The sequence below is a fragment of the Ovis aries genome, chromosome 24 (genome assembly GCF_016772045.2).
Source record: "Ovis aries strain OAR_USU_Benz2616 breed Rambouillet chromosome 24, ARS-UI_Ramb_v3.0, whole genome shotgun sequence".
Taxonomy (NCBI): domain Eukaryota; kingdom Metazoa; phylum Chordata; class Mammalia; order Artiodactyla; family Bovidae; genus Ovis; species Ovis aries.
In genome coordinates, this window is record NC_056077.1 from 36,475,034 (window position 1) to 36,601,110 (window position 126,077).

A 126,077-nucleotide genomic window follows, 5' to 3' on the forward strand; every position below is an offset into this window, starting at 1 on the left:
ACACCATCTGGTAGAGGAGATAAATGAGACAATTGAGCTCTCTATTACCAGGCGATAAGACTCTGGCTGTGTACACCGTGTCCTGGGAGGACAGGGAAGGAGGGCAGAAACTGTTCAGTTGGTTGAAAGATTAAAAATTCCACCCCGGAGTTGACTTCCCAGTCCAAGGACTGAGAACTCGGTGAGGAGGCGCTGATGTAATGCTAACGGATGCCTTGTCACTGACTTGCTGTTTTCTTAAGAGTAAGGGCTATGTTTTGTTCTATTGAAGAATAGTTGATTTACAGTGCTGTGCAGCAAAGTGACTCAGTTATACACCTATATGCATTCTTCTTTTCTATATTCTTTTTCTTCCACGATGGTTTATCCCAAGAGATTGGGTATAGTTCCCTGTGCTATACAGTAGGACCTTGTTTATCCATTCTAAATGTAGTTGTTTGTATCTACCCCGTCCATCCCTCTCCCTCCCTCTTGACAGCCACAAGTCTGATCTCTGTGTGAGTCTGTTTCTGTTTTATAGATAGGTTCATTGGTACCACATTTTAGATTCCACATGTAAGTGATATATCATATGATACTGGTCTTTCTCTTTCTGACTTACATCACTTGGTAGGATAATCTCTGTAAGGGCTGTGTTTTTAACTTCTGCACCGACAGCATCTGGTAGGGGTCCTAGTTTACTGGTGACAGTAAGTCTTTACAGAAGGCTGAAAGAAGGAGAAGAGTTGTCTAACTCACCTCAGAGACGGGGCAGGAAGTACTTCCTAGGAGAGGTAACACATGAGTTGGACCCTGGAATGTGGGTGGAGATGAGCCACTGAGGTTAGGGGAGGAAGGGGGCTCCCCAGAAGCGTGACAACGGCTGGAGGTATGAGAAACCCATCCTGTCGGGGAGTTGGAAGGAAGCCAGCAGCCTTGAACCACAGGTAAACTGGCTTCAGATTTTCTGCAAGATTTTGAGAAAGAAAATGACACAATTAGATCTGAGTTTTGAGACGGAAACTATGGTGGCTGTTTAGAAGATGGATTGAATGGGAGGTGGCCTGGTCTGTTGATGCTGTTATTAGTATAACAGCATATCTGGGACTCGGGAGGCTTATGAACAACAGACATTCATTTCTCACAGTTCTAGACCGGAGATTTTGGGAGAGGAGTCAGAGAGAGAGCGCTGAGAGCTGTAAAGGGCCAGATCACAAGGGCTGTGAATGCCCTGTCTTGTTGATGAATTTGATGCAAAAAACAGTGAGGAGCCGCTCAAGAGTTTTATGAGAGAAGTTTGGATGCCTGTGACGTTAAGGAGATAGAATCGAAAATCATCGATGCCAACTATTTGGATGACTCTCCCTTAAAATTTCAATTCAATTCGGTTTCGAAAAATAGGCAGTGCAATCACACCATTTAAAATACAAAAGGTGCTAAGGCTATATTGCAAAAAGCATCTCTTCCCAACCCTCATTTTCAGACTCTGGTCTCCAGCTTGGTCTCCAGCTTTCTTCTCTGGGGGAACCAAGTGCTCCAGTGTTCCCAGGGCCGTTGCAGGCCTAGGTCTGACTTGTGGCCCATTGCTTTCGCAACTTGCCTTTTGCAGTTAACGGTATATCTTGGAAATCATTCCATATCAGTTCTTAAGGTACCTCTTAACTGCTATTTATGGCTATCTAGTATTCCATTGTATGACTATTTCATAATTTGTTTACATTTTTCACAGGTGCAAATGTATTGGGGGAGCTGATTTTAGGGATCTCTCCTTAACACCAAAAGTTTTCACAGGTCCCCATGAAGAAGACTGTTGATATTACCGAAAATGTCCTGAATTCAGGAATACTTTCAGGTGAATTTGTACTTTAGCATGTTATTAACATGTTATTGAAACTGTGTAAATGAGACATATCATTTATCCAGTCCATAGACAGTACTCAGTGTTCATATGGATCCAAATACCCACCCTGTACTAATTGGGTGTTGCCCCCTGGGTCCCTGCCCCTCATTATAAGACTTAGTGTCTGAGTGGTCTGAGGAGGGCGGGAAGCAGAGGTGGGAATGCGGGATGGTGCCTGGGTTTCTGATGTCCTTCACTGGAATGATGATACCAGGGGAGCTGCAGGTTTACGAAAGGGACAGGCATATGGTTTGGGCGTGTTGAGTTTACTGTGTCTCTGGAACATGTGTGCTGTATTTTAAGCTCTATAGCATTGTACTGGTGTGCGTGTGGAGAAGGCAATGGCACCCCACTCCAGTACTCTTGAGTAGAAAATCCTGTGGATTGGAGGGGCCTGGTAGGCTGCAGTCCATGGGGTCACTAAGAGTCTGATACGACTGAGCAACTTCACTTTCACTTTTCACTTTCATGCTCTGGAGAAGGAAATGGCAACCCACTCCAGTGTTCTTGCCTGAAGAATCCCAGGGACGGGGGAGCCTGATGGGCTGCCGTCTATGGGGTCGCACAGAGTCGGACACGACTGAAGTGACTTAGCAGCAGCAGCAGCTGTGTGTGTATGTGTACGCACACACGCGCTCAGCTGCTCACTTGTGTTCAGCTCTTTGTGACCCCATGGACTGTAGGGCGCCAGGCTTCTCTGTCCATGGAATTCTCCAGGCAGGAATACTGGAGTGGCTAGCTATTCCCTTCTCCAGAGGATCTTCCAGACCAAGAGATTGGACCTGCGTCTCCTGTGTCTCCTGCATTGGTAAGTGGATTCTTTACCACTGCGCCAGCTGGGAAGCCCTATTGTATCCCACCCTAAACCTTGAAATGTCCTAACCAAGCCTGAGGGATTTGCTAGGAGAGTGTTGAGGGCCTTTGCAGGAGATCAGACAGCCTGGACCATTGCATCCAAGTTTGTTGAGCCCATTCTCAGAAGCCAGATAAGGTCCAACTGCTCCGTCGTCCAGGGGATTAAATTCTCTGATATCCAACCAATTGCTAAATATCTTTTGAGTGTTCCGTTGGTGCCAGGCCCTGTGTCAGAGCCTGTTATGGGGGTGTCTACAGCAAAACATGTAATTATTATGTAATGCACAGTGGTTGTGGTGGTCCTAAAATATGTCCACATATTCTATGATTCTCCTTCCTCCAAGAAACAAAATCTAATTCCCCTCGCCTTTAATGTTTGCTAGGCTTAAGGACTTACTTCTGACAAATAGAATGTGATGGAGCGCTAGTGTGTGACCTCTGAGGCTGGGTCATAAAGAACTCTGCATTTCCACCTTGCTGTCTTTTGGATCGCCCATGCTGGGGGATGCCAGCTGCCCTATCCTGGGGCCACCCAAACAGCCTGCCAAGAGGCCCACACGGGGAGGATATGAGACCTCTGCCAAGAGCCAGCACCAACTCGTCTGCCATAGGCATGCTGCTACTGCTGCTGCTAAGTCGCTTCAGTTGTGTCTGACTCTGTGCGACCCCATAGACGGCAGCCTACCAGGCTCCCCCATCCCTGGGATTCTCCAGGCAAGAACACTGGAGTGGGTTGCCATTTCCTTCTTCAGTGCATGAAAGTGAAAAGTGAAAGTGAGGTAGCTCAGTCGTGTCTGACTCTTAGCGACCCCATGGACTACAGCCTACCAGGCTCTTCCGTCCATGGGATTTTCCAGGCAAGAGCACTGGAGTGAGGTGCCATTGCCTTCTCCAGCCATGGGCGTGACCCACCTGGAAAAGGAATCCTCCAGCCTCAGTCCAGCCAGCAAGTGGCTTCAGCCCTCCAAGCTTCCAGTCTTCCAGCTGAGGCCCCAAACATCGTGGAGCAGAGACAATTCATGTCCTCAGTTCCTGACCCGCAGACCTGGGAGATGATAAGTTATCATTGTTGTTTCAAGCCACTATGTTTTGAGGTAATTTGTTAGAGCTCATGCCGTGATGGCCGATGAACATAGAGCATTAAGAGAACACAGAGAATGGGGCATTAGCTCAGTGAGAGAGGTCAAAGAGGCTTTCTGAAGGAAAGGAAATTTACTGGGTCTTGGAGGGTGCATAAGAATTGTCTAAGATGATTGGAAGAGTATTCCAGGCATGGGGGACAGGACAGGTAAAGGCCACTGAGGCTTTAAAGAGCATGGAGTGTGGGAATGAGCTGCATATATAACTTACCCTTCCAAATAGGGTCCTAGACAGATGGACTTGATACCAGCTCTGCTCTAGAATAACTATATTTGTTACATGTTTCTTATTGGCAAATATACTTAGCATTCAGTGGGGGGGGGGGGTCTGACTTTTTAATCCATTGACCTTCATAAAAAGAATTTCTGAAGTTCAAGAGTCTCAGAATACACACAGTTTGATATGATTTTTTTATCTTCTTTTTTAAAATTTATTTTACTTTTTGGTTGCACCATGGGGAATATGGGATGTTAGTTCCCTGACTAGGGGTTGAACCTCTGCCCCTGCATTGGCAACTTGGAGTCTTAACCATTGAACTGCCAGGGAAGTTCTGACATAATTTTTTTTTTTAACCATTGGAATACTCCTTTTTCTCAAAAGTGGTTTCTGAACATAGATAGGCAAGAGAAACATGTGGGAACTTAAAAAAAAATCAGATTTCTGGGCCTCAACCCAGAACTGCTAAATCTTATCTGAGAAGGGTTCAGGATTTAATCCAAACTTCTCACTTTACAGATAAGAACAAAAGACACAAGGGACAGAGTTGAGATTCGAATGCTGGTTGTGATTTTTTAAAAAATCTGTTTATTTATGGCCATACTGGGTCTTTGTTGCAGTGTGGGCTTTTCTCTAGTTGTGGCGAGTGGGGGCTGCTCTTCTGGTTGCGGTGTGCCGGCTTCTCGTTGCAGTGGCTCCGCTTGTTGCAGGGCACAGGCCCTAGGGCGTGTGGTCTGCAATAGTTGGGGAACGTGGGCTCAGCAGTTTTGGCTCCCGAGCTCTGGAGCACTGGCTCAGTAGTTGTCGCACGCGGCTCGCTTGCTCCACAGCATGTGGGATCTTCCCGGGGACTTTTTTCAGGCAAGATCACTGGAGCAGGTTTCCATTTCCTCCTCCAGGGGATATTCCTGACCCAGGGATCGAATCTGTATCTCCTGCGTTGGCCGGCAGCTCCTTTACCGCTGAGCCAGCGGAGAAGCCTGGTTGTGACCTTGCTGCTGTGGTCCTCTGCTGCCACCAGAGTTTTTTTCTTTCTCAGCATCATGGCCAATCCCAGCTGTTTGATGGTTAAATATTATGTGAGCGTCAGAGGTTTAGCCCATGAGGTAGATCTTGATCTTCACATTCCACCTCTCCATGGTCCATGACAAAAAAAAAAAAAAGAAATTAATATACTATCGCATTTTTATGTCTCTTACGTTAAAATTGTTTTTTCCCTGGTAAGCGGTTAGGACTCTGTGCTTTCACCCCATGGGTTTGACCACTGGCGGGGGGACCAAGATCCTACATGCTGTGTGGCACAGGCCAAAAAAAAGATATTTTTTTGCCCTAGTTTTTGCTCTTCCTCTCACCCACATACATTTTAAAAAGTGAGGGAGTTTCCTGGTGGTCCAGTGGTTAAGACTCTGAGCTCTCACTGTGGCGGACCCAGGTTCAATCCCTGATCTGGGCACTAAGATCCCACCAGCCTTGCATCATGGCCAAAAAAGAAATTGAGGTGTAATTCCTATACCACAAAATTCACCATCTTGAAGTGTACAGTTCCGTGGTTCCTAGCATAATCACATAAATGGATTCGTACAACATGTAACCTTTGGGTGTCTGGTTTCTTTCACTTGGCACCATGCTTTCAAGGTTCATCCTTGTTGTAAGTGTCAGTAGTTCATTTTTATGGCTAAATACCATTTCACTAAATCACGTTTTGTATATCCACTCGTCTGCTAATGAACATCTGAATAGTTGATACTTTTTAGCTATTATGAATAATGCTGCGATGAACATTCATATTATATTTGTTTTGGTGTGGACATATGTTTATTTATTTTTATTTTTTATTGGATTGTGGGAACCTTGTTCCCCAACCAGGGATCGAACCCTGGCCCTCCGAAGTGAAAGCACAGAGTCTTAACCGCTGAACCACCAGGGGATTCCCTGGACATGCATCTATAATTCTCTTCAGCATATGCCTGGGAATGGAATTGCTAGGTCATTTGGTAACTTAGTTGAACTTTTTGAGGAACTGTTACTGTTTTTCATAATCACGTATATTTTTACACTGAGGAAATAACACTTCTTTTTTAAAAAATTGAAAGTCACATACCCACAAGCGGGAAAATAATCAGAAATAATATCAGTCAGAAGGACCACAATTTAGAGACTAAGTATGAAGGTACATTGACATTTATCTCTTCTCCTTCCTGAAACACCACTGAAATGATAGTTTAAGTTTTTCTTTTAAGATATAAACCCTCGTGGATAAAGAGGAGGAAAAGGAGAAAAACGACAACAAAATGTTTTGAAGTTGAAAAGCCGATGGACCATGGCAAGTGCCTCATAGCAGACCAAAGACAGCTAAGACCTAAGCTAGCAGTGGGGGATCTCAGTAGAAAGCTGGCTGGTGCCACAGATCCCAGAAAGGCTCAGATGTTAGAGAGACCAGGTATCCCTGAAAATGGTAGGCAGTGAAATGGGGTTGAACAAAGAGATCAGGCAACAGTTTATGAAAAATTTTGTACACCCATGTTCATAGCAGTGTTATTCACAAGTATTAGCAGTATTATTCCACCAAAAGGTGGAAGCAACCCAAATATCCATTGGCAGATAATGCATAAACAAAATGTGGTACTTATATGCAATGGAATATTTTCAGCCTTGAAAAGGAAGGAAATTATGACACCTGCTACAACATGGACATATCTTGAGGGCATTATGTTAAGGGAAATATAGCAGCCACAAAAGGGCAGATACTGTGTGATTCCACTTCGCTGAGTTACTTCAGAGTCTCAAATGGAGATGGGAAGTAGGATGGTGGTTGGCAGGGGCTGGGGGGAGGAGGAATCGGGAGTTTAGCAGGGGCAGAGTGTGAGTTTTGCAAGATGAAGGGTTCTGGAGATGGGCTGCACAATAGTGTGAATGGATCTGACACTAGTGAACTGTATGCTGGTTAAGATGATGCATTTTATGTTAAGGGTATTTTACCACAGTTAAAGTTGATAAAGAAACAGATTCTTAGTTCCCCTTCCTCATCCTGAGCAAGATGACTGTCCCTCCAGCAATCCAGGCTGAAGATGTGATGCTGACTGTCTGGAGAGGTATAGCAAGAGGAAGTCTGAGCCAGAGGGTGTAACACAGCTGAGGGTACGGGGTCTAACAGGGCAGGGGAGACCTCCAGGCGGCCCTCTCCCTTCATTTGCATTTTTTAGTGTTGGAAGCTAAGACTGTGACACCCACACCCTCTCTGATGATTCATGGAGTCCTCTCTGGATTCCAGGGCTTTCCTGGTGGCTCAGATGGCTAAACAAAAATTTGCCTGCAATGCAGGAGACCTGAGTTCGCTTCCTGGATCAGGAAGATCCCCTGGGGAAGGGAATGGCTACCCACTCTAATATTCTTAGTTGGAGAATTTCATGGACAGAGGAGCCTCCAACAGGACTTGAGTGACTAACATTTTCACTTTCTCTTTTTTCTGGATTAACTGACTGGCTTAAGAGAAAGATCTTTGGATACTGACATATAAACAGAGACCTAAAAGGTCATACCAACCTTTGACCATAAGAGACAGGATCCAAAGCAACAAAGAGAAAAAAAAAAAAAGACTTTGGGAGGGGTAGAAGCAGAAGAAAATCTTAGAGAAAAAAATTAATATTGTTAGTTGTTGGATAAATAAGATTGATATTTCATCCTTGAAATAAATACAAAAGACCATGTTAAAAGAACATTCAGAGAACCCCCTTTTTGGGGCTCTTAAAAATTAAAACTATGGTATTGAAAATGAAAAATTCAGCAGAAATGTTGGAAAGTAGGTGGAAAAAAATCTGTAGAACAAATGACAAGCGAAGTGAAAGTTGGTCAGTCTTGTCCGACCCTTTGCAACCCCATGGACTATACAGTCCATGGAATTCTCCAGGCCAGAAAACGAGTGGGTAGCCTTTCCCTTCTCCAGGGGATCTTCCCAACCCAGGGATGGAACCCAGGTCTCCCACATTGCAGGTGGATTCTTTACCAGCTGACCCACAATGGAAGCCCTATGAATAAGAAAGACACACACACACAATAAGTAAATTCAAGGATCCATTTAGGAGACTGATCCCACATCAAAAAATTAGACAGGAAGAAAGTATGAAAATAAGCCTCTAGAAAAATTGACAGGATTGAAGAAACTAAATTTCTAAGTAGGAACACCCCAAGTGTGATTTGATACACTGAATTAAAATTAACTCATATGAAAACAGTCTTGAAATTTTAGAATGCAGAAGCCAAAGCTAAGATCCTGCAAGTTTATAGAAAGAAAAGGAAATCAGAATGACTTCAGACTTTTCAACAACATTACTGAAAACTAGAAGACAATAATAAAGCAATAATTTCAAAATCTGGAGGAGATATGCTTACATCAAATCATTATGTTGTACACCTAAAACTAATGCAGTGTTGTATGTCAGTTACAACACAATTTTTAAAAAAGCAGTCTTTCCATGGAAAAGCATGATATTAATACACCTTACTGAAAAGCTATTATTTAAAAAGATTCATTGTGAAATTTTTTTAAATTCTGAGAAAAGATGGTTGCAAATCTAGAATTCTGTACTTTGCCAAACCATCAGTCCTGTTAGGGTAAAAGACATTTTCAGGTATGCAGAGTAGCTGAAGTGTGTGTGCTCAGTCATGTCTGATTCTGTGACCCCATGGACTATAAACCACCAGGCTCTTCTGTCCATGGAATTCTCCAGGCAAGTATACTGGAGTGGGTTGTCATTTCTTTCTCCAGGGGATCTTCCCAACTCAGGGATCGAACCCGAGTCTCTTGCACCTCCTACATTGGCAGGCAGATTCTTTACCACTGTGCCACCTGGGAAGCCCTCAGGTATGTGAAGCTGCAGAAAAATTATCTTCCTGGCACACTTTCCCAGGAAGCTGTTGGAGGAGAGGCTTCAATGAAAGGAGGAAATAATCCAAGGGAGAGGAAACACAGGACTCAGGGACAGGAGGAGGGGAGAGAGGTGAAAGGTGTCCCAGAAGAAGCTGTGTCCCAGCCTACAGCAAGCCACCTAGAGTGTGCCTGACAGGCTACAGGACAGATGGCCCCAATTCGATTAGGCTTATCCATTACCTTTGGGGATTGATTTTGTGATTGGTAGCTGGAAAACTAGACAAACAAAACCTTGTTAATTTGACAATTAACTCCAAGAAAGAAAATATAATCATAGTCTTATCAATGGGCTCAGCTGTAAATAATATTGGTATAATAATAATGTTATAAACGGGGCTTCCCAAGTGGCTCAGACAGTAAAGAATCAGCCTACAATGCAGGAAACCCAGGCTTGATCCCTGAATCAGGAAGATCCCCTGGAGAAGGGAATGGCAACCCCCTCCAGTATTCTTGGCTGGAGCCTGAGCGGCTATAGTCCATGGGTCACGAAGAGTCAGACATAACTGAGCCATTATCACAATGTTATAAACACTGAATTCTGCTCTGACCAAACATTAGGATATAATTTTTTTAGGGAGAATAGGGGAAGGGGAAGAGGTGTCTGTGTGTGTGTGGATTGAGGCTTAAGAGTTAAATTCTCATTTTCTGTTTTTAGTACCGAAAACTGAACAAAATCAAGAAAAAGAGGCACAAGCATTCTGTTTAGGAACAGGAGGTACATACCAGAAGGGTCGACCAAAAGACTTGAAAATGACTGAATCTGAGATGCGGGTCGAGAGTGTAATGAGGTGGGATTGCTTTTCTTTCAGGATTAGTCTTCAAGTATTTGATTTTTAAAATGATGTCTATGTCTAACTTGATAAAAATAAAACATTAATTAAATCGAAGGCCAGGAGCAGGAGCAATGAAAGAGATTTAGATGAGGCGATAGAACATTTTGTCCTTTTGCATTTTAAATTAGGGACAGGGCATGTCAAACTATATAATGTGTGCAACTCATAATAAAAGATACAGTTAGGATTTATATGGGACCAATTACAGAGCAAAGACGAGGAGAGACAGATGATGAGAGAGAGGGAGTGATAGAGAAAGAAAGAATGGGAGGGAGAGAGAGAAATGGATGCTAAGACACGGGAAGACAGAGACACAGAAAAATACACCCGGATGCACATACGCAAGCCAGACATGTGAAGCAATCCAACAGGAAGAAACCCACAAGAGCACAGCTGGAGTGTACACCCCAATGCGCACACACCCAAGTCAGGACAGAAACCCAAGTCTTTGTAGTAATATCTCAAATTTAGATTAAATGGCACAGAATTGGATTATTCAGAGGAGGCAATGACAACCCACTCCAGTATTCTTGCCTGGAAAAATCCAATGGACAGAGGAGCCTGGTGGGCTGCCGTCTATGGAGTCGCACAGAGTTGGACACTAATGAAGCAACTTAGCAGCAGCAATTGGATTATTACCACTAAACATCACTTCCACCACCACCATGAAACTGACCCCTCTGCTTTCAAGACTCAGTTGTAGACTCTTCCTCTTAGGAGCCTTCCTGGCCGCACCATTCTGGAGCCATTGTTCTGTCTCCTCAATTTCCAGAGAAAGAAAGTCTTGTTTTACCACTTATTTGGGGGGAAAATTACAAATGGCCTGGTGACATTCTAACATAGCTGTGTTGAGCGGTTGCCGTTTCACTTTTGAGGCCGTTTGGCTTTCCAGTGTTTATGTGTTGCTCTTCAACTTGGTTATAAGCATGTGGTGGACGGAGGAACCAAACCTTCCTCACTGAAGAAACCGCCACCAGCCCAGCTTCCAGGGAGGCTTTGGATCCGAATTCCTTCTCTGCCATTTACTTGCTGTGTGACTTTGGGCAGGTTGCTTATCTCTGTGTCAGGGTCCTAGTCTGTAAAATAGAGCTGGTATATGGTTGAATTATATGAAATTCCCAAGATTGCACCATATTTGACCAACAAAAATGGCAGTTGTACATGGTTCAGCCCAATAAAACCACAGCTGCTTAGGTGGCATGCAGATTAAACACGGTGCCTGTTGAATTGCAAGCAAGCACCATCCTGCTGCAAGAAAAGTGGCCCTGGTAGTCAGCCACTCAGACCTTGGGGAGCAAAAGCAACAGCCTTGGAATGCAGAGCAACCAAGTAGAAAGAGCAGGAGCCTGGCCCCTGATACCCTGGAGCCTCCAGATATGCTCTGAATTGCTTATGTCTAGATGCTTGTATGAGCAAGAGATAGCCTCCCATTTCAGTAAAACCGCTGTTTGGGTTTGTTTTGAAGTAGTTAAAAAGACATCCTTATGAATAAAGGGCACATGTGAGAGAGAAAGGATGCAGGTATTTCTGCCTCCTCAGACTGGACGTGATGCCGTGGAGCCGGGCAGCCTTAAACATGGCAGGTGGTTTGCGGGGAGGATAACAAGTGCAGGAAACTGACCTGTTCTTCTGGAGCCAGGAGAGAGGTTGGAAATACTAGTCTGGGAACCACATGTGCGTATATAATTATTATAACCTTCAAAAAGGTATGATCATTCTGGAAGGACACATAAGTGCAGAAAAAAAAGGAGTCTAATTAGCCAAGTATATCATGAAACGCTGAGAATGCAAATGATCATGATAATTATGACCACTGCTGAAGCACTTCGCTATGAGCCAGGCAGGCTCTGAGCTAAATGCTTCAAGTGTGTCAGTTTAATCCTCAGGATAACCCCTTTGGTGGATACCATTAATCCAATTTTACTGAAGAGAAAACAGGCTTAGTGGATGACAGAGCTGGGATTTGAACCGAGGTCTGCTGCTGCTAAGTCGCTTCAGTCGTGTCCGACTCTGTGCGGCCCCCTAGACGGCAGCCCGCCAGGCTCCCCCGTCCCTGGGATTCTCTAGGCAAGAACACTGGAGTGGGTTGCCATTTCCTTCTCCAGTGCATGAAAGTGAAAAGTGAAAGTGAAGTCGCTCAGTCGTGTCCGACTCTTAGCGACCCCGTGGACTGTAGCCTACCAGGCTTCTGTCCATGGGATTTTCCAGGCAAGAGTACTAGAGTGGGGTGCCATTGCCTTCTCCGAACCGAGGTCTGATCGACTTCAAAGTCTATGTTTCTAATCTTTACTCCATAAGTCTAAGCATAGCTTTTGGGGGTTTTCTAAACTTATTTTTAATTGGAGGATAGTTTCTTTACAATGTTGTGCTGTTTTCTGCTGTACAACAACATGAATCAGCTATGAGAATACATATATCTCCTCCCTTTCGTGTCTCCCTCCCACCCCCATCCCCTAGTGTTGTATTTTTTTTTCCCTTAACTTTTGGGTGCAGGCATATAGAGTTATCCAAACTCGTCAAACTGTAGACTTGAAATGGGTATGTTTTGTTATATGTAAATTACACGTCCATGAAACTGGTCTAAGGGCTTCCCTGGTGGCTCAGTAGTAAGGAATCCACCTGCCAACGCAGGAGACACAGGTTCAGTCCCTGGTCCGGGAAGGTCCCCTGCAGAAGGAAATGGCAACCCACTCCAGTACTCTTGCCTGGAAAACCCCATGGACACAGGAGCCTGGTGGGCTACAGTCCATGGGGTTGCAAAAAGTTGGACACAACTTAATGACCAAACAACAACAACAACAAGATCTAAAAAAATAGAAATGTGATTCCAGAGCTTTCATTGTGCATGCCTCAGGGGTCAATAACTAGTTGTTAACAGGACAGAATATAAACTTAAAATGTTAGCAAGTGATAAAGGTTAGAACTGAAGGAAGATTTTTGTAATTCCCCACCCCCACCCAGTCTGAGTTAGAAATAAGAAGTCTTACCGTCACACTCAAAAAAATACAAAAACTCGTGGATGAAATAAAGCTATTAGGTTATACTATAGGAGTCTCAAGGTACCCTATTCTGAAGGTTAAGATACTCTAAGTCAGGGCTGCTCAACTGCAAGACTCAAGACTTTGGAGTGCTGTTGACATTTTAGACCAGAGGCTTCTTGCAGACCAGGTGCTGGTGGGGGAGCTGTCCTGTGCCTTGTAGAATCCTTAGGCAGCCACTCTGGCCTCTACCTGCCAGATGCCGGGAGCAATTCCATTCTCAGTTGTGACAACCAGTCACAGATACCCCTCGGGGGGCTAAATCGCCCAGATGAGAGCCACGTGGTTAGCACATCACTTGGTGGTGGAGTCTCCCCGTGGGCTACAACATCGCGTCCACTGGGCCCATCGCAGGTGCGGGCATCCCTAGGTCACTTTCTGGCCCCCTGAGCTCTTTGCACTTGCTCTCCTGGGAGGGATAGAGTTTCCTCCTTGGCAGGACGCATCTACTGCTGTGCCCTATCCATCTTCTCCCTGCACTGATCTGGTGGTTAGATACCGTTTCTTCATCTGCACCTCCAGGAGCGACGGCTGTCCCCTCTGCTGTCCCCTTGAACCCTCCTCCACTGCACACACTGCAGAGCCCAAGTGGTCGCCCCTTCCACGGTGTAAAGAGCCATGGTCTGCTGGTGGATGGGGCAATGCCCCTTCTCCCAAAGAGCCCCCTGTCCCCCACTTCAGAATGGCAACGGAAGGCAAATCTTCCATCCATCACTGGAAGGGTGGGCTTGGGGCAGGCCTCTTTCGAAGCAGTGATTGAGGGCGGCAAGGTTGGGTGGGCAGCCTTCTACTCTTTTCTTGGGAAGGAGGTAGATAATCCCCACACTGACCCCAGAAGGGAATTCTAGAAGTTGACTTTCCTTCCCACTCCGGGTGTATGGCTTTGCCTCAGTACAAAGTTCCTGCTAGGAGCTGTCTTGTTTCTCTTGTCTTGGGACCTGCTAGGTGGGAAAAGTGAAAGTCGCTCAGACGTGTCTGACTCTTTGCAACCCCATGGACTATACAGTCTATGGAATTCTTTAGGCCAGAATACTGGAGTGAATAGCCTTTCCCTTCTCCAGGGGATCTTCCCAACCCAGGGATCAAACCCAAGTCTTCCACATTGCAGGTGGATTCTTTACCAACTGAGCTAGGTGGAAAAAGAAGAAAAACGAAGGAGAGGAGAACTTTTCCCCACAGACCTTACCACTCACCCAGCCCCCACCTCAAAATAAAGCAGGGCGGCATCCTCCAGTTTTCAGATTTCCTTATGTCTAAGAAGACCAACCATGACAATTTTATGACCCAAATGCAAGGATGCATTTTTTGGTTATTAAATGAGCCAAGTGATTTCATATCTGAATGGGCAGTGAAATAAGTAATATATGTATATTTAAAATTTTCCCTCTGTTTCTAATTTTCCCGGAAAGTCTCCCTCATGACTCTGAAATCTCTGGAATGTGTACATCTCGCCATTCCACCCATCCCTGGGCTTTAAGGCAGGAATGTCAAACACAATCAGCATAAGGTCACCACTTGGTCAGTGGAAATTTTTGAAATGGTGGTGACACCATCTCTGGTGCCTCCAGCCTGCTATTTCTGGCTGCCAGCCATTTTTGGTGGCAAAAGACTGCCCTGGGGTGGTGGCAGAGGCCAGTGGGTGGCCTGGATGAGTCCCCAGGCAACAGGCTCCTCACTTCATCCTGAGGGCAATTCAGAGATGGCAGAGGAACAATGGAAGCTAGACCCTCCGGATGGGCTGCCCCTCTGAAGGGGCATCTATTGGGGCACCTGAGTATGACTAGCAAGAGGCTCTTAACTCTTTGTGCCTAAAACGGTAGAGGCGCCTCGAGGGAAAAACCAGGCATTAGGGAGTGTGAGTTATTGTGAGAGTCCCTTGGACAGCAAGGAGATCCAACCAGCCGGTCCTAAAGGAAATCAGTCCTGAATATTCGTTGGAAGGACTGATGCTGAAGCTGAAACTCCAATGCTTTGGCCACCTGATGCGAAGAACTAACTGACTCCTTAGAAATGACCCTGATGCTGGAAAAGATTGAAGGCAGGAGGAGAAGGGGACGACAGAGGATGAGATGGTTGGATAGTATCACTGACTCAATGGACATGAGTTTGAGTAAACTCCGGAAGCTGGTGATGGGCAGGGAGGCCTGGTGTGTGCTGCAGTCCATGGGGTCGCAAAGAGTCGCACACGACTGAGCAACTGAACTGAACTGAACTGAACTGAAAAAAAGACCAGAACCGCTCGCTCTCCATCATGTGAAGACACAGTAAGAAGATGACTAGCTGGCTGCAGGCCAGTAAGAGGCCTCTCACCAGGAATGGACTCGGCCAGCACCTTCATCTTGGACTTCCCAGCCTCCATACACATCTGTTGTCTAAGCTATCCAGTCTATGGTGTTTTGTTATGGCAGCCCATGCTAAGATACCAGAACACTTTGGGGCACAATTAGAGAAATATACATATAGCCTGGATATTAGATAAGATAAAACCTATTGACATGAGGAAGTAGAGACCATTAACAGAAAATGGCAGCTTTCAAAACATCAGGTGCAAGATAATCTCGTTTTGTTAAAAAACATATATGCATAGGAAAAGTTCTGCAATGTTACACAGGAAGCTGTGAAATGGTAACCTCTGGGTGATGGAAATACGGTGTTTATTTTTTCTTTTCAGTATTTGGTAACTTTCTACAATGCATATATATTGCTTTGTAAAAATAAAAGGTTATTTTAAATTAGACAGGGAGTGTGACCTGGGAGGGACTTCCTAGACTATGTACTCACAACCCTCATTTTTTTTCAAAGGAGGAAAATTTTTGACTCATCACACTGACTTTTAAAAACACAACACTTTTTATTGTGGAAAATTTCAAAGAGACTCAAGCATAGACAAAACATTCTACCAGCCTCAACAATGATCAACTCATGGCCATGCTTGTTTCATCTACCGCCCCTCCCCCATACTTTCTCCTTTCCCTTTTTATTTTGAAGCCAATTCCAGACCTCACATAATTTATCTCATTAATATTGCTGTACTGTCTCTTTAAGGACTCAAAAATATACAACCACAATACATTATCACACCTAAAAAAAAAAAATTCCTTAATATGATCAAGTAGCCAGCCAGTGGTCATAATACCGATTGTCTCATAAATCCAAGAAATCAATTTTTAAAAGTTTATTTGATTGAATCAGGATCCAAATAAGGTCTGTAAATTGTAATGGACAATATCTTTGTCTTTGAATCTATGGGTTCTTTCTCCATCTCTGTGTTTTCCCTGGAGGAAGATTTGTGGAAGAATCCAGGTGGTTTGCCCTGAGGTGTTTCCCACAGTCCAGCTTTTGTTGATGGTAGCCCCTGATATTCAATGCGTTCCTCTCTCCTCTGTATTTCCTGTAACTGGTAGTGGCATCTTGAGGCTTGATCATAGTCCTTGGTTCGATGTTGGAGGGGCAGAACACCTCATAGGTGGTGGTGCCTTCTTCTAACAGGACATAGAGAATGTCTGATTGTCTCCTGTAATGTGTGTGATGTATGGTGTTAGTTGTTAAAACTCAATGCCTGGATCCATTCCTTCATGGTGATACTCCAATTCTTCAATTCTGTCTTCATTTATTAGCTGGAATAGTCCCCCCCCAAAAAAACTCCTCTTCAGTGGCATCATGGAGGCAGACAGATGCTTGACTTTTCCCTTTACTAACAAGTTTTCAAAATAACCAAGTGATGCTCTGGCGTCGTCCACAGGTGAGCAATTTCTTGGTCATTACTCATGAATGAACTCATGAGTTTAACCATATTCATCTTTCAGTCTTTCACAGTTCTTACCCTTCTTGCTGCTCAAATTATTCCATCCTTTGGCCACTGGGAATCTATTCAGGTTTGCTCCTGAGTCTTTTTGACATGATCCTAGTAATCTTTGATAGAAATCTCCCTTCAGAGTTGAAATATGATCTCAGTGGGCAAAATGGGCCATGAAAAATAAGGCAGGGTATTATTTCTGAGGCCTTATTTTTCCCCTCCCCTTTGGTTCGAAAGCATTGAAGGTCTCCCCCACTCAGCTCCTGTCTCCTTGACTCCAATGTTCCAGAGCCCTCTCACCTTTGACTGTGCTGCCCAAGAGTTCCCTGCTTTGCTGGTGTTTCAAAAGTGGGAAGTCAGCATTGGAAGTGCCTTAGTGACCCCAGAAAGGGATGTGGAGTCCCAGGTGAGTTTAACAGGCGTCATGTAGGCAGGTGGAGAAGGAAATGGCAACCCACTCCAATATTCTTGCCTGGAGAATTCCATGAATAGAGGAGCCTGGCAGTCCATGGGGTCTCAAAGAGTCGGACACAACTGAATGACTAACACACACATGCAGGCAGGGCTGGGTCCAGGCTGACCTCGCAGGGGATAATCATTCCTCCAGCCGCTTTGTGAGGTTTATAATTCCAGTACACCCTGTTCTTTCCACTTCTAACTCTTTGCAGGCCTCTGATCTTGCAGAAGGGTTGCGTGCATGCTCAGTCATAGTGGACTTCACTGTTTGTGACCCCATGGACTATAGCCCGCCAGGCCCCTCTGTCCATGGGATCCTCTGGGCAAGAATGCTGGAGTGGGTTGCCATTTCCTCCTCTAGGGGATCTTCCCAACCCAGGGATGGAACCGCGTCTCCCGCATCTTCTGCACTGGCAGGCAGGTTCTTTACCGCTGAGCCACCTGGGAAGCCCAGAAAGGCTGTGTAGCCCTGGCTCAAGTCAGCCTCAGCAGCCCACCTTTGACTGAGCCCCTCATACCCCGACTCTGTCCAGTCCTGCCTCTCACTTCAGGTTCTAGCTTCTTTCTCATCTCCCTCAGCTCCGTCTCTATCTCTATGCATCTGTCTTCATCCTCAAAGGAGACCCTGCGCTTTCTTATTCAATCTCAACAACCCTCTCTAATTGTTCCCATTCTATAGATGAGGAAAGTGGGAAACTTAGATGTTCGTGCTGACCTGGGATCTAAGCCATATGTGCCAGGTCCACAGCCACTGACACCTCGTGCCTGCTCTGCCTCTTGGTGCTGAGCACTACTTACTTTTCTTTTTTAAAAATAATATCTCTGATTTTGGAGTGAAGACATACACATAAAAATACAAGCAGTATAAATTTTATTATTTTTTTGAAAGTAAAATTAAGTCCCTTCTCTTCTCAGACCTCAAAATTATCACCATCAACCATTTGGTATATTTCCTTCCAGACTTACATAAATATTTGCAAATAAATGACTTTTAAAAAATGTGCTTTCTTTGTACTTTTCTGCACATTGCTTTATTCACTTATTAATGTATTGGGAACAGCTTCTTGTGTTTAGAACATCTATATTTCCTGCAATCTATTTAACAGCATCAGCTTTCCATTGTTAACAAAAATCATTTAGTTAGTGCCATACCGGTGAACTTTGGGGTTGTTTCCCATTTTTCATTATTTCAAACAATGCTGCAATTAGCACCTTTGTGCATTTAGCTTTGCACACTTGTCTAAGTATTTCCGTAGGATAAATTCCTGGAAATGGAATTTCTGAGTCAAAACCATGCACATTTAAAATTTTCACAAATATTTTTAAACTGACCTCCAGAGTCTATATTAGTTTACATTTACACAATGAATGTCTGTTTTCTGCATACTTGCCAGACTGATGCTGTGAATCTTTTTCAGTTTTGTCTGATAGGTGACCAGTATTTTATTATTGTTTTATCTTGCATTACTTATTGTTAAGGTTGAACACGTTTGTTGGTAATTTCTCTTTCTTGGGTGGATTATCTATTCACATCCTTTGTTCACCTTTGTTGGGGTTGTTTTTTCTCTTATCAGCTCACAAATGTTTCTTATATATCATATCAATCTTTTTCATATGTGTTAGAAATAGTTTCCTGGTTTATGTTTGTAGTTTGACTTTGCCATATAGAAGTTTTAGCTGTGAATGAAATCAAACTTACAAGCCTTTTGGTTTATTTGTTGCTTTAAAAAAAATTTTTATTGGAGTATAGTTAATTTACATGTTACTGGTCTTCATATCATTTTAGAAGGGCCTCCTCCCTCCCAAGGTTGTAAGAACGTTCACCCACTTTTCCCTTTTAATAATTTGCTTTTACATTTAAGTCTTTTGATGTAATGAATGGAATAGAAATCCAGCTTCCCACACTCTCCCTGGACTAATTAGTTAACAATTCTCAAATAATCTTTTCCCTACCATTCAAGTGCTACCTTTATCAGATACAGCTAAATTCCGGTGTGCATTTCCTGCTCTTTCTGAAGTCTTCTGATAGATCATGCCAGTCCTGTGCCAGTCCCAGCTCACATGCTTTCAATATATGGTAGGCCAGGTCCCCCCATTACTCATCTATTCAGAAAGTTCACTGAACATTTTCATTTTTCTCCTTATCATTCTGGATGAACTTTTGAACTATTTTGTCAATTTCCCAAATTATCCTTTGGGGATTTAGAGACTGCATCAAAATCCATCTAGTCAAGGCTATGGTTTTTCCAGTAGTCATGTATGGATGTGAGAGTTGGACTGTGAAGAAAGCTGAGCACTGAAGAACTGATGCTTTTGAACTGTGGTGCTGGAGAAGACTCTTGAGAGTCCCTTGGACTGCAAGGAGATCCAACCAGTCCTTTCTAAAGGAGATCAGTTCTGGGTGCTCTTTGGAAGGAAAGATGCTAAAGCTGAAACTTCAGTACTTTGGCCACCTCATGCAAAGAGTTGACTCATTGGAAAAGACTCTGATGCTGGGAGGAATTGGGGGCAGGAGGAGAAGGGGATGACAGAGGATGAGGTGGCTGGATGGCATCACTGACTCGATGGATATGAGTCTGAGTGAACTCTGGGAGTTGGTGATGGACAGGGAGGCCTGGCGTGCTGCAATTCATGGGGTCGCAAAGAGTCAGACATGACTCTTCGACTGAACTGAACTGAGGGAAAACTTACATCTTTTACCTTATGGTTTGGTAATAACTAGTAATAAGAACTAGTTATTATGCTGTAGAACTAGTTATTACTCTGTTTATTCAAGTCTTCCTTGGTTGAGTAACTCAAAAGACTTTATAGTTTTTTATTGATTAATCAAATAGAGGTCCTGTACTCTTATTAAAATTACTCTTACTATTTTATGATTCCAGTTGCTCTTATAAATGAGATAATTCCTTCCATTAAATTCCTAACTATTAGAAAGCTATTGGAAATCCTGCCATTTTTGATAACATGGATGGATCTCGAAGGCCTGATGCTAAGTTAAATAAGAAATATAGAGAAAGGCAAATACTGTACACTCTCACTTATATGTAGAATCTGAAAAAAAAAAAAGAAAACCAAACTCATAGATACAGAGAATAGGTTGAGGGTTGCCAGAGGTGGGAGGGGGCGGTGGGGAAAAATGGGTAGAGGTAGTCAAAAGATACAAACTTCCAGTTATAAGATAATTGAGTCCTGGGGAGGGCATGCACAGCATGATGACTATAGCTAACAACACTATATTCTATGTTTGAAAGTTGTTAAGAGAGTAGATCTTGAGTTCTCATCACAAGAAAAAAAATTCTAATTGTGGTGATGGATGTCAACTAAACTTATCAGCGATGAGCATTTCACAAAATACACATATATCAAATCATTATTTTGTACACCTACATTGTTATATGTCCATTATACAATTTTTAAAAATGTAAATAATTTAAAAGCTATTCCTGGTTCTTAACTCTTATCTCTTGTCCACAATATCTCTTATAGAGCTCAGTCTTAGCCCTGAGTACCATCTTTATGTTGATGACTCCTAACATCCACATGTTTGTCAGCCCTCTCAAACCATCATTTTATCCCTAACTTGGTGTTTCCTAAATTTCAAATATTCTCACACCAGTGTTATAATTTTTCATAATCTGAGTATCACCTGTACTATTATTTCTTTGCTTACTATTTTCTTTAAACCAACTCATTAAAAATATATTTAGCCTCATCTTGTGCGTGCAGTAATCGACATGAAATAACAAATAGTCTGATGTGCTGATTGTCATTTCTGTCAATATGCATGAAAAGAAATACAAAACTATTAAAGTTTTTCAAAATGTTCTTCATATCACTTAAAAGACGTCTCTGGTATCATCCATTATATTTTTGAATCTCTGGTCTAGCTGGTAACAAAACTGAATATTTGCCGTTGTTCAGAATCAACATTCTTCCTCAAAGTCCCTCTCAACCCCACTTTCCATGGGTTGTCAAGCTGACCAATTCCTCAGTCATCTGAGTGCCAGCCTAGGGCTTCATGGATTCCCCCTGTAGTTCCTTCGTCTCTAACTGGAGGATGTTTTCTTTCAGCTGCGTCTTGCCATCTGTCCCTTGCCCTCCATTCTCTGAGACTCTCTTTGTAATCATCCTCCCTGGATTCCTTCTTGAGGACCAGCCTCTTGGGCTTTGAGGCCCCTCTTTCTGCACCAGCTTCATCAAGGTTGACCCACTGCCATCTGCATATTTAAACACAATTGCTGCCCCCACCCCAGCCCCGCAGACAGTCATGTTGTGAGCTTGGGACTTTCTCCCTGCTCATCCAAACCTTACCTGTACTTTTAGGTGCACTGTGCAGGAAGCCTTGTCAGAAGAGTCCAGCCCTCTCCCTCTCTTAGTCCTGGAGCATTGTCAGCAATCTCATGCCCCTGAACAGACTACAAGCTGCTGGAGGGCAGGCTTCAGTCAGAATGTTCCTGCTGCCTTGGCACAGGGCCAGCACACATCAGATGCTCAGTTAATATCTGTGGAGTCAGTGCACGGTGGCATTCCCAAAGACTTACCTGCAGCTGCACCTCTCCCGCTCACTTGCCATAATAACCCTCCCTGCACAACCTCCAGCTCCCACCAACCAGGGGCAAGAGGGAAAACAAAATAGGTGTAAAAAAAAAGGCGGAGCGCACTGAAATATAAGAAGCCACTTCTAGGATCGTTAGTCTTTTAATATATTATTTCTGAAAAGAAAGGAATTAAAAAAAAGTTCCTGACATCTCTTCTGGGTTTGTTTGTTTGTTTGTTTGTTTAATTTAAATAAATACCCTGCCCGCCCCCCCACCCGCGAAAATTCCCCTCCTTCCCCATCATCCCGCCCATCCCTGGTGCTAGACCCTCACCCTGGAGCTAAATAAGATGCCCGGTTCGGAGCAGGCCAAGCTCACTACCCAATACTGGCGACCGGTAAATACTGTGAATGAGCCCTCTGGCCCTCCCGACTCGACTCTCCACTCTTACAGCCCCTCCCTTCTGCGGCCCCACTGCTCTCCAGACCTGTCTGTCCCTGGCTTGGCGGGGAGTGGACGGGGCGGGGAGGGCACAGCGTGGATGGCGGGGCCTCTGGGCACTGGGGAGAATGCCAACTTGGTTCCCTTTACTTGCCCGCTATTCCCCACTCCTTGTTCAGGAGTGGATCAGACGGGCCCAGAATTGTCCACCAGACCGAAATAAACAACAAAATAATTACCACCTCCCCCACTCTCTAAGAGAGCCCCTTCTACCTCTCACTCTCTGTCCCTCGCTGACCCGCCCCCCTTTCCTCCCTGACCCTTCCCTCCTCCCCCATGCTGGCCTGGGGTGGGGAGGTCTACTTTGCTCAGAGGGGAGAACAGCAGGAGGCCCTCGCTCCCAACTTCAAGCAACCCCTCCCTCACTTTCCTGGGGTTTGCGGCTTGGCACCCCAGGCCCGACGGGACGGGGGTTAGGGTGGAGGGCAGCGGGGTCTTCTCCCCGGCGGCTCTCTCTCACCTGGTCCTTAAAGCGTCCCTCTTTCGAGGCCAGTCTCCGGGAGAGCCGGGAGCCCCGCCCGCCCCTGGGCCCCGGCCCCCCGCCCCCCTCAGATGGCCGTGTCCCAGAGGACCGTGTGCTGCCGGCGGCAGGGCGGCGTGCCGGACTTGCGGGGCTCCGGCCCGCGCCGCCAGCTGGGGAGGATGGGCATGCTCTCTTGCTTGCAGAGGCCGCGGTCGGGCCGGTGGCGCGCCTTGATCTCCTTGCACACGCAGCGCTTGCGCTCGATCACCTCCAGCAGCTTGCCGTCGCGCTCGCGGGCGGGCTGGGGCGGCAGGGGCAGCGGCAGCGGCAGCGGCAGCGCAGGCGGGGTCTGCACCCTCTCCTCCCGCCGCCGGCCCCCGACGGGGTGGGGTGGGGGAGGATGGAATGAGGGGGGTCAAGGACCTCAGAGTCACCAGGCCCCGACCCCACTGCCGAGACCCCACCAAGATGAACGCGTCGCCCAGAAACGAGTCTTCTCTTGCCCCCAAGGCCTCTTGTCCTCTCTCCCTGCTCCCTGGTGCCAGGGAAGGCCTATCTCCCCCAGGAAGGGCTTGCCTCTTAAAAACTGTCTTCCCAGTAGAACGAATCCTTCCACCGCGGGAACGTCTTTTTCTAAAGGCACCAAGGCCCACGGCGGCCAGTGGTGCCAGCCTGGCTACGCACGTTCACCCCACCCCCTCGCTCTCCATCCATCCGTCCCTGTCCCCGGTGAGTCTGTGCCAAGGCCCCAACCTGACCTCTCTCCTTTCTTCCGACACCAGGGTCTTCTTCCCTACCTGCTTCTTCACAAAGAAAAAGCCCAAGCCCGTCTCCATCCTCACCTGGCTCAGGGCATCCCTGGGCTGGCTGCAGGGCCGGGGGGTGTGGAGCGCAGCCTGCCGGACTCCGGAGGTGGAGGCAGAACGCCCCAGGCGGTAGCCTCCAGTGAAGTCTGAGGCAGAAGATTGAGGGATGAGAAAGGAAGGGGGCACCAGGTTCCCCTCCCCCAACGCCCTGAGGATAGGAGAGGCCCCATCAGACTGACCCTAGCCTCATCCGAGGAGGGGATGAGACCTGGTATTAGGGTTAGGGCCCAGAATCTGGGTCCTGGGAGATTCCCCCAGCCCACCCCATCTGTGTGCGGGGGCAGACGGTGTCACCTCCGTTGCGGTGGCAGGCGGGGAAGGTCTGGCAGGGTATGGGCAGCGCTGTGCGGCCTCCTCCTCGGTCCCCTCCGTGGTGGATCCTGGCCAGCAGGCCCTCTGCCCCCTGGCTCCTCACCGGGATCCCTGATGCCACAGGGCCTCTGTCCTCACGCTCCACCTTGCCTATACCCTCAGCACTGCCATTCCAGGCCCGGGCACCATCCTCGATCTCTGCTGGGTAACAAGGAGAGCTCAGAAGCTGTACAATGGGAAGGGTCTTGCTATCCCCCCAGCTACATGCACCACGACCTGGCTGGACCAGGACAAAGAATTGCCCTGTTGCAGGTCACAGCTGGGAAGGCAGGGCCCCGACATCACACTTCACACACACACAGGAGGGACGCCAGCCCTGGCACCACCCCTGAGCTGAGAATTGTAGCTATTTACTGCTGCCAAACCCTTTTTCCTGTTCAGAGGGGTCTCCCCTACCCCAGCTTTAACTTCAGAACCCCTCCAGCCCCCTACAGGGCCAGAATGATCTCTGAAGCGGAGAGCAGCGGAGGCTCTTCCCTAGCAGAGGGGAGAATCCCAAATTCTGAGCTGGGGTAATGTGAAGGGGGGCCTTGGGGGAAGGGCTGCATGTGAACTAAGCTCATCTCTGAGTAGGCCTGGCAGAGCATTGCGTTGCCAGGCAACGGTAGGGGCCTCCCTCTCCTCTCCCTCCTGTCTGGATGGGTTGCCATGGTAACAGCTGGGAGGCAGCTGTGTTTAGCTCCTCGTGTGCACACACTCACAAACACACACACCCCTGCAGCCCAGTGGAGGGAGGGGCAGGGAGTAGAGCGGGACAGGACCGGAGGAGACCAGATCCTGCCCCCTCCCCACTCCAGGTCTTCCTGCCCTGCCAGCGCACACACAGGGACCTCAGCCCTTCAGTCTGCTGCATGCCCCCATCCCTCCGATCTCCCAGAAAAGTTCCCAGTTCAGGACAATGGGCTGTGGCTTCCAAGTAACCCCTTCAACACCTCCACCAGATCATCACAGACATTCCCGGGGCCTCCCCATTCCCCCTCCTCACTCACTGTCCAGCTCCTTTGCCTTCCTCCCTCCATACAGGACCTTCCGCTGCAGAGCCCAGCCTGCCCCAAACGTCGAGGCACCCATCTCCTCTTCCTCCTCCTCTGGTGTCCCTGCACTGGCAATGACGTGGGCACAGGAGATGCTGGCAAAGGCCCCCCCGTCGGTCCCTTGCTCTTGCAGCTGGATCTTGACCATGGGGGACGGAGCTCCCATCCCACAGCCCTTATTCAGCACCCCCCCAGCCTTGAGGCTCTCATAGGCAGGGGGTCTCTTGAGCCCAGCTACTGCAGCTGGGTAGGTCCAGAGGGGGGTCAGGGGGCCTGTGGTTGGATCCGGAAGGCTGTGTGGGGAGGCCAGGCAGGCGCGGTGGTGGAGAACCCCAGCTGCTGCACCCAGAGCCCCGCTGTGGGGGCTGGACTTCCCGGGCACAGGGGGCCTTGAGCTGGTGCACAGCATCCCATGGAGGACTGCGATTTCCTTCTCCGTCTTTGGCTCCCCAGCACCCAGGGGCGGGCCAGCTGGCAGGACGGAGTGCGTGGTCACCTTGACTGCTGAGTACACCATGGTGTAAGACACGGCCTTGTCCTTGGGGGCGCCGGGGAGCAAGGCAGCCGGGGCAGGAGGGGCTGCTGGCGCCCCTACCGCCTTGGGGCAGATCATGCTGTGGGAATTGGGGAGCTCCCGCTCCCCCCGGGGCTGGCCAGAGCCCTGGGGCGGCAATGGTGTTGAGTGGCTCCGGGCTCGGCCCGAGGGTCCCAGCAGCAGCAGGTTGGCAGCGGGAGGCGGAGGCGGTAGGGGAGGCGTCTCCCGCTCCCGGGCAGGCACTTGGGGAGCTGGGGTGGAGCCAGCTGGCTCCTTGGAGTGGCAGAGGACCGGTAGCCTCGAGACCCCGTCGCCGGGGGTTCGGGAAGCAGACTTGGCTTGGGGGAAGGCCAGGAGCGGAGGCCGGTGCTGGAGGAGGTTGGGGAAGGGCGGGGGAATTTCACAAGAAGTGGTCTTGGTGGGCGTGCCATCCCGTCGGCTCGGGAGGGCTGAAGCTGGCCGGCGGTGGGTGTGGGGCTGAAGGGCGTGAGGCTGGTGTGGCGTGGAGGCTGCGGTCAGTGCAGGGACCCCATTGGCCCGGCCTTCCCCGGGCTCCTCGGGCAGCGGGTACTTCATCTCCTCATAGATAGCCTCACTCTCATCCGAGTCCGAGTCAGCGCCAGCCGGAGGGGTCGGGCCCCCACCCCCCAGAGGGGGCCCCGTCAGGCCGCCTCCACTCCGCCCTCCGCCCTTGAAGACATCGCCCACCATCTCGATGTACACGGGCTCTTCTTCCTGGGCGCCCGCCTCAGGGTCCCCGGCCACACAGGAGCCCCTGCTCAGGCGCTGAAGGGGCAGGTTCCCCCCTCGAGGGGAGGGGGCTGGGGGACAGGACTCATCGAAGGAGACCGACAGCTGGGTGTTGGGGCTTCGCCTGGGCTTCTGCGGAGGGACCTTCCGGCCGGACTCGCGGCCCTCGGGGGTTGGCTTCTGAGAGCCTGGGCAGGATGGGAAAGAGAACGAGACACCAGGCTCTCAGTCGGGGAAGGAAATGGGGAGACCCACTGTGGCCTCTTGACTCATCTGCAAGGATGAGTCCCCAGCTTTCCTCAACTCACAGCGCCAGTGGGTTCCTTTCCTACCAGTTGGCCTTGGCGCCTTCTAAAGAACTTTCCAGAGTCTGTAGCTCGCACTCTCAATTCTGCCCCCGCCCCAACGCCCTTCAAGGCCCCTCTTTTCCCAAGAATGAACTTTTCAAGGAGGTTTTCCTGCCCTTAAATGGTTCATCTGAGGCCCTTGCAAAAAAGAACCCCCCCCCCATTCCCTGTGAGAATGGAACCTTCCACTTCCTGGGTTCTTCCCTGAATGAACCATGTACAGGCAGGCCTCCCCCGGCCCGCAGTGGATCTTCCCGGTTCCCCCTGGCTGGGATGGTGGGGGCGGGTGTCTCACCTGCTTTCTTGCTGGGGGGCGTCTCTGCCCCCGACCCCGCCATGCTAAGCTTGGTGCTGGGGTGCCTCCGGGGCTTGGCCGGGGGTCTTCGGGTGCCGCCATCCTCAGTGAGGCCCCCGCCGCCCCCGCCAGGCCCGCTCCCCACACTGTCCATGCTGCCCACCGAGTGGCAGGACAGGGATCGCGGGGCCATGGCGCTGCGACAGGGGTGGGGGGTGTGCTCCTGGGAGGCGGGCATCGTCATGAAGCCCATCCTGAGAGAGCGGCGCAGCGAGGCGATGTCCCGCACGCGGACACCCGGCCCTGGGCCAGCCCCGGGCCCCGCCGCCGGGCCTGCGGGAGCCACCTCCTTACTGGAGCTGGGGAGAGAAGACCCAGGGGGAGCAGGGGTCGGACCTCAGGCCTGGGCCTTCGGCTCCTCTTCCACCTCAAGAGCGAGGAGGAGCGGTGGGCAACCCTGGGGCCTCCCAGGGAGGAGGGCGGGGGCCGGGGTGGGGATGGGGAGAGGTCGGGGAGAGGTCGAATCCCAAGGCCTTGAGAAAGGGAAGGAGACTGGGGACAGGGACGAGAGAAGAGGTGAGCCCGTGTGCAGGGGGACGTCCCTGGAGCTGGCGGGCCCCAGTATGGGCACCGCACATGTGGACGGCTCGCAGACGGAGAGAAACGCTGGCCTGGGCAGCACAGCTCTGCATGGCACATGCACCTGCCGCCCGAACTCTGTTCCTTCGCCCTCTGACACGGGCCCACGCCCGGCCTCTGGCCTCCCCTCTTGTCCGGCTGCTGCTGCGGCCTCCGCTCCCACACTGAGTGGGCGCCTCCTTTCCCAGGCCCAGGCTGTACCGCCCGCCGCATCATCAGAGAGCCTCCCCCGGCTGATCTCTTTTTCCTCCCTGCCTCTCTCTCTCTCTCTCTTTCCCTCTCCCTCCGTTGTCATCCTCTCTCTGTTACCCTCCCAGGCTCACCCCAGTTCCCTTTCACTGTCCCTGAGTGTGAGTGAAAGGGGGGCGGCTGGCGGGGAAGAGGGGCGAGCCCTTGTGGGGTGGGCTCTCATTAGGGCCCTGTCTACTAACCCTTCATTAGGGAGAGATCACTGCAGTGATAGCTCTGATTAATCTAATTAACAACAAGAATTAAACTCCACAGTTTCGAGGGGGGAGAAGGGAGCAAGGAGGTGGCTCTGACTCAGGCTCCAAGAGGCTGTGCCATCAACGGGAGTGAAGAAGAGAAGGGAGCAAGACGGAAGAGGCCAGGCGCCAGGTCCCTGGGGGGACAAGGGGAGGGGGCAAGCAGTGTGTGGGGGGTGTCAGTTCCAAGCCTTGCCTCTTCTGCAGGGCCCAGCCTGCATGTCCCCCACTACACACACACACACACACACAATCCTGTCACTGGAAAGGGGCCAAGTGGATTGTTTCTGGTGCCCCTCAAATGACTCCATCCTGGACCATGAGGGCAGCAGGGCCTGCCCCTTCCAAGGTCAGGTGACAGGGGAACCAAGAGCCAGCCCCATACTGTCAGAGAGGAGATCACAGGCCAGAGGTGATCAGGAGGGAGTGACCTGGGCCTCTGGGGATGGGGAAAAGCCAACAGGGGGCCCCTGAGCCAGAAGCCCCCTCAGAGGCCAGGGCAGGGGCTGGAGCCAGGAGCCATGAGCAAGACAGAGACAGGGCGTGTGCAATTCCAGCAATTCTGTACTGAGCACAGACTCTGAGATCAGACTGATGACCAGGCTGCTGGGCTCAGGAAGGGCAGAGAGGGATGTGGCCCGGCCGGGTTGGGGTGGGGGAGAGAGGACGTGGGACAGGAGAGGGGGCGCTCTGGGGCTGCAGCCTTACCTCCTCTTGGCCTCCTCTTCCTTGTGCTGCCTCCACTCCAGCTTGGTTTTTCGGTAGAGGAGGTTCATGTCGTGGGGCAGGAGGTGGGGGCTGGGGGGCCCTGCTCAGTGCCACCAGGCCCGGGGGGCGACCCTCCCTGGGTCCCGGATCCACTTGGTGGAGAGGGGAAAGGAAAAAAAGAAATATGTGGGGTGGGTCGGGGCCAGGAATGAATGAGAGAGAGAGAAAGGAGCAGAGATGTGACTCGGGTCCTCAGAGAGAGGAAAACAGATGCAGGCACAGAAAACCCAACTCCGCCTCCAGGACCCACAGACAGACAGACATGTATAGAGTCACACACCCTGACAAAGGTGTCAGAGCCACACACACACTCTGGAGTGATCAGACTGATACAGCTCCCCATCCTGTAAATCCAGCCTGATCCACCACTCAGACAGGCCCCACAGACCTACAGCAGCCCTGCAGGCACACAAACACACACTCAGACGCACAAACCACCGGGTCACGGCCCCATCTCTACAAACAGAGGACCAGACACACAAACTGACATAGGTAAACACAACCTAGATCAGCCAGACACAGAGACATAAACACCCCGACACACCCACAGCACACACAGACCTCCAGATACACACAGATCGGCTGCACCGAACTGGACGTACCTATAGACAAGGAGTTATGCCGGGGCCTACTTGTCTACACTGCACCCGGCTGGGGAAGGGGGAGACAGTCAGACTCCCTACCCCTTCTTGGGACCTGAGGCTGGGGTGGGGGGGGTTGTCATGGGGGTAGGGCGGGGACGCTGGAGAAAGGGTGGAGGCACTCTGAGTTGGGCACCTACAAGACCACCCATCCATGTCTCTCCATTCCCTGACGACCCCCTCGCCAGACCTGTGCCTGGGCCCGGGCTTCTATCCACCCCTATTCCTGTACCCTGGCCCCTCAGCGGCCGTCCCCGCCTCCCTCGCTGATGGCCCAAATCACCTTCCTCCTCCAGGATCTGGGAGGCTCCCGGCTTCCTTCTCCCAGTCTCCGCCCCTCCCTCTCACCCGGGGGTCTCCAGTCTGGCCCCATAGCTGCCTTCGGAGCGGCGGCCTCCATACCTGCTCCGGTTTCCCTTCCCCCAAACACACTCTCCTCTGCGCCTTCAGCCTCGCCTCTCCTCCTGGGCGCCCCTCCTCACTGCCGTCCTCTCCCTCCCCTGTCTGTTCCAAACCTGGTCGGCTTCACCCCCTCTCCATCCGAAGGCCCCAGGTTCCCGGGCACCCCTCCCCTTCCCCTTGTCCTGCTACCCTGGGTTTCTCCGTCTCTTGCCCCGCCACTCCTCCCTACCTCTTGTCCCCCCATCCCACCTCCCGGCACCAAGCCTCCCCAATTTTTACATCACCGTACCTGGCCTGCCGGGCGCCGGCCCCCCCATGCCGGGCTCCGCCCGGAGCTGGAGGAGGGAGGAGGAGAGACAGAGACCAGGGGGAGCCGAACAGGGCCCTGCCGCAGAGACAGCCCCGCCTCCGGGTCCGCCCCCAGACCCGCCCCCGGCCCCAAACCCACCCTTCCACACCCTCCAAGGACGGAGTGGGAGCGGCGCGGCCGCGCTGTGCTGCTAGGCTGGGGTGGTGGGGGGCATGGAGCCAGCAGAGCCCGCGGGGGGCAGTCGGAGATTTGGGGGACCTGAAGCCAGCCCGCCCCGCTTTGGGGCGTCCGCTCCTCGCCGCCCCTCGCCCCTGCCCGGCCGGGCCGCGCTGAGTTCGATGTCCAAGGCCCCGGCAGAGCAATCGGGGGTGCGGGGTGCCGCGCGCAGCGGCGCCCCCCAGCGGCGGCCCGGGGCCTGCACACACGCGCGTACCCCGTGCGCCCGGCGCTCGCCGGGTGCGCACCCCGCGTCCGGCCGGGGCGAGGCTGCGGCTGCGGGGCCCGGAGTGCAGTGAGGCGGCGAGGCCGGCAGGTGGGGCCGGTTTCCGGGCGGAGGGGCTCTGAGAGTCGGCAGCCGGACCATCCGCGTCTTTGTCCAGCAGGGGGCGTGCTCCCTTGTCCGCGCGGCGTCTTCCAGCCGCCCCCCAGGTACAGGGAGGGCAGTGAGGCTGTTTCGCTGGGTGCTCATCGCCTTATCCCTGCAGCTTCCCAGGAGTCCAGACCTTGTTTCACCGCCTGGGCTAACGTCTTCTGCCCATCCGCCCCCATGGCCCAAGTCATCCTCCCAGTAACCTTTGACTCCACCAAATCATGACTACAGCTTTGTAGGTCGTAAATTGCCCCACATTTAATAGAAGGCATTATAAATGCCCCTGGGAGAGTTAACTCATCAAAATACGTAACTATGGTTTCATATTTACACATCTTGGTGTGAATGAACTTTTATCTATTCACTCAACAAACATTTCCACAAAGACCATCAATGTCCCTGGGACTGTAGACACGGAGGAGCCCAAGTCGATGCAGTGTCTGAGGTGGTGGGAAGGGGAGGATTCAAAGATAAGTTTGAATAGTTTGTAGCTAGTCATCGCGGAAGGAAGGAGGCTCTGGGGGCGGAGCCGCGGGGCTGTGCTGTGAATTTTGCCAGAGGGGAGAGAGTGGGGTGAGGGGTTGTGTGGGAGGCTGCTTCCTGGACCTCACCACTTGGGAGGCCTCGGGATCTGGCTGTGGTAGCCGTTGTTGCCGTGAAGAGAGAGAGGAGTGCAGATGCATGTTAACAAAGAGATAAAAAAGAAATATATAAACTGGGGGGAAGGGGTTTAGGTTTGTTTTTGCTTAAAGGGTGGTTAAAATTTTCCATGAGCTAACCTGAGGAAGGAAGGACGGGTCAGCTAGTCTCAATGGCATCAAATGCTAACTCGGAGGCCTTGGGCAAGTAACCCAAGCCTCAGTTTCCTCAGCTTAGACACTGGAGCTCAAAACCCACCCCATGTCTGCCCTGGGCTGTTTTGAGAATCCATGAGCTAATTATGCGAAATGGACAACTTTGAAGAATTTTAGTATGCTTGGAAAGAGTTCCATCTGACGAACCCGGGAGTGACAGCAGATGTGGTCATTAAACCCTGCTTTTGCTGAAACAGTTCGCTTCAGAATGTTGCCAAGCATATGAAAGTGTGTTAGTGGCTCAGTCTTGTCAAGCACACAGTAGGCACTTAATGAGTGTGTGTGGCTTCTCCATAGTGAGCAGGGGATGGGAAGGGTGAGAGGTGGGGGTGAGAGAAAGGGTCAGGGTTTGTGGCCAGCCAGGTTCCTCCTCCAGGCGGGCATATCTGTATGGGTGCTCATGTGTGAACAGCGGTTGGTAGAGAAAATGCAAGTCAGCACCTTCCTTAGCGCGCCTTCCTGGTTTCTCCCTATCTAGGGAGCCAGACAAGGACACACCTGAGTGAGAAGTGTCCCTGCGCCACCACTGACAGCCTTTTTGAACCTCCTGGGTCTCCATTTCCACATCTAACAAGAGGAACAGTGCGATGTTTGGGGTTTGATGCAAATACTCCAGCACAATACCACGAGAGATTTTGAGGGTATAGATGAAACAAGTTCGGCTGTGAGCTGAGAATTGTCGAAACTGCATCTCGGGTCCTTTAGGAGTTCCTTTTATCGTTTCCTCTATGTAGGGGCATGTTTGAAAATTGCCACAAAGATCCACTTGAAAAAATAAGAGCAGGGGAGAAAAACGGTATCTCCCTCGTTCGGTTACTGTGAAAGCCAGCGAAGATATGACAATAGCAGCTGCAGCAGCACCATAACCATTTACTGGGCGCTGATGGGGTGGCAGGCACCCGGCAGAACCCTGGTTAAGTTCCTTCCCACTCCTCCGCGCGTCCCGTAGGCCAATGGCAGCAAGTGCCTACAAGTAAGGGAATCCCTGGCCTCCCCGCAAACTCCTCCCCCTTTCTCTCCGCCCTCCGCGGCCCCTCCCTCCGAGGAAGCGCTGGGCTGAGGCCCAGCAGGTGTGGGGTTAAGGCAGCCTGTCCCGGGGCCCCCGCAACAGCAGCAGCGGCCGCGGAGACTGCACCAGCAGTGGCGGTGGCAGACCTGGCCCCGGGCCAGCTGGCCGGGAGCCCCAGGAGCGAGAGAGGGCGGAGGAAGGGGAGGAAGAGGGGAAGGAGGAGGAGGAGAGGAGCAGTCAGCAGGCCCGAGGAGGCAGGACTTCCTGGTGTGGGGGTTGTCAACAGCCCAGAAAGAGAAAGACCGAGAGGAGCGGAGAGAGACCCATCAGTGCCACGCGGGAGGAGACTTGGGAGGGCCCGTCGCCGCGACGACCACCGAGGCGGCAGCACCTGTGGGATCGGGGGGAGGAGGCTGAGCCGCCCCTCTCTCGCTTCAGTCGGCCGAGCCTGGGGACCTCAGAGGCCGCGCCTGAGCTCCGCCAAGGAGGCGGGAGTTCCTTCTTTTCTGGACAGCAAACTTTCTGCGGAGATGCCTTGCGGGGCGAGGTGCAGCCCCCGTAGAGATCCCGACAGCCTCTGATCGCCGCCTGCGCGCCCCCCCGCCCCCACCCCAAGCTGCTGGGGCCAAGGAGGCCCTGGGGAAGGGACAGTCCCACACCTTAGGCGGCCGGGACCCCCGGCCCAGCTCGGTGGCCGCCGTCGAGAGGTAGGGCTCTAGGCTGGGAGGGGCACCGGGGCAGAGCCTGCCCGGGGGATGGGGGAGCTGGGGTGTGGGGGGTTGGGGGAGTGGTGCTGGGGGAGCGCTCGGAGGCCCAGCGCAGGCCTCCCCGCGGCCTGGCCGGGCTGAGGAGCAGCTTCACCCCTGTTCACCCAGACCTTGGAGCCCTTGCTCTTGCAACGACTTGGGTTCGCACGAGTTTGAATCCCAGGGAGAAATGCCCAACTTTGGGTCTGAGCTGCCTCTTCCTGTTCTCTGCTCCCGCCCGGATCTGCTCGGGTTCTCTGTCATTTCTGTCTTTGTCTTGGGGTGTCTGGCGATTTCCCCTTCCTCCCCCATTCTGCTCCCCAGAGAGGAAGACCCAGAGGTAGCCTGCCCACTGCTTTCTCACACACACACACTCTCTCTCTCTCCTTCTCTTTCTAGTTTGCAAACTCAGCTCTGGAGTTCAGCAACGACAGCAGCAGGAAAAACCTGCCCCTGCCCCCCCACTCCTGCAGCCTCCCCTGCCTTGTTCTCCCTTCACCAACCAGGCACCCCCCAGTTCCCGCAAGGCCCTCCTGCCATGTCGGACCCGGACATCCGCAGGGGCCCTGATGTCCCCGCCATGTGGCCCCCCTGCTCCAGGGGTGCCTGAGCCCCTTGAAGAGCCACCACCAACCCCCTGCCTACTTTGGCCCAGTCCTGAGCCCCAGGGACCATGAGTGGGGGCAAGAAGAAGAGTAGTTTCCAAATCACCAGCGTCACCTTGGACTACGAGGGCCCAGGGAGCCCAGGGGGTTCAGATGCCCCTGCCATGCCGGCACCCCCTGGGCCACCGGCCCCTACCGGGCCATCAGCCCCAGCCCCCACCGGGCCCCCACCCCGCCTGCCCAATGGGGAGCCCAACCCCGAGCCAGGGGGCAAGAGCACCCCCCGGAACGGGTCCCCGCCGCCTGGGGCCCCCGCCTCCCGTTTCCGGGTGGTGAAGCTGCCCCAAGGCCTGGGAGAGCCTTATCGCCGAGGCCGTTGGACGTGTGTGGATGTTTATGAGAGAGACCTGGAGCCCCCTAGCTTTGGCCGGCTCCTGGAGAGTATTCGAGGGGCCTCAGGGGGCAACGGGGGCAGATCTTTGGATTCCAGGTTGGAGCTGGCCAGCTTGGGCCTGGGCGCCCCTACCCCACAGCCAGGCCTGTCTCAGGTCCCCACCTCCTGGCTCCGCCCGCCCCCCACCTCCCCTGGACCTCAGGCCCGCTCCTTCACCGGGGGACTGGGCCAGCTGGCAGTGCCCGGCAAGGCCAAGGTGGAGACACCCCCACTGTCGGCCTCCCCACCCCAGCAGCGCCCCCCAGAGCCCGGGACCGGGGAGAGCGCGGGCCCGTCCCGGGCTGCCACGCCCCTGCCCACCTTGAGGGTAGAAGCAGAGGCAGGAGGTTCCACGGCAGCGGCAGCAGCGGCGGGGACCCCTCCACTGTCCCGTGTGAAGGATGGAGCCCTGCGGCTGAGAATGGAGTTGGTTGCTCCAGAGGAGATGGGACAGGTAAGAGCTGGGTTCCAGGGTTTGGGCAGACACCCAAGGGGCGGTGCTTGGCCCCCACCTCTATACTGACCTTCTATACTGACCTCTGCCTGCTCCCCGGTCAGCTGTCTGTCAGATCAGACTGCCCGCCTTTTTTCTTCCGGCCATCTCACTTGGAAGCCCATTCCTGGTCCTCAGGTGGCCCTGTTTTCTCTCTTAGGCTCCCTCTTCCCCACTTTCTGTCCTTTCTTTCCCTTTGGCCTTCCGTGTGTTGCCTTTGACCTGAGTGTCCATCTCCACGTAGCCCAGTTCCATCTGTTGTGGAGATGTGGCCTCCTCACTTTGGCCTTCACCTTCTGGCTTGGTCTCACTTCTTCAGGCTTTGAGGGTGGAGACTCCAGGCAGTGCTAGGGTAGTTGGGCCTCTGGAAGCTGCTGAGGCTGGGGAACAAGAAAAACACTAGGCACTCCGCTGTAAATCTCTCCTCTACGGTCCTCTCTTCAGGTGGGGAAGGGGATCTTCTTTCTTTTTACTAGCCACCTTCCCAGCCCCATCTCTAGCTTCATCCCAAGACATGGAAGAATTGGGTGGGGGTGAGGGAACCTGTTACAAGGATGGGACTCGGGCTGGTTTATCCTTTCTACCCCCAGTTGTCTGAGTCTCTCCAAGATCAATCACTGGGGGTGGCCCCCGTGGAGCGGGAGAGAGGTGGGAGGCGGCCAAGAAAGAGCTCAATCCTTTGCTCATTCTGCTTGCTGCCTCCTAAAGAGGAACAAGTCTGGGCTGGGAGGCAGGATGCCTGGGTCCTTGGGGGTTGGGAGGGGGTGGGCAGCCAGTGGCGGGGGAGGGGGGTGTTGGATGCATCTGTCCTGAAGGAGAAAATAACACCTTGGACGCAAGGCAGGGAGTGTGAGGATGAGAACTTTTCCCCTTCCTGGCCTTGGGCACAAACCACAGTATAAAAATAACCTGAGACTGTGTGTCTGGGCCTTGTCAGGACCAGTCAGGACCGGCTCCCCCCACCCCCTCCTGGCCTCAAACTCACATCTCTCATGCCACCCCCCGCCCCAACTTTTCTTGAGTTCTTTCATTCAGTTCCTACCCCACAGGAGATGTGTGTCCTTTACTGGTCCCTCTCCCCAAGCGCTTCCAAAACAAGCCCCCTCTGCCCCTAGCCTCTGCTCTCTCTATCCTTAAGCCCTGCCTGAGCGTCCCCTGGGCCTGCCCTCCCCCTCTGTGCGCCCAGCTTCCTTTCCTGCCCGCACGCCCTGATCTCTTCCTGTGTGCAGGTATCCATGCTGCTGCTTCCCAGCCCCCAAGTCTGTCTCCATCTCCACCCCCCCCCATGCCTCTTCTCCCTGGGTTGCTTCTAACAGGGGCCTAAAGGAGAGCCGGGGGCACCACCTGGGCCCCCTTCCTCTGTTTAGTGCGGCCAACCACCTTGGACTCTCTGTTCTTGACTTTTCCGAGAAGCTGGGGCCTCCTGGGGCCTCACAGAGGCGTCTTGTTCCTGTGGCCCCCGCCCTTTTGCAGCCACCTCTAGCGCCTGTTGGGCTATGTGGGTCCACGCCCAGGCTCCACCTCCATCCGTCTCCGCAAGTTCTCCCCTGACCAGCCCCCGAGAGCCAAGCTCAGGAGCAGAACTTCACCTGAGTCCCTAGAAGTTTGAGAGGAGAGACTAAAATGGGCAGAGGCGGGGTGAGCGGGGAGGAGGCCGAGGACCAGTTTCTGAGGATTCATTCATTCTACAAATAGCTATTGAACAAACTATAAACTCTGCCCTCTGGAGCTTACCTTCCAGCAGCAGAGAGGCAAAAATAATTTTATTTCAGATAATAGTAGGGACTATTAAAAAAAAATAGAACAGCTTAGTGGAACTCACAAGTCAAAGGATGCAGAAATGCCCCTCTGAGGAAGTGACGTTTGAGTTGCCTCAAGAAGTCAGGTGACAGAGGCATACTCTCTGACTAGCCTCTGATTAGGGGTCCTGGCTTAGGTGGGGGAAGGGTACTGGAGGGCAGACCAGAGCCCTTCTGTGACACCCCATGAGCCACTTTTTGGAAGCCAGTCAACCCAGTCCTCAGGATGGCCCCTGTTTCCCTTGCCTCTAGTACCTGCCCAGTGCCTTCCTCAGAGCCAGGGGAAGGAGGTCTGTGGGAGAAGGACGCCTGTGTCCTCAGAAGACAGAGGGGATGAGTGGGGAGAGCTGGGGAGGGAGGAAGACCACTAGGCAAGTTGTAAGGTGGCTGGATCCTTTCTCTTGCTCAATGTGACCATTCCTACCTATCTGTCTCTAGGTACCCCCAGTCGACTCTCGCCCCAGCTCCCCAGCCCTCTACTTCTTCCCTGATGCCAGTCTGGTTCACAAGTCTCCAGACCCCTTGGGAACAGTGGCTGCCCAGAGCCTCAACTTCGCCCGCTCCATGCTGGCCATCAGTGGCCACCTGGACAGCGATGATGATAGGTAGGTGGGCTCCGGCTCCCCCAACACACAGCACCTGGGATAACTGTGGGGAAACTGCCTGGTAGGTGTCCTGCCCCCCAGCTTGAACTTGGAGAGTACTTCTTAAACAGAGAAGTCTGGCCTGGGCATGAAACTGGGCAAAGCTGATTTGAGACCTACTCCCCTCTCTGTGGAGAGAGCTGGGTGGGACTCCCTGGCTTAAGACTGTCAAATTGTAGACTTTTTTTTTTTCAGTTTGAAGGGAGTCATTGTTGTCAAATTCCAGAGCTCTTGCAGATTTAGCGATCATCTGGCCAACCCTAAGAATTTACTGGCAACTGTGCAGGAGACCAGAATGGGAAGCTGGTCTCCTCCCTACTGCCCCCCTCCCTCCCAAGGGCTGTGGGACTCCTGACGGTGGAGGTGATATCCTTGGACTCCATGCAGACTACTTTAGGGTCCCGGGACCTCCGGTGCCAAGAAAGCAGGTCCCTAAGTTTCTCTTCTCTGCGCTAGGGTCACCCTGGGCTCTGAGCCCTTCCCAGAAGCCAAGGCCAAGCCCGAGCCATGGAGAGGCTGGCTGTCCGTCACAGGGAAGGCACAGCAGAGCAGGATCTGCTGGGGTTTGCCCTTCAGGAGAGAGTGTCCTGTTCATGGCACGGTGGGCAGAACTTCCTGTTTCGAGGGCCAGGTTTCAACATAGGAATGTCAGCAAACCAAAAGGGGAGGGACAAAAATGGAGAGTCAGATGGTCAAGCGACTGCCTTCTGGCTGTGGACTGACAGGAGCCCAGGAAAGGGGCCAGGGAGTCACCACTTCATTTTGGAGGGAGGAGTGGGACTTCCTATTTGAAGCCCTTGGGGGGAGGGACTTCCTGTTTGGAGGCCACCAAGGGGCAGGGCATTGTGGGTGCCTGGGGACTTGTTCCAGAGGGGAGTCTCTCCTTCCTGACTTGCACTCAAGTGGTGCCCCCCTCCCCTTGAATCAGGGACCGAGTGTTTGAGGTGGGGGCAGAGAGGAAAGAGAAGGGGTGATAGCCAATGGAATGGAGGGGTGAGGGGCCTGCTGGGGGCACCTGGAGAATGAGGGACAGAGCAGGGGTGGGTCGAGCCGCCTCTGGGTTCCCTCCTCTAGGGAATGAGTGAGGTGCGAGGTCGGCCGGGAGAGTCACCTGCCCTCATGGCTGCTATTCTCAGCGTTTCCCACCCGCTCCCCCTCCCACTCCCACTTGGGAGGTTTGCTGGCACGGAGGGCTCCCTTCCCTCCTCCACCTCTGTTGATTTCAGAGGCCAGCCTCCTTCTTTCTCTTAGCGAGTTCTGCTTCCAGAAGCCTCCTGAGCTCCATTCTTTTGGGCTGTTTCTCCCTCCCTTCCTCCCACTGTCCCACCCCCTCAAACACCCCAGTCTGACCGGTCTGCCTCCCAGCCTCCACTTTACCCTGCTGAGCTCCAAGCCTCTGGGGCTCAGGCCCAGCCCAGCCCCTCCTGCTCCACCCTGCTGGGCCAGCGGGTTTGGGTTGGGCTACCTCCTTGGCCCCCTGGAGTGGGGTGTGTAGCCCCCACCTCATTTCTCTGGTGTGCCTGGAGCTGGCAGAACAGGGTATGTGAGTGGCATGGGGCCTCCCTTTTGATTAGGGACAGTGGGCTGGGATATTACATGCCTGAATCCCAGGTGGGGAGTTGGGGGTGCCTGACCATTCTAGAAATCTGGGGATGGGGGAAATGAGGGTGCATGGTGAAATCAAACTGTTCACGTGCTCCTGGGTTGCAAGAACCTTCCTACCCCAACAGGGCCTGGAGGTTGAAAAGTACTTGAATAAATGAATGGATGGATGGATGAGGGGATAGGTGGATGGTTGGGTAGATGGCCAGCATGGGGGATCCGAGTATTACAAGGAATAAATTCTAGGAACTCAGGAAAGAAATGGTGCATTTGTTTATTTAGTGCTTCCTAGGGGTCAGATTCTACTTCTTATCTCACATAATTCTAAGAGCAACTCCATGATCCCTCTTTGTAGATGAAGAAAACTGAGACTCTGAGGAGGGAAGTTTTAGAAACTTGTCCAAAGTCATCCTGCTAGTAAGTGGCAGGCCTGCTGTCGAAGCCTGGGTCGGCCCCCAAAGCCACTTTCTCTCCACTCTCCTACTGAAATGCCTGGGTCCCAAGAGGAGAGGTGGAGACAGCCATCTCTGGGATGCCCTTTCTCTCCAGGACAGAGGCAGAGACAGCTCTCCCAATCCGGGCGAGGAGCCATCCTCCACTCTCTGGCCTGGCCCCACCCCAGAGGCACCACAGATCTGGGAGGGAGTATAGACAGGGCAGCTGGATGCCACTTCGTTGGCCTCTGGCCCAGCCCCTGGGGGCTCCTCAAAACACAGTGAGGAGGCAGGGCTGGCCCTTGTCCTCAGCATCAGAACGCCCCACCCCCCCACTCTCCTAGGTGTCCAGTTTCTTCCTCCGATCCTCATTTTGAGGCTGTTTCGTTTGACCTTCAAAAAGGAGGACTAGCCTCACTGCTATCCTTGCCCCAGGACCTAAGAGTCCTGCAGGGCCAGAGTCCCCTGTTAGGTACTGCACAACTCCAGGGGGCACCACTCAACGCTTGAAGTCACGACAGTTTTCTAGAAGATGGCGATAAGTGTCTTGAAAAATTTTATTCTGACTCACACAAAGTTGCTTTGGTGGCTTGTGGTGAAGGCTGATCCCATCCAGTCAACTTCAAGCTTCCCACTCCAGACCCTGATCAGGAATTCCAGCACAGTGCCAGCGGTCCCTCACTCGGGGGTTCTCAAAGGGAGGGCTTGGGTTGCCAGAGTCCTGGTCCCTTGAAATGCTAATGTTAGAAAGTGCCAGTGGAAAGTGCTGTCAAAACCTCTCCAGCGCTAGACAAACAGGAGATTATCATCTATCAGCCAACAAATGTTTATTGTTGTATTTTTCCTTTATTTCTGGCAAGAAGGAACAACTTACTTGGCATCTTTACCGAGCGTCCGCCAGGCAAGGCCAGTGTCCGCCTGTTCCTGCGGACCTGCCCTCTTTGCTCTCTGTGTGTCTGTGTGTACTGCTGGGGGTGGGGGTTCTTGGGTGGCGCAGTCTCCACCCAGGTGTCTTGGTTTGAAACACCTTGAAAACTGCTTAGATGCTCCAGCCGGCTGGCCCTTCCTCTGCTCTTAATCTTGTCCTCTGCCCGCAAACCCTGAGTGTCCCAGATGTCCTTCCCCTACCTCACCCTATCCTGCTCTCGCAGGCCTGGTCACCCTGTTGGTTACTCCACCTGTCAGCGGCTTCCGCACCCAGAGCTTGGATGGGAAATGGAAAATTCCCAGTGCCCTCGTGCTCTCTTCCTGGCTGCAGGGCCCCATGCAAGGGTCACCTTGGGTTGAGTGCTAATTCCCCCCACGGGGAAGCAAGTTAGACCTAACAACCGGGAGAGAGGGCTTGACAAGGGAGCACAAGGGCGAAACATTCAGCATGTGGGGGTATTGGGGCCACTTTTCCCTGAGAGGGGCAAAGCTGGGGGCCAGAGGTCAGGATCGGGGCTCCTGCAGTACTGGAGTGGGGGGTGGGTATGGGTAGAGGGCTGAGGTGGCCGAGGCAGAAGCCTGACAGGGCGGGTGGCGAGCCACAGGGTGAGGAGAGGGAGCCTTCGAGGAGAGCACAGGGTGCAAAGGACAGTGCAGGCCCTGGGCCATGGAGAGACCAGCTTGGGGGAGAGCCAGATTCTGGGACCCAGAGCCTGGCCCTGGGGACCATTGAGCCAGGCTTGCGTCGACCTCTGGTGGCCACTTAGTAAACTGCAGCCAGACCTGCTCTCCCCTCCCTGCCCTCCGCTCCCAGGAATCTTCAAAGCACCTGCACCTCTTCCCCAGGATCCCACCTCCAGCCTCCCCTTCCCACCTCCTCTTAAGCTCTTGCTCCCTCCGAGATCCCAGATAGCAGACCCAGGTTCCGGGTCCATAGGCTGGTACTTGTCTTTCAGGCTCTTTCTGTTGCCGTGGTAACCTTTCCCATTCCTCCTCGCCCTCACCGTAGGAGGTGTGGGGCACCCTCTGGCTGGGCCCCAGGGGCCACCCCTGATGTGGCCTTCGTGCTTCAGGGAGGAGCTTCTAGTCCAAGGGAGACCACATGCACATCAGAGACGCCCCCCTACCCCATCACCTCCACTCCCTTTCTCACCTCCCAGCCGAGAGCAGCTGAGGCCTTGAGGGAGGCCAGTGTTCATCAGAGGGGGCAGGATGGGGTCAGAGGTGGAAAGAGGCCTCCCAGGGCCAGGCTCCCCCTTCACAGCCCTCCCTGACCCAGGCTTCTGGCCCCACAGCCCCTCCCCCGACTTGGCCCACCAGCTGACTGTCCTCAGCTGGCCCCCTCCCCTCCGCGCTGGGATTGGTGCCAGGGTGAGAAGGGGACACTGGCGCTGACCGTGTCTGGGAATTCCCGCCCACCATGGAGCCGGCGGGAGGGGGTCCCCGTGTCTTTGAGGAGCCAATAGCAGCGAGGCTTTGCCCTGGGGGGTGGTGTATATCTTTCACGCCAGCACCCCCTAGGCACTGTCTCCCTTCTGCCTGCCTGGCACCAGCCAGACTCTGCTCTGCCCCGGGGGGCTTTGAGCCCCCCAGGCGGTCCTTCTGCTGCAGCCCTCTCTATCTGGGGAGGCCGGAGGACCCTTTCCCCTCGGGCATGGCCCAGCCAGGGGTGTCTGTCAAGTCCCTGGTGTCCTCCTATGAGACCCGAGTGGTGGGGATGGCTCCGGCACCTCCCCGGAAAAGGGGCTGTGTCTCTTCTCCTTGCTCGCCTCGGGGAGCGTCCCCCATCCGAGGGGCATCTGGACCCCCACCCCACCGGGGCCTCGGGGGGCCTGGGCAGCGGCCCTCACCCCGCCGGGGGATGGACAAAACCCTCCTGTCCCTGATTCTCTACTGTCACAGGTACAGGCAGGGGTCTGGGTGGGAGGCTGCAGCGAATGGGGCTCGTGGAGGAGGCCAGAGCCCACGCTGAGGAAGCACCTGGAAGGCAGTGGGCTGGGCTGTCCAGACACCTGGCCTGGCACCTCTTCCTTCTCACCTCTCGTCTCCCTGTGTCTCTCCAGTGGCTCCGGAAGCCTGGTTGGCATTGACAACAAGATCGAACAAGCCATGGTAAGAGAAGCCATCTAGATCCCAGCAGGTCCCAGTCTGCGTGCTGATGCCCAGGCCCTGGCCCCGAAGCTCCATCCCCTCCATCATTAGGGATATACTGACTCCCAGGGGCTCGACCTGCTCCCAGCTGGGTTCCCTCGGATCCTCCACCCCCTCTTGTCTCCACCTGAACCCTCAACGTACATCGGTTCCTAGCCTGCTTCAGGCCTCCATCTCTGTCTTTGAGCCCTGACCTTGCCTCTGTCCAGCGTCCTTACCCACCCCTGTCCCCCACACCCTGCCCCTTCCCTGGCTGACTCCTTCCCCAGCACTCCCCGTCATCTGGGAGCAGGGGCATCTCTTAACACCCATCTCCTCAAGGCACTGGGCAGGGGCTGAGGGTGGGGTGGTGGCCTGGGACTCCTGACACTTCTTTGCCTGTCCCTGGACCCCCCAGGACTTGGTGAAGTCTCACCTCATGTTTGCGGTCCGGGAAGAGGTGGAGGTGCTGAAGGAGCAGATCCGGGACCTGGCGGAGCGGAACGCGGCACTGGAGCAGGAGAACGGACTGCTGCGTGCCCTGGCCAGCCCCGAGCAGCTGGCGCAGCTGCCTTCCTCGGGGGTCCCCCGGCTTGGACCCCCAGCGCCCAACGGGCCCTCAGTCTGAGCCTCCCTTCCCTCACAATGTGCCTTTGGGGGGCCACCACAGCTGCTAGGCCTTGTGCCAGCTGCCTGCCCCCTCTTCCTATGCAGCTTTAATGCCCCCTGATCCCTGGGGATGGGAGTCGAAGGCTGAGAAGGAGCCTGGCCCCACCCTTCCTTGATGTCCCCTGCAATGCCCGGGGACTGGGCTGGGGCATCCCTGCACATTGACGGAGGAGGGAGGACATTGGGACGGGACGTTGAACAGAGCCCCCCTCCTCCCTTCCCAGCCGTCAGCGTTCCGGGACCCCCAGCGATAGATGGCTCGGGGGAGTTGGAGGCTCCCTGGCAGCTGTCCCCACCTTGTTCCCTGGAGTGCGCCCCCCGCTCCTCTGCCAGGAGAGGGAGGACGGACAGTGTATCTGAAAGTTCTGGGATTCAGGTTATTATTGAAATAATAATTATAATTAAAAAATCCGAAGAAACTTGAATCTGGAGGTTGGCATCTTGTTGCTTGCGTCCAGATGGGGGACCAGCACCACCAGTTTCCACTTGTGGGAGAAAACCAGGCTGTGGGCTCCTCTGAAGCTCTTGCCCAGGCCGGGGAAGGGAAAGGTGGCTCAGCGTGGAAATGTGGGAGGAAAAGGGAGCCCACGGCCTGGGTCCTGGGAAGGGGCAGGCCAGGCAAGGCAGAGGGAGTGGGGAAGGGGAGGCGATGGCCCACGTGCTGGTGGGGGACAGGGGAACAATGGGGCCTTTGGTGATTGTGCAGGATCCTTCCCCCCCCACCCCCAGCTTCCCAGCGTGTCCCCTCTGTGGGCTGGATCCGGGTGGCTGCTTGGGGGCGGGGCAGGGGGCCATGAATGGGCCCCTTGTCTCAACGCTGGGTGTGGGCCAGGCTCCCCGGGCACACTATGCCCTTGCCAGGCCTGGCCAGCCTCCGTGGCCTCCCCCCGCAGCTGGCTGATGCTGGGGCCCTGCGGGTAAGCAGGCCCCTCCCTGACGGCCTCAGCTCCTGTCCCAGGCAGAAGAGGCAGGTGGGGAGAAAGACCCCATCTAGTGGGGAGGCGGGGAAGCAGCAGCCACCACTTGGGAGGGACCTTGGGGTTTGGACTCCCTGCCCTGTGGCTCCCTAGATTTATGACTTCGGCAGGCTCTCCTGGTTTCCCCGAATCTCAGCTTCCTCCTGGGTGAAATGACCCTGACAAAAATGCCTACCTGAAGGGCAGCTGGGAGGGGTTACATGGCCCCATACATGGGAAATGCCCAAGGAGCACCAGCGTTGTGTTCACTGAGTTTCCCTTCCTTGGATTTGGGGGAAAGAGGGTCGAGGGTACAGGGATTGGCTCTGGGGGTCCTGGAAGGGCCTCGGGGGTTGGGGTCAGGGCCAGGAAGACTCTCACAATGGTCTAGAACTCTCTCTCCCTCTGGGTTCTCATCCACTTTTGACTCCTCTCCCTGTCTCAGGGAGGGGAGGAAGGGCCTAGGATGACTCACTGCGGCGATCTTTCCTCCTGGATTCCCTATTTCTTTCTTCTCTGCTGTGCCTGAAGTTCCCCAGAGACCCCTTAGGTGGCGGCCGCTGGCCCGCAGCCTCTCCCCCTCCCCGTCCCCACTGAACTAAATGCTCGCCCCTTCTTGGGGCTCGTGTAATCGGGAGAAATGGCGGTGGTTATTAAGTTCTTCCGATGGATTTGGCAAAAGATTAGCCGCTGGGTAAGTTTCAGAGCCCCTTTCTCCCAACATGCTGGGGTGGGGGATGGTGGTCAGTGACCTCCAGGTCACAGAAACACCCCACTCCCTCACCTGGCCTCATGCCCCTCCTGGCCTCTGGTGGCCACACAAGCCGGGGAGGGAGGAGGTGAGGGGTGGGATAGCTGGGGAGGAGGCCGGGACACTTGCTGCCCCTTCTCTGGGCCTTCCCTTCTCCTGACAGTTTTCTCTTGCTCTGCCGCCTTGCTTCTGTCCCTCCTCTCCCTGTCTCGGTTTGTAGGTTTTCTTCTGGAAACACAAAACCAAGTCAGTCATCACGGATCATACTGACTCCAAGAAAAATGAGTTGAAGGCGGAGAAGGCTTTCAAGGTGTCTGAGACTTTCAAGTTGGTTGAGCCCCCCAAGGAGGCTAAGGTCTCCAAGATGGATGTGTCCCCAAAGGTGGTCGACCCCTGCCTGTTAGCCAAGACCACCACGGATGGGGCTGCAGTGGAGGCGGGTCGCCGTCGGAGATCACTGTTGCGGCTGCCCCAGGTGGCCGTCAAGTCCATCTCCATGCTCATGGCCTCCGCCCTGCAGTCTGGCTGGCAGATGTGCAGCTGGAAGGTCAGCACTATGTCCCCTTTGTCCCCAGCAGCCCCTCCCTCCCCTCCTGGATCCCCCTTGCTCATTCATGCCGGTGGGAATGTAAAATGGCGCGGCCACTCCGGAAAAACACTTTGGTCACTTCTTATCAGACTAAACACGCAGTTATCGTATGGCCTGGTGATTGTACTCTTGGGCATTTATCCCAGATAAACAAAAATTTATGTTCACACAAAAATCTGTACATGATGTTCATAGCAGCTTGATTCATAATAGCCCCAAATAACCCACATGTCCTTCAAAGAATGAGTGGTTAAACTTCGCTATATCCATACTCTGGAATGCTGCTCAGTCATGGAAAGGAACAATATTGATACATACAACAACTTGGATGGCTCTCAAGGTGAAAACAACAAATCCCAAAAGCTTGTATATATATCATATGACTCCACTTACATTATATACCATTCCCGAAATAACAGAATTGGACAAATGGTGATCCGATTAGTGGTTTAGTGGTTCCCAGGGGCTGTGCTACAGAGAGAGAGTTGGGGGAGGTGGATTGGTTATAAAAGGGCAACATGAGGAATCCTTGTGTGGATGGAAATCTCCTGTATCTTCACTATGGTCATTGGGTGCATGAACCTGCACATAGGATATAAAATTGGGTAGAATCCAACACACAGCAACACACAAATGAGGGCCAGTAGAACTGGGGAAATAAGGGAAAAATGCAGATCAGTGGGTTGTATTGATGTCAATATCCTATGAACTAGAGATCTGAAAGATTTTACTATTGAGGGAAAATAAAGGGAATAAAATATTTACAAATAAAATCTTTACAAAAGATTTTACTATTGTAAACAGAATAAGGAATTCATTTCTCACAAGTTGCATGGGAGTCTACAGTTACCTCAAAGTCAAAATTTTAGTTTAAAAAGGGAAATGTCGAGCTCACTATCAAGTCAATTTATTTTGGTTTTGAATAATGTATTACTACATTAATAATAATTTTTAAAAGTTCACCTTGGGAATTCACTGGCAGCCCAGTGGTTAGGACTTGGAGCTCTCACTGCTAAAAACTGGGTTCAGTCCCTGATCGGGGAACTAAGATCCCACAAGCTGCTCAGCACAGTCAAAAAATAAAATAAAAGTTCACCTGGCACCCTGTGGAGGGAGGTCAGAAGGGGCCAGGAGCAGAGAGGCAGGAAAACCCACTGGAGGTGCCTGCAATTCAGGTCAGCAGGGAAGAATGTTCTGGATGGGGAGGGAGGCATCAGGTAGAACAAATTAATGGGTTGGAGGGATATTTAAGAGGTAGAATTGTTGTGCCAAGTGCTTGATTGGGTGGTGGTAAGGCGAGAGGGACAGACAGAGGTCAAAGCAGGCTGGAGCCGTTCACTGGGAGCAGAGCTGACTTAGGGAAGAAAGTGGTGAGTTTAGGGCGTTGGGACAGGATAAGTTGAGATGTCAAAGTACATCTTCAGGGAGATGTCTAGGAGGCAGTGGGAAATACAGGCCTGAGGTCAGGCGAGAACTTTGGATTGGAGACTGTCCTTCATTTCTCCATCGAACTCTAGTGGGGACTCAAAGATAGGTCAGACATGGTCCCTGGCTTCCAAGAATTTGCATGCTGGTATTGAAAACGGATGAGTCCACAGAACAAATCGTGTATAAAACATGGTGTAACGGGGCAAACCCGAGAGTAGAGATAGCCCCAGAAGGCTTCCTGGAGGAGGCAGTACCCAAGCTGTCACCTGACAGAAGAGGCGGTATTAAACAAGCCTTGCTGTTTATCTGCAGGTGTTTTCACCAGCAGGTTCTCCCTAGATCACGCTGTTCACCTGTTCTCATCTTCTCTCTTCACAGTCATCTGTGAGTTCTACCTCAGTTGCCTCCCAGATGAAGACCGGGTCCCCCATGGAGTCACAAGAGGCTGCGATGTTGAGGGAAGTGTACCTGGTGCTTTGGGCTGTCCGGAAACAGCTGCGGCACCTGGCCCGCCGGCAGGAGAGACGGCGCCAGCGGCACCTCCGGGCCCACATGGGCCCTCAGCCTGACCCAGTTCAGGGTCTGAAACAGGATGCCCGGAGTCCCCTCTAGGGGGGAAGCCCACATCCTCAGAAAGCCCCCACCTCACTCTTAGGTAAGGTTGATGGGAGAGGTTAGAGCAGCAGGCCAGGAGTTGTGAGTGAGGAGAAGTTGTCACACCGTCACCTCTCATCGAGACCTGGAGGCCTGGCCCGGGGCGGGGTGGGGGGGGCGGTCCCACATACACTCCCCTTCATTCCTTTTATTCGATTTGTAAAAAGGATTATCAAAATGTTGGGAAATAATATCAGATATTTCCGAGTAGATGTAGAGTGTTTGTGGGTGGCCAGAGGCCACGAGGGGAACCCGGGTGGGATAGGGGAGGGCGGCCTGAGGCTCCAGCCTGGACACGTGTGGGAGTAATCTCTGGACCTGCTGCGAGGGGTGGTGTGTGGCGGTGGAGGGGCGTCTGGCCCCGGGTCCACAGGCTTCTCAAGGCTGGAGGCCTTTGGGGACTCTGCCCCACCCGTCACGGTACCAGGTATCGGCACCGGTTCATTGAGGACACTCTCCCTGGAAATCCTGCAAGACTGACTGTTGCAGATGCCTCGGGGCTCGTCCAAGGCCCCTCGCCGAACAAGACCGCCGAATCTCCGCCTCTGCAGCCAGCCCACTGCTCTGCCTCTCCGGCCCTCCTGGGCCGGGCCACAGCGAGGGTCAGGGTCCCGCACTTGACAGCCGCGGACACGCGTCAGGGCCGGCGGCCACCCCGCCACCCGCTCCTGCCAAGAGCTGCCGAAAACTACATCTCCCAGGGTTCCCGGGGGCGAGGTGGGGCCGCCGCGGGGAGAGGGCCCGGGCCCGGGCCCGCGGGGTCGCGGGCGGAGGGCTAAGCTGGATGTCCACCTGCGCCTCGGGATCAGCGGCGGGAGGAGTCCGCGGCGATGTGACACGAGGTTGAGGCGCGGGAGGCCACGCGAGCTAGGGGAGGCCATGGAGGCGCAAGTCCCTTCTCCCTCCTTAGCTTGCCCTCTTGCCCGGCCACGCGAGGGCGCAGAGGTGGCTCCCCAAGTTAAAGCAGCGTATTTTGCAAGGCGACAAAATTCAGGGATGCTTTCTTGTGGCTCAGACGGTAAAGAATTCGCCTGCAATGCGGGAGACCCAGGTTCGATCCTTGGGTTGGGAAGATTCCCCTGGAGGAGGGCATGGCAACCCACTCCAGTACTCTTGCCTGGAGAATCCCCATGGACAGAGGAGCCTGGTGGGCTGCACTCCATGCGGTCGCAGAGATTCGGACGCGACCGAGCCATTAAGCACAGAGTCCCCAGGCCTTGGTGATCGGGGAAGGAGCAAGGGTTGGCGACCGCGACCGAGCCTAGGGGGCCGCAGAGGCCCGAGGAGCGGGGGAGGGACGGCTGTGAGGCGGGTCTCGCTCAGCCAGAGGTTAGCTGCGAGTAGGAGGCGATGGGCGTGAGCAAAACTGGGAGCCGGAGAGCTGTCCCAGGAACGGTCTTCGGGAAGAACCGAATTCACTAAAAACGGCAGCAAACTCCTCCTGCCCGCTCCCCATCCCCGGCAGCTCTGGCAAAGTTGGGCCCCTTGGCGGGGGACTCGGTGGCCTTTCCCAAAAGTCGGGAGCAACCCCGGGCTGCTCTGCCCTGTGTCCTACAGCGCTGCTACCCTGAGCCTGTTAGCTGTGCACCACACCCTAACGTTTACAGCCCTGGTGATGCCACCCACCCCTTATTAAACACCCACTGTGACTATTTTTATGTCTTGTTCTAAGTAATTCTCACAAATGGCTGTTATGATGACATATTATCACTTCTATTTTTTAGAGAGGGAAACTGAGGGACAGGTCGTGTTTAAGGTCGTGTCGCTGTCCTTCATTGAACCAATGAGTCTAGCTCACAGAGGACATGTCACATGCAAGTTACACACAGGTACATGTTACATAGCAGGTGTTCCATGTGTGAATGCCGTGACTTCTCCAGGAATGAGTCCTGAGTTTAGCCTGAAGCCAGGCAGGGACTCAAAACACTAATACAGAGTGGCTCAGTTCTGGGGCTCTCATCACATCTCCATCACGTGCCAGGAACTGTTCTGGGGTGGAGCAAGCCGTGGTGGGTCTGGGTCCCAGGAAGCCTGGAGCCACCCCATCCCCCCACCACCAAATCCTAGAAATGAGCTCCTCCTCCTGTTGGGGATCTAAGGTTTCAGGGATGGGCGGGGAGGATGAAGGACAGTTGCCCCTGAGGATCACTGGTAAATAACCTTGCAAGTACCTACAGGCCCGGGAGCCAACGGGCTTGTGGCTGTCAGAAGGAATGCTGCTCCCATTCTTCTGTCTTTAGAATGTGAGGGGAGGGAAGGAAGAAGGTGAGTTCAGCCAGCAGCCAAGGGAGGGGCTGGCACCTCCCACCGTCTCTCCCTCTCCAGACTTGATGGAGTCCTGTCTGGGCCTGGCCAAGCGGAGAAAGGAGACTTATGGGAGAGAAGGGGGTGGGATGGAGGGGGAAAGTCCATGGAACTGACTTTTCCTCGATGTCTCAGTGCGCCCAGGCAACCTCCTTCCTCCCCACCCCAAGTAATCCGGTCCAGAACCATGGAGAAGGCCTATGTTGGGATGTGAGGAAGAAGTCCTTAACTCCAGGGAAGGCATACAGGATCTCCTGGGGTAGAGATTTGTGTTGGGGGGCGGGGGGGTGGGGGGTGGGATTCTTACCCACTCAGCCCTTTCCTGTAGAGAACAGTGGGTAGCAGTGTGACCCCTGGAGAAATCTCTCTCTTGGTGAGAGTCTTGAGCAAAAATCTCACCTTGGTCAAAGAAAAGAAAGAAAGAAGAAAAAGGGACTTCCCTGTAGTCCAGTGGTTAAGACTCTGAGGTTCTATTGCAAGGGGTGTGGGTTCAGTCCCTGGTTGAGGAGCGAAGATCCTGCATGCTGTGTGGCATGGCCAAAAAAAGAAAAATCCCACCTTGGACACCTTGCCTTCCTGTCCCCATCAGACCCCAGGCATTTCACCTTCCCCCAGGCTGCTAGACTCCATGAGGCAGAAGTGGTAGGGCTATGGATGGGCCCCAGTGGGGACCAAGGGTCTTTATTTTGAAAACCCTATGAGATTGATTCGATGGCATCATTGACTCAATGGATATGAGTTTGAGCAAATTCCGGGAGACAGTGAAGGGCAGGGTAGCCTGGCGTGCTGCAGTCCATGGGGTCACAAAGAGTCAGCCATGACTGAGTGACTGAACTACAACCCATCCTATTAGAGAGGGGGCGCCCTGGAAGTGTGGGGAGCAAAGGAGAGTGCTGGTCCCAGATGCTCCTGCTCTGTTCCCACTTCTGCCCCCATCTCCCCTCCTCCCTTCATCCTCAGACTTCCTGAAAATGTTGATCTTTTGTTCCCTGGGATCCCCCTATAATCTACTCATTACACAGCAAACCATGTCACTCCCCTACGTAAATTCTCCAATGGCTTCCCATCACCCTTGGGAAGAAGCCCAAACTGTCCCCTTTGTTTACAATGCCCTTCTCTCAGATCCTGGCTTGGTGAGAGAAGGGCATTGTAAACACTCAATACAAATGTGGCTACAACTTCGTGGACTCTTTCTCTGACCACACCTGATCTAGAAATCAGGAGAGAGCCACTGTCAAGGTCATCCTCTCTCACCATGATTTATTTTTTCACAGTACTTATCAGTATCTGAAATTATTGTATTGCTTTGTTTCCCCATGTACTAGAGTGGCAGCAGTGGAATGCAGTAGTTCAGAGCATGGGAAGTGGTTTACACAAACACTTCCTGGACGTGCAACCTTGATTAACTTCTCTGAGCCTCGCTTTCCTCATTTGTGAAGTGGGCATGGCAGTGGTGCTGGTGTCACAGGTCTGTCACGAGGGTCAGGGAGATGACTGGCACACCATAAGGGCTCAATAAATGTTACCTGCTATTATGATGCTATTGGCTACGATCTACAGCTTATGATTACTATCTCCGTGGCCTAAAACAGGGCTGGGTGAACCAGAAAGTAAACCTTCACCTAGAGTGACGGAAGCACTTTCCAAACAGCCCTCTGGTGGAGGGAACACCACTTTCGGAAGTAACAAAGAATGCCCTGGGCAGTGAGTAGCAGGAACAGCACTTGAGCGAGAGTCAAGAGACATTGGTCCTTGGACCTCCCTGAGGGTCCAGCAGTTAAGACATCATACTCAACGCAGGGGGCCCAGTTCTATTCCTGGTCAGGGAACTAGATCCTGCATGCCCCAGCTAAGAGCTCCCATGCCCCAGTGAAGAACCTGCCTTCCGCAGCTAAGACCTTTGTTGTTCAGTTGCTCAGTTGCGTCTGACTCTTTGGGACCCCAGCATGCCAGGCTTCCCTGTGCTTCACTGTCTCCCAGAGTTTGCTCAAACTCATGTCCATTGAGTTGATGATGCTATCCAACCATCTCATCCCCTGTTGCCCCATTCTCCTCCTGCCCTAAGACCTGGTAGCCAAATTAATTTAGAAAAAAAGAGAGAGACCTTGGTCCTGGCCTCAGTATTGCTGCCACTTTGCTACAAGACTCTATTGAGTCCCTCTGCTTCCTTGGGCCTCAGGCTCTTGAAATAGATTGATGGGTTGAATTGACTCATTGCTTAGCTCCCTGCCAGCTTCCAGGGGGTCCAGTCAAGTCCTGTGCTCCCTTTATCCACTGCAGACTTTTCAGAGTTGGCGACATGTGGTGCCTTCAACTCCCCCAGCTCTGCTTCCTAACAGTTCAAAGTTCAACGGGGAGAGTTGACTTGGGTAAAAGATTCTCGGTTTAAGCCTTTGAACCCAGAGACAGAGCCTCAGCCCTGGACCTCAGATCTTCTTCCTACCCCTGTCCTTCCCTCCCCTTCAGCCTCGTTCATCTATGTATTTGAGCCCCAAGGCAGGGAGGAGAGCCAGCCCTGCCTGAGCCACACCATGGGCTGGGAGCAGGCATGAAGGCCTTGGCCTGAGACGGGCAGACAGGGTGTGTGTGCAGCTGTCTAAGTGCACACGAGCGTGTGCCCGTGCATACTGCGAGTCTCTGTAGTTACATTTTAACTTGTTCTTGTTTTCCTCTCGTGAGCGGCAGGACTTCGATTCACTAGAGGAGAAGGTACTAGGATGGCGGGGCTGGCATTCTCTCCCCGAGGGAAGAAGTCACCTGCCAAATGAAGTGTTAGTCTCTAGGACTGTTGTGGGGCTAGCTTCCTTCGTCTGCCTGCCCCCTACTCCCCAACTATGCCCGTGATCCACCAGGACTTGGGGGGGAGGGAGATGAGAGGGATCACCTCTGGGACCCAGAGGGCTGGAGCTTTTGCACGGGGCCAGGAGGGTGGCAGGCCTGGGAGCAGGTGTTTCTGGCGATGGCTTCATGCTGAGCCAATTTGCCAGTGCTGTCCACTCCTTCCTGGAGCTGCCTTTCTGCTTACTGGGTCAGTCCGGGGGACCGGGTAGGCGGCTGGGAAGATCTCGAAGTGGGGGGCTCTCCCTTCCTGTCTCCATCTTCTTTGTTTCGGAAGCTGAGCCCCCCCCACCCCACACCTGTCTCACCTGGGATGCTGTGTCTGTCTCCCCGTTAAAGCTCAGGCTTGGCCTTCTGCCCATCTCCCTTTCCCTCAGTGCCTCCTGGAACAGGTGGCTGTAAAGGGGAAGGTTTTGGAAGGCGGGGCTTGGTCTTGAGGGAGGAGTCTGTGCCTTGTGTAATGAGATGTGGCCTGAGCTGGGCAAGGTTGGTTCCCTGGGTGCAGGGAGGTCTGCACCTCACTTCTCTGATTTTTCTCCTCTAAGTTGAAGACCCACTCGCTTTTCCTTTACTGGTTTTTTTTTTTTTTTTAGATATTTGAAATACAGCTTTATTCTGATTCTAAACGAAAAGGAAGGGAATGACAGTAACAAACAAGATTCCACCTCTCAATATTGTCATGTGACTATAGCAGTCTTATATTTGAAACTCAAGGAGGAAACAACTGTGTTCCAAAACACCTAAATATGCAGGTCCAAAAAATGAAGGTATTTTTTTTTCAAACTGCCACACTCACTCCAAAGCCCATCCATCTCCTTCAGCATCCAAAGATTAAGCACATGTTCTGCTTAGCTATATAATAAAGTGGCAAACAGGCTGCACCACTGACATCACAGGACAGTTGCCTGTAAAACTAGACTTCTGACGCTGGGCCCCAGCTTCACTTTCTCACAGGTCATCATCTTCATCCGGGAGAGTAGTTGTCTGAGCAACCTCTAAATCGTGCTTGTACTGTGCTGCCAAGGCTGGGTCCATGCCCACCTCTGGCGGGGCAAAAGCAGGCGTGGCGGCAGACTCCAAGTTAGGGTCTCCAATCAGTTTTCTAGCAAGCCAGACAAAGGGCTTTTCAAAGTTGTAGCTACTTTTGGCAGAAATGTCATAGTACTGAAAATTCTTCTTTCGGTGGAAGACATTTGACTTTGCCTTAAACTTTCTGTCCTTAATATCCACTTTGTTGCCACACAGCACAACTGGGATGTTCTCACACACTCGTACCAGATCTCCCAGTTAGGCACATTCTTGTAAGTAACTCTTGATGTTACGTCAAACATCATAATGGCACACTGAGCTTGTATATAATAACCATCTCTCAGTCCACCAAATTTCTCCTGACCAGCTGTATCCCACACATTGATCTTAATAGGTCCTCTGTTGGTAGGGAACACAAGAGGATGGACCTCAGCACCCAAGGTAGCTACATACTTCTTCTCAAATTCACCAGTCAGATGACGCTTCACGAATGTAGTTTTTCCAGTACCACCATCACCAACCAAACCAAGTTTGAACTGAACTTGGGGTTCTCCTTGGGCAGCCATCGCGATGTTACTTCCAGAAGCGTCTCCGCGCCCATCTGACTGACTCCTTGACTGTTCATACACACTGACAATTCTTCCACTGGGTTGTGGATCTTTGCTAGAGACCTGCAGAGTTTGAGTTTGTATTCTGGAACCAGAGTGCTGGGTTTTGAATTCTGGCTCTGCGCTTACTAGCTCTATGGCTTTGGGCAAGCTGCTTAACCTGTCTGTGCCTTGGTTGCCTCACCTATAAAACTAAGATGATATGGGAAGAATTTTTTTTTTGAACGAGAATTTTAAAAATGTTTATTTCTTTATTTGGCTGTGCTGGGTCTTAGTTGCAGCCTGTGGGATCTTTTAGTTTTCTTCTGATCTGTATGCCTTTTATTTCCTTATCTTGCCATTTTACGCTAAGACTTTCAGTATAACATTGAATCAGGGTGGTAAGAACAGACATCTTGCCTTTTCCTTTCATAGGGGCCAGGTGCTCAATTTTTCATCATTAAATGTTCAGTTCAGTTCAGTCGCTGTCGTGTCTGACCCTTTGCAACCCCCTGAATTGCAGCACGCCAGGCCTCCCTGTCCATCACCAACTCCCAGAGTTCACCCAAACTCATGTCCATCGAGTCCATGATGCCTTCCAGCCATCTCATCCTCTGTCATCCCCTTCTCCTCCTGCCCCTAATCCCTCCCAGCATAAGAGTCTTTCCCAATGAGTCAACTCTTCGCATCAGGTGGCCAAAGTACTGGAGTTTTAGCTTTAGCATCATTCCTTCCAAAGAATACCCAGTACTGATCTCCTTTAGAAGGGACTGGTTGGATCTCCTTTCAGTCCAAGGGACTCTCAAGAGTCTTCTCCAATACCACAGTTCAAAAGCATCAATTCTTCAGCACTCAGCTTTCTTCACAGTCCAACTCTCAACATCCATACATGACTACTGGAAAACCATAGCCTTGACTAGACAGACCTTTGTTAGCAAAATAATGTCTCTGCTTTTTAATATGCTGTCTAGGTTGTTTATAACTTTCCTTCCAAGGAGTAAGTGTCTTTTAATTTCATGGCTGCAATCACCATCTGCAGTTAGCTATAGGTTTTTTGCAGATGCCCTTGATCAGCTTGAAGGAGTTGATTTTTACTCCTAGGTGGCTGGAAGTTTTGTCATGGTAGATGTTTTGTCAAGGTTTTTCTGCATCTATTTATATCATTAAGTGATTTTCTTTCTTCAGTCTTTTAGTGTGGCAAATTAATTGATTTTTGAACCACTCGTGCTTTCACGGAATAAACCCCACTTGTTTGAGGGGCACTATGATTATTGCTGGATTTGACTTGCTAATATTTTGTTGAGGATTTTTTTAATAAGTAATGGTCTGGTCCTAATTCTTTTTAAATAATTTTATTTGTTTATTTTTGGCTGTGATGGGTCTTTGTTGCTGAGGGAACTATTCTCTAGTTGCGCACAGCAGGGGCTACTCTCTAGCTGCAGAGGGCCGGCTTCTCATTGTGGTGGCTTTTCTTGTTACAGAGCAGGGGCTCTAGGGTATGCGGGCTTCAGTAATTGGGGTGTGTGTGCGTGCTAAGTCGTTTCAGTTGTGTCTGACTCTGTGTGAGCCTATGGACTGCAACCTGCCAGACTCTTCTGTCCATGGCATTCTCCAGGCAAGAATCCTGGACTGGGTTGCCATTCCCTTCTCCAGGAGATCTTCCTGACCCAGGGATTTAATCTATGTCTCTTATGTCTTCTGCATGGGTAGGCGGGTTCTATACCGCTTAGCCACCAGGAAAGCCATAGTTAGGCCACATGGGCTTATTAGTTGTGGCTTGCAGGCTCCAGAGCACAGGCTTGGGATCTTTTTTTTTTTTTCCTAGTTGCAGCATGCCAACTCTTAGTTGTGGAAAGCAGGATCTAGCACCCTGACTAGGAATCAAACCTGGGCCCCCTGCCTTGGGAGTGCAGAGTCTTAGCCACTGGACCACCAGGGAAATCCCTAATGTGAGAATTTAATGAATTAATGCATCAAAAATAAAACAGAACAGTACTTGCTACATATTATATGTTGTATACATGTTTGGTTTTATTATTATTTATCTGGAAACTATGTGAGGGACATCAGCCCTTTATGATATGAGTTGCAAATATTTTAACACAGTCCTCCATTTTTGTTTTTACTATTTATTTTGAAATAATCTGGACTGATATGCAATCGTCAAAAATAATGGAACTCTCATATACCCTTCATCCAGTTCCCCCCAGTGGTAGCATCCTGCGCGACTATAGTACAATATCACCACCAGGAAACTGACATTAATGCAATCCGCTGACTTTTTTTTCAGGTCCCATCTTTTTAAGAATTTTTCACAGTTTGTTGTGATCCACACAGTCAAAGGCTTTAGTGTAGTCAACGAAATCAGAAGTATATGTTTTTCTGGAATTTCCTTGCTTTCTTTAGGATCTCTGTGATCTATGCCATCTCCTGCTATATATATACATACATATATATCTGTAATACTTTGTATGTAATATATATATATGTGTACTTTGTTGGAGATGTCATTTGCAAATATAATCTCCCAGTCTGTAGCTGTCATTTCATGGGCAACACTTGTTATTTCTTGCTTTTTGATTATAGCCATTCCAACAGGGGTGAGGTTATTTATTTTTTTTAACGATGCAGGTATATATATATTTTTAAGTTTATGGGGTTAGATAGAGATTTTAGTGTAACTCGGAGCTCCATTTAAGATCTTCTCAAGGGATCCTGTAGCATTTAGGATGAAATCCAAACTTCAGTGTCTGGCCAAGGAGCCTGCCCTCCTGCCTGGCCTCAACTCTCCAGGTGTCCCTTGCGGTCACTTGGTCACTTCCGCTGTGCTTGGCTAGCCTCAGTTCATTTCCTCTTGCAAATGCTGACTGTTCTGCTTTGAAAGTGGTTCCACCACATTCTTCACTGGCTTGCTCTCATTTCTCCTTCAGATTTACTGTCTGCTTCAGAGAGCGGTGCCTTTCCTGAATCCCCACCCCCGTCCCCTGGGCTTTGTTCAGGGCCGTGTCCCAGGGCTCATCTGGGTGCCCGGGGCAGTAGTGTTTGGGGGAGGGAAGGATGAATCAGGCGGGAAGGACATCCCCACTGCGTCCTAGCCTGCCCACCCAGTGAGTTCAGACTCCCTCCCTCCCAGGTCCTGTCTCTGGCTCCCCAGCTGTACTCCCTTTCCAGGCTGTGCTCCCCTCCCCAAGGGAATGGTCACAACCCAGGAGCCAGTGAGGAGAAGCAGAAAGCTGGGGGCTGCGAGGAAGAGACAGAGGAGAATGTGCAGTGTCCTGAGCGAGCTGCTGACCCCCGATCTCTGGCCCACTCCATAGAAGTGGAGGTTAGGGGGTGACAAGAGAGAAACCCAGGTCTGATGTAGACGGGGGTAGCAGGTCTGGAGGGACTCCTCATTCCTAACAGCCCACCTAGATTTGTTATTTTCTTCACCACCCGGCCCTTCACCTGAGGCCCCACTGAGATGTGGTGCTCACCTCTCTACCCCGTCAGCAGCTGTGACTTGACCTGTGTGTCCTTGCCAAGGACAGGCTTCCTCAGGGGCTTGCCAGGGCAAAATCTTCAGGCAGCACTGACCAGGTGCCCTGGCACCTCTGTGGCACCACCTCTCCTTTCTCCTCTGCGGACCCAGTGGCCCTGCCTCTCTCCTGCCCTTCCTGCAGCACCCAAATGTCCTTTCTTCTCCTAGTCCCTGAGGGTCATCCAGGAGACCCTGGAGCCAATCAGAGAGAAGTCAGGGGAACTTCCACTCCAAAGTGAGGGACAGTGAAGGAAGGAGGGGTCAGGTGAAAGTGAAAGTCGCTCAGTCATGTCTGACTTTTTTCGACCCCATGGACTATAGCCCGCCAGGCTCCTCTGTCCATGAATTTCTCAGGCAAGAATACTGGAGTGGGTTGCCATTCCCTTCTCCAGGAAATTTTCCCAACTGAGGGATCAAACCCATGTCTCCTGCATTGCAGGCGGATTCTTTACCGTCTGAGGTCAGGACCACATGAGGAATGGGCTTCTCTAGTCTCTCTTTATGAACTCTCTGGGCAGAAAGGCTGGTACCCAGCAGAGTACTGGTCCCCAGAAAAGCCAGTACCCTGAACTCAGGCTTCAGAGTGCCTGGTTGAGGTTTAGAGACAGAACAAGCCCCTGGGAAGGGATAACTAGCAGTGCACAGAAGGCTTGGCCAGTTGAGCCTTTGGATTCAGAAAGACCTGGTTCTGAACCTACCCTTCCTGTCTATGTGACCTTGAGCAACTGAGTTAACTTGTCTGAATCTCACTTTCCTTATCCTGAGAATATGGTAAACATTTATTTCACACAGCTGCATGAATGTGAAGTGCCTTCCACAGGAGCTTGGTACCCAGTGAATCAACAACAGGTGGAAACTCTTCTCCAGAATGTATCATTAAAGAAGTGGTACTCGAGTGCGGTCCTAGACCAGCAACCTCAGCATCCCCAGGGAAAGGTAGAAATGCAAACTCTCAGACCCCACACTTCAGACCTCTGGAAATCAAAAACCCTGAGGGTGGGGCTCAGCAACCTGTTTTAACAAGCCTGCTGAAGTTTGAGAACTCCTGCTATTTGAATACGAATGTCAACATTCAGATTCTGAAGCCTAGGAGACTTCAGAACCACCAGGAAGCTTGTTAAAAGTTCAGATTCCTGGCCTCAAAGCCAAGGGTTAAGGTGGGGCCTGGGAATCTATATTTTAACCTGAGATGAGTTTGATGAGGGACCTTGCACCAGAGGCTGCCCTGGGGGAAGATCACGGAAAGCGTTTCGGGTCATAGCCGGCTCCAGCCTGCGGAGCTGAGGGCTCCCCACGGGTAGAGAAGGGGGATTTCTAGCTGGAGAAGGGAGGAATCTGGACTTTACCCTGAAGTCACTGTGGAATGGGGAGGAGGAGTGTCCAGTGAGGGAAGGTCGTGCCCTACGTGGACACCTGCCCAACTCTGACGTCACCCTAAGAGAGGGCGACGCTCCGTCCGAAAGGGGCGTGGCTCTGGGAGGCGGGGTCTCTCCCACCTCCGCCCGGGGTCTGGTCGGACAGGCCTCCTCGTTCGGTGGGTGTGGGTGGGAAGAGGCCTGGCCAGAGGGAACCCAGCGCTGGGTGGGGGCCTTGCGGGGGTGCCCCCGCCCAGCGGGGGGCGACAGAGGGGCGGCGGGGTAACCGGAGCACACTGGACGGCCGGCCACCCCGCGGTCCGGAGCTCCAGGAGGCGCTGCTGTGCGCTGACGTCGTTATCCCCGCGGCGCCGCCATCGCCCTCTGGTCGCGCCTTCCTGGGCCTGTGGATTGAGTTCCCTGCCTCCTGTCAGGGATGGCGGCGGGGGTGGGGTTGCGTGGCGGTGTCCGCGAACAGGAAGGCCTACCTTCGCGAACCCCTGAGCCTGGACCGAGGGCCTGTCTGCCCCCCAAGCCCAACCGCCAACCCCGACGGCATTAGCCGATGGAGGATTATAGAGGAGCCCCTACCCTGTACCCTTAAATACTCCGGCTCACCCATGGTGACACGGGCCACTGGCGACACAGGTTTTACAGGACAGTTAATTTCTAGTTAAAACAGCTCCTCAACAAGCTAGTGAAACCATGTCCGTGGATCCGGAAACAGTCGGCCTCTCTCTCCCTTTGTCAGCTCTCCGTGTCCGGTTACTATGGCCGGTTCACCACCATTGAGGCACTTGTCGAGCGAGCTTTGTGTCGCTTTATTTAATCCTAAGGGAACGTCAGCTCGCCCTAAGAGCATCCTCCCCATTTTCCAGGTCAGTAAGTGATGGCTTAGAGGGGTTCAGCAGCTCCTGCAAGTTTCCAGTTAGTGACGCTGGAGGGGAAGCAAGCCTGCCGGGCGGGTGCCCTCATCACAGGCCACTGCTGTCACCGCCTCTCTGCGCTTCCTCCTCCAGCCCTCACGGTCACCCCTTGCCACTGTGCAGGTTGTATGCTGCACAACTCCAGAGTCCACCAATATATAGAACCTCCAGAGCAGTAAAGAGCTTCGAGGAAGGGGCACAATTTTCTCATTTGCACAAAGTAGGCTTTGGAGCTGGCCTGTTGTCCCTGCAGCCATCTCCCCACGTTTCTTCTTCCTCTCTCTGGCACAGAACTTGTTGCTGGCAGAGGATCTGACCTCTTCCACTCCTTAAGCTCTCACTGCATCCAATTTATGCTGCTAGGGCTTTCTTTCCTGCCAAGGAGCAGCTGATCTTCAACATCCAGCATCCCCCAGACCTGCCACTTCTGAGCTGTATCAGGACGCCTGCTGCTTCCTGCTGTGTCTGGTAGACCTGGCTGTTGTGGGCATGCGCTGTCTACCCATTATCCTGAGCTGGTGCTGCTGGGAGTGAGGCTGGAGAGGGCTGGATGGGGAGGCCATCTTGGGGGAAGAGGGCAGATTCTGGAGTCCTGGGGAGAGTGGGAATCCTGGGTAAGAGAGAGGAAGGGGCTGGCTGCAAGAGATGCCAAGGAGAGGGGACTAGCCCCAGGGTGGTGGCAAAGGACTGAAATAAGGGGTGTGTGTATGATATTGGGGGATATTGTCTGAAACAGAAGCTGCTCAGAGATAAACTAGTATAGCCTTCACCATGCCCCCCTACCCCCCATTTTACAGATGAGACTGAAGCCCAAAGAGGAGAAAGGGGGTGTTGCTGGGCTGGGGGGTGGTGGGATTCTCTGACCTCTGGCCCCAAGCCCAGTCCTTTATGGGATGTGAGTCCTTCCTACCCTCTCCCTGTCCCCCAGGAGCAGATTTTGGACCTGGGACTGCAGAGGTGGTCTGAGTGCTGTGGTCACAGCACACTGGTCACTGGCATAAAAGGCCTTTTTCTTCACCAAGTTCACTTCCTGCTGGACTACCCAGTCCCTGCCTGCAGCCCCCTCTATGCCTTCAGCCAAGAACCAACCCTGCCTCAACCCTCTGTTGCCAAAGTAAACAGTGTTTCTTCAGTCTGGGGTGCCAGCAGGAAATGTACTGGGCATTGAGGGGTTTTCTCAGGTTGAAGGACTGGCATTGCGAGTGTGGGTGGGGGGTGGGGGTGGAATAACCTGTGGGGAGGGGGCTGGGTCCTGATTCCCAGGGCTCTCTAGCAGCTTAGGTTTTAGGAAACCTACGTGCTAAAGCCTCTGTTTCTTGAGTACCCTTCTGGGTTGCATGTCATGACACTTGTTGAGCATGATTGGTGACCAGCTAGGTGGTCATACTCAGAACCTGAAGATCTTGGGGGCCTCTGGGGGGGCATGGCTAGACACAGCCTTCCCTGTCGACCTCCGCACACAGCACGCCTCCCCAGGGCCGCCTCTCCATCTGTACTGTCATGGCTCCTGCCTCCTTCTCCCCACAGAGGGACCCACAGTGATTATCCCTCTGTGATCCCAGCACCAGGCCTCCCTCCCCAGTGCCTCCAGCGCTCCTCCTGTCTCCCACCACCCAGGCTTTCTCCTCCTGCCTTGGCCCTGGTTTCCCTTGGCAATGGTCTGGGGCCTGGAGAAGCCCTCAAAAGAAGGATGGTCCTTCATGGCCAAATCTTTCCCACCATAGAGCCTCCAATCCTAGCCCCCTAGGAGTGGAGATGCTGTAAGGTGTGGATGAGATCCTGGGAGATAGTGGTCTGAGCCTGAGGTGCAGCCCAGAACTTTTCTTCAGCTGTTATTAGTTTTCCGGGGCTGCAGTAACAAATTGCCACCAACTTGGTGACCTGCAACAACAGAAATTCATTCTGCCAGTGTTCTGAGCACATTTAGGCTAGGCTAAGCTATGATGGTCAGTAGGTTAGGTGTAATATATGCATTTTTGACATATTTATATCTCAAAATAACCCCCTCATAAGTGGAGGAAGATCTGCAGTAGGAGGAATGGGCATACTTTCTTATTCCTGACTTTAGCTGGAAATCCTCTAGTTTCCCCATTGAGATCCTTGAAAACGTTTGTAAAATATGGGTAACTATCCATTCTATCTGATCTTCCACAGCATTTCTTGGGAAGATAATGAATAGGAAAACAAATAAAAAAATGGTACACAAACATTTCTGTTGACTGCTAACCCATCTTGGGAGAGCCTCAAAAGTCTTGAACGCAGACTACTTTTACCCAAGAAGAAACAGGCTCAGAGAACAGAGAGAGTCTACCTCAAGGAACATGAGGGAAAGAGGTGAGAACTCCCATCTTCTGCCCTGCAGTCCAGGAGTCCAGGGTAAATCCCTGAGCCTTTTTTTTTTTTAAATGGTACTCAACATAGATCTTTATTTTTTATGTAGATGAATATTTTTTAAATTATTTAATTGGAGGCTAATTACAATATTGTAGTGGTTTTCACCATACAGTGACATGAATCCTGGGTGTACATGTGTTCCCCATCCTGAACCCCCCCTCCCACCTCCCTCCCCATCCCTCAGGGTCATCTCAGTGCACCAGCCCTAAGCGCCCTATCTCATGCATTGAACCTGGACTGACAATCTGTTTCACATATGGTAATATACATGTTTCAATGCTATTCTTTCAAATCGTCCCACCCTCGTCTTCTCCCACAGAGTCCAAAAGTTTATTCTTTATATCTGTGTCTCTTTCGCTGTCTTGCATATAGGATCATCGTTATCATCTTTCTAAATTCCACATATATGCATTAATATACTGTACTGGTGTTTTTCTTTCTGACTTACTTCGCTCTGTATAATAGGCTCCAGTTTCATCCACCTCATTAGAACTGATTCAAATGCATTCTTTTAAATAGCTGAGTAATATTCCATTGTGTGTATGTACCACAGCTTGCTTATCTATTTGTCTACCGATGGACATCTAGGTTGCTTCCATGTCCTGGCTATTGTAAACAGTGGTGCGATGAACATTGGAGTATACTGTCTCTTTCAATTTATAGATGAATATTTTAGCGGACCTTCGAAGAGGAAAAAGTCACAAAGAGCCATTCACCCAGGCCACCACCTAGGAAGGACCCTGGCTGGAGTCAGCGAGCCACGCCCTCACTCACACTGGGTCTGGTCAGAGTAGGGAGGCGATGGAACACCCGGAGATGCCGTGGAGGCACGGAGTAGGGAGGTCCAGTGCAAGGGCGCTGGGCCGTTAATTATAGGTGTTCCACTTAGTGCCCTGGCAGGGAGGACTGACACAGTCCGGATTCCAGCAGAAGCCAGGTGGTGACGACTGGACAGGGCGAGGAGTCTGTAACTCGTTTCGAAATGGAAAGGGCCCTAATGAGGACCCGTAGGGCTTCCGCAGGTTTGCGCTCTAAATCCCTGGCCTGGGGGGCGGGGCGAGGTGGTGCAGGCGGAAGCCCGTTGGGAGCCGAGGGAGGAGGCAACGGAAATGACGCTTAGGCGCACCAATAGGGCGGGTCAGGAGTTGGTCTCCCCTCCCCCTTGGGTAAGGGCTGACGGTTTCCGGTAGCGGCGTCTGAGAGGGCGGGGGAGAAGAGGTGGCGGTTCCGTGACCCTTACTCCGCACCCCTACAGACGCCGGAAGATGATGGTCTACGACGAGTCACAGCTGGAGTCGGTGGGAGGGGGAGAGGCCGTGGCGGTCCCAGACCCACCCCCAGAACCCCGCGCTCCCGAGCCCGGAGCCCCGGTGCCGGAGCCCGGCCTGGACCTGAGCCTGAGCCTGAGCCCGCGGTCCGAGAGTCCCGGACGCGGAAGGCCCAACTGCAGCCCTGGACGGCGGAAGGGGCGGGCGGACCGGCGGGGCGGGGCCCGCAAGGGGCGGCAGGTGAGCTCGGGGAAAACTTGGCCGCCAGCTCGCTGACGAGCCCCCGGCTCACCCCTTCACCGCCCCGTTCTCTGCTCCCAGGTCCGCTTCCTCCTGGCGCCGCCTTCCCCAGTCCGGTCTGAGCCGCCGGCGGCCGCCGCCTCATCGAGCGAGAAGCCTGAGGCGCCGCAGGACTTGGGGGCGCCGGTGCAGCAGAGTAGCCTGGCCCTGAGCCTTGAGCTGCAGGCCGCAAGGGCCGCAGCCGGGGGCCAGTTCGATGCCGCGAAGGCCGTGGAAGAACAGCTGAGAAAGTCGTTCCAGACCCGCTGCGGCCTGGAGGAGAGCGTGACCGAGGGTGAGGGGGGCAGGCGGCCGGCCGGGCGCGGGAGCGGGGGTGCGCGGCGCCGCTCACCTCCGCCCCTCCTGCGGTCTCAGGGCTGAACGTGCCGCGCTCCAGGCGGCTCTTCCGAGATCTGGTGAGTCTGCAGGTGCCGGAGGAACAGGTTCTGAACGCCGCGCTGAGGGAGAAACTGGCTCTCCTGCCGCCGCAGGCCCGAGCCCCACCTCCAAAGGTGAGGCACCTGGGCTGTCTCCGCTACCGCTCCCCCCTCCCGGCCCCCAAATGCCAGAGATTCAGCTCCCCTTGTTTGTGCTCCAACAGGAGCCACCTGGCCCAGGGCCAGACATGACCATATTGTGTGATCCGGAAACATTATTTTATGAATCTCCACACCTGACCCTGGAAGGTCTGCCCCCACTCCGGCTTCAACTCCGGCCCCGCCCTTCAGAAGATACCTTCCTTATGCATCGGACACTGAGGCGATGGGAAGCGTAGACCTGGGGGCTCCCTGGATTGCTAGTTTGTATTTTTTGGTGTTGAAACTATCAGAATAAAGTGGTTTTGCTAATAAATGGGACTCTTTTTGGGAGCCTTAACATGCGGTCAAGACTCAGGTTGGAAGCGGTCAGAAAGTCGTTTTGGCCTCCTTTTAAAGAAACTTGGTAGTGATGAGAAGCAGAGCAGGCAGGTTCTTGCTAAGTCGTGTCCGACTCTGGTCCTAGAACTGCCTTCCTCTGGTTCCACTTCAACTCCATGGTTAACTCTTCCAAAGTCAGCCTGTTCCCAAAGCTTCCACAAAACAAATTTTGTCAGTGGGTTTTTTTGGGGGAAGGTAGATGGGTTCTTCAAAATTCACATTATACTCCCTTTTCCTGGCTTAGGGTTCTCTCTACAGTTAAGTGTAAATGGCAACCCACTCCAGTCGCCTTGCCTGAAAAATCTCAAGCACAGAGGAGCCTGGTAGGCTACAGTCTGGAGGGTAGCAAAGAGTGGGACACAACCGAGCACAAGTGTAGAGAGGGTTCACTGGCATTCAACAATCTTCCCAACCACTGAAAAAAGTGTTCTCTTCCGTAAGACTACAGTTTGGGCAGAGCGGAAGCCCAGGTTCTACCAGGAGCCACCATCTATGCCCCCTCAAACTACAGTGTGCCAAACACAGGTGTGGGGGCCGCTGCCCTAAACATCAAGTTTATTGTGCTGTTCTCACATTCGGAACCCAACCACCTCTCCCAGTGGGGGACAGCAGAGGGAAGGATTTTCACAGTACCTGCATGCCTCCCCACCAACATCCCCCTCTTAATCTTCAGCCCATCTATCCGTGGTCTGTTGAAACGCAGCTCAGGACAAGGGCCGAGGAGAAAAGAGTCTCTCTCCTTGGGAGAACAGGAGGAAGAGGCCAGAGAACTTGATACCCCCCAACTCCCATGCCCTAGGAAATTAGAGGGCAGCAAACAGTCCATGCCATCCAGCCCAGTGGGCTGGGGGAGAGGAAGATGATGGTTCCAGCACAGCTGGGCTTGCTGCTTAGGTGCCAGAGGTGTAGGGAAGAGGCCAGGGCAGCAACACAGGAAAAGCTTTCTCTGCAGATCCAGGAGAGCAAACTATTTTTGGAGCCAGAAAGGAAAAGACCTTGAGATACTTTCCTCTCCCCCTAGATCCTTTGGAGCAGCAGGCAGCTTCTTCACACTTTCTGTTCAGGGGGCCACTTAGTGGCTGGGGGCCTTGTGGAACAGGTACACAGGACGCTGGAAACCTGAGGGAAGAGTGTGCACTCAGTAGGGGCTGACGGGGCCTACAGACCCCAACACCGGTCTGCACCTTGCTTCGGCACTGGCCTCCCTTCCTCCCCAGATAAAAGAAGGCAGCCTTACCTCTGGAGGTGTTGTTGGGTGTGGCCACGAGCTCATAGCTGGAGAAGCCCACCTCTGGGGATGTCAGGTAGGAACTGAACTGCTCTGGCTTCAGCTGAATTCGAAAGTAGTTCTTGTAGATTCTTTCCTAGGGAGAAAGGTAAGGGACCACTTCAGCTTACTGCCTTCTTGGCTAGTGAAGGTAGGCCCACTTGGGGGCCCTTTTCACCTTCATCAGAAAGTCTCTGCTTCCTTGAGGCCTTCCTTGCCTCAGCTAAAGGAAGGACTGCCCCAGTTTCCACAGAAACCCGCACTCACTGTGAGAGTCTTTCTCCGGCCGTAGGAAGACCAAGGCTGGGGCTCCAGGACTAGGATGCCCCCAGGACGTAGGTGCCGATAAATCCGGCGAAACATGCGCTTCAGTCCCTCGTCTCCCCAGTTGAGATGCACCCACTTGGTGAGGCTGAGGCAGAGCACCACATCATACTCGGGTTTCTGGGCCTCCACCAGCTCGTCTCGATCCAGCACATAGTTACCCTGAGGGCGAGAATTGGGGGTGAGGATGAGAGATGAAAAAGAACCACCGCCCCTTCTCAACCCACTGTGCAGCCCCACTTGAGTCCTTGGCCAGGCTTCTGACACTCCTCAAAACAACTCCCAAATGGTGCCCTCTTTGAGTCTCATTTTCTTGCTCTGTATTGGTGGTAAGCCAATCAAACATAGAGGGAGCTTGAGTAATCTTAAATTGAGCAAATTATCCACAAGGCAGTCAAAGCTAAGTTCAAATTGCAGAGAAAGAATGCTGGGGTTCTCCGAGGATCCTGTCCAGTACTTATCCCCACAGGCATTTAAGCTGAGAGATTCAATGTTCTGCAAAGGGGCCCAACTCAGGTTGAAAGGGAGACCTGTGGGTTCCTTCCCTAGGAGGAACTGTCAAAGTTTCAGGCCTATTCATTTTTTCCAGAGAAATGAAGACCTCCATCTCTCAGGAAACCTTCTAGATGATTAGCTCATTACCACTCCTCTGCAAAGTCCATTCTTCTGGGTGTAACCCACACTGCCAACTCTTCCTGTAGGTGGACTAACTGAAGCATTTTATGGGGACTGATGTGCAGTCAGGGGACAGATACTTAAGACTTGGTACTCTCCTGCACGGTTTCCCATCCCACCATCTAGGGTCAGTGTGGTGATGATCTAAGGCGAAGTCGCTTGGGTTCCTGGCCACTGACAATCAACTCTGTGTGTGACACAAATGAGGTCCCTATCAACGGACAGAACATAATTAGCCAGCCACTACCCTAATCCTCCGCCCCATCCCAAGACATTGAATGTTGGACACCCATCCCTTCAGGCACCTACAGAAGGCCGGAGGACAAGTTTTCATCTGGACCACATCCCCCAGTGATTATGAGCAGCAGCCCCCAAAGGAAAGTGGATGGGTCTAGATTACAATACTGCCCAGGAGCAGAGCAAAAGGAACCTGCCCCTATCCTGGGGCTCGTCATGAGTAAGGACTCCAGGTACAGCCCCTGCCTTTCCAGGTTATAGGAGGGCAGATACACCAAAATGGAATCAATTGCAGATTCAGACCATTCTCTTGAGCACCTGGCTTCTCCAGGGAGGGGTGCATGCACAGGAACCCTCTGGGTCATAACCCTCCCTGCCATGTTCTCATTCACTCTCATCTTCATGCCTGACCCCTATTCCCAGGAGCCTGGGGACCCTCTTACCGTGACGAAGACAACGTTGTTGGGGAAGACCGCTGTGTCGGCTCCATCCAAGGGCACTTGGGGTGCAGCGATGGGACCACGGCTGGCTGTCAGCGAGGCTGGGAAGTAGCTCCTTTTTCGGATGGCTGAGGTCCCTTCCTCACTCTCTGCTCCTGGGCTCCCCTCAGAAGTCTGGGGTGGCAGACGCAGTTCTTCAGACAGGTAGTGTCGGATGTTCTGGCGGGCTGAGTGGATGAGCTGGGCATCGATATCCAGGCCCACCATGCGGGATGGGCCCCACTTACAGGCAATGCTCAGGGTCAGGTGGCCCACATTGCAGCCCAGATCGAGGACGTCCCGACCCCGAAACCACTCAGGCTTCAATACCCGAAGGCGCCCATCCTCACAGGAAGGATTGCGGTACCCATAGTACTTGCAATAATTCCCATACTGGAACTTGCACTGTTGCTTTTTGAAGGTTGCGGCAGGTAGTGGCTGGAGGTGGTGGCGCCCTCCCCCAGTCCCTCTGCCCTTTTCCTTGGAACCCTGGCCTCCACCCCGAGCTCCTGCCTCTGACTTGCTGGAAGTCCTGCGTCGTTTGCGATGTCGTGAGGAGGAAGACGGGGGTGCAGAGGTAACTGAGGCAGCTGGAGGGGCTGAAAGGGAGCCTGAGGGACCCTGGAGGGCAGATGGAAGGGGAGACACGACCTCATCCCTGCAGTTGATGGCTGTGTTGAGTTCATAGGGTTGGGGGGCGTCCCGGTTCTGGCCCCCATGCTGCTGCGTGGTGCCCTCCCCGTGGAGTGAGGAAGTGAGGGGGGCTGTGGGCAGCGCGGAGTGGCTATCATTCCCTCCCGTTGCCTGCTGCTGCTGGTGGTGGTGCTGTCCCCGGTGTCTATGCCGTTTCCGACCAGTCTTGAGTGGCGAAGCAAGGACAACTTGGGCCTCATCAGTGCAAGTATTGAGACTGAGAGGGTCTGTAATATCTTTGGGGATGAGGATCTCCACTGGATCTCGCCCCTTGGCCGGAAGCGGGGATGACTTAGGGGTCTCCGCATTGAGTGCACGGCTCACTTCCTCATCCAGGAGACTATTCAGGTTCAGGGGATCAAAGATATTGCCCCCGAGGAGGAAGTTGGAGGGTAAGACAGAGTCACAGTCCGAATTAACCCGCCTGCGTCTCTTGAAGGCCGGATGTTTGAAGCCTCCACCACCTCCCCCTACATGACAGCTATTTCTCCTCTTGCCCCCACCTCCCCCTGGGGGCCGGTGGGGCTGATAGCCATTCCGGGGTCGAGGAGGAGCAGGGGGGCCCAGTTCTGTTCCGCCTCCTCCCCGTCGCTCCTCCCCCACGTCCGGGGGAGCGGCTCGCCCGTGCGGATCCGACAAGCAGGCCTCCCCGAGTGACTGCGCCTGGGGGCCGCCCCCTCGTTGCTGCTGCTGCGACTGACCGCCTCGAGGGGTGGATGCAGCCCCGGGGCTCTCCTTGCCGGCCATAGAGGCCGGGGATCCCGCCGAGTGAGCGCGCGGGCCCGGCGCACGCTGCGTCCCGCCGCGGAGCTCCCCGGAGGCGGCCTCTCGGTGCGGTTGCACCGTGGGGCCGCCCCCTCCGCCCGACTCATCTTTGAGCGGCGGCGGTGGGGCCGGCACCAGAAACGGCTCCTTCTCCGCCGCCATCTCGATCATTTCCTCCCCTTATTCCGTTCCAGTCGAGGGCAACCAGGGGGGCACCGGGGGCTTAACCCCCCTTCCTAGACCACGCTCCCTTCCCCCCGCCTCCTTCCCCGAGTGCGCGCGCAGTGCTGCTCGTCTCCCCTGGTCTCGCGCCCAAGCACCTCCCCGGAAAGCTCGCCCCACTCGCCCGCGAGACCAAAACAAGATGCCCGCGAGACCCGAACAACTCGAGGACTCAACCGCGCGTGCGCCGACCCCTTTCTCCTCTACCACTACCGCTCCGGCGCGAGCGCGCACGGCTGGGGCGCGTTCCTCTCTCCCTGGAATCACGCATGCGCACTCCGCCACCACCCTGATTGCGCGCGCATCGGAGTACGAACCAACTTAACGGCTCCGGGAGTTTAAATACAGCCCTTCTCAGCCCGCCCCCCACCCGCAGAAGCCCACCACCCCAAACTGACACCCTACTTCCCTTCGCAGCTATGTCCGTCCCTACTGATATCCTTTTGTCTCTGCCGCGCGATCCCACCCACCGTAGGCGGGGGACGGGGAGCTGGTGTGAAAAGGTCTCCTTGACACCCGACCCTTGTTCCTGAGGAATGAGTCTCAGCGGTCTCCGCCCGGCTCTAAACCCAGCAACCTCCCCACCCCGCCTCCTTCCTCCCCCTAGCGAGCAGCGCCTGCGCACACCCTTTTGGGCTTGCGCGGGTAGATGCAGCACGTGCTGGAGATGACGCCCCGCCCTCCGTGCTAGGGGCGGGGACTGTTACGTTACTTCCTAGGGTTTGGAACACGCAACATGCGTCAGCACGATTCGGAGGGCCGTGGCTAATGGGCGGGGCGGTCCGTATGAATTATTCATGACCCAGTTGCCCCCCCCCCCCCCCGCCCCGGTGCCCACCTATTTAGAAAGGCTTCCGAGGGAGCGGAGGGGTGCACCTAAAAAGGAGAGGAGGGGAAGGAGCGGAGCATACTGACCGTCTTCCTACGAACTGTTCTCAGTATAACACGATAGATCATTTTAACTCATCCCCCCCTGGAAAACAGTCTCTGCTGAACTGGAAAAAGAAAAAAAAAGCACTAAAACAGGCGATGTTGTCTTAACTTCCTCTTCCCCCTAAACAGCCGAGTCGTTCTCTCGCTCCCCGATCGCGATCACCTGGGGACACCACGCCCTCTCCGCCTCCACACCCACCTCCCGCACCAATGCCTCCGCCCACCACCCGACGCCAGCGCACGAGCCCCCCCAGCCCGGAGACAAGCTATCCGACGCCCACTACAGCTGCCAATAGCAGTACACCCAGCACCGCCGCCCCCCCCGCCCCCCACTCCGTACACAGGCTTTCCCGAGCACACGCTGCGGCTCCGAGCCGCCTTATATAAAAACGAATGTGGGCGAGGAAGAGATTTCGGTCCGCTTTGGGGGCTCCCTGCCTTAGCCTATGGGGAGGAAGCTACTGGACAGCCTTTCCACTGGGTGTTTGTTTGGTGGCTTGATTTCCTTGCCAACAGCGCTTGGGGTGCGGGTCCTGTGGCTGAGAAAAGGGTGGAAGAGGCGAGAATGGGGTTAAGGATAGATCTCAAATAAAATAACAAAATAAGGGGATGAAGGATACTAAGAAGAATGCGAATGAGGGCACGAAAAGAGGACGGAAAAGGCAGTCTGGGGCAGAGAAAGAAGTCAGTAAAAGGAAGATGTGCGTCTTGAAACATCAGGCGCTACGGCTGCCACCTAAAAAAAAAAAAGCGAGGCCAACGGGGATTATGGGATTTGTAGTTTTATAGGGTATTCGGTTGGAAGATGGCGGCGATGACTGCTGCGCAAAGGCAGAAACGGCCTCCAATTGCGCATGCGCATTAGCCCTGCGAGCACGCCGCCGGAGGAGGTGGAGCTTGCGAGTGGCCTCGCGCCTATCCTTGTTGGCGGGAAAACTGGTTGGAGGTTCGCGCGGCTGGTGGAGTCGCTGCAGTAACTCTGTCTGCTCCTCACCCTTAGAGCCTCTACGCACCAGAAGGTAGTTGGTGTTTTTCCGCTTGCACCTGAAGGTTCTAGGCTTGGCCAGTCTTGGCACCTGTCGCCTGAGGAAAAGTTTTCTCCTCAGGGTGATGGCTAGCTCTTATCCCTCTCCTCAGAATCTCTAGCCGCAGACTTGCTCCAAAGAGAAAACCAGAACTAAGTCAGTATTACGGTGCGCGATGTCGAGCTGAGCGAGAATGAGGATCCTGGTGTCTCCTCGTGTTGAGGGTGGGAATGGGGAGGGGGAGCTGAGGGGAAATTGTCTCATGGAGGGTGTTTCTTGATGGTGAGGAGAGGTTAGAGAGCCACTGTTTTACCCTTAGAGGAGTCATGGACTTCTGGCTCTGTGGTACCTCCGGTCTGAATTGCTGTGCTTTTAAGAGAGAATTGGTGAGGAAAGAGGAAAAATGTGGGTGTCTCCAAGTTCTTCCCTCTGGTTTGAAAAGTGAGATTAGGCCTTTTATTGTTCCAAATCTGAGCACTCTGTGAGGGGAAATGGTGCAGTGGTCTGGGAGTTCATGGGCATGGCCCCTTGGAAAGCAACACAGAATGGCTAGTTTGAGGTTGGCATTATTCCGGGCACCTGTGGAAGCTTTTCAGCGGTTAGATAGAAAGGGTCTGAACCAAGATCAGGGTACTAAAGAGTCTGTCTTGGTGATAATTGACCATGTCTCTCTGCTTCCTTGCACTCTCTGAACTTAAAGCTTTAGTCACCATTAATTTGAAGATTCCGTAAAAGGTTTTACTTAAAGTAGTTACGACAGTAAATGTCTTGTTTCATTGATAAGTCGTGTCAGACTCTTTTGCAACCCCATGAACTGTAGTCTGCCAGGATTTCCCCGGCAAGGATACTGGAGTGGGTTGCCATTTCCATTTCCAGGGGATCTTCCCGACCCTGGGATCAACTCACCTCACCTGCATTGGCAGGTGGGTTCTTTACCACTGAGCCACCAGGGAAGCCCCAAATGTCTTGTTAGGCAGCCTAGTATGGGTAATAAGGGTAGCTGGGATCAGTTTTTTTCCTTCTGTCTTGTTAAAAGTTTAGAATCATGCTTGCTGAGCGCACATGAGAGAAGGAAGGTGGAAAGAACAAACTTATTGATGGAGGCATGAAAATGAGAAGAAATCTACGTACCATTAGACATTAAGACAAAAAGAAATCAAACTCCAGCTTAAAGGAGAGTTAAAATATAGTCTTTATCTTATTTATTTATTGTTTTTTGGAGAGTTATATTTTATTTGGTGGACATTCTGAGGAACTCAAGCCTGGGAGGCAGCATCTTAGGTAACCCTGAGAAAAGTGCTTCCTCTGAAAATATAATCTTTATTTATTTTACAATATATATATTTACTTGTTTTGATCATTGCCTAACTACTCCCACTAGAATGTCAGCTCAGTGAGAATAGAAATTTGATCTTTTTTCCTTCTCAAAATATAGTTTTTAAATACAATTTTTTGAGGCTCACAGAGTCTGTGTTAGAGGGCAATTCTAAAGGGCTTATTTTTGTTCTCTTAGACCAAGGATTCCAGGGACAATATAAAGAGGGAGTAACTGGATCCTTGGGAGAAATTTGTGAACACATTCCGAGTGGAAGGAGGAGGATTAAGGCTTTTTGAAAAATACTGACAAGACTGAAGTAAGTTACTTAGCTAAGTCAGCTCTCAAACATTTTGGTCTGGGAATCCCTTTATTTTTAAATTAAATTTACTTATTTATTTGTGTCTGTTCTGGATCTCCATTGCTGCTCAGGCTTTTCGCTAGTAGTGGTGAGCAGGGGCTACTCTCTAGTTGTGTGTGGGCTTCTCACCGTGATGGCTTCTCTTGTTGTGGAGCAGAGGCTCCATAGTTGTGGTGCAAATGCTTAGTTGGTCTTCAGCATTTGGGATCTTCCAGGATCAAGGATTGAACCTTAGTCTCCTGCATTGGTGGGCAGATTCTTTACCATTGAGCCACCAGGAAAGCACTGGAATCCTTTTTATTTAAGTTATGTTTTAAAAGGTTTTTTTGGTGGTTGTTGTTTGCCTGCACGGGGTCTTGGTTTCTGCACGTGGGCTTTCTCTAGTTGGGGCAGCAGGAACTGCTCTCCGGTTGCCGTGCATGTGCTTCTCTTTGCGGTGGCTTTGTGTTGCAGAACGTGGGCTCTAGGGCACATGGGCTTCAGTAGTTGTAGCTCTTGGCCTCTAGAGCATGTGCTCAGTAGCTGTGGTGTATGGGCTTAGCTGTCCCACAGCATGCATGCAGGTCAGGGATCTTCCCTGACCAGGGATCAATCCTGTGTCCTCTGCATTGGCAAGCAGATTCTTACCCACTGGACCTCTAGAGAAGTCCTCTGAGAATCCTTTTATACTCTTAAAATTTTTGAAGGACTCCAAAGATTGGTTTATATCTCTTTACCTGTGCATTGATACTTAAGTATTAGAAATTAAACTGAGAAAAATTAATCAATTTATTAATTTAAAAATGATGATAGTAAACCATTTGCATAATGTTAGTGTAGATAACACTTAAATGAAAATATAATTTCCTAAGTGAAAGAAAATTTAATATGAAGAATGGTGTTATTTTACATTTCTGCAAATCTCATGTCTGGCTTAATAGAAAACAGCTGGATTTTCATCTGTTTCTGAATTCAGTGTGTTTTGATATCTTGTTTTGGTTGAAGAATATGAGAAAATCTAACACAGATAAGTAGTTGGAGATCTGCTGAGCTAGGTGATTTCATCTTCTAATCAGTGTGATGATTTTTGGTGTTCTAAATGAAAGAAAAGTATCTTTTGGAACACCTCATTCACCTTCCCTTGGGTCCCTTTATTACTTCTAAGTCATTTCCCCCTCCTTATTTGCCTTTCTTTCTTATGTCAGTTGAGGAGTTAGGATCTGGTTATGGAAGTTCTTTTACTTTGACATTTAAATTTGAAGCTTTATTGGATTTTTTTCCCAATATTTTTCATCTAAAGTAAGAAAAGAGAAACTAAAATCTCAAATGTTATTCCTGGGTTTAGAGCCCCCAGTCATTTTGTAGCTAACCAGGTAAAAGTTGGTGGTATTTTGTATATTTATTAACTATCTTTAAATTTGTCTTTCTCTCTCTGAAATGAATTTCAGTATTCGTTACTGTGGAAGAAAATACTTCATCTGAAACAGAGGAGCAGAAATTTGTCAGACAGTGACTTCCAAACTTTCTCTTCTCTATTGATCAGAATAGAGATTTTCTTTAAAAGTAATGTTCTTCATCACACCCTCACTCTGCATGCATGCTCAATCGTGTCTGACTCTTTGGGACCCTATGGACTGTACCCTGGCAGGCTTCTCAGTCTATGGAATTATCTGGGCAAGAACACTAGAATGGGTTGCCATTTTCTTCTCCAAGGGATCTTCCTGATCCAGGGATCGAACCCACATCTCCTTTTTCTCCTGCATTGCAGGCAGATTCTTTACTGTTTGAGCCATAAGGGAAGCTTATACATTTACTGCTGCTGCTGCTGCTGCTGCTGCTGCTGCTGCTGCTAAGTCACTTCAGTCGTATCCGACTCTGTGCGACCCTGACCCTGGGATTCTCCAGGCAAGAATGCTGGAGTGGGTTGCCATTTCCTTCTCCAATGCATGAAAGTGAAGTCGCCCAGTCCTGTCCGACTCTTAGCGACCCCATGGTCTGCAGCCTACCAGGATCCTCCATCCATGGGATTTTCCAGCCAAGAGTACTGGAGTGGGGTGCCATTGCTATACATTTACTACATCTTATTAACTTAACAGTGATCCACAATTTTATCTAGTTGGTTGGGGCTTCAGTAACACACTTTGGCCTAGAGAGGTCAGTATAGGTTTAGATAATGATTTAAACTTAACTCGGAAAAATTTTGCCTCTTGAGGTTGATCAAAATACTCTTTTTAAAATTTTATTTTAAAAATAGAGTTTAAAAGTCACTTTGAAATGGCAGTCTATGTATAAAATACCAGAGTTACACAAGACGCTACAGTAGAGAGCTCGTTTCCACTCTCAGCTACCTGTTTCCTCTCCACTGAGACATTTTTGTCAATTTCTTGTGTATTCTTCCAGAGATAGTTAAAGGATACTCAAACATATTGTATAGATGAAAATTTTTTAAAAATCAAATTTTGTCATCTCAAGTACACTAAATTCATTTTGCTTTCCTCGTTCAGTACAGTTTTGTAATTCTGATTATCTTCATAGGGACTTCTCATGGTCATTTTTGGAATTTTAGAGTCTGGGAGAAGATATGTTTGTCATTTATTATTATTATTATTCCCTTTGTGGCCTAATTTTATACAGTTTGTACCTTCTATTTAGGGTTATCATAAAGAAAGAGACCAGTTTGCTGTAGTGATTCTCCCCCAATTTCCTACTTGCTTTTTCTTTCATTGTCAAATAAGTTTGGGAGTTGGTGGTGAAACATTAAAATGGAAACCGTGATAAAATGTGCTTCTTAAATTGGGCTTTCCTGGTGGCTCAGATGGTAAAGAATCTGCCTGCAATGCAGGAGACCCGGGTTCGATCCCTGAGTTGGGAAGATCCCCTGGAGGAGGGCATGGCAACCCACCCCAGGATTCTTGCCTAGAGAATTTCATGGACAGAGGAGCCTGACGGGCTATGGTCCATGGGGTCACAAATAGTGGGACACAACTGAGCAACTAATACACACTAGACGAGTATAAACGGAAAGGAATTACTGCAAACCAGCACATATCAATTATTTGCGTTTATGGAATTAAGTATTTTTCTTAAAATACCAAAAAATTTAAAAAAGACATTATATTCAGCCATGCTGTGGCCACACTAAGTCAAGTCCCCAGTAACTTTTGAATTCATCTTGGAATCTGGAGGGTGGAATCCTACACCCTGAACAACTGAGTGTTTACGTTGGCCATTTGAGGGTCATAAAATTTTCAGCCCCTTTAGAGAGAAAAATATACGAACCCAAAGATCCATTTTATGCAACTTTTGGATCTCTCTCTTTTTTATTACTACTTATTCATTTTCTTTGTTTCTTTGTCTTTGTTGTCTCTAGTGTAATGAGCGGGGGCTACTCTCTAGATGTGGTGCACAGGCTTCTCATTGTAGCGGCTTTTCTTGTTGCAGAGCACAGGCTCAAGGTGCCGGGGCTGCAGTAGTTGCAGCGCGTGGGCTCAGCGGCCGTAGCGCCCGTGCTCTGGAGCACAGGCACGATAGTCCTGGCACCTGGGCTTAATCGCTCCATGGCATGTGGGATCTTCCCAGGTAAGGGATTAAACTGATTTCTCCTGCATTGGCAGGCAGATTCTTTACCACTGTGCCACCTGGGAAACCTCTTGGATCTCTTTATAGTGGGAGGTAGCAGAGTTAAAGGATTGAGTTTCAGGTCCAAGGCCTTCAAAGTACTCAAAATCAACAGCCAGAAATCAGATCACTGAGAAGAATAGATATGTTATTAGAATTTAGAAGCCAGAGACCTGGATTCATCTTACTCTACCATGTATTAACACTGAGGTTTTGGCAGACCACAGCTGGGTAGAAATAATATCAGTAGTGGAAAGTGAGACTGGAAAATGTATAAATTCTTGGAACATCATAAGATGAGTCTTGGCACCGTGCTGGGTCACAAATGACATACAGCTAGAGATATTAATCTCTTCAGCCTTTGGTGTGGCTGGAGGCCTCCCTCTCTCATTCCTCGGTTGTCTATAGCTGTGAGCAGAGTACTAGAACACTGTTTCAGTGTTTACTTTTAGTGTATGCTTTACCTGTGTGCTGTGATGTTAAAATGGGTGTGAAGCACTGAACTGCTGAACTAGACTCCTGGGATGTACTATAGCGCAGTTCATGATGCAAACATAGATCAGACAGATTCTAATCCTGATTTTACCATTTATCAGCTACTTAATATCTCTGACTCCCTCTCAGTGCCAATTTCCCCAAGTGTAAAATGGCATCAATCTCAGATTTATTGGGAGAATTAAATGAGATGACATATTCAAAGATTATAGTCGGTGCCCGATAAATGTATTTATTATTAGTCACAATTTTGGTAGCAGTAATGAAACATACTGATGTTGTATAGAACATATCTGAGTAGATAGCTACAGATAAACTATGGATATAGAATGAATATGCTAGATTCTTATTACTAGCTTCTCTGGAGACCTCTGTGTTCAGTCACTAAGTTGTGTTTGACTTTTTGTGACCCCCATGGACTGCAGCATGCGAGGCCTCCCTGTCTTTCACTATCTCCCGGAGTTTGGTCAAATTCATGTCCATTGAGTCAGTGATGCTATCCAAATATCTCATCCTCTGCCACCTCTTCTCCTTTTGCCTTCAACTTTCCCAGCATCAGTCTTTTCCAGTGAGTTCGCTCTTCACATCAAGTGGCCAAAGTATTGGTGCTTCAGCATCAGTCCTTCCAATGAATATTCAGGGTGGGTTTCCTTTAGGATTGACTGGTTAGATCTCTTGCTGTCCAAGGGACTCTCAAGAGTCTTCTCCAACACCACAGTTCAAAAACATCTGCTGGTTACTAAATATTTCTGAGCCAGAAAATTAATAATTTTCTGAATAAAAATTATTAATACAAGAATCTAGCACATTGGGAAATTTATTGGACTAGAAGATCTAAGTAAAAGAAAGATAATACATTATAGTGATGTTAAAAAGGGGGTTCTCTATGCGTAGGGATGTCTGAAATAGGTAAGTGAGTCTATAGTGTATTTGTTTTGAGTATTTAGAAGAACCTTGTGAAAGGTTATTGCTCTGAAAAAAAAATCTCACTGTTTAACTCCAGGACTGTCTACACTCTAATGCACTACTCTACTGCTACTTTTATTTTTAGCTGTTAAAAACACATCTTGTTTTAATAAGAGGCACCAAATGGGGTTGCTTATGCTAAGCCCCCTATCACTAAACCAAGACAATTTAATTACAGTTTTGACTCTCAGAAATGGAATCTTAAACCAGGCAGTCAGGAATTGCCTGATCAGCACTAGTTGGGTAATCTGCCTGATAGACCCTTAAAGGAAAGTAACCTTGTATAACCAATTTGCTTTTTTCTTTTACTTTCTTTCTTTTTTTTTGCCTAGTATTACATCTGTGTTCCTTATCTCTTCTGCCTGTAAAAGTGTTTAATTTTGTATAGCTCCTTGGAGCTCCTATCCATCTGGTAGATTCGATGCTGCCCAATTCATGAGTTGTTGAATAAAGCCAATAAGATCCTCAAAATTTACTCAGTTGAATTTTGTGTGTGTGTGGTTTTTTTTTTTTTTTTTAACAAATCACTACCACTATCTTTTCCACCTACCTATAAGTGCCTACCTCATGTTGGACATAGTTCTGAACACTTAAAACACTAAGGATTGTTGCTAATCTTTAAAACAACTTTCATTATCCTCCAGCATTTAATTGGCACTGCCCAGGAGTATGATTGTAGTCAATAAGGCAGAAAATGTAGGCTAGGCATCCTAGGCAAAGAGACCCTGAACCCAAGAAGGCAAGAAGAGGAGAAAGTTTAAAACCATGTTTGATCAGTACTCTGTGTGTGTGTGTGTGTGTGTGTGTGTATATAACTGAACCACTTTGCTGTGTAGCAGAAATTAACATTATAAATCAACTATGCTTCAATAAATAAATTTTGTTCATCAGAGCATAAGAGTTCGTTTCTTTTTCAGCAGAGGCATAAAGAAAGTGTAGCTTCTGAGCTGAATGATGCCAACCTTGGAGAGTAAAGAAAGTGAGTCAAGAGTCATTTTCCTGTTCTTTCTCAGTCTTAGGTTGTCTGGACGCCTTTCCCACCAAAGGGAAGCTCAGTTCATACGTATTTCATATTCACTTTGTTAAAGTTACTGCTTTTCTAGTCACTTTGAGTGAAATGTATTTGACTTAGAACAGTCTTACTCAAGAAATGTATGAACTTGTAGGAAGAGAAGAGCCATTTAAATATTTATAAATAACTTTGAATGTGGTGATAGATACAAAATATTATGGAATCTCCGAAGAAAGATACATTTCTTATGTCCGGGATTTCTTATGCCCGGGAGGATCAGTACAATTTTCATTGCATCCTTTGTAGATTTTAACTAATTTTTTAAAAATTTCCTCTAATTTCCCATAATCCTTTGTGCAAAGTTTTTAAAAGCAAATTTTAAAAATTTCATATTTGAATATTTCCATTTTCCGCATACTTTTGTTTATCACTTTTGAATTACTCAGTGGTTCCTAAACCTGGAAGTGCATCTGAATAGCCTTATAAAATTACAGATTATTGGGTCTCACTTCAGACTACTTCGTCAGAATCTTAGGGCAGGGGTGAGAAGGTGGGGGCCTGGGGAAGTTTGGTAAGGAGAGGCCTAGGAATCTGAATTTGTTAAAAGGTCTCTCCAGATAATTCTGATATTGTCCGTCAGTGTGCAATGTTTGGCAATTTCTGTGTTAGATTCCATGTTTCACAAATTACATTTGATGACAAAATTTCTTTCAGAATGTGGGAAAGGACCAAAAAATACCTTTGCCCCGCCTGCACAAAAATTGCATAGCCTGATGCCCTATAACCTTAACTCATCAAAGGAGGAGATACCGGAGATCAGTTCCCCACAGGCAGAGGTCAGGCCAAGCCTGCTAAAGGCCGGGTTAGAGAAGAAGAAGGAGAAAACAACCACAGAGAATGGCCCAGGCAGTGGCCAGGAGATACAAGGAAAGGCTCAAGACAGCAAGAACACAAAGAAAGAAAAGGTAAAAATCAAAAGGATGGCTGCAGTGGGATAATTTCTCTTGTCATCCAGCCTGGGCAAACAAGATCTTTCCATTTCAGAAGACATTTAAATATTTATAACATAAATTTGAATGTAGAAAATATCACAGGGGAGATTCATCCTATAGTTTCAGTGTTTTTTTTCTTGTGTGGGGGTGTCTATTTTCTTCTCAAAGAGGTAAAAAATGTTTTAATGAAAGCATTTAGCAGGGAATACTGGGCAAGTAGGGGCTGAGGTGGGATGTAGGTGAGAGTAGAAGTAGAGACTTTATCAGTGTTTTCCTTTTCTTTGACTTCTTACTCCCAGGCGATCTGTGATAGAATTTATGGCATCTTTAGGTTGACTTCATGCTCTCAGTTTTGTGAACTTGCTGCCTCATCCAAAGGAGGCTTCCTCCTTCCTAGAGAGGAGAAGTGGGGAAAGACGAGAAGTTTTCCTCCCCTACCTGTCTCTCTGCAGGAAAAATCAACTCTTACTGACGCTGAATTTGAGGAGATTGTCCAGATTGTGCTACGGAAGTCCTTCCAGGAGTGCTTGGGTATGGCTTTAGTGAAAGATAGAGTTTCAGTTAGGTAAAGAAATTACCTGAAGGGTGGAGTTAGTTAATTGATTCTCTCCTTCTCTCCATCTTTCTACATAAGGAAATATTAGATGAGACTTCAAAATAGTTCTAAATACTCATCTTTTATCAACAGGACTATAGTTAAACCATCTTAAGACAAAAGGTATAGACTTTTAGAAAATTAGATTACATTGACTTCAGAATATAAATATACCCTCATCTAGATTTTTAAAAGTAACTTAAATTTATTTTTATATGTTTACAATTTTCATAGAAAAGATAAATTTTTTTTCCCCAGATTTGAAGACCTTAGTTTCCATTTCTTGTATATTTCTATTTCCAATACTGTTTTAACATCTGCTCAGGAATTTTATTTTTAGAATAAGAAACTCTGTAGTATAGGCCCTGAAGCCTTTCTCCGTAAGGTCTTGAGGCTAAGGACAGTGGTTTGACATTTTCAGCTTTTCTTAGGTATACTTCCACTTCTAGAGAAAGCTTGAGGGACAAATGATATAAAAGACGATACCTAAAGTTTCTGTTATGTACACAAAATTAACGTTACCTGACTATCCTAGAATAGGCAAATCCATCTGGAAAAGCTTTCAGAAAGATACAGATTTGTGGTTTTTCCTGAGAATTAAAAAACTTGAAAGTTCTATGGTATGGCAAAAGTCTAAAGGTAAGTTCTTCCAGGCAACTGATGGGAGATATGTTAATGAAAGGTTACAGTTTGGAAATAATGGAGTAGTTATTTTCTTTGGTTGCTTCTCTGCTTATAGTATTTTGTTTTGGGAGGATGGAATATAGCCTTGATTTTTCAGAGACTTCCTGTACCCAGCCTACAAGATGTACCCAATTAGACAAGGAACCAGGAATTGCTTCTTCTAATACTTCTGATAATAATAATGCTGATGGGTAAGTTTATCCCAGTGTGGCAAATTGATCACAGGGTAGACTTTACTGATAAATGATTATCCATCTATCTGTCTTTCTATCTAGATGTTTTTCACATCTTGGTAGATTTCTCTCATCTCAGGAAAGATACTTGAACTGGGAAAATAGGCCAGTAAATGAATAAAATGACCCCAGGAGGCCATGGAGAACTTGCAAGTCTTCTGTCCTCCTAACTTTTACCCTTGGGTTTTTTCAAAAGAGGGGTACTACAAATTGCCCTTTTCTATCTTTTAATTAAAAATCTTATTTGCAGAGACAGAGTAGTGGTACCTCCTATTCTAGAGATTTCAGCCTCTCAGGAAGATGGAATAATCCCTGAGATAAAGATATCTAAGCCAGGCCAGCCAGATTCTGCATCCTCTGAGAAGAAATTCAATAAACTCTCCTTAAGCAAAAGAAAGAAGGAAGCTCGTAAGTATAATCCGATATACTTTGACATCTCAAGTACTTATTCCATGAAATTGGGGAATAGGACAATGGGCATACTGAAAATTTTTAGCCCAAGACTTAAAACTAATGAACTGTGATTCTTCTTCCTTCTTTTACTATCTACAAATATTCTCTTCATCTCCTAACCCTATGATGTTTTTCTTTTATCTTCCCATAAAGATGAGAAAATGGAGAAAGACCAAAGTGAACATGAACACAGACAGGATGACCAACATAAGAAGACTATCCAGGATCATTCCCAGAACGGGGACCAACAAAAGGGAGAAGGAAATGGTTTTGGTAAGTTCAGCCATGGTTTGACAAACCTACTTGAACTTGAAAATTGGAGGTGGAGGAGATGGGTAACGACCAGTTAGGATGTTAGGGCAAATTCTTCAGACTATAGTTTATTTCACACAGCTACTTGTTAAGAGGATATAGTGCTGAGGAAGAGAGAGAGCTATTTCATTCATTCAGTTATTCAGTCATATAATCCATAGTTGTTGGAGGAAGTTTATTTTTTGGCAGTGCTTATGGGTTGAATTGTGATTTTAGTGAATGTGTAGGCCTCTTACCATCAGTGAACCACTCTTCCTGTTTTTTTACAGTTGTCAAGGAGAGATGGGTACTCCTGGAGTAGGTAGTAGAAAGGGAATATCCAGTAAATAAAATTTGCTTTAAGTTTTGTCAAGGGAAGGAAAACAATGTCCTGAGAGGAAATGGTAGAGATCTAATTAAGATAGGGTCAGTCAGAGAATGCATTTGGAAGAAAATATGTTTAAGCTGAAACCTATAGCAAGAGTTAGCTAACTAAAGTGTGTAGGAGAAAGTTTTAGATAAGGTGAAGTTTGGCTTACTCTGGATACCAACAGAAACCTGGTATAACTGGGATTCAGAGAGCAAGGGAAGCAAGGCTGCAAAGTGGCTCTAGATAAATGTAACTGTTATAGCCACTCGTTCTGGGAAACAAACTCAGAAGGACAGTGCAGATAATGGAGTGCAGTTTATTACACCAGCAGGTCCAAGGCAGAGTCTCCCCTTAGCCAAGGACCCTGACCAGTTTTTGTGAAAACCTTATATACCCTAAGTGTACGTGCACAAACCCACCTCCCTAAATTCCCTGAAACTAGTCTGAACAAAGGAAAAGAAAGATACAATCAAAGTTAACTCTGATTCATATGCCTTAGGCCTAAGTAGTTAACAGTGGACAATTATCAATAGGCCTGTGGTCATACCCCAGTAAACAATAGAATGTATGATTCTATTCCGTTCCACAGTTAATTAGGGGAAGGAGAGTCTAGGTATGAGCCCTGGGGCTCTTCCTTCCAGGGGCTTGGTTTTCCAGTTGGTATGTCATTTCCATAGATACTGGGCGTATAGCTCAAAGTTCACAGTCCAGCCCAAGATGGAGTCCTGTTTCAAGATGGAGCCTGTTCTGTCTGTTTCCTCCTTCATAAGGAGGTAGCAGTGGCTAGCTCAAAGACCATGTTACAAAGTGAGAATTTCATCTTAAGTATAGTGGGAAGTCCCTGGTGGGTTTTAACCAGGGAAGTGAACATCCTCAAATTGATGTTTTAAGCAGATCCTTTTGGTGATTAATTGGAGAATGGAGTATGAGAAGCCAAGAGTAAACCATTTAAGTTAGTGATAGGATTAAATATTTTGGTGGCTTGGATTAGGATGATGAAGGAGATGAAAAGCAAATGGTTTTAAGATGTTTTGGAGATAAGGTTGTCAGAACTTGATGATGAATTGAATATTGGAAAGTGAGAGAGAAGAGGGTTTGAGCAGTTGTGTGAAAGGAGCGGGTGAACAGCAGTTCTGTAGGATGAGATCAAGAATCTGGGTTTGGACTCATTGGGTTTGAGATTGTTGTGAGACCTCCAAATAGAGATGTCAAAGAGCAAGGTGGCTATAGGAGCTGGGAGCTCAGAACAGAGGCCACTGGCATACATTTCTGTGTTGTCAGGTATGAAAATGGGTTTCAGACGGAGGGTATGAGTGAGCTGACCTCCGGAGAAGTGCGGCATGGGAGTGAAGACCCATGATTAGGCTTTGGGACTCCAGTTTAGAGACTGGACAGAGAATGAGGTGAACCCAATTTGGAGACTGAGGAGGGAGTTACCAGAAAAATGAGAGGGGAGGGGGGAAAAGGGAGAATGAGAGATAATAGAACCCAAGGAAGCTAGTGTTTCAAAAATTAGCAGTCAACTGAAATGCTCTTGACCTGTGTGTCTGTGACATCAGCCTTCATTAACACAGAGCCACACGTGAACTTCAGTTTTCTAACACATCTTCTCTTCTGAGTTCTTGGAAAGGAAACTTTAAGGAACTGTATGTCTTTAAAACTGTCATAGAAATTTCATCCTAAACCATAAATACCTAGTTTTATAGCATTAGGATGATTTTTTTCCCCACTCATTTCCTCATGAATATTTATATTTTTATAACCACCATTTATTTTCTGGATCTCTGTTCTCTTTTATGCTCCCTGGCCCTTTCTCCCACTCTCTTTTCTAGCCTTGCCAGGTCACCTCTGTAAACATCTACAACTGTCAGTGGCAACTCATTTCAAACTAATACATCATTCCCAACCAGTACTTAATTATTCAAAATAACTGAGAAAGTGATCCATAATATGAGATATTTTGAAAGGACCCAAATGTAAGTCATCTACTTTGCTGAGGGATGATTTTGGTGGGATGGAGGGCATCCCTTACGTTTCAGCATTTAAGGTAAACTGTCAGTGGGAGAGTGAACTTACTAGAGAAACATATTGGTTGGTGTCGTTAACTGAATATATGGTGTACCTGGTCAGTGATTTTCTCTAGCAAAGCTCAGTTGAACAAGTGTAGGCACAGAAAAAGAGTGGGTTCATTCAGAATTGTGTTTGCCAGCTGAGTCGGGGGAAGGACAGGGAAAGGGAGTTGATGTCTGCAAGAGAATCTAAGGAAATCAAATGTGCGTGACTACAGAATAAAGAAAAGAGGTTGCTACTAGTTGAGAGGAAGGTGGGGCCAGTGGATTGGAGATCTAGATAAAGTGAAAGTTGCCATGAGTTCTTGGAGCAGGGTGGAAGGATGGGGCATTTTTATCAGAGAAGAGTTTAGATAAGTGATTCAGGGGAGTGTGCAGTCCCTGCAGATGACTGGGGGGGGGGCATGCAAGATGGGAGTGGGTTCCTGAGGTGAAGGGCGGGCATGCAAGATGGGAGTGGGTTCCTGAGGTGAAGGGCTACTGAGGTGGCATGGAGGAGAAGGTATGGGGTGCTTTTACATTACCCTTGTGGATATATGGTAATCTATGAGGGCAGGAGGCAGAGAGAAGGAAAAGACTGAACCAGGTAGCAGCATTGTCATTGCAAGGGAGATGAGAGGGCAGTGTAATCTCATGGCCTGGACCTTAAGGGAGGGAGTGTTTTTACAGAATGGAGGATAGTAATGGTCTGCAAGTGTCACTGGGCAGAAAGGGTGATGCTGACCCCACTTTCTGGCCTGGGGGATGTGAGAAGGACAGCCTCTGCTTAGAGGGCTGCCTGGGTCAGGTGGGGTTGGGTTGGGGCAGCATCACCAGATTTCTGTATCACCAGATTTCAAAAAGGAGGCAGAGCTTCAGAGAACAGGTTGAAGATATGTGGATTTTAGTTGCTCTTGCCTGGAATTCCAAAGAATAGTAATTTCATTTTCATTTCCAAAGAATATAGTAGAGTTTGGGAGGGAGAAAGGGCTGTGTGGAGCTTTGGGTCAACCTAGAAGATGTGGGGTAGAGAAAAGTGGGGATGAGAGTTTGGAATGTAATGGATAAAAAGAGTGTTTGGCCTTTGAGCAGGGCCTGAAGTAAATAGTTGATTGAGATACGATAGGCTTAAACCTGTCTTTTGGTGAGGGGTGAACTCAGAGCTCTTGGTCCCGAAGGCTGCAACTTGGTGATTTGGTGACAGGTTTATTCAAATAGGACAGGTTAGTTCAAATAGGAACTCTGGATGCTGTGCACAAAAGAGATGCTGGTTAGTCCTTCAGAAGAACCTTTTTTGTTTTTTAATTATTTTGTTATTGAAGGATAATTGCTTTACAGAATTTTGCTGTTTCCTGTCAGACCTCAACATGAATCATCCATAGGTATACGTATATCCCCACCCTTTTAAAACTTCTTCCAATCTCCCTCCCCATCCCACCCATCTAGGTTGATACAGAGCCCCTGTTTGAGTTTCCTGAGCCATACAGCAAATTCCCATATATATGGTAATGTAAGTTTCCATGTTACTCTTTCCATACATCTCGCCCTCTCCTCCCCTCTCCCCATGTCCATAAATCTATTCTCTATGTCTGTTTCTCCATTGTGGTCCTGTAAATAAATTCTTCAGTACCATTTTTCTAAAAAATATGGAACGCTTCACGAATTTGCGTGTCATCCTCGCGCAGGGGCTATGCTAATCTTCTCTGTATCGCTCCAATTTTAGTCTGTGTGCTGCCGAAGCAAGCACAGTCCTTCAGGAGAACTTTTTAGTGGTGACATGCCAGCCGGGAAATGAGGCAGTAGCCCAAAAGATGCCAGGCAGCCTTTTAAAGAAATGTCAATACACGAAACACTCCTTTCTGCCCTGGGGAAGAAGAGATGATAGCATGGTTCAGGAAAAAGGCTGAGATGCGAGACCTGGGTTCCACGTTCAGCTTTGCCACCAATTTAGACTGATCTTTAGCAGTCAATTATCCCCTCCGAGCTTTTGGTTTTACTGTTTGTAAGTCAGGGCTTGAACAAGTTGATCTCTAGGGCTGTGTGATTCTTGCAGAGGTGGTGGTGGCAGGGAGTATATTGATTTTAAATTGAAGAAGGAAGAACATATTTTTTGAGTCTCTTATTTCAGGTTTCTTTGCTGTGACAGGTCAGTGTCTAGTCTGGGTCCAGTGTTCCTCCCCACACTGTGAGAAATGGAGGCGGCTGCGTGGGAACATTGACCCCTCAGTCCTCCCAGATAATTGGTCCTGCGACCAGAACACAGGTAAAATGGAAATTTCTTTTCAGTTTTTATGTTCCTTTCTTTCTTTCCCTGCTTTCAACCTTTAGATTAAATATGACAAAAGTATAGTTATAACTCCAGGGGCCCTTGTAGTTAGCATTTGGGGAGAGGCGGGGATCTTGCTGTCTTTTCAAAATGAATTCGGCATAAAGGGATAGAGGAAGACACTCTGAAGAGTAGGGAGGGTCCTGGAATCTAAACAATTGTTCTGAGTAAATTCCATCTTTTTCTGCATTGGTTTGACCCTATTAGTCTGACTAGACTTTTGGTATTGGGTTGGTATGGGATATATGAGGAAAAGCCAGTGAGAGAGATTCAGTAGCTTAGAATTCTAGAATGTTTGAAACTACTTAAAAAAGATTATAAAGATCTAGTCTAGCCCAACTATTTTACAGATGAGAAAACAGAATATTGGAGAAATTATCTTCATGATGTTACACAGATGGAAGCAGGGTCAGACATGTGGGATGTAGGTGGAAATTTGGGATCTCTTTCTACGGAACACAAAGAGCCAACACTCCTGCTTCTCCTAGCTGTAGCTGCATTTCCTTCATGAGCCTTTATTTATTCTCCAGGCCCATCTCCCAGGTGTCCTTTTGGTCCTACCTGCTGCATGTAACAATTTCTTCTTGACCTCTCCTCTGCCCTCATCCAGATTTTCACCTCATGAGGCTCTTTCTTTCCCTGCACTCCTCCTCTCTTTTGGCAGACTTGCAGTATAATCGCTGTGATATCCCTGAGGAGACCTGGACTGGTCATGAAAGTGATGTGGCCTATGCCTCCTACATCCCAGGATCCATCATCTGGGCCAAGCAATACGGCTACCCCTGGTAGGGTGCCATGGTAGAGTCAGAGCATCCTTCATAAACTTGAGAGTGGTAGCTTCAGGCAGAGAGGGAAGAAAATGAAAGGGATTTATAATGGAAATGTTACCTGCCTTAGAAAGAGCATGGGTGAGGGAGAATATAAAGTACTAATCTTGGAGGCTTTGAAAGAGTGATTTCTAGAGATTTCACGGTGGACGTGGTGTCTCCCTGGGGAAAAGGGCCAGCCAGTTCTGCCCTGAATGGATAGAAAGAGATGAGTGGCTCTAAGATATTTTTATAGACATTAGGAAAGGAGAGATATACAAAGTAAAGAGAAAAGGGAAGGGTGGAAGAGTTTCTTTGGAGATGTCCCAAGTCAGAAGATTTTTGTTCTCAGGGTTGCCAGGAGGCCTAGAAGATAAGATGTTTTTTAGTAGGAAGATTCTGAGCTTCTGTGTACATTGATGGAAGTTACCTCAGTCATTTGGTAGTGGCCACTGTGGAGGGATGACAGAGGGGTCTATTTGGGGGATCCTTTATTTGCAAAACGTACTGTCCTTTTGTGGGCTAAGTCATTTCAGTTGTGTCCTGACTCTTTGCAACCCTATGGACTATAGCCCTCTGTACATGGGATTCTCCAGGCAAGAATACTGGAGTAGGTTGCCATGCCCTCCTCCACAGGATCTTCCCAACCCAGGGGTCAAACCCAGGTCTCCCGCATTGCAGGTGGATTCTTTACCATCTGAGACACAAGGGAAGCCCAGTGCCCTTTTATATACATGTATATTGATGAGTTTGTGTTCTGTTCATCTAACCCCTTCTCTTCCATCCCCTACATCTGTCTGTCTTCTCCAGGTGGCCAGGCATGGTAGAACCTGATCCTGACCTGGGGGAATATTTTCTTTTTGCTTCTCATCTTGATTCCCTGCCGGTGAGTTTTCCTGGTTCAGGGTGGGTAGGTGCTCAGGGCAAAGTGATGAACAAATCCATCCTAATAGATATACAGAGATAGAAATACAGACATAGCCAGCAGACACAAGCAGAAACAGATTCTTAGCTAGAGTGACAAATGGATATAGAAACAAACAAATATCTAATTAAATATTTATTAATTACTAGGACATTTGTGATTTTGACAAATAGGCTTTGGTTAGGATATCTGAGGTCAGGATGGAAGAACAATGGAGTGAGGTGGGATAGATGGGTCAGGCTTAAAGGAACAGACGAGGCCCAGCACTTCCTTCCTTGTGAATTCTCAGCTCTTCTCCTGCCTTTTCCTGGCTAGTGGGTCAGAGCAAGAAGAAGGACAAGAGGCTGTAACAAAGCTATCTTTTATTACAGTCCAAGTACCATGTGACATTTTTTGGAGAAACAGTCTCTCGTGCTTGGATCCCAGTCAACATGCTAAAGAACTTCCAGGAGCTGACCCTGGAGCTAAGTGGAGTGGTGAGCAACCTTCAGGGGTCAGTTGTGATATAGGGAACTTGAGAAACAAAATCTTCCCTTTATTAAATGTGACTTTTCCTGGAGGAAGCTGTGCCAGGAGGAAGTCGCGTGTCTGACCAAGTATGCCAGGATAAGGTTATTCATGAGGAACACTTCTTTCTACCATGTTTGCAGCAGGAAAATGATTTTTCTTTTCATTCCCTGTTTGCAGATGAAGGGGCTTCATGAAGACCATGGTTTTCTGCAGGTTAGCCAAAGCAAGTGTGATAGAAATGAAGGCACAGATTAACTCAGGGTTTCTCAGTCTCAACACTGTTGACATTTTGGGTCAGATAGTTTTCTATTATGAGGGGCTGTCCTAGGCATTATAGGATATTTAGCAGCATCCATGGGCTCTAATGGCACCTAGCCAGTAGTAGCCCTCACCCTAGTTGTGACAACCTAAAAATTGTCTCTAGACATTGTCAAATGTCTTCTGGGAGAAAAATGAAGTCTCCCCTGGTTGAGAACCACTGATGTAACTAAATGATATTTCCTCCTGGAATTCTCCAGGCAAGAATACTGGAGTGGGTGGCCATTCTCTTCTCCAGGGGATCTTCCCAGCCCAGGAATTGAATCCAGGCCTCCTGCATTGCAGGCAGATTCTTTACAATCTGAGCCACCAGGGAAGCCCAAGAATACTGGAGTGTGTTGCCTATCCCTTCTCCAAGGGGTCTTTCCAACTTAGGAATTGAACCAGTGTCTCCTGCATTGAGGCAGATTCTTTACCCGCTGAGCTACCAGGGAAGCCCGTAATCATTTTGGGCCTTACTAGCGAGGCCCAGGAGCTCAGGGACCTTAGATAATCAGGCCGTGAGTATTAAATCAAGCAGCTGGATGTGAAGAAACTTGTGAGAAGCTTAAAAGTACAGTCATCTGAACTCCTTTAATTTTGCCTTTACAAATTTCCATGGGCTTTACTTTGAGAGGATGCCAAAATGTTGGTTGAAAATATTGCTAGAAATTGATGAAAGGTTTGTTTGGGTACAAGGGAGGATTGTGTTTCTGAGCTCAAAAGATAAAGAATAGGAGTATCATATCAATACCAGTAGAAATAAATGTAAAGATAATGTCTGGTGAGTAACAGTATGTTGGAGTCACTTCCCTAATGTTTATCACTGACTCTAATCTTTCATTTCAGAGAAAGTGCAAGAATAAGGACTGCAGCCAGAAACTGGGGGTAGCCCTGATAATGGCTCAAAAGGCAGAGCAGATCAGTATTCAGGTGGGAAAGTTTAGATCACACCCCTCCTTCTTTTTGGGACTTGGGATGCAAAACAAGTCATACAGTCCCTCCTGTAGAAAACTGGCTCTCCTTCCCTCTTACACAGTCTTAGTTCTAGAACTAGTCTTTTCTTCCCAGGCCAAGTTCCTTTGACTCTTTAAACCATCCATTCTTTTCCCTACCCTTGGACAAATGGAATTTTTTCTCTGTCCAAACAGAGACAGTTTGTGGTAGAGGGAATCCCACTACCCTGTTTAACTTCAAGTCTCAGGTGTATGTACCTTATTCTGTGGAGTTAGTTTTTACCTTCAAATCCTGCCTTTGGGTAGGGGGTGGAGAATAATAGACAGTTAATTTCCTCTTCCCAGTTATTAACTGAATTGTAAACAAACTGTAAAAAAGAAGTTATAATAATATTGTATAATGTTATAGCATACTATGGTAGTTAAGCTCTCCAAAAATTTAGATAAAGCTAAATGTGAAGTTTCAAGTGAAAATGGTGTGGAATATGAATACAAACTCTATAACTAGAAACCTTGAAGACAGGGGACAAAACTAGCCCCTGGGAGACTAGTGGATGATGCTTTTGTTTCTTGGTTCCCTCAGGAGCGGGTTAACTTGTTTGGTTTCTGGAGCCGATACAGTGGACCTGACAATAATGGGGAAGAAAAAGGTAGGATAAATAGGAGGCTCAGGACCAGAGAGGGAGGGAAGGGATTCCTTCATGAGGGCAGCTACTGAAGCTTTTATTTTATATCCAGTGCCATCAACCTAGTTCGGATTCTATAATAGGAGGCTTTACATAAATGCCATTGAGCAAATGTCTGGGATGGATGGATGGACACATGGGTAGAGAGAGGAATGGAGAAAAAAGGGAGTAGGGAGGGAGGGTGCATGTTGACTAGTGATAGGACTTGGAAGAGGGTAGAACCATGATAATCTGACATCAGATTTTATGGAGAAAATATGACTTGGATATGAAAGACAGAGTTTGAAGATTGATTTTCTGGGATCAGTTCCACTAACTCATCACCTGTTTTGTTGGATAAATTATTTAGCCTTTCCTTCCTATTCCTGTTTTAGACTTATCGCTCTCTGGGACTAGCAGCTTAGATTCCTGCTTGGAGAAAGAAGAGAAAGAGCCAGAGTTGGAGGAGGATGAAGAGGAGGAACAAGATAAAGCAGTAAGATTGATCTTGGGGATTCCTTTGAGGAGATAGCTGTAGGGCATCTGGTTAGCATGGATTTGTATTTTCTAAGGAACTGTCCTGTCCCTACATCAGGGTAGCCCTGATGGGCTGGTTTTCTCTCTTAGGACTCTTCAGGGAAGAAGAGCCTCCTCTGTCCTCAGTTATTCTCTCTAATACCTCATATCTCTAGGAACTTATTTTTTGATGATAATCTCATTTCCTACTATAGTTCTTTGGTTCTTACTGGAGCAATTTTACAGAATAGCAGGTTGCCTCTCTTTACTTTCTTCCCTGTGTGGACACTTAGGATATTCATTATTTTATTTCCTTAGTCTCTTTTCAGGCATATGAAATGTAGATATTTTTCATCTTTAAAGACTTTTTAAAAGCAGTCTTCGGTTTACAGGAGAATTGAGAAGAATGTACAGAGAGTTTCCATGTGCCTCCTGCCCCCACGCATGTATAGCCTCCCCTGTTAGCAACAGCGTCCACCAGAGTGGTACATTTGTTTACAGTTGATGAACCTATTCAGTACATTGACACATCATAATCACGCAAAGTCCATCGTTTTCATTAGGACTTCCTCCTGGTGGTGTATATTCTATGGACTTGGACAAATGTGTAGCGACATGTATCCATCACTATGGTATCATATACTGGTACCCAATAACTTGCTGGGATTTTGACTGAAGTTAGATCAATTCTGTAGATCAAACTGGGAAGAATTAGCATCTGGAACTTAAGTACACCCATCATTTCTGTAGCATCCTACTCTATTAAATCACAATTATATGACTTCATTTATATTTTATTTTTCTCAGGATCCAACTTTGCTTAATCCCAAGCCAGCCAAAATTCAAACAAAAAAACCCAAGGCAAGAGGTAAGCAGGATAATTGGAAACGAGACATGTGTTCCTGTTAAGGCAGGGAAGAAGCAGAAAGTGCAAGGGGTCTGCAGGTGGCTGGGCCTTACTGACCTCTCAGCTCCAGAATCTGAGAAAATGGGCAAGACTCATGCTAATATGGTCAGGGAATCTGTAGCTTCTCACTTCTGTGAGTTGAATTACAAAATCTTAGGTTAAAGGTGGAATGAATATTTTAAATTTTTGGCCAAGAAGGATGACTTCATGGAGAAGGCAGGTTTTGAGGTGAACTATAAAGAGAAGACCCAGGGAGAAAGAAAAGAAATCTTTAGGGGAAAAGAAAGGAACCAGAAGGACTCACTAGATTGAAAATGAGCAGAAGACCCAGGGCAGAGACTAAATGCTTGGAGTTTGTGGACCCTAACCACACTGTCACTCAGAAATAAACCAATGTCCTTCAGGATTGGGGGTTGGGAGTGATGCCGGAGCAGATGAACGAGATGGGACCCTGAAAAGGAGAACAACAAAGAGAACTCTGTTAAACGAACCTGCACCTCCACCTGTGCCCATAATGGGAAGGAAAAAAGGGCATGGAAATTCAGGACCTGAGCAGCCGGGTAAGACCCAGACTTGGGGGCTGTGGGGAGTGAGGCTCACATCTGCAGCTTTCCTCCTGTGATCGTTCCTTAAAACTTCCACAGCTTTTCATTACTTTGGAAAAAACAGAACAAAACAAAAAAACACAAAAGTTTGGCCAAAAGGGTGTCATCTAAATTGCAGAACACAACACACACTGTAGAAACATTTTATGGTTATTATCTGATTTTATTCAGGGACATAACAGGGATACAAGAATGGTAAGGAGGTGAGAAGTAACATTTATTGATATTTTTGTGGGCTGGCTGGATAGATACTTCTATACTCGTTCCCTTAAGTTCTTTCAGTGTCTCTATCACTGGATATCTGCCATTTTAAAGATAAGGAGACTGAGGTTCAAAGGGTTTAAAGTTTTCTTGAGGTCCATGGATCCAAGTCTTTCTGATTCCAAACCCCATTTTCTTTCTATAAAGAAAAGTCATCTTTTCCCAGAGATTGTTTTGGAAATAGAAGGTTTAGGAGTTGGACTTACACGAGGTAAGGACAGATGACCCGATAAGACTCTCAGTTTTGTCACTTTTTCATTTAGACCCTAAGAAAAAATTCAAAGCTCCCCAAAGCAAGGCCCCAGGAAGCAGCCTGTCTGAAGAAAAAGAAGCTAGACTAGTGCCAGAAGTCCTGACCCCACCAGCTCCTCGTGGGGCCTGTCGTGTTGCTGGGGAAGAAGGGCCTGAACCCCAGGATGCTGGAAGTGTCCCTTCTGACGATGGAGCCTCCAGTGACCTGGATCTGGACCAGCTCATGGAAGATGTTGGAGAAGAGCTGGAGCAGAGGGAGGAGCCGCAGCACAGAGTGGACACGGGGGAGCTCGCTGTGGCCTTCTGTGAGGAATAGCTGTGGACTTGTGCCTCCTGCCTGCTCTCTCACGCCTTCCCGGGTCAAGAGCCTCTCGGAGGATCCCTAAGAAGCTGATAAGTGTTGGGGTTGTTCATTGGCTGTGAGGTGACCTGGCTAAAGTCAGAGTTGTGCAGTTCATGTTAATAAACCAGGCTGCTGGTTTCCTTGGTTTGGTTTGTCTGTAACTGCTTGCTCAGTTTTGGCTTCTTCTCCTCCATGTCACTGGGCACATGGTGCCTTCTGGTGGGAGACCTGTCAGTATAGGGATCTGGGAAGGCGATGACGCCTGAGTCCTGGAGGAGGACATCGAGAGGGCAGGTCTGGGTTCACAACCTGCCTCAGCCACTTACTAGCAGCATGGCCTTGGGAAAAGCGCTGTGGCCATTCTGGTTCTTATCCTCTCAGATGGTGCATCCAGTGCCATATAGGGTGATTGATGATGCTGAAATGCGGCCATGCATGTAAAGCATGAACACGACACATGCTAGTTATTATCCTGAGGAAAGTAGAAGGGCTAGATTAGGGGGACAGACCTTGGGTTCCAGATTGATTACCAGCGTTTGGGGATTTATTTGTCTCTGGCCTGAGGCAGTCGCTGAACAGAAGTACTAGGGGACGGATCTGGGTGTGAGCTAGCTATCATGGTTCATTTTTTTTAACTTCTGGAAAGACAGAAGTTGAGGGTGACATCAGCTTTCTCCTTAGATGTGTTGAGGGAAATTGTACAGGTAGTTTTATTTCTGTGGTGAAAGGCTGGGAAGTTGAAGAGGGAATTGGAGCGGTGCTTCTGTGGTTCTCGCGTCCTTGGTGGCCGTCAGCACCTGCCGGTTTCTGAGTGATCTGTGTGTGGCCAGGGTGATTGTGGGGAACTGAGATCCCTGTGCGCAGCTGACTTGAAGGAGGTCCTCACTCAGTCCCACTGCTTAGGTCTTTAAGACAGAGTATAGGGTCTCTTCCTGGGGGCCCCCATGGGGAGGGGCCAAGGGAGGCGCTGCCACTGCTGGTGAGTTTAACCTAGAGAGGGTGAGGGAGGCATAGAGGACTCCGCCGCCGCCACCACCATCATCCTGGGGGAGAAGGGAAAGGGGAGGGGGTGAGACAGTTGAAGAGGGAGAGTCCCATCTCAGAGCCACAGTCCCACAGCTGATGCCCTGACTACACCACAGGCCCTCTATTCTTCCACCCCCTGCTTCTCCAGACTTCCTTCTCATCCTTTCAGGCCCTAATCTGCACTGCTTACCTTGGCATCCGGCTTGGGGTCTACATGTTGTCCTAGAAAAAATCAACATGTGCCAGGATCAGGTGACCAGGCAGCCAGGGTAGAGAAATGGGCAGGGGCTCCAGCAGTGAGGTCATCTCTAGGTCAGGACCAGGGTCTCAGGGGAGGGTGGGTGAGGCAGGGGAGAGAGGATGCTGAGGGCACCTGTGTGGGGTGGGGGTGTGGGGAGGAGAAGGAAGACCCAGGTGAGAGTGGGGATGGTGGCGGCAGGACTTACCTTTATTCCCGGTGTTCTCGTAATTCTCTTCCATGTTTTTGAAGGACTCCCTGAGTGGGAACAGGAGGGCAGTGATGTGTCAGAGTCTGGGCAGAAAAGAGCTACCACCTGCCTCGGGCTGCTCCTCTCACTGGAGGCTCTGTGACCTGCCTGGTCACACTCGGAGATGAAGGCAGAGGTTTGAGGCTCTCAGACGGAGGCTGTCTGGACGGGGATGAGGGGCTGTTTGCAGTGTAGCCCTGTCCCTGAGAGCTGACTGGGGTGGACTCTTGCAGAGAAGCGGCTTTACTGAGGGGAGGAGGGAGAAGAAGCAGGAGGGGGTGCCCGCCCTCTGCGGCAGCGCCTGGGTCCAAACCAGAGCGTGAGAACCAGGGAGCTTCTCTCTGGTCCCCTGGGTGGTGTTCAGGCCTTGGTCCCTGAGGAAATGCCATCTGGGGAGGGGTCCCGGGAGGACACTGTCAAGAGTCAGGAAGGCAAGAAAGGAGGGAGGGGCTGTGAGAAGGAAAAGCCTGGATGTGGCAGAGAGGATGAGAAAGGAAAGCGGTGGGCGGTGAGGAGGGTGAGAGGAAAGGAAGAGGAGCCGGGGCCAGAGGAGAGGGAGCCAGGCTGGGGGCCGCGAGGGAAGCCGCTCTGAGGAGAGACAGGGCGGAGCAGCCAGAGGCCCCGTGTCACAGGGCAAAGGACAGACTGGACGAGGAGCAAGAAAGGGGACAGAGCGTGGAGCAGGTGGGTGTGTTCTGGAAGGACGGTGTTCAAGGGGGAGACAAACCAGGATGAACAGAGGGAGAGGCTGAGACCTGGGGATGGAAAGAGGAAATGCGGGTGCCAGAGACAGACAAAGGGAGACGTTCTGGGAGAGAGTCAGAGAAAGTGCTGGGCCACGGCTCTGACCGTTTAAGGATCAGGAGCCTCAGGAAGTGAAGAGCCTGGCCTGTGGAGACTTGGGGGGATGTGGATGGAGGCCCAGGAGGGGAGGCCCGTGAAAGGCTCCCTGGTGCTGCGCTCGCTCCAGAGGAAACTTCTTGCTCATAAAATAGCACCACCCCCCACCCCCCCATACTGGAGGACAAGCGCTCACCTGGCTGGGGTCCTGGCTTCAGTCTGCACACCTGCAGGAGGACCAACAGCGAGTCACTGTGCTGTCCATGGAGGCCTGCCTCCTCCCTGCCTCTCTGCCTGGTCCCCTCCCTGGGAAGGGCCTGGGACTCAGAGCCGCCACCCTGCAGGCACCCTGAGGCTGCCCGCACCTGTCCTGCCTTGTCTTCACCATCAGTCAGGAGAGCAGCTCTTCCTGCACCCAGAGCCCCGTCACCTTCTGAACAGGTTGGACTTATCCACCTCCCCCAACTCTAGTGACCTCAGGTCCACTCAGTCACATCCTGGACTTTTTTTTTTCCACTGGGACTAAGAACTCTGACATAGTAAACACTGGTATCATTTTTATATTTCAAAATTCCTTCCGGCTCTCTTCGGTCATCATCCCTCGGTACCTGTGCGTGACCTTGCTGCACTCCTGTGCTGATGATCCACTCTCTCAGGTTACCCAAGCCGCCTGCTGAGCCCTCTCCTCTCCACCTGTGCCCTCTAACGGGCTCCCGGACCCCCTGGGGCCCCCTGTGCTTCTGCCACACTTGCTGACACGTCTCCAATCCTGGCTCTGCCCTGGGGCAGAGGATGCTGTTTGTTTGCCCCATATCCATTCCCTTCTTATTCAGTTACAGAATGTTGATTTTATTTGGAGTGTCAGGGTATGCCCCCTACTACAGGCAGATGTGGACCTATGGTGAAACCTAGCTGATGATATGTTAATATAAGGGGAAGTTGTGGATAGAATTTTTCAGCTCAGTTCAGTTGCTCAGTCATGTCCGAGTCTTTGCAACCCCATGGACTGAAGCACACCAGGCTTCCCTGTCCATCACCAACTCTTGGACCCTACTTAAACTCATGTCCATCACGTTGGTGATGCCATCCAACCATCTCATCCTCTGTCCTCCCTTTCTCCTCCCACCTTCAATTTTTCCCAGCATCAGGGCCTTTTCCAGTGAGTCAGTTCTTTGCATCAGGTGGCCAAAGTATTGGAGTTTCAGCTTCAGCATCAGTCCTTCCAATGAATATTCAGGACTGATTTCCTTTAGGATGGATCTCCTTGCAGTCCAAGGGACTCTCAAGAGTCTTCTCCAACACCACGGTTCAAGAGCATCAGTTCTTCGGTGCTCAGCTTTATAGTCCAACTCTCACATCCATACATGACTACTGGAAGAACCATAGCTTTGACTAGATGGACCTTTGTTGGTAAAGCAATGTCTCTGCTTTTTAATATGCTGTCGAAGTTTGTCATAGCTAGTCTTCCAAGGAGTAAGCGTCTTAATTTCATGGCTGCAGGAATTTTAGGAAGACTCTTTAAAAGGAGGACAGACAGCTGGAGAATAGTCTTTTTGTCTTTTCCTCCTATGCCCTGCTTCCTGTTTAGACTCACAAATCTGGCATCCTAGCAGCTGTCTTGCACATAAAGCAACCTTCAGGATAGAAGTCAGTATCCAGGACAGTGAGTAGACTCAGTGTCTTAGTATCCTCTGCTTTCTGCCTCCAGATCCTTTTAGATGAGAGGGAAAAAAATCCCCTCTGTGTTATTTGCCCACTGTTATTTCTGTTCTCTGATGCTAGCAGCTGAACACAACTATTTTTTTTTTTTTTGGCCATGGCACAACTTATAGGATCTTACCCCCCTGATCAGGGATTGAACCCAGGCCCTAGGCAGTGAAAGCGCAGAGTCCTAACCACTGGACCACCAGGGAACATGGATTTTAATCAGTAATTTCTAAAGGTTTTAGTTGAATACTGCTGAAAAAGACCACAATCAAATACAATGATGCTCATACAGATTCACGGCCTCTCATCTGAATTGATCATCAAATACCATTGCATTTTCTCAGTGATTACATCACGGTTTTTTCTTCATCTCAAACCCTCGTCCTTAGTCTCAGGACACAACCACTATGGTTTTTGCTCTGCAGAATAAAATAACGATTTCAGAGTGACCCCAGCCTGGGCCCTCCACCATAGACTGTGTATCTGCAAGGCCAAGCTGAGGTGGCCACTTCTGCTTCACGTTGTTTCTGGGGTCAGAGGCTCTGGGATGTGATTTCCAAGGTCGTCTTTTTTCATCTGGCTCTTCCACAGCCCTGAGCTACCTACAGTCCCTAGAATGCCTTCCTTCCCCTGGAAAGACAGTGACCTCTATACCACCCTCACCACCTGGCTATTCTTCATTCTTTGATAGTTTTGCACTTCCTCTTCAACGTCTTCCTTGATTACCCTCCCTTCCTCCCAACCTACCACAGTTCTTTCCACATGAGGCCGTTAGCCCTTGAGGCAACTGCTCCCCTCATCCTCTCGGCCTCCAGAGCCTTGAGAGCAGGGCCTGCGCTTTATTTACTTTTGCATTTCCAGTTACAAGCCAGGCTCTGGAAAATCGGTGTCCAACCAGTACTTGCTGAGTGGAGCCACCTTCCTGTCCCTTCTTTCTCTCTCTTCTGTTTCCCAGGGCAGGCCCTCCCTCCCCAGGAACCGAAAGGGAGACTGATGAGAAATGATTAAGTCAGGAGACAAGAACTGGAAAATTATCAGGTTTGGAGAGAGGGACTGGTCTTGAGCAGTGGGTCCCAAACTTGATGACACACAAATACCACCTGAGGAGGTAAAATGCAGATTCCCAAGCCCAGACCTCAGGCCCAGAAGGAATTCGCATTTTTGCTGAGCAGCTCTGGGCATTCTGATGCAGGAGGGTTCTGAGAAACACTTAGCTGGGAATCTTGGGGAGAGGTTGAGGGTCCTGGATCACTTACTTTTGCTTCTCTTGCATCTAAGGCACACAATCAGCCCCACAATCGTGGTTACGAGCGCAGCGCTGGCCAGTGCCAACCCGACGATAGCTTCCGTACTTCGGAGCCGAGACCGTGGGCTCTCTCCGCCCTGTGAGTCCCCAAGGCGAGCAGCAGTGGTGGCAGCCCTGGTGGTGGGGTTCTGGGTGGGTGTCTTGCTGCCTGGGAAGACAGGAGAAACAGGCAAATTATTCACTGGAGGGCTGGAAGTATCTGGGTGAAGACTGTCACATCTTGTTCCCTAGTTTGGGGAATGTGGGGAGTGGGGAGCAACTCTCTGAAGCTCTCGCACAGAGAGGGGCGTGACAAAGGGAGATTCTGGAAGCTCCAAATCTTCACTCTGTTTGAATCCTGACTCTACCACTGATCAGTGCTGTGATCTCAGAACCTCATTTCATTGCTTACATATAGGGAGAAGTAAATCACAGGATCAAAACCAAATTTTTTTATTGCAGTAAAATATATGCAACACAAATTTACCATTTTAACCATATTTAAGTGACATCAAGTCGATTCACATTATCATGCAACCATCGTCACCATCCATCTTCCGAACTTCTTCATCTGTCCAAACTAAAACTCTGTCCCCATTAAATACTGACCCCTCCTCCCCCCAGCCCCTGGCATTCACTGTTCTACTTTCTGACCCTAAGTGTTTGATTGCTCTTGGTGCCTCAGAGAAGTGGATTCAAACAGTGTTTGTCATTTTATATGATTGTCTTAATAAGTGAGAAAACATCTGTAAAGCACCTAGTATTATTGGAAATATATTATTGTTAAATGAATATATATTGAACTTTACTTACTATAGACATGCTACCTTTGTAGACGTTTAAGGCACCATTAAAAAAACTGGCATAATGGCAAGCCACATACAAAAAACCCAACTTCAGTAAAATCTTGTGTGGACTGAATTCTCTGTCCACTTAGAAATTAAAGTGTGAATCCTATTTCTCAATTGAGACAAAAAATTTACATTCTTAGTCAAATAAATATATATAATGACATGCTATTTAGAAAATAAAAACAACAGCAATATATATGCATATTTTTAAAACTCCTGGAATATGACTAAAGCCAAATTCTAAATTAAATTCATAGTATTAGATGCTATAATTATTTAAAATGGGATGAAAGTTTTAAAAGGAATGAAATAGTAATTTCCAAAGAAAAAAGTTACCAAACAGAGAGGAGCTAGCTCTAAGGAAACTAAAAGTAATGAAAACCTATGTAGGAATAAATGTTTTTAGGAAACAGGACAGCAGAAAGAATCATAAATGTAGAAAGTGGTTAGAGAAAAAAAAAACCACAAACAAGAAAACAGACAAGACTTGTAAATCGAACAACAACAAAGAGTACTGAAATCATGAGTGAATATGTGCTCAATTTATAGGTTGATAATTCTAAAAACCTCTGAAATGGATTATTTTCTGAGACAAATAATAATTTTTAAAAATGCATTTATAAAATAGTAACCATTAATGGATTAGACAAAGAAGAAATTTAGAACACTAATTAAAGAACTATTTTTCATAAAGATTTCAAGTTCAGAAGGTTTAGTGGAAAAATTCTTGGGAAAATTAAAGGAACAAATAACTCTCAGAAGATTCTAGAACAGAAAAATATGGAAAACGGTACAATTCTAATTCATTTCATAAAGTGATAACATAATCCTGATGCTAATATCCATTCATAACTTTTAGAAATGTAGACTAAAAGAATAAAAGGCTATCTTTGTTTTAAACTGACCTGAGTCAGGGGAAAATACCTAGTATTGACACAACAGGAGTAGGGGTTGACACAGCCTCTGGGAAAGGTTTGGGTATATCTATCAAAATGTAAAATATCCGAGTGTGCCCTTAGACTCAGTGATTTCTAGGCTAGGAAATTATCCTATGGACGTGCTGGTACAAGTATTCAAAGGCCTGTGTTTGACGGTGTTCTCTGCAGCTTTATTTGTGATTTGGTAGCAACCTAAATGTCTTTAAATATGAGACTGATTAAGTGAACTACAATCCATTGCTACAGCGGGAGACCATGCAGTCATTTAAAAAGAAAGGCATAGATGTATATGTGCTGAAGTGGAAAGATACTTGAAGTCCATGAAGTAAACACAGCAAGCTGAAGATCGGGAGAGTGTGCAGCTTGAGCCTCTTATGTTCCATTTCTGTATATCTGTATCTGTGGAGACAGCATTTCTGCAGAAAGGGGAAATAGCTGAGAGATAAAGCGGAGAGGAATGTGTTTTTCATGTGATTCCCTTCTGTGCTGTTTGTTTTAAAAACTACGTGCAAGTATGTATTACCAGTACTTTTATTTTTCAAATGTAACATCTATATTTATATAAGTTGTATAGGCACAAAATTTAAAGAATCAAACTCCCCACAGGTTATAATAACAGCACCCTCTCCTCACTCCTTTCCCACTCCCCAGTTGGAACTGTTTTTAGCACCTCTTGCTGTTTTTTGGCATTAACCTCACATTTCTAAATCACAGGCTTATCTGGGAAGTGAGTATACAGAGAGGAGCTCCTGGGACTGAACCCTGGGACCTCCTTTCTCCACACTGGGATAATCTCTCTACACTTTCACAGAGACACTCAGAAATAATGTCTCAGCAACTGTCTGGCCGTCCCTCAGCCAGTCAAATGGACACCAAACTCTCTCTCTCCCCAGAGGTCACAGCTCCTTTCTAGGTCCCAGAACCTACTTCCTCCCCTGCTTCTTAGGCCTGTGGCTGGTCCCAGGGGTCTCACTGTCCCTGACTGGTTTCCACACCCTGAGCCCCCCATCAAAACTCTCAGTTACCCTGTTGAAGCAGCTGCCTCCTACCAGGACTCTGACTTATGTCCCAGCAGCCTTCCTGTTCCATCTGAATAAAGCAGCGCCCTAGCACCTCTAGCCACTGATTCTGCTTCATTTTCCTGCTTTTCTCTTTCACCACCACCTGACACACAGAATGAATTTGTTTGTTTTTTGTGTGTGATATTCTTTCTACACTCAAGTGTAAGTTGTTACACTCCAGTGTAAGTTCTACACTCAAGGGTAAGTTCCATTGTTAAGGACATTTATGTTTTGTTCTGTATTAACTGCTCTTTCCTCAGTGCCCAGTTTAGGACCTGACACGTAGCAGGCATTCAGTATCTGCTATTTGATTTGTTAAAGGATTAAACAAAATAATTTTCCCTTGGAAATTCACAACACTCAACCATTGCCTTTCAGTATCCTCTATTGCTATTGAGACAGCCAAGCCACTCTAATTCCTGACTCTCTTTATGTGTCCAGTTTCTTCCCTCCTTGGCAAGGTATTGGATCTTCCTTTATCAGCTATGTAGATGACACCACCGTTATGGCAGAGAGCGAAGAAGAACTAAAGAGCCCCTTGATGAAAGTGAAAAAGGAGAGTGAAGAAGTTGGCTTAAAGCTCAACCTTCAGAAAACGAAGATCATGGCATCTGGTCCCATCACTTCATGGGAAATAGATGGGGAAACAGTGGAAACAGTATCAGACTTTATTTTGGGGGGCTCCAAAATGACTGCAGATGGTGATTGCAGCCATGAAATTAAAAGACGCTTACTCCTTGGAAGAAAAGTTATGATCAACCTAGACAGCATATTCAAAAGCAGAGACATTACCACAAAAACCATTGCCAACAAAGGTCCGTCTAGTCAAGGCTATAGTTTTCCAGTGGTCATGTATGGATGTGAGAGTTGGACTATAAAGAAAGCTGAGCACTTTTAAACTATGGTGTTGGAGAAGACTCTTGAGAGTTCCTTGGACTGCAAGGAGATCCAACCAATCCATCCTAAAGGAAATCAGTCCTGAATATTCATTGGAAGGACTGATGCTGAAGCTGAAACTCCAATACTTTGGCCACCTGATGTGAAGAACTGATTCATTTGAAAAGACCCTGATGCTGGGAAAGATTGAAGGTGGGAGGAGAAGGGGAGGACAGAGGATGAAATGGATGGCATCACTGACTCAGTGGACATGAGTTTGAGTAAACTCTGGGAGTTGGTGATGATCAGGGAGGCCTGGCATGCTGCAGTCCATGGGGTCGCAAAGAATCGGACACGACTGAGCGACTGAACTGAACTTACCCTTGGTGTTTTGAAATTTGTATGTTGCAGTACCCCAGGGTTGGTCTTTTTATTTTTACTCATGTTGCTGGGTTCTTTCATTCTGGAAAATTTCTATAGTAGTATTGTTGATATTTTCTTCCCCATGGCCTTCTTTTTTCTCTGTTTTTAAAACTGTTGTTCAATCATGTACACCCGTGGGAGATTCATGTCAATGTATGGCAAAACCAATACAGCATTGTAAAGTAAAATAAAGTAAAAATAAAAAATAAATAAATAAAACTGTTGTTCAGAGATTGGAACTCTTGGACCAATTCTCAATTTGTCTTATCCTTCCTTATAATTCCTATATTATATTTCTAAGGCTGCTATGACAAATTGCTGCAAACTGGGTGACTCTAAACAATAGAAGTTTACTTGCTCACAGTTCTGGAGGCCAGAAGGCAGAAATCAAGGTGTCAGCCAGGCTGCATCACTCAGGAGGCTCTGTGGTGGGGGGGAGTCTGTTCCTTGCTTCTTTGGCTTCTAATGGCTGCTTCACCCCAGTCTCTGTGTCTGTGGTCACATTGCCTGCCCTTCCATCTGTGTCCAGTCTCCCACTGCCCCTCTCTTATAAGGACATGTTTATTAGCATCTAGAGTCCACCCAGATAATCCCAGATAACCTCCTCATCTCAAATTCCTCAACTGAATCACATCTGCAGCCATATAAGATATTATTCACTTGTTTGGGGGCCACTGTTCAAACCACTACAACAATATCCAAATCTTTCAGTTTTCTCCCACCTTTTAAGATATGTCCATGAACTTCATCTTTCAATCATATATTGAGTTTTCCATCTTTGCTAGTATATTTCTAATTTCTAAGATCTCTTTTTTTTTGTTTTGAAAGCTCCTTTACAAAGCATTCTATTGTGTCATATACATGAAATTCTTTAGCTTTATGAGGATGATAGTTCTTTGAAAATTTCAGTCTCCTTTCATTGTTTTGGATTCTTCCAGGTTCCCTTCTCCCTTGATTGTTCTGCTCTCTACATCTCATGGGACAAGCATTTCTTAAATGTTTAGTTCAAAGCTTTTAAAAACAGACTCTCTACCTCAGGCATCCTGGGCACAGCTGAGGTGCGGGTACAGTCCTCACTGCAGGGGATTTGGTGCAAGGCCAAGACCCCAGCCACCTTGTCCCCTTGGCTCCCAACATGCACGAAGATGTAAGTGTGTTATAGCAGAAAGTGCATGTCAGATCACTTTACAGTGAGTAGGACAGTATGACTCACTCTACGTGAGTAGAGTGATGTGTTAGATTTCTAGATCTTTTCAGGCCCATCAGATAGCTATTCCGGGGAAGAGTCTCCTGATTGTCTGCCCTTAGTGGCTGCGTGGTGTGGGAGTACCAGCCTGGCTGCCTGCATCCTGGGAGGCCTCTGCAAGGGTCAAAGTATTTCAGGTCTCATCAGTTCACCAAATCTCCAAATTTAAGAACTGAACCCTTGTCCTCAGGTGTGCTCCAGGGTACCCCCAAGACTCCCTGTGGATTACTGTTTCTAGAACGCATATATCTAGTCTTTTGCTGGGGTGAGGTGTGAGGGTGCGGAGGTGTCTCTGCTTCCTAAATACACTTCAGTTAGTCCTCTAGTTTCCAGGTCCCCTTCCACGCCCAGTTCCATGGGTACTAGGAGTTGCTATTCCTGACCCTTTAAGGGGTTTTGCAGTATAAATTGCCTTCCTTCTGGATGTCTCCACTTAGGGATGTCTCCACTTAGGATGTTGACTTAGGGTTTAATTCCTCTGGTCTATTTCCCACTTCCAAAATTTTGTTTTTGTCCACCTAACTTGCAAATGTTTTTGTCCCTCTGGGTTTTTGTCTTAAAAAAATTCCATTTGCTGTCATTTTAGTAGATTTTTGGAGGGAGTGGAAGTAAACATATGCATATAACCTAGCATCTTGGCCAGAATTTATGCATTACTTAATAAAAATAAAGAATATAAAAAGTCTTATGAGACACATGATCTTTGGAAGAACACTACAAAGGTTAATTTAGGGATATAAAATAGGACCTGTTCCTCAGCAAAAAGATTGTGCGTTATACTGATTTCAATTTCTGTCAGTCACTTTATAGATTTAATGCAATTCTGATTTTAAAAACCAGCAGGAATGTTTTTCTAGAAACTTGGCAAACTTTTTCTAACATTTGTGTGGAAGAATAGGCAGGCAACACTAATGAAGTTCTTGAGGAAGAAGGAATGTGATTGTGATGGGAAAAGTCTTAACAGCCATTGAAACATGATAAAGTTATAATAACTAAACAGTGTGGGGCTAATATAACAAAATATAGGGACTTCCTTGGTGGTCCAATGGCTAGGACTCTGCGCTCCCAGTGCAGGGGGCCCAGGTTCCACCCCTGGCCGGGGAACTAGACTCTGCATGCCACATCTGCCTCCCACACACAACGAAGATCCTGCATGCCGCAAGACCTGGCACAGCCAAGTAAATGAATATCTAAAAACAAGAAAACACAGACTAGTGAAACAGAATAGATAGACCAGAAATGGATGCTACTTTACAAAAGAACTTAAAAGCTAAAGCCTATTAATCAATGGAAAAAGGGGGAAATATTCAAGAATAAGAAATAAAACTGAGCACCGAAGAACTGACGCTTTTGAACTGTGGTGTTGGAGAAGACTCCTGAAAGTCCCTTGGACTGCAAGGAGACCAAACCAGTCACTCCTAAAGGAAATCAGTCCTGAATATTCATTGGAAGGACTGATGCTGAAGCTGAAACTCCAATACTCTGGCCACCTGATGTGAAGAACTGACTCCTTAGAAAAGACCCTGATGCTGGGAGGGATTGGGGACAGGAGGAGAAGGGGACGACAGAGGATGAGATAGTTGGATGGCATCACCACCTCAACAGACATGAGTTTGAACAAACTCCAGGAGTTGGTGATGGACAGGGAGGCCTGGTGTGCTGCAGTCCATGGGGTCGCGAAAAGTCAGACACAACTGAGCAACTGATTTGAATTGAACTGATTCAATGACAAAGTGAGGACAATTGATTTGTTTCTTGGTATAGGATCAACTTAGTTCTTTATCTCACACCATTTACCAAGATAAATTCTCACTATATTGAAGTGCTTTATTATGAAAAGGGATTCCCTGATAGCTCAGTTGGTAAAGAATCCGCCTGCAATATAGGAGACACCAGTTCGATTCCTGGGTTGGGAAGATCCCCTGGAGAAGGGATAGGCTACCAACTCCAGTTTTCTTGGGCTTCCCTTGTGGTTCAGCTGGTAAAGAATCTGCCTGCAATGTGGGACACCTGGGTTTGATCCCTGGTTTGGGTAGACCCCCTGGAGAAGGGAAAGTCAACCCACTCCAGTTCTGGCCTGGAGAATTCCATGGACTCCATAGTCTATGGGGTCGCAAAGAGTTGGAGACGACTGAGCAACTTTCTCTTTCACTTTTTATGAAAAGTAATCAAATCTTACCAAAATTAGGAAAACTATTTTTTACCTCTAGTGAGATGTGGGGTTTTGGATTTAGAAATAAAAGAAAAACTAAAAGTGAGAATATAATTAGATTTGGCTACGTAAATAAAATTACTATTTGTAAAAAAAAAAATAAGCCAATCTCAAACTTATGAGTTATGTTTGCTACAGATATTCCTCCGGTGTGATGTTTTTGCAAGGTGGTACTTCACTTGGATTAAAAACATCTCTATTCCCTGTAAAAATGAGCATGACCATCCAGTTGATTGAATTAACTGAAAAAGTTAATTTACTGATGAAAAAACTCATAGGAAATGTGGCTGAAACAGAGAAAGGAGAAAAAGAAGGAAGAATTAAGAAAGGAAGAAGAGGGATTTAAGGAGACCAAAGTCCCTCAAAAAAGGCCATTTAAGGGAATTTGGAGGAGGTGCAGGAAATATTAATCCAAAGCTGTCTTGCTTAATTCAGATTGAGTCACATACTGCTTAGAATCACCAGCACAAGTGATTGCAAAAAGCAAACAAACTTAATCAATTTTCAGTTTTCAAAAAATTATCTACTGGTGACACACTTCCTTATTGCCTGTGCCTAGAAGAGAACCCCTCCTCCCTACCCTGGAGTCAGATACACTGTTCAAGTTCCGAAGCCCCACTGAGTGACAGATGCTACACATCCATTATTAGGTTAAAAATAGTCAAGACAAGATGACAAGTCAGTAGGTGAGTCCAAGCAGCTCATGGTTAAGAAGGGAGGCTCTGGGGCTAAACTGGGGTCAAACCCCACCCCCACCAGGAGTGACTTGGGGCAGGTGTTTGCTGTGCGAGCCTCGGTTTCCCTTCCTGTGACCGGAGGACAGCGACAGGACCGCTGTACTGGGGGTCATGGGGAAGGTCAGCTGGGGCGATGCTGCCAAGGTGCCCCCCCGGGATGCAGGGCACAATCAGGGGAGCTGCCAGGCCTGCTGCCTCGTCATGACCAGGACAGAGGGGCACGGTCAGGGTGGACTCAGGGACAGGGTGACTGGAACCACATGGGGGGATACTGGTGGGGAGAGAGGGAAGGAGGTAAAGGGGATGGAAGGAGGGAGAAGGAGATGGAAAGCGAGGAGAGATGAACCGAGGAAAGGATGGTTGAACTGATGTTCTGGGGTTCAGAGCAGAGAAGGAAGGGGAGATGGGAAAACAGGTGATGGGGACACGGGGCCCCTCGGCACCTGCTGTGTGTGTGGGCTGAGCTCATGGCTGTGGGGGGACAGACATGGGGCAGCTGGGGCTCCACACAGGACTCAGGACAAAGGGGAGGAGCCACACCCTGAGGATGTCAAGTCACCTGGAGGACGTGGGATGAGCACAGGGGGCCAGGTGGAGCCCAGCTTGGAGCAGGAAGGGAGGACAGCGGGGAGCACAGAGTGTGCGGGGGCCTGGGGTGGGGGAGGGGCTGAATCTGGAGGGCAGAGATGGGGTTGGGCAAGGGAGGTGGTCCTGGGTTGGGGAAGATTAAGGTGAAAAGGGTGAAGTTGGCAGAGCCCTGGGGAGGAGTAGGGGCTGGGCAGAGAGAAGAGTTTGAGAGAGGAGAGTCAGGAAGAGGGTGCCTGAGCCAGGCCTGGGGCCCAAGGCACCAGTGGCCTCCAAGAGCCTCAGGCAGGACAGCTGGACTCACGGGGGGTGATGGTGAGTTTGGTCCCCTCGATGGACTGCCACATCTGCTTCCTGTGTCTCAGTGTGACCAACTGCACCCGGCAGAAGTACACAGACTGGTCCTCCCTCCGCAGGTTTGAGATCTGGAGGGAGCCGTTCTTCTCAGGCTCTGTCCAGTTCAGGGAGAGCCGGTTCTTAAAATTCTTATGGATGAACTTAGAGGTCGTGTTGTAGATGAACTCCCCATGGAAGTGTTTCCATCTCCAGGATATTTCCATGTTGGGAACCTTGGCTAATTCCCAGGAGTGAGAGAAGGAGAAGGGGATGAGGATGGAGCCACCCTCGGGGGCTGAGAGATCCATTGGTTGGTTCATCTCAGGGTGAGGCTCTGAATTTCTTTGTGCCCAGTGACCTAGAGGAGGGAGGGAGAGACTCTGAAGCCACCAGGAGAGACACAGAAGGTGACCCCAGACCATCGGGCACCCTCACCTGCAGGGGCACGTGTGACGGGGTAGGACTGGCCCTCTGGCCTGCGTGATCCCCTCTCCAGGCTTGGGGCAGGCAGGAGGGTGAAGGGTTGGGGGACCCAGCACTGTGGGAGCCGCCCTTTGTTTGTTGGGGGTGGGAGGCCTGGCCGGCTACCCCAGGGGACCCTTCTACACACACCCAGCCGCAGCCCCTCCCTGGGGTCCCTGGCAGAGCAGGACAGTTCTGGCCACTCACCAGCCTGCAGAGACGCCGGCAGCAGCAGCAGGGGCAGCAGCAGGGGCAGCAGCAGGGGCAGCCCCATGGCCTTGCCCTCCTCCTGGGTGAGAAGACAGGCAGAGCCCTCAAGGCCAGACGGGAGGCCTTGGGGGGCCCCTGGGGGAGTCTCAGCACCGGGAGTGAGGACCAGGCTCCTTCAGAGGACGGAGGAGGGTGGGGGCCTTCCCCAAACCCGCCCACCCCGACAGTGACGGGCACTTCCTTTATCAACCTGGCTTCTTCTTTTCCTTTATTGCAAAAGGGCCTCCCTGTGGTCAGTGCACAGGGAGCCATGATCTGGGGCTCCCCGCCCCCGTCTTCACGCTGAGGGGCTGGTCCTGACCTGCGCCCGCTGGGGCCTCCTCCCCCTCAGCCCCTGCCCGCCCTCCTCACAGCTCCCTGGCAGCCGGTCTCTGCGTCTCTCCTGTCTCTGCTTCTCTGAGCGTCTCTCCTCCCAGGGGAAGGGGCGGCAGCAGGACCAGCTCTCCTCCAGGGAGAGGTGGGGGCCGAGTCCCTGCCCAGCTGCAGCCCCTCAGGGAGGAGCAGGGGGGAGCCGCTGCCCCTCAGACACGGGGGCGCCAGCCCACTCTGGGCCCCTCTCCCTCCAGGCAGGGACTCCCCTGCAGTGTCTCCCCCCTCAGTCTTCAGGCAGAACCAAGGCCCACCAGGCCCCTCCCACCCTGGTGCTCCCCGTGTGCCGTCTCACACCGCCCCTGAGGGGAGGAGTGAGGGGGCTCAGGTTCCCACCTGCCCAGGGGGTGGGCCTTCTGGAGGCCACGCCTCCACCCGCAGATGGAGGGCTGGATCTCCAGGGCCCTCTGCTCTCATTCTACAGGGAGTAGACCTGCCCGACCCGCCCGACCCCACGTCCAGAACTCTGAGAGTGGGACCAGCACTTGAGCTCCAGTTCTGCTGAGCACACAGAACCGTCTGCTCCCTCTGGAAGCTTCCTCCTTGTTGCACCTCAAAATCTCTGGGCCTCACCCTCTGAGTGCAGAGCTCTGGGAGGTGACTCCCAGGAGGCTGTCATTAATAACACTCCTAGGGAATCTGTCTGCAGCTGTGAGTCCCTGGTTCATCCAGGGCCTTCCTGGACAAAGGGGAGGAAAGTCAGAGCAGTCATGGGTCATCCTGGTGACAGTCCCTGGGATCATCTCTGAGGGAGACACTGCCAGCCTGTGTCTGGTGGTGGGTGGGGTGAGAGACTGGGGGCTGGGACCCTTGGTGACTCCCAGGCCTGGCTGAGAATGAGGCTGTCTGAGCCTCCCCAGGCTGAGTCAGCATTGGCTTACTGAATGGACCATGGGGGTGGATGGACCTTTCATCACAGGAAGGGGCCTCAGTTCTAGAGGTGGGAGTCAGCAGAACGGCTTCTTTTCTCCGGTTTAGTTTTTCGTCCAGTCCTAATAGTTTTCTCCCATGCTCTCCCATGACCAGCCAAGCAGGCCCCGCCCTCCGTGTCTGCTTTTCTTGCCCCTCCTCCCGGGCCTGAGAAGAAAGGTTCTGCATTTTCATGGAATCCTCTTATCCGAGTCAGGCCCTACATCTGTTTTTTCTTTTTCAGCTTTACAACATTCTGTGGTGGATGTGTCCTTGTCTCCATCTCACCCAGGGGAAACTGAGGCACAAAATCATATCACAGAGTCCTTTGGGCTGTGAAAGGTGCTTGGGCTGAATTGGAACAGTTGGAAGTGTGTGCAGAGGAGGACAGGGGCCTGCTGGCTTCTTGGGAGTGTCTTCAGAGAGCACCTGTGTGGGGGTGATCCCGGGGTCCCATTTTGACCTCACCCTGCTAGCTTGGGACTTGGAATGTCTCTTGCTTGCCCGGCTTTCAGAGGAGGCAGCTGCATCCTACCAGGGGGCTCCACTGCCTACTCTGTTGGACAGCACGGAACTTTTACAAAAGAGGCTCTGGGTAACTGTCAGGTGCCCTCAGACCCTGTTGCTTCCGCATAAAGTCTCCCTAGATGCAAGTTGAACATCTTACATCATGTTCGGGCTCTTAGACCCCAGTTGGGCCCCCATGAGTTGAAGATTTGGGATGTGTGGTTTCTGGTAGGTAATGGTGTGTGGTCATTCTCCTTTCCCCTCACAGGAAATCCAGGGCCTGGGATTCTGCCTGGCACTGTGGCTCTACTCCCAGAGGAGGAGGAGGAGGAGAAGGGCCTTGTGGGAGGAGATGGGTGTGGAGCTGTGTGATTTAAACATGAGCAGGACCTAAATGCAACCCTTTAGCCCAGCAGGTGGCCCTGAGGGAGAGGCCAGAAGCTGTGGGATCCGCAGCAGGGACAGGTGAAGGCTATGAGCCGTGGACCACAGCGTGAGACCCACTGCCTCAGGTCTTGCTCACTTTCTCCCAAGCTTCCGTCCTCCTTTCCCCATCGACCACGTGCATCACTGCCCCACCCCTTCCCCCTCCATGGCACCTCCTGTTTCCCCGCAAGGTTAGGGAGTAGGCAAAGGCATCTGTTCTCACTACCTCCATTCATTGTGCTGGAAGTTTCTAGTTCATGCAATAAAGTACGGAACAAAGTTGTTCTAACCGTATTTTTTTAGATTCTCTATTTTTCTGTTTGGCATACATTTATTACAAGGTCAGTTTTGCTAACTGTATTTTATTTTTTGTGTTTTTGATGCTCTTACAGCTGGGGCCTCATGGACCAGGGAATTACTGCTAATTCTTAAGAGATACCATAGAGATTCCTGAGAGCATGCTTTTCGTTATACAAACTAACCACTCCAGAGCTCATACTCTAAACCACCTCCTTTCTCTCTCATACACCAATCTAGTATTTCCCCTGCGTTAAATCAATTCATGGCCAGGTAGCAGGCACCTATAACCCAAAGCCGACCAGAATCATTCCAACTACCTGATCCCAAACTGTTTACCTCTCCTGCATTGCTTTTCCCACAGAAAGCATAATAAAGACTGTGTTTTCTTTATCTTCGTTCTTGCTTCTGTCTCTTGAATGACTATGGTGCTTCCCCACCTATAATGGGTGGTGAACCTTATAGGTAATACCCTCTTTGGGAAATGTAAATAATGAAAATCTTCTTTCAGTAGCATTAACCTCTGTGAATCATCATTCAGTCCTCTCTGTAAATTAAAGTCCTGCAGGTTCAATAATTGGAAACAACACAGATTGGAAGGGAAGAAGTAAAAATTGTCTTTATTCACAGATGACTTAGTTGTTTATGTAGAAGTTTCAGTGGGATCCACAGAAAAGCTACCAGAGCCATTAGTGAATTAAGCAAGGTTGCAGATACAAGATCAATACAGAGGAATCAAATGTATTTGTGTATATTAACAACAAAGAATTAGAAACTGAAATAAGAACAATGCCATCTATAATATCAGTGGTATAAAATATGTAGGAATAAATATGACAGAAAATGTACAAGATCTGAACACTGAAAACTATAAAATATTGCTGAAAAAGATGAATAGGTGGATACTTCTTACATGTGAAGACTCAGTACTATTAAGATGTCAGTTCTCCTCCCAATAATAAGTAGATTTAACACAATTTCAATCAAAATCCCAGTAGGTTTTTTTTTTGTAGAAATTGACAAGTCATTTCTTAAATTCCTATCGAAATTCAAAGTACCTAAAAAAGCTACAAAAAAACTCTGCAGTTGAAAAATGTTGGCGGATTTACCCTGACTTTCAGACTTCTTATAAAGTTATTATAATCAAGTCATTTTCACATCAAGGAAGACAAATAAATCCATGGAACAGAACAGAGAGGAAAGAAAGAGACTAGCAATTTATAGTCAATTAATTTTCAACAAAGATGAAATGACAATTCAGTGAAGAAAAGGCAGTCTTTTAAACAAATGGTACTGGAACAATTTGACTTTTATTAATATATTTAAAAACCCCTTTAATCCATACCTTGCACTATATAAAAAAATGAACTCAGTGAATCATAGGCCTAAATGAGTCCTAAAATCATATAACTCAAGGAAAAACAGAAAAGCTTTGTGATCTTGGATTAGGCAAAGATTTCTTAGATTCAACACCAAAAGCATGAAACATAAAAGAAGATATTTAAAAATTGGAGTTCATAAAAATTAACAACTTTTGTTCTTCGAAAGATACTATCGAGGAAATGAAGGACAAGATACAGACAAGAAATACTTGCAGGTCATCTAAATGACAATGGACTTGTATACAGAATGTACAATGAACTCTCAAAATTTAACAGGAAAACAAAATTCCAATTAAAAACATAAGCTAAGGATGTGAATAGATACTTCATTAAAGAATATATGTAGGTAACAAATAGGCAAATGAGAGGATGTATAACATCATTTGTCACTAGGGAAGTGCAAGTGAAAACCACAGTGGGATATTAACATACATCTATTAAATGGCTAACATTAATAGACCGACCATAGTAACTGTTGGCAAGGACATGGAGCAACCAGCACGTTCATACACAGCTGGTGGGAATGTGAAATGGTATGACTACTTTGACCATGCCTTGAAAAGTTGAAGAAATATCTACCGTATGACTAAGACATACCCCTCACAGGAATCACAGTGTTGACCAGCAGCATCAACCCGGTGGGAAATGCCAATTTTCAGGCCTCAGCCTGACCTGCTGAAGTTTGAGAACTACTGCTCTGGGGCAAGGACACTGGGAACTTGCCTTGTGTGTTACCTTCACTTTTCACAGCAATACTGTGAGATAAAGGAATTTGATTCCCATCTGACAGAGGAACAGACTGAGGCTCAGAGGGGTCACCTCACAGGCTCTCATTCCCTCCAGGACTGGACTTGGACCACACTCAGGTCTGTCTGCTTTGTGAACTTGGCTCTTACCCAGATTGCCCCTCATCCACCAACCACCCCAGTTAACCTCCCTTACTTCCCCTTCCTCCCACAGCCCAGACTAGAGGGGGTCATTCATTGTATTCCATTCAGCTGGCCACTTCTCAGGGTGTGGGGAAACAAAGGCAGGAGGGATGTGAGCATGACCCCTGAGGCGAGGCAGGACACAGGAGGCACAGAAAGATGATGAGGGGTTCCTGTACTCTCTCTGCGGGCCTCTGCTGACATCAGCAACCTTTATTTCCTCTTGTTTTCCCTGGGGAAGGGGCCCAGAGAAGGCTTGTCCTGCCTTGGTTGGGTGCAGGCATGCAGTGAGCCCTCCACGACCTGGAGTCCAGCTGGGAAGGGAAGACCCACAGCATGAAACAAGCAGAGGGAGACCCAGGCCCCACAAAGTTAATGTTGAAACAGGCAGGAATGGCATCTCCCACTTACTGTGTGCTGGGTGCCTTGTACTCACATTGACTGTGTTTTCTTATTCACTGTGTTCCCGATGCTCTGACATCTGGGGCCTCAGTGACCAGGGAGAGACTGTCCCTGCCAGGGCTGCCAGTTCTTAGAAGAGCAATGGACGTGCCCAGGAGCTCACCTGTCAAATACAAACCAACCAGTCCAGAGCCCATGCTTCCCACCACTTCCTCCATTTGGCTCTTATGCTCCATGAGGCCCATATTCTTCTGCCTTATTCACTCCAGGGCCAGGTACCAGGTTACCAGTGAGAGGCCCTAATCCCCAGAGCCTGCAGACGTTGTTCACACCAGCCAATCCTAAATCCCCCTGTTCTCCCTTGCCTGTCTTTCTCAAAAAACCTACAGCAAAGCCTCCTGCCCATGATTCCCCCTTCCTCTCTCTGCTTCCTGACTGATCCTGGTGCTTCCATGCATCGAGTGATGGGCATCTCATTTTTAAGGAGTTGCGAATATAAACTGCATTCTTCATAACAATTATTTGTGTGCTTGTCTTACCATACCTGATTAAAACAGATCCAGATTTTATTTTAAAATATAAAAATATTTTATATTAGGATTTTAATAATATCAATGTAAATCCCCAAATTATACAACTGAAGAAAAAAAACCAGGAGAAAATCTTTGTGACCTTGGGTTAGGCAAAGATTTCTTATATTCAGTGCCAAAAGTATGATCCATAAAAGAAAATATTTAAAAGTTAGAGTTCATCAAAATGAACAACTTCTCTTAACTCTCTCCACCAACCCGAGGAGGTAGGCTATTTTGATTCTCATTTTGTGCGGGAATAAACTTGGGCCCCAGGTGAGACTATGAGATTCAACCGAAGTCACACTATATGTGAATGCTGGTGGTGGCGATGGGTCTGAACCCAGAGCCCATGCTCCCGACCACTTCCCCATGCAGTGACAAAGATCAGCAGCCCTCTGGCCACATTAACAACCAATGCTTGCCTTTTCTGTATTGTCTTCCTGCTACACATGGAGATGCTTGAGGATCTAATGGGACAGTGGCTCAGGGGGCTTTGGGTCCTTGCCACCCAGCACAGGGTGTGGGGTAGTTGGTGCTGACCTAAAGTTTATGGAAAGAAGGAGAGATCTTTAAAGGACGGGTATCGGTGTGATGATCCATGTAGCTATCCAGGCCGTGTGCAGAGCCCTCTGTGTTATCCTGTCCTCACTGGGCCCCGCCAAGGGAGGTCCTGTTACTACCCCCACTTTGCAGATGAGAAACCAGAAGCTCAGAGGAGGGAAGTCCTCTGCCCCGCAGTTGGCTCCAGAGCCTGCATCTGCAGTTCCTGCCTCTTCCACATTCACAAGGTTCATCTTTGTGTGACTAGGTTTCCTCACGTCACTAGGATGCGTTTCAGCTCCTGATCCACCTGACAAATGCTGCTTGGGCTTCCAGGAGATGAGAACAGAGGGCGAAGAACTGGGGAGTACAGGCTGACCCCTGACCTTGCTGAGCTTCCAGGCTGGGAGACGTGAAGGACAATCACAAGAGTGGGACCAGGGGGTTGTTGTCTGCACTTCCCCTCAGAGCAGTGTGCTGGTGAGTGTTCGCCAGTTTTCAGAAAAGGTGTCCTGATTTGTAGGTTTTTACAGTTTCCATGTGTAAATACTCCCACAGAGTCAAGTTAACTATTGTGTGGACTGACTGTGTCCCTCCCACCCCAAATTCATATGTTGAACCCCTAACCCCTCTGTGTATTTGGAAAGGAGGGCCCTAAAGAAATACTGGAGGTTGAATAAGGTCATGAGGAGGGGGCCCCGGCCCAATAGGATCAGTGTCCTCTTCAGAAGTGAGCCCAGAGCAGCCCCTACACTCAGGCCATGTGAACACATGGCAAGAAGGTGGCCGCCTACACACCAAGGGGAAGAGGCCTCAGAGTGAGACCTGCCTTGTGAGCACCAGAGTCTTGGGCTTCCCACCCTCCAGAACTGTGGAAATCAATGTCTCGTTCTTAGCCACCCTGTGTGTGGCATTTTGCCCTGGCAGCCAAAGCAGGTAATAGAGCCACCAACGGGAAGTCACTGAACGTGAGTCGGGAAGCAACGTGCAGTACGTGCCACGTGCAGCCTCCCACCAGGCAGGTACAGTAAGTAGCGCAGCAACCTCAAAAGCACAGAAAGTAGAGGAATATGATGGAGTAAGTAGGCAGGGATGCGCGTCCCTCATTTTTAATACGATTTGTTTAATTGTAGGGCTTCCCAGGTGGCACTGGTGGTAAAGAACCCGCCTGCCAATGCAGGAGACTTAAGAGACGCGGGTTTGATCCCTGGGTCGGGAAGATCTCCTGGAGGAGGGCATGGCAACCCACTCCAGTATTCTTGGCTGGAGAATCTCACGGACAGAGAGCCCGGTGGGCTGCAGTCCATGGCGTCACACAGAGTAAGACATGACTGAAGTGACTTAGCATGTGCACACATTTAAGTCCACATTTTTTTCTTAATTAAGATTTTTAATATGCAAAATATACCTAACATAAAACGTACCGTTTTCACCAAGTGGCATTAAGCTACTGTTGTACAGGTACTATTTAATTTTTAATAAGGCTGTATTTAACAACTGGCTTGCAACATTCCCCCAAATTTAATAATCAGCTCCATTACAATCCTGTCCATGTTGTCTCCCCACCAATCTTCAGGATGGTTGGCAAATTTAGCATAAAAAGCCATGAAATGACCTTATTTATGTGCATTTCAAAGAATTCAAATTTATGATGAATTATGATTGACATAAAAATCCTCCTTTTTCTTTCTCTTCCCCCTTTCTTCCTCTGTCTCTCCCACCCTCTCCTTCTTTCCTTGTAATATCTTTTTAGTAAACACTCATTCTGAACAGCTGAGTGAGAGTTGCTTATAAGGACTGAATTGCCAAATGGATCTCAGTCAAGGTCCTGAACCCCAGATACAGTTCATTGCAGCCCACAAAATGTCATGTTATAAGGAGTACATCAAGGCTTTATATTGTCACCCTGCTTATTTAAATTATATGCAGAGTACATCATGAGAAACGCTGGGCAGGAAGAAGCACAAGCTGGAATCAAGGTTGCCGGGAGAAATATCAATAACCTCAGATATGCAGATGACACCATCCTTATGGCAGAAAGTGAAGAGGAACTAAAAGCTTCTTGATGAAAGTGAAAGAGGAGAGTGAAAAAGTTGGCTTAAAGTTCAACATTCAGAAAACAAAGATCATGGCATCTGGTCCCATCACTTCATGGGAAATAGATGGGGAAACAGTGGAAACAGTGTCAGACTTTATTTTTCTGGGCTCCAAAATCACTGCAGATGGTGACTGCAGCCATGAAATTAAAAGACACTTACTCCTTGGAAGGAAAGTTATGACCAACCTAGATAGCATATTCAGAAACAGAGACATTACTTTGCCGACTAAGGTCCGTCTAGTCAAGGCTATGGTTTTTCCAGTGGTCATGTATGGATGTGAGAGTTGGACTGTGAAGAAAGCTGAGCGCCAAAGAATTGATGCTTTTGAACTGTGGTGTTGGAGAAGTCTCTTGAGAGTCCTTGGACTGCAAGGAGATCCAATCAGTCCATTCTAAAGGAGATCGGTCCTAGGTGTTCTTTGGAAGGACTGATGCTAAAGCTGAAACTCCAGTACTTTGGCCACCTGATGCGAAGAGCTGACTCATTGGAAAAGATTCTGATGCTGGGAGGGATTGGGGGCAGGAGGAGAAGGGGACGACAGAGGTTGAGATGGCTGGATGGCATCACTGACTCGATGGACGTGAGTCTGAGTGAACTCTGGGAGTTGGTGATGGACAGGGAGGCCTGGTGTGCTGCGATTCATGGGGTCGCAAAGAGTCCCTTGCGACTGAGCGACTGAACTGAACTGATTGCATGTCACTGGCCCCTCATATTTATCTGGTTTTGGTTTAAGACAACAGAAATTTGTTCTGTCACAATTCTGGAGGCCAGAATCCACAATCACAAGGCTAGCAGTGCCATATGCCTCCCAACAGCATATCGGAAGAAGATGCTTCCCAGTCTCTTTCAGCTGCTGGTTCTTCCAGCGTCCTCAGCATTCCTCTGCTTGTAGATGCGTCGCTTCAATCTCTGTCTCCCACGCCTCTTTTTGGAAGTAGTATCATTATTTGGCTGCTCTGTGTCTTTGGTGGGGTGCACAGGCGCTCCCTTGCTGCGCGGGGGCTTTCTCTAGGCAGCGAGCAGGGGCTGCCCTCTAACTGCGGTGCACAGGCTTCTCACGGCACTGGCTTCTCTGGACTCGAAGGCGCTCGGGTTTCAGGAGTTGCTGCCCTTGGGCTCTAGACGCGGGCTAAGTATCCGTGGCACTCAGGCTTGGTTCCCTCACGCCTGGTGGGCTCCTCCCGGACCAGGGACAGAGCCCGTGTCCCCTGCACTGGCAGGAGGATTATTAACCAATGGACCCCAGGGAGGTCCCCAGGTCTACTCGAGTGTTACGACTGGGCTTCGTTGCATTCCTGGTTCACAAAACTGGACCAATGGCTCTAGCGTGATCCTCTGAAGGGCAAATCGAAATTGTGAGGAAAATAGTTAACCCTGAACTGCAGACAACACAGGCGTGTGAAGGCTGAGGAGACCCGGGGGAGCAGGGAGGGAGTTTGCTTCCGCAGAGACGAGTGAGTGAGGGCAGCAACACCAAGGACCAAGGGGAGAAAGGCTTCTCCGAAGCCCAGGGATGATGCCTGAACGTTGGGAGAGACCCATGAAGTAGCGGCCCCCACACAGCTCTCGCTCCTCCCCCTCAGCGTGGCCCACCGCCCTGTCTCTCAGCGTCCGCTGGTGGCTCAGTGGTAAGGAAGCCGCCTGCCCATGCAGGAGACGCAAGTTCGATCCCTGAGTCAGGAAGATCCCCCGGAAAAAGAAAGAGCAGCGCACTGCAGTATTCTTGCCTGGGAAATCCCACGGACAGAGGAGCCTGGTAGACTACCGTCCATGGGATCTCAGAAGAGTCAGACACAACTTCACAACTAAACAACAGCACCCTGCCCACCCCTTCTTCTCTAAGCACCCCTTTCTTCAGCTCTCTTCAACTGCCTTCATCTGAGAGAGCCACTTGGTTCCAGCCAGGACCCACCCCCCCCAACTTCATGACAGAGTCTGAATTCACCGTTGGCCAGTGTGTGGTAGATAGAGAGAGAGGTGCTCCGATTTTTGTCTTATTTATCGCTGAAAACCCCCGCTGCACGAGAGCACAATGTAGGCTGGAAAGTGTGGGCAGGAGGGAAAGGGCTCTGGAGCCTCCTGAAGAAATGGCGGCTGTGTTTCTTCAGTCTCGGACCTGGAGCGCACGGGTACGGCAAACGCGTCCGAGTGTGTGACGGACAGCCCAGGATGCCCGCGGGTGACGGACAGCCCAGGATGCCCGCGGGTGACGGACAGCCCAGGATGCCCGCGGGTGACGGACAGCCCAGGATGCCCGCGGGTGACGGACAGCCCAGGATGCCCGCGGCGGAGCACAGCGGGCGCTCTGCCCTGGGTCCTGCAACGCTCCAGTGCGGATGCTCCTGGTCACAGGCTTGCAGGGCTCTCTGCTCCCATCGGTGACTCAGGGAGCCAGGCTCCTTCCGTCTCACCTTCTCTGGTTCCTTCGCGTCCTCTCTGTTCACCTGGCAAATGGGGGACAGAGCTTGGAGGGCTGCTCGGGGGAGCCTGCACCGCTTCCTGTGGAGGTTACATACTTCCCTTCCTTCCACACTGCATCAGCCAGGGATCAGTTGCCTGACCCCACTCTGTGTGTAGAGAGGCTGGGAAATGTGTTTAGATGTGGGAACGGGATTAGGGTGAGGCAGGCGGAGCCCTCACCCCAGACTGAGGGTTTCAGGGGATGCCAAAGAACTCAGTAGGCTTTGGGTGTCTTACTGATGCTTTCTTCCATTAAAGCCAGGAGGTCGAATTATAATAAATTCTGGTTTTGGTATAAATAGAATTTTTAAACTTAAAATAGTGTTGTGAGTTTTAATAGACCTTTTCAATTTTTCCAACTCTTTGGTATTCTGTTAAAAGTTATCCATTAAATATAGATGGATTTCCCTGCCTGCTCTGTGGTTAAGACTCCCCGCTTGCACTGCAGCGGCATCAAGTGTGATCCCTGGTTGGGGAACCAAGATCCCGCCTGCCATGGGGTGTGTCCAAGACAATATTTTTTTAAAGCACATGAAAGCGTGTACCTCAAGGCCCACACTCCTGTGTGTCTGGTAGGAAAGGGAGCTAGACCTTAAGGAACACATGAGAGTCTCCACCAAACCCCATGCTGTGTTCTCATCCTTTACCCATTTCATCTTTCTCCTTTTTTATTTTTTAGCCATGACAAGCAGCATGTGGGATCTTAGTTCCCTTCCAGGTATCAAACCCTATGCATTGGAAGCACAAAGTCTTAACCACTGGACTGTCAGGGAAATTCCTCATCTTTCTTGTTTGATCACAAATGCCTTTAACTCAGGCCACTTTCCTCTGCATACACACTCATTGTGGGCAAGGTTTTGGTGACATGTTGTCCTTCTTATTGCTTCCTAAGAGGTTTGTTATTTCCCTTTTTTCTTTTTAATCCAAGAGTTATTTAAGAGTGCATCACTTCATTTCCCAGCTTCCCTGGTGCCTCAGCAGTAGAGAATCCACCTGCCAAGGTGGGAGATTCAAGAGAAGCGGGTTTGATCCCTGAGTCGGGAAGATCTCCTGGAGGAGGGCATGGCAACCCACTCCGGTATTCTTGCCTGGAAAATCCCATGGACAGAGGAGCCTGGCGGGCTACAGTCCATGGAGTCAGACATGACTTGGTGACTAAACAACAACTCTTCATTTCCAGTAAATGTAGTGAAGAGTTTTTGGTCCCATTAAAAAAAAAAAATCAGCCTCATGTACAGGGTATGGTTCTGTGGTGTTGGTATACTACATTATTAAGTTTTAATTCTTGCGGTAAAATATACACAATATAAAGATTTTACATTTTAACCCTTTTTAGTGTACAACTCAGTGGCATTCTTACACTCACAATATTGTACAACCATCCCCATTTCCTCCTTACAAGTTTTCCATTACCCTCGACAGAAACTTCATTCTTTTGCATGTGGATATCCAGTTTTCCCAGCACCATTTAATAAAGAAAACTTGTGTAGAATTTTTAGTGGTTGTTCTAGGATGATAATATGTGTACTTAATTTTTGTGTGTGATAATATGTGTACTTAAGAGAAAACCACCTCTTCTATTCACCTGGATAATTACCATTTCTGTTGCCCAACCTGCAACCCTGAAGCACCAGGTTTCCCTGGGGTTTCGTTTCCCTTCCCTGTAAAGAATTTCCTTTAGCATCTCTTTTAGGGCAGGTTTGCTGGCCAGGAGTCCATTCAGTTTTTCTCTATTTGAGAGCACCTATTTCATTTTTATTACTGAAGGATGTTTTTGCTGGAGGTGGAATCCGGGTTGACAGCGCTTTTCATTCAGAACTTTGAACATGCAGTTCTGCTGTCTTCTGTCCTCCACGGCTTCTGATGAGAAATCTGCGGTCATTTGGATCTGTCCCCTGTGTGTAGTGCTTTGTGATTCTCTGGCAAGATTTCCCTCTCTGTCTTTAGTTTTCTCTGGTTTGATTATGATGTGTCTGGACATGGTTTTCTTTGAGTTTGTCCGCTCTGGAGTTCACCGAGCTTCTTACATCTTTAAATGGATCTCTTTCAAGCATTTGAGAAGTTTGCAGCCATTGTTTGTTCAAGTGTTTTCTTCTGCATCGATCCCTTTCTCCTCTGCTTCCAGAATTCCACATTCCCTCAGGCCTTACTTCTTCCTGCTATTTTCATTTTGTCTGGAAATGGCTTTATTTTGCTAGTGTTCTTGAAAACAACTTATCCGGGTACATGATTCTAGATGGACGTTGTTTTTTTCCTAACACCTCAGAGATGACATTGCACTGTCTTTTGGGTTTCATAGGCAGCTGGTTCATTCTGTACATACTGATTTTTCATCTTGCCTGTTATTAACATCTGCTTTGTCTTTAGTATTTTACAGGCAGACTAGAATGTTTCTGGTTGTGGAATTCCTTTTATTTATTTATTATGCTTGGAAGTTATTCCTTTTATTTATTTATTATGCTTGGAAGTTATTGGCCTTCCTGAAAATTCATTGTCTCATCAAATACTATTTATTTCCTACTTTCTCTAAACTCTGTTTCTGAAGGCATATTATTAGACACATCAGATTTTAAAATTTTTTTATTGGAGTACAGTTGATTTACAATATTGTGTTTGTTTCTGACATACAGCAAAGTGAATCAGGTATACATAAACATGTATCCACTCTTTTTTAGATTTTTTGCCCATATGTAGGCCATTGCAGACTACTGCGCAGAGTTCCCTGCCCTGTACAGTAGGCAGACACGTCAGACCTGTTTACTCTTTTATGTTTGACTTTTTTTCTCCGTCTTCTCCCTCTCTGTGCATCCAGGCTGCATTCTGACAATGTCTTTGGACTTCTCTGAAACCAACGCACTGATTTTTATCTCCAGCTGTATTTAATTTGCTGTTTAGCTTATCCATTTACTCTTTTATTTCAATTTTCATATTTCACATTTGTAGAGTTTCTATTTGTGTTTGCCCCCATCCCCCCCCCCCCAAATCTGCCTGGTCAGTTTTACATTCTCTTCTTTCATCATATTTCTAATACTTTTTTATTTCTTTACACCTATTTGATTTATGAACAGTGTCAGATAACACTAATATCAGCAGTCTTTGAAGGCCTAACTTTACAGCTGTTTCTGCAGTGTTTTTTTTTCCCCTGCTCATGATCCCTTGTTTTGTTGTTTTTGATGGTTTTTACCTTGATATTACATCTTACTTGGAACTTAGTTCATGGGAATTCTTTGAGGCCTTGAGGTAAGTGCCTTCGTCCAGAGGCGATTTGTGTTTACATCTGTTGGGTATAGGTGTACACCCATTTAGGGTCACTTTATTTATTTTTATTAATTTATTTAATGTGTTTATCTTTGGTTGTGCTGGGGCTCCGTTGCTGCATGTGGGCTTTCTTTAACTGCAGTGCGAGAGCTTCCCGTTGCAGTGGCTTCACTTGCGATGGAGCACAGGCTCTGGGGCATGCAGGCGCACGGGCTTAGTTGCTCCACAGCATATGGAATCTCCCCACACCCGGGATCAAACACATGTCCCCTCTATTGGCAGGTAGATTCTTAACCACTGGACCACCAGGGAAGTCCTCCAGAGTCACTTTAAGTGAAAAATTTGGCTTTGTACTTTTTAAGTCTCATAGGTATTGTGGATTCTGGCCTAAACCTTCTGGAGTGTGGGTGAGGATTAGGGATACTCTGGAAGATTTTTTCATTCTTTTCTCAAAAGCTGTTGCTGAAGAATCCATTTCCACTTCCTCCCCTTTCAGGTAGTTCTTTTTCTGCTGCCTCACTGTCTGAGGGTTAGTGATTTAGGGGTCCCAGCTTTATGCAGAGTTCTCGTCTGATTCCCACCCTGCTCTGGCCCGGGCTTTGTCTCTTGTCAACAAGGATTGGGAAATTGGTTAAAGCCCAGGCTTTAAAGATCTTTAGACCCCTGGGGATTGGATGATTGATGGTATCTTCCAGAATATATTCATTTGCAACTTGCCTTTTGCTCTTGCAATATTGTGATTGATAAATATATATTTAGTCATTCAGATGACCAGAACATATTTCTCATATTTATTTGGTTTTCATTTACAGTTCCCCAAACCCTTTGTTTGGAGAAGGCGATGGCAGCCCACTCCAGTACTCTTGCCTGGCAAATCCCATGGATGCAGGAGCCTGGTAGGCTGCAGTCCATGGGGTTGCGAAGAGTTGGACACGACTGAGCAACTTCCCTTTCACTTTTCACTTTCATGTATTGGAGAAGGAAATGGCAACCCACTCCAGTGTTCTTGCCTGGAGAACCCCAGGGACGGGGGAACCTGGTGGGCTACCATCTATGGGGTCACGCAGAGTCAGACACGACTGAAGTGACTTAGCAATTCAATTCAGTTCAGTTCAGTCACTCAGTTGCGTCCGACTCTTTGTGACTCCATGAATCACAGCATGCCAGGCCTCCCTGTCCATCACCATCTCCCGGAGTTCACTCAGACTCACGTCCATTGAGTCGGTGATGCCGTCCAGCCATCTCATCCTGGTTCGTCCCCTTCTCCTCCTGCCCCCAATCCCTCCCAGCATGAGTCTTTTCCAATGAGTCAACTCTTCGAATGAGGTGGCCAAAGTACTGGAGCTTCAGCTTTAGCATCATTCCTTCCAAAGAAATCCCTGGCTGGATCTCCTTGCAGTCCAAGGGACTCTCAAGAGTCTTCTCCAACACCACACTTAGCAGTAGCAATAGTAAACCCTTTGTTTACAGAGCTCCCCAAACCCTTGGAATTTCCTGAGCCACAAGAGCAATAGGAGGATTTTTTTGTTATAAAATTTGGTCTCTTATCCTCAGTTCTGATTGTTTCAGAGCCATTAAGGTGAAATGGGCATCTTGTTATTCACAACAAGCCCCTTTTCACCATAACTGGGTTTGTGTTGACGAGGTGCCTTTTAGAAAGCATGTGAGGATGAGGGCTGGTTGCCAAGGGAAACAACCATGACGACATCCCTTGATTTCTGTGGTGGGCATAGAGGTTGACATCTGAATTAATCACCAATAACCAATAACTTACTCAATCATACGTATGTAATGAGGACCTCCCTGTTGGCTCAGCGGTAAAGACTCTGCCTGCCAACATATGGGACTCGGGTTCAATCCCTCATCTGGGAAGATCCCACATGCTTCGGAGCAACTAAGCCAGTGAGTCACAACTATGGAAGAACACAAACCTAGAGACCATGCTCCCCAACAGAAGCCACTGCAAGGAGCCCACACACTGCCAGGCAGAGGAGCCGCTGCTCGCCCCAATTAGAGGACGCCTGCACGCGGGCTGAAGCCACGCAGCCATAAAAAACACGCATATTTCAGTGTGAATAGTTGTGGTGATCTGCTTATTCATTCTTCATTCTCCCGTTGATGGACACTTGGGTTATTTTCAGGCTTTGGCTTTGGTAAATAACGCTGCAGTAAACATTGTTTACGTGTTTCTTTCGGTATGTGCAAGCGTTTCTCCAGTGTATGTACCTAAAACTGGAATTTCTGGTTTGCAGAGTTTGTGCACTTGAACTTTTTGAGATTATATTTAATTTCTCTCCACATAGTAGCAAGACAGTCTTCCACCACTGTTCACATTGCCTCCAACAGTCCATTAGTCACATTTAAATGT

The 126,077-nt window shown here is 49.4% G+C and overlaps 6 protein-coding genes, 1 non-coding gene and 1 pseudogene across 14 annotated transcripts; 3 read left to right on the forward strand and 5 right to left on the reverse strand.

Moving 5' to 3' along the window:
* Window positions 1–18,850: 18,850 nt before the first annotated feature.
* Window positions 18,851–30,174, reverse strand: NYAP1 (neuronal tyrosine phosphorylated phosphoinositide-3-kinase adaptor 1). 4 transcript variants are annotated; one of them, XM_042240222.2, is made up of 7 exons: window positions 30,066–30,174; window positions 28,674–28,825; window positions 26,842–27,200; window positions 24,870–26,387; window positions 23,803–24,021; window positions 23,485–23,594; window positions 18,851–22,991 (listed from the first exon to the last, which is right to left on the reverse strand). In XM_042240222.2, exons 2-7 carry the CDS (start codon window positions 28,739–28,741, stop codon window positions 22,728–22,730), a joined length of 2,538 nt encoding a protein of 845 aa, XP_042096156.1. In that variant the 5' UTR covers window positions 28,742–28,825; window positions 30,066–30,174; the 3' UTR covers window positions 18,851–22,727. The 4 variants fall into 4 exon arrangements, with proteins under 4 accessions (XP_042096156.1, XP_042096158.1, XP_042096157.1 ...); XM_042240224.2 differs by having other exon boundaries at window positions 29,777–30,113; XM_042240223.2 differs by having other exon boundaries at window positions 29,336–30,113.
* A 2,668-nt stretch (window positions 30,175–32,842) lies between these two features.
* SPACDR (sperm acrosome developmental regulator) lies at window positions 32,843–47,458 on the forward strand. 3 transcript variants are annotated; one of them, XM_060406025.1, is made up of 6 exons: window positions 32,843–33,245; window positions 33,684–34,776; window positions 37,053–37,219; window positions 42,285–42,333; window positions 44,948–45,274; window positions 47,123–47,371. In XM_060406025.1, exons 2-6 carry the CDS (start codon window positions 33,958–33,960, stop codon window positions 47,354–47,356), a joined length of 1,596 nt encoding a protein of 531 aa, XP_060262008.1. In that variant the 5' UTR covers window positions 32,843–33,245; window positions 33,684–33,957; the 3' UTR covers window positions 47,357–47,371. The 3 variants fall into 3 exon arrangements, with proteins under 3 accessions (XP_060262008.1, XP_011959936.2, XP_060262009.1); XM_012104546.4 differs by lacking the exons at window positions 44,948–45,274; window positions 47,123–47,371 and adding an exon at window positions 42,770–43,445; XM_060406026.1 differs by lacking the exons at window positions 32,843–33,245; window positions 33,684–34,776; window positions 37,053–37,219; window positions 42,285–42,333 and adding an exon at window positions 43,313–44,670 and having other exon boundaries at window positions 47,123–47,458.
* Window positions 47,459–53,214: 5,756 nt separating this feature from the next.
* Window positions 53,215–54,176, reverse strand: LOC101105465 (GTP-binding nuclear protein Ran-like; annotated as a pseudogene).
* A 9,353-nt stretch (window positions 54,177–63,529) lies between these two features.
* Window positions 63,530–64,750, forward strand: PPP1R35 (protein phosphatase 1 regulatory subunit 35). Its single transcript, XM_027962036.2, has 4 exons — window positions 63,530–63,859; window positions 63,941–64,193; window positions 64,274–64,410; window positions 64,500–64,750. The coding sequence occupies exons 1-4, from the start codon at window positions 63,617–63,619 to the stop codon at window positions 64,671–64,673; spliced, it is 807 nt and encodes a 268-aa protein (XP_027817837.1). The 5' UTR covers window positions 63,530–63,616; the 3' UTR covers window positions 64,674–64,750.
* A 591-nt stretch (window positions 64,751–65,341) lies between these two features.
* On the reverse strand, window positions 65,342–70,015 carry MEPCE (methylphosphate capping enzyme). The gene is made up of 4 exons (XM_004021019.4): window positions 67,762–70,015; window positions 66,350–66,568; window positions 66,053–66,179; window positions 65,342–65,934 (listed from the first exon to the last, which is right to left on the reverse strand). The coding sequence occupies exons 1-4, from the start codon at window positions 69,424–69,426 to the stop codon at window positions 65,888–65,890; spliced, it is 2,058 nt and encodes a 685-aa protein (XP_004021068.2). The 5' UTR covers window positions 69,427–70,015; the 3' UTR covers window positions 65,342–65,887.
* A 1,258-nt stretch (window positions 70,016–71,273) lies between these two features.
* ZCWPW1 (zinc finger CW-type and PWWP domain containing 1) lies at window positions 71,274–94,356 on the forward strand. 3 transcript variants are annotated; one of them, XM_012104552.5, is made up of 17 exons: window positions 71,274–71,429; window positions 79,087–79,148; window positions 79,896–80,146; window positions 80,626–80,704; window positions 81,550–81,643; window positions 81,936–82,093; window positions 82,292–82,411; window positions 86,994–87,110; window positions 87,838–87,958; window positions 88,790–88,865; window positions 89,276–89,380; window positions 90,561–90,644; window positions 91,251–91,317; window positions 91,728–91,828; window positions 92,656–92,716; window positions 93,160–93,315; window positions 93,885–94,356. In XM_012104552.5, the coding sequence occupies exons 2-17, from the start codon at window positions 79,121–79,123 to the stop codon at window positions 94,187–94,189; spliced, it is 1,923 nt and encodes a 640-aa protein (XP_011959942.2). In that variant the 5' UTR covers window positions 71,274–71,429; window positions 79,087–79,120; the 3' UTR covers window positions 94,190–94,356. The 3 variants fall into 3 exon arrangements, with proteins under 3 accessions (XP_011959942.2, XP_014959722.2, XP_042096161.1); XM_015104236.4 differs by having other exon boundaries at window positions 79,090–79,148; XM_042240227.2 differs by lacking the exon at window positions 71,274–71,429 and adding an exon at window positions 72,494–73,069.
* LOC114110688 (U6 spliceosomal RNA) lies at window positions 86,488–86,594 on the reverse strand. Its single transcript, XR_003586931.1, has one exon. It is a non-coding gene; the product is annotated as a U6 spliceosomal RNA (small nuclear RNA).
* Window positions 93,503–109,693, reverse strand: PILRA (paired immunoglobin like type 2 receptor alpha). Its single transcript, XM_027962035.2, has 7 exons — window positions 109,497–109,693; window positions 108,796–109,185; window positions 99,534–99,731; window positions 96,767–96,797; window positions 95,689–95,738; window positions 95,433–95,464; window positions 93,503–95,259 (listed from the first exon to the last, which is right to left on the reverse strand). Exons 1-7 carry the CDS (start codon window positions 109,561–109,563, stop codon window positions 95,116–95,118), a joined length of 912 nt encoding a protein of 303 aa, XP_027817836.1. The 5' UTR covers window positions 109,564–109,693; the 3' UTR covers window positions 93,503–95,115.
* Window positions 109,694–126,077: the final 16,384 nt, after the last annotated feature.

Coding starts and splice junctions, on each gene's coding strand:
- PPP1R35 (XM_027962036.2), top strand. CDS start 63,617: ATGATGGTCTACGACGAGTCACAGCTGGAGTCGGTGGGAGGGGGAGAG. Junction 63,860..63,940: donor GGGCCCGCAAGGGGCGGCAG/GTGAGCTCGGGG, acceptor CTCTGCTCCCAG/GTCCGCTTCCTCCTGGCGCC. Junction 64,194..64,273: donor GGAGGAGAGCGTGACCGAGG/GTGAGGGGGGCA, acceptor CTGCGGTCTCAG/GGCTGAACGTGCCGCGCTCC.
- NYAP1 (XM_042240222.2), bottom strand. CDS start 28,741: ATGAACCTCCTCTACCGAAAAACCAAGCTGGAGTGGAGGCAGCACAAG. Junction 23,595..23,802: donor CGCCTGCCACCGCAACGGAG/GTGACACCGTCT, acceptor CTTCTGCCTCAG/ACTTCACTGGAGGCTACCGC. Junction 22,992..23,484: donor CCAGGGATGCCCTGAGCCAG/GTGAGGATGGAG, acceptor GAGAGGGTGCAG/ACCCCGCCTGCGCTGCCGCT.
- SPACDR (XM_060406025.1), top strand. CDS start 33,958: ATGAGTGGGGGCAAGAAGAAGAGTAGTTTCCAAATCACCAGCGTCACC. Junction 34,777..37,052: donor CTCCAGAGGAGATGGGACAG/GTAAGAGCTGGG, acceptor ATCTGTCTCTAG/GTACCCCCAGTCGACTCTCG. Junction 45,275..47,122: donor GGCAGATGTGCAGCTGGAAG/GTCAGCACTATG, acceptor CTCTCTTCACAG/TCATCTGTGAGTTCTACCTC.
- PILRA (XM_027962035.2), bottom strand. CDS start 109,563: ATGGGGCTGCCCCTGCTGCTGCCCCTGCTGCTGCCCCTGCTGCTGCTG. Junction 99,732..108,795: donor CAAACTCACCATCACCCCCC/GTGAGTCCAGCT, acceptor CTGTCTTCCCAG/GCAGCAAGACACCCACCCAG. Junction 96,798..99,533: donor TAGATGCAAGAGAAGCAAAA/GTAAGTGATCCA, acceptor GTCCTCCTGCAG/GTGTGCAGACTGAAGCCAGG.
- MEPCE (XM_004021019.4), bottom strand. CDS start 69,426: ATGATCGAGATGGCGGCGGAGAAGGAGCCGTTTCTGGTGCCGGCCCCA. Junction 66,180..66,349: donor GCCGGAGAAAGACTCTCACA/GTGAGTGCGGGT, acceptor CTTTCTCCCTAG/GAAAGAATCTACAAGAACTA. Junction 65,935..66,052: donor ACCCAACAACACCTCCAGAG/GTAAGGCTGCCT, acceptor CTCTTCCCTCAG/GTTTCCAGCGTCCTGTGTAC.
- ZCWPW1 (XM_012104552.5), top strand. CDS start 79,121: ATGATGCCAACCTTGGAGAGTAAAGAAA. Junction 82,412..86,993: donor GGGAGAAGGAAATGGTTTTG/GTAAGTTCAGCC, acceptor TTGCTGTGACAG/GTCAGTGTCTAGTCTGGGTC. Junction 89,381..90,560: donor CCCTGGAGCTAAGTGGAGTG/GTGAGCAACCTT, acceptor CTTTCATTTCAG/AGAAAGTGCAAGAATAAGGA.